The sequence below is a fragment of the Oncorhynchus clarkii genome, chromosome 30, assembly GCF_045791955.1.
Source record: "Oncorhynchus clarkii lewisi isolate Uvic-CL-2024 chromosome 30, UVic_Ocla_1.0, whole genome shotgun sequence".
Taxonomy (NCBI): Eukaryota; Metazoa; Chordata; class Actinopteri; order Salmoniformes; family Salmonidae; genus Oncorhynchus; species Oncorhynchus clarkii.
In genome coordinates, this window is record NC_092176.1 from 22,197,251 (window position 1) to 22,341,429 (window position 144,179).

The following is a 144,179-nucleotide window of genomic DNA, read 5'->3' on the forward strand; positions in this document are numbered from 1 at the left end:
TATATAAATAATATACAATGGACAATTGGACTAGGGGGCACAATATCACATTACACAAGGACCTTAAGGGACATATTATTCTAACAGCTTTTTTGTTAGTATAGTATTTAATTGTCTTAAAATATAGTTACATTTATTTTTGTACGTTAAGAAAAGGTGGTGTTTTGTTTTTAAATTTACATTTGTGAATATGAAATTTGGCCAAAAGAATCATTAAATTAATTACATAAAATGTTTCAGCTTATTTCTATCGTAGGTAAAGAATCCAAACAGTACATCTCTCCATAATAGTGTAAAATCGTCATAAATGTGTCAATTATAAATCTACTGATGTCTTGCCACAGTTTTCTTACATGAATACAATGCCAAAAAAAGATGCAACGCTGTTTCTGGGTGGTCATTATAAAAAGAACCATTTGATTTGATGTTTTCCTTACACTTCTTCATATAATGGTTGGCAGGATAATATTAATGAATTATTTTAAAGGAAACGTCCTTAATTTTGTTAACAAGTAGGTATGTGTGTGGCAACATCCAAACTTTTTTCCAACAGATATTATCAATAAATCTATTCCAATAAGGCATGACATAAGGTATAGATAGATACAACATCCTGCTGAAACACGGTTCGTATCGCTCTGTTGTTGAATGGACCAAAAGAGAAACAAATCTTTCCTACTGATGAGTCAACAGGGTCAATGGAAGGTAGGCTCTGAGGGTCAGGTTTTGACACGTTCCTGAATAATAAAGCAACACCTGAGCATCTAAAACAATTGCAAAATCTTTAGGTGTTACAGGGACCTTGTAAAGTGATAAGAATACCATATAACTAAGTAAAAGACCCTCTGCATTTACCAGTTGGCTCACCAATAAGATATTATTTTGGAACCAATATTCTAAAAACAAAGAAATATTTGTATACAATATATCCCGAGTATTCCATGTAGAATATCTGTGTGGAGAAAAATGATGCTTATAAATTAAGGACCATGACAATAAAACCTGCCAATGAAAAGCAGAAAGTTTCACTGGAACTTTGTCAATATTATAATTGCAAACCAACATAAAGTTAAGGCCACCAAAAGTAGAGAAGACATGATGAGGAATACAATTCCACATAGAAGTGGCTCTTCTTAGAAATTGTTTTATCCAATTGATCTTAAAAGTATTATTTAAAGTAGTAAAGTCCAGAAAATTCAGTGTTCATTACAACAGTTTTCCTAATGTAATGGGTACGATTTCTCCACATAAAATTGAAAATGATCTGGTCTATCTCCTTGCTTATTTTACCGTCAAGATATAAAGATAGATATGTTAGTCTAGAGATGCCTTGGTTATTAGGACTCTACCTTTTAAAGATAAGTCCCTCTGTAGCCATTGATTTAGCTTCTTCTGTTTTAATAAGGGTTAAAATTTAGTAAGCCTCTAGACTTCTGATCCTTTGTAATGGTTATGCCTAAATATGTAAGTTCTTCTTTTACTGGAATACCATAATATGAAGGTGTCACACAATCTTTGACAGCCATGAGTTCACATTTATTAATGTTAAAATATAGACCAGACACTTTGGAAAAGGATTGTATCACATTGATCGATATGGGAATTTGGTTAGCGTCTTTCAGAAAAAGTGTAGTATCGTCAGCCAGCTGGCTTTTAGTAATTTCTTTACCAGCTATGGAAATACCTTGTACAGGATTATTATTTAAATAATTTGTAAGAAGTTGGGTGATTAATAAAAACAGGTACGGAGAGATAGGACAACCTTGCCTAATTCCTCTCTTTAACTCAAATCTAGGTGAGGTGCCATGTTTCAATTTGATAGAGCTGTTTGTATAGAGAGTCTTAATAGCCTTACAGAAAAAATCCCCAAAGCCAAGTCTCTCAAGGGAGTGGAAGAGGAACTGATGCTCTACTGTGTCAAATGCTTTATAAAAATCTACAAATAATATGAAGCTATCCTCGGTTATTAGGTCTGAGTAGTCAAGTATGTCTAATACTAGTCTGATATTGTTGAGAATATGTCTGTTTCTCATAAAGCCAGACTGTGTTTCATCAATGATTGCATCCAGGACTTCTTTAATTATTTTTGCAAGTAGTAAGGCTTATCTTATAATATTTATTAAGAAGAGAAATCGCCTCTGCTCTTACCCCAATTCTTAACAACCCAGATTTCAGTCCAGGATTGCTGGATGCTGGCTTTAACTTTTGGCTTAATAAGGGCATACGCAGGCTAAATGACTTATTTGCTGATAAGATTTTGTTGTCATTTGAGCAGATGGTCGAGAAATATCGACTCCCAAAGCAGGACTTTTTCCGCTTCCTACAAGTAAGACATTATATTCTGAAGAGCACCACCTTAATTGGTAACCCTGATGTGTCTGTCATTGAAATAATTCTTTTTTTCCCACAAAGGAAAATGTCTGTAAGTCTGTTTTATGATACTTTAAGGTCCTTTTCTGCTGTCAACACACAGAGGGTGAAACAAGTGTGGGAGAAAGAATTGTCTGTTACTATTGACGAAGAGATGTGGGAGGACATTTGGAGATATGCAAAAACAATATCTATATGTAATCGTACTAGAGCAATCCAATTAAGAATAATACACAGATTGCATATATCCCCAAATCGCAGACATGCTTTTAGCCCCACTTCCTCTTCCCCTCAGTGTCTTAAATGCAAAACTGATACAGGCACCCTAACACATTGTTTATGGTCATGTACCAAAATACAAAAATACTGGTCTGGTGTTCTGCAAGAAATTGAAAAGATCCTAGGGGTTGATCTAGAATTGGACCCAGTTTCTTTACTGTTAGGTCTCCCTAGTAGGCATGTTACTTCTGTGGGTAAAAGGAGGCTTTACAACATCCTTACCTTCGCAGCGAGGAAAAACATCATTTTACAGTGGATTAGTGATAAGGTTCCTTCTATTAAAGATTGGCATAAGATACTATTTGAATGGGTGCCTCTGGAATATCTGACATGTACATTGCATTCTAAAACAGACCAGTTCTACAAAGTATGGGAACCTTATCTAAATTACCTAGAACCTGAGGTATCAGCTATTATGCTGCAAGGATTCTCGTAGAATGGCGGGGATCTATGTATTTCAGAACTACACTGTACGTTCCATGTGTGGAACCTAACCTCTTGGTTTAAACTGAGCTTTTTTGTTTAATTTCTGTTTGTAAGTTTGTTTAAAATGTATGTATTGAGAGACGCAATGATGGTGATGGGGTGAGAGAAGCACCGAGCGGGTAGAGGAAAATGGTGTACGTATGTATGGGTGTGTATGTGTGTGTGTGCGTGCGCGTATATGTGTGTATATGCATGAGTGTATGTATGTATATGTATGGGTGTGTGTATGTATGTATGTGTATATATATATATATATATGTATGTGTGTGTGTATGTATATGTATGTATATATATATACGCGTAGATATATGTAAGTGGGTGCTGTTTTTCTAGTTTTTTTTCTGTGTGCTTTGTCTCTGTTGTTGCATCTCTTAATATGGGTGAAAATTGTGAAATTCCAATAAAAATACTGTTACAAAAAGAAGAGAAATCGGTTATCGATGAGCAGCACTTATTTTGTTAAGCTTATGTATCAGTGTTATTAACCCCTGACTCATTGTAGGAGGGAGAACATTGTTTTTAATACTCTCTAAAAAGACTTCAAATAGTTCAGAAAATAATTTGTAAAATTCTGATGTAATTCCATCAACACCTGGTGATTTGTTGTTCTTTAGATGTTTGATAGACACTATAATCTCTTCAACTTTGATGGGTTTATCACACTGTTTAGATTCAGTATCACTGATAGAGTGAACATTATTCCGTGAGTAAAAAAACATATCTGTGGATTCCTGACAGTACAATTTTCTGTAAAAATTGCTACAGTATTTAGCGATTAATTTTTGGTTATCTGTAATAACACCATCAATGTTTAACTTATGGATAGTGTTATTTGTAGAGTGAATTTTCTCAAGAAATAGGATGAATTCTGTTCTCCCTCCTCAATCCATTTTTTCCTAGATCTAATAAAGGCTCCTTCTGCTTTTAATTTATATATATTATCCAGTTTATTTTGTAACTCAATCAGTTCCATCCTCTTCTCCAACCAAGAGGCTGGCTGGGGACCTCTGAGAAAGGGAAGTTATCTTAATGATCACCTTTTCCTCCTCAGCTCTTCTGGTCTTAGCAAGATTACTACCATATTTTCTAAGGTATTTGGACACCTCAAATTTAAAGAGCTCCCAGTTCTTGCAATAAGATTTTTCTTCACAAGCCCTTTCCCAAAAGTGTGAAAGCAGATCTTTAACCTCAAACTTAACTTTATCACTATTTAATAACGAGCTATTTAGCTTCCAGTAGGATGCTCTACCAAGGTTAGTATCAGGGGTAAATATTTTGATATCAATGTAAATGGCCCTATGGTCTGTGAGGGGAGTAGTACAAATATTTATAGTAACACACTCACTATCAATACATTTGGATATAAGCCAAAAATCTATTCTGGATTGTCTGGAACCTGTTTTGTTAGTCCAAGTGAATGATCTGTCGGTCGGAAACCTCTCTCTCCAGATCAAACTTTTCGATAAAAAGTATTAAACCCAAATTCTGATTGGTTGGCCTACCTGGGGACCATCTATCAGTTGAATTATCTATAGTAAGGTTAAAGTCCCCTCCTATCAATATTAACGAATTTGGAAATGTAGATAACCAATGAAGTATATGTTTCTCTATAGATTCAAGCAACTCATCATTCTCATGTTTGGTATTGTACCCTTAGAAGTTTACAGTAATGAGCGTAATGAGAAGTGACTGCTGGCGATGTCCCCGCCCCCAAACATCAACCTCGCGTCATCAGTCAAGAGGTGAGAGGTCACTTGTGTGAGAGCATGGAATTAAAATAGTTTAATAGAATTTACTCAGTCAGCCTAAAACATGAACGAAAACATAACCAAAGACAGTACAGTAGGAAGACATACTGCTTATCCATACGTTTTGTATTGATTTGTTGTTAATAAATACAATTAAAATAATAATAATAATAACATTTAAAAAATAAAATGGCCTTCTAGGCAGAGTTGCAAAGAAACAGCCACATCTCAGACAGGCCAATAAAAAGAAAAGATTAAGATGGGAAAAAGAACACAGACACTGGACAGAGGAACTCTGCCTAGAAGGCCAGCATCCCGGAGTCGCCACTTCACTGTTGATGTTGAGATTTGGTTTCTTGTGGGTACTATTTAATGAAGCTGCCAGTTGAGGACTTGTGAGGCGTCTGTTTCTCATACTAGACACTCTAGTGTACTTGTCCTCTTGCTCAGTTGTGCACCGGGGCCTCCCACTCCTCTTTCTATTCTGGTTAGAGACAGTTTGCGCTCTTCTGTGAAGGGAGTAATACACAGTATTGTACGCGATCTTCTGTCTCTTGTCAATTTCTCACATGGAATAGCCTCCATTTCCCAGAACAAGTTTCAGAAGAAAGCTCTTTGTTTCTGGTCATTTTAAGCCTGTAATGAAACCCACAAATGCTGATGCTCCAGATACTCAACTAGTCTAAAGAAGGCCAGTTTTATTGTGTCTTTAATCAGCACAACAGTTTTCAGCTGTGCTAACATAATTGCAAAAAGGTTTTCTAATGATCAATTAGCCTTTTAAGATGATAAACTTGGATTAGCTAACACAATGTGCCATTGAAACACAGGAGTGATGGTTGCTGATAATGGGCCTCTGTACCCCTATGTACAGTCCCTTGCGAAAGTATTCGGCCCCCTTGAACTTTGCGAACTTTTGCCACATTTCAGGCTTCAAACATAAAGATATAAAACTGTATTTTTTTTGTGAAGAATCAACAACAAGTGGGACACAATCATGAAGTGGAACGACATTTATTGGATATTTCAAACTTTTTTAACAATTCAAAAACTGAAAAATTGGGCGTGCAAAATTATTCAGCCCCCTTAAGTTAATACTTTGTAGCGACACCTTTTGCTGCGATTACAGCTGTAAGTCGCTTGGGGTATGTCTCTATCAGTTTTGCACATCGAGAGACTGACATTTTTTCCCATTCCTCCTTGCAAAACAGCTCGAGCTCAGTGAGGTTGGATGGAGAGCATTTGTGAACAGCAGTTTTCAGTTCTTTCCACAGATTCTCGATTGGATTCAGGTCTGGACTTTGACTTGGCCATTCTAACACCTGGATATGTTTATTTTTGAACCATTCCATTGTAGATTTTGCTTTATGTTTTGGATCATTGTCTTGTTGGAAGACAAATCTCCGTCCCAGTCTCAGGTCTTTTGCAGAATCCATCAGGTTTTCTTCCAGAATGGTCCTGTATTTGGCTCCATCCATCTTCCCATCAATTTTAACCATCTTCCCTGTCCCCGCTGAAGAAAAGCAGGCCCAAACCATGATGCTGCCACCACCATGTTTGACAGTGGGGATGGTGTGTTCAGCTGTGTTGCTTTTACGCCAAACATAACGTTTTGCATTGTTGCCAAAAAGTACAATTTTGGTTTCATCTGACCAGAGCACCTTCTTCCACATGTTTGGTGTGTCTCCCAGGTGGCTTGTGACAAACTTTAAACTACACTTTTTATGGATATCTTTAAGAAATGGCGTTCTTCTTGCCACTCTTCCATAAAGGCCAGATTTGTGCAATATACGACTGATTGTTGTCCTATGGACAGAGTCTCCCACCTCAGCTGTAGATCTCTGCAGTTCATCCAGAGTGATCATGGGCCTCTTGGCTGCATCTCTGATCAGTCTTCTCCTTGTATGAGCTGAAAGTTTAGAGGGACGGTCAGGTCTTGGTAGATTTGCAGTGGTCTGATACTCCTTCCATTTCAATATTATCGCTTGCACAGTGCTCCTTGGGATGTTTAAAGCTTGGGAAATCTTTTTGTATCCAAATCCGGCTTTAAACTTCTTCACAACAGTATCTCGGACCTGCCTGGTGTGTTCCTTGTTCTTCATGATGCTCTCTGCGCTTTTAACGGACCTCTGAGACTATCACAGTGCAGGTGCATTTATACGGAGACTTGATTACACACAGGTGGATTGTATTTATCTTCAATAGTCATTTAGGTCAACATTGGATCATTCAGAGATCCTCACTGAACTTCTGGAGAGAGTTTGCTGCACTGAAAGTAAAGGGGCTGAATAATTTTGCACGCCCAATTTTTCAGTTTTTGATTTGTTAAAAGAGTTTGAAATATCCAATAAATGTCGTTCCACTTCATGATTGTGTCCCACTTGTTGTTGATTCTTCACAAAAAAATACATATCTTTATGTTTGAAGCCTGAAATGTGGCAAAAGGTCGCAAAGTTCAAGGGGGCCGAATACTTTCGCAAGGCACTGTAGATATTCCATTAAAAATCAGCCGTTTCCAGCTACAATAGTCATTTACAACATTAACAATGTCTACACTGTTCTTCTGATCAATTTTATGTTATTTTTAATGGACAAAAAATTTGCTTTTCTTTCAAAAACAAAGACATTTCTAAGTGACCCCAAACTTTTGAACGGTAGTGTAAGTAGCTGAACATCCCACCAGGGTGGCAGGTAGCCTAGTGGTTAGAGCGTTGGACTAGTAACTGAAAGGTTGCAAGATCAAATCGCTGAGCTGACGAGGTAAAAATGTGTCGTTCTGCTCCTGAACAAGACAGTTAACCCACTGTTCTTAGGCTGTCATTGAAAATAAGCTTTTGTTCTTAACTGACTTGCCTAGTTAAATAAAGGTCAAATAAAATCTTTATTCTTCCGATTCTCTTCTTTACTCACCTCCTCTTTACGAGCCTACTCTCTACTTGGCTCCTGAATTGCTTCATAGAGAGGGAGATATTATTACATACAAATGTAATTGATCAGACACATCATGCAACATATATACAATTTAAAATGTCACGTTTTAATAGTTATTAATGCTATCACACACATGAGGAATCAGTCTTATCCTACAATGACATTGCAATTTACATAATTTGAGTCAATTGGAGGTGTACCTGTGGATGTATTTCACGGCCTACCTTCAAACTCAGTGTCACTTTGCTTGACCATGTTTGATCATGAGAAAATTAAATTAAATCAGCCAAGACCTCAGAAAAAAAATTGTAGACCTCCACAAGTCTGGTTCATCCTTGGGAGCAATTTCCAAATGCCTGAAGGTACCACTTTCATCTGTAGAAACAATAGTACGCCAGTATAAACACCATGGGGCCACGTAGCTATCATACCGCTCAGGAAGGAGAAGCGTTCTGTCTCCTAGAGATGAACATACTTTGGAGCGAAAAGTGCAAATCAATCCCAGAACAACAGCATCAGCTTGTGAAGATGCTGGAGGACACAGGTACAAAAGTATCTATATCCACAGTAAAACGAGTCCTATATCGACATAACCTGAAAGGCCGCTCAGCAAGGAAGAAGCCACTGCTCCAAAACCACCATAAAAAAGCCAGACTACGGTTTGCAACTGCACATGGGGACAAAGATTGTACTATTTGGAGAAATGTCCTCTGGTCTGATGAAACCAAAATAGAACTGTTTGGCCATAATGACCATCGTTATGTTAGGAGGAAAAAGGGGGAGGCTTGCAAGCCAAAGAACACCATTCCAACCGTGAAGCACAGTGGGGGCAGCATCATGTTGTGGGGGTGCTTTGCTGCAGGAGGGACTGGTGCACTTCACCAAATAGATGGCATCATGAGGAAAAAAAGTATGTGGATATATTGAAGCAACATCTCAAAACATCAGTCAGGAAGTTTATGGTAAAATGGCTTAAGGACAACAAAGTCAAGTTATTGGAGTGGCCATCACCGAGCACTGACCTCAACCCTATAGAAAATTTGTGGGCAGAACTGAAAAAGCATGTATGAGCAAGGAGGCCTACAAACCTGACTCAGTTACACAAGCTCTGTCAGGAGGAATGGGCCAAAATTCACCCAACTTATTTTGGGAAGCTTGTGGAAGGCTACCCAAAACGTTTGACCCAAGTTAAACAATTTAAAGGCAATGCTACCAAATACTAATTGAGTGTATGTAAAATTCTGACCCACTGGGAATGTGATGAAAGAAATAAAAGCTGAAATAAATCATTCTCTCTACTATTATTCTGACATTTCACATTCTTTAAATAAAGTGGTGATCCTAACTGACATAAGACAGGGAATTTTTACTAGGATTAAATGTCAGGAATTGTGAAAAACTGAGTTTAAATGTATTTGGTTAAGGTGTATGTAATCCGACTTCAACTGTATATATATATAGTCAGCCACCAGTTGTGCAAGTTCTCCCACTTAAAAAGATGAGAGAGGCCTGTCATTTTCATCATAGGTACACTTCAACTATGACAGACAAAATGAGGAAAAAACATCCAGAAAATCACATTGTACAATTTTTTATGAATTTATTTGCAAATTATGGTGGAAAATAAGTATTTGGTCACCTACAAACAAGCAAGATTTCTGGCTCTCACAGACCTGTAACTTCTTCTTTCAGAGGCTCCTCTATCCTCCACTGGTTACCTGTATTAATGGCACCTGTTTGAACTTGTTATCAGTATAAAAGACACCTGTCCACAACCTCAAACAGTCACACTCCAAACTCCACTATGGCCAAGACCAAAGAGCTGTCAAAGGACACCAGAAACAAAATTGTAGAACTGCACCAGGCTGGGAAGACTGAATCTGCAATAGGTAAGCAGCTTGGTTGGAAGAAATCAACTGTGGGAGCAATTATTAGGAAATGGAAGACATACAAGACCACTGATAATCTCCCTCGATCTGGGGCTCCACGCAAGATCTCACCCCGTGGGGTCAAAATGATCACAAGAACGGTGAGCAAAAATCCCAGAACCACACGGGGGGACCTAGTGAATGACCTGCAGAGAGCTGGGACCAAAGTAACAAAGCCTACCATCAGTAACACACTACGCCGCCAGGGACTCAAATCCTGCAGTGCCAGACGTGTCCCCCTGCTTAAGCCAGTACATGTCCAGGCCCGTCTGAAGTTTGCTAGAGAGCATTTGGATGATCCAGAAGACGATTGGAAGAATGTCATATGGTCAGATGAAACCAAAATAGAACTTTTTGGTAAAAACTCAACTCGTCGTGTTTGGAGGACAAAGAATGCTGAGTTGCATCCAAAGAACACCATACCCACTGTGAAGCATGGGGGTGGAAACATCATGCTTTGGGGCTGTTTTTTTGCAAAGGGACCAGGACGACTGATCCGTGTAAAGGAAAGAATGAATGGGGCCATGTATTGTGAGATTTTGAGTGAAAACCTCCTTCCAAACGTGGCTGGGTCCTTCAGCAAGAGTGGCTTCGTAAGAAGAATTTCAAGGTCCTGGAGTGGCCTAGCCAGTCTCCAGATCTCAACCCCATAGAAAATCTTTGGAGGGAATTGAAAGTCCGTGTAGCCCAGCAACAGCCCCAAAACATCACTGCTCTAGAGGAGATCTGCATGGAGGAATGGGCCAAAATACCAGCAACAGTGTGTGAAAACCTTGTGAAGACTTACAGAAAACATTTGACCTCTGTCATTGCCAACAAAGGGTATATAACAAAGTATTGAGATAAACTTTTGTTATTGACCAAATACTTATTTTCCACCATAATTTGCAAATAAATTCATTAAAAATCCTACAATGTGATTTTCTGGATTTGTTTTTCTCATTTTGTCTGTCATAGTTGAAGTGTACCTATGATGAAAATTACAGGCCTCTCTCATCTTTTTAAGTGGGAGAACTTGCACAATTGGTGGCTGACTAAATACTTTTTTGCCCCACTATATATTAATTACACACACTCTCCGTGCGTCTCTCCTCAGGTTCCCAGCTGTTTGCAGGACCTGTCACTCAGCTGTTGGAACCCGCCTCCTGTGCACAGGAAGCTGCAAGGGGACTTGCTGTACTTCACTCTGGTGACACTAGAAGGACGGAAGTGTGACATCACATCCTGTCCTCAGGGATTCTTCCTGAATAGGTGAGGTTCTCAGATGTAACCGGCATATACATGTTATCCAAACGAAATTACATCTCAGCTAGATGTTATCACCACAATAATAGCAGCTCTGTGTGTGTGTGTGTGTGTGTGTGTGTGTGTGTGTGTGTGTGTGTGTGTGTGTGTGTGTGTGTGTGTGTGTGTGTGTGTGTGTGTGTGTGTGTTTTCCAGGTCTACAATAGGAGTGTTTGATCCTCGGCCAGCCTTGTCCTCTCCAATCAGCCATTGCCTCACTGACCTGCTCTCTCACATCAGCCCTGCCTTCAAACAGGCCCTCACCACCCTCAGAGCCAGGTAGCAACGCAACACACACACACAGACCCTATGTTCCGTATGGTTAATGTACACTCTCAGAAATAAAGGTTAGATGAACTGCTTGTCACTCGGGTGATACCCTGTAAGGTCCTCCTTTGTACTTTTAGTTATAGGTACATAATTGTACCCCAGTTCATACTTTAGATATGTACCTGTGGAGAAAGGTACTAAGTATGCTTTTTGCCTTTTGATATACCACCACAGTGACAAAACAATTTGTTCTTTGTGGCAAAGTGGAAAAAATGTACCTCTACCAAAGACCACTTAAATTGGTACAACACTTCCACTCACAGGTGACCCGAAATAACTATTTGAAAGCCACTTTCCCACTATGCCACACCCTCAATATAATTTCCTGGTGTGCCTTACCTTTTTTTGAGTGAATTATAGATTTACCATCCATGCCTGTATTTGTTAGTGACAGCGACATGGTTGTTGAATTCGTTCATTTTCAGTCCTGTGGCCTTCACCAAGTGAGTTTCTAGGCATAAATTAAACTCTTTATGACAATACATTACATACCTCATAAGGCCTTATTTTGAGATTCACCCTAATAAAGTGGCCTAAAACGCATGGCTTACAGGCCACATCGAGCATGCAAGTAGGCTTGCAAAATTCCGCTAACTCTTCCATTTTTGTGAAGAGACTACCTAAACCATTTAAACGCTAACAACCATTTCAGTAACGGGTGCAAAACAATGGGATTTCTTTGTTTAGCATAAGATTAATCAATCAGTCAATGTACACTTACTTCAAAAACAAATTAAAAACAATTCTAAAAAAAATCTACCTGATGTAGAGCTTGCTGAGAAATAAACTCAGCAAAATAACTAAACGTTCTCTCACTGTCAACTGCGTTTTATTTTCAGCAAACTTAACACATGTTCACACAAATATTTACACAACAAGATTCAACAGTTGAGACATAAACTGAACAAGTTCCATAGACATGTGACTAACAGAAATGGAAATGTGACTAACAGAAATGTCCCTGAATATAGACTGTTACTTTTGATTTTGACCCCCCCTTATCTGGTTTGGCCACCAGCTGCATTAAGTACTTCAGTGGATCGCCTCCTCATGGACTGCACCAGATTTGCCAGTTCTTGCTGTGAGATGTTACCCCACTCTTCTACCAAGGCACCTGCAAGTTCCCAGACATTTCTGGGTGGAATGGCCCTAGTCCTCACCCTCCGATCCAACAGGTCCCAGACGTTCTCAATGGGATTGAGATCCGACCTCTTTGCTGGCCATGGTAGAACACTGAAATTCTTGTCTTGCAGGGAATCACGCACAGAACAAGCAGTATTTCTACTGGCATTGTCATGCTGGAGGGTCATGTCAGGATGAACCTGCAGGAAGGGTACCACATGAGGGAGGAGGATGTCTTACCTGTAACGCACAGTATTGAGATTGTCTGCAATGACAACAAGCTGTCTGATGATGCTGTGATACACCTCCCACTCCAGAGTACAGGCCTCAGTGTAACTCTCATTCCTTCGACTATAAACGCGAATCTGACCATCACCCCTGGGGAGACAAAACCACGACTCGTCAGTGAAGAGCACTTTTTGCCAGTCTGGTCCAGCGACAGTGGGTTTGTGCCCATAGGTGACGTTGTTGTCTGTGATGTCTGGTGAGGACCTGCCTTACAACAGGCCTACAAGCCCTCAGTCCAGCCTCTCTCAGCCTATTGCGGACAGTCTGAGTTGATGGAGGGATTGTGCAATCCTAGTGAAACTCTGGCAGTTGTTGCCATCCTGTACCTGTCCCGCAGGTGTGATGTTCGGATGTACCGATCCTGTGCAGGTGTTGTTACACGTGGTCTGCCACTGAGAGGACGATCAGCTGTTCGTCCTTTCTCCCTGTAGCGCTGACTTAGGCGTCTCACAGTACAGACATTGCAATTTATTGCCCTGCAGTCCTCATGCCTTCTTGCAGCATATCTAAGGCACGTTCAAGCAGATGAGCAGGGACCCTGGACATCTTTCTTTGGTGTTTTTCAGAGTCAGTAGAAATGCCTCTTTAGTGTCCTAAGTTTTTATAACTGTGACCTTAATTGCCTATCGTCTGTAAGCTGTTAGTGTCTTAACGACCGTTCCACAGGTGCATGTTCATTAACAGTGGTTCGCGCTTTCAGTTTCACGCGAATGCTGCCATCAATCCACGGTTTCTGGTTAGGGAATGTAATGCTACCTTATATAATGTTACTTACCCTACATTATTCATCTCATATGCATACGTATATACTGTACTCTATATCATCGACTGCATCCTTATGTAATACATGTATCACTAGCCACTTTAACTATGCCACTTTGTTTACATACTCACCTCATGTATATACTGTACTCGATACCATCTACTGTATCCTGCCTATGCTGCTCTGTACCATCACTCATTCATATATCCTTATGTACATATTCTTTATCCCCTTACACTGTGTATAAGACAGTAGTTTTGGAATTGTTAGTTAGATTACTTGTTGGTTATTACTGCATTGTCGGAACTAGAAGCACAAGCATTTCGTAACACTCGCATTAACATCTGCTAACCATGTGTATGTGACAAATAAAATTAGATTTGATTTGATTTGAATTGTTTATGGTTCATTGAACAAGCATGGGAAACCATGTTTAAACACTTTACAATGAAGATCTGTGAAGTTGTTTTGTTTTTTACGAATTATCTTTGAGACAGGATCCTGAAAAAGGGACATTTCTTTTTTTTTTTTTAATGAGTTTATGATAATTATGGTACAAATGTGCCTTTTTCAGGGTACCACCACATTGACAAAGACGTTAGTTCCCTTTAGGTGGCAACAATTCATAATTGTACCATATAGTGAGTATTGAGGGTACACAAAATGTTGTACCCCTTTTTTTGAGTGAGTTTGATTGTACCTTTGTTTAATATAATAAATATGGGGTACAAAAATGTACCATTTAATCTCTTTATCTGCACATGTACCCCAAAAGGTATGGAACAGTACCATGTCAGATCATTGAGTATTTTAGATTTTTTTTGTACCCCAGGGAACAATATCATACCCTTATGTCTATATTGTAAGAGTGTAGTGCCATTAGTGAAATGTAGTGTCTGACCCTGTCTCCCTGTAGGCCCCAGCTGCCACCAGTAGAAGTTATGCCGACTCCCTACCGCACACTGAGCTGGCTGGGTCCCTCATCAGCCTCCCACTCCCACAGAAACCCTCTCAGCAGACTGGGACTGGATCAACACTCTGGAGCACAGGTCTTTGTCACACACACACGGAAAAAACGACTGACTGTCTGACCGATTGATTGATTTGATGTTTGTGATGTGAAGGCTCCAGACTGGAACGAGGAGCTGCAGGCAGCCAGAGATCTGCCACAGGGGAGTATGGAGGAGAGACTACAGAGCGATAGGGCTCTTCTACAGGTACACACTTCACACTCACTTTAGGAATTATTCACAGCTGAAAAGCTGTTATTGTTCCTCTCAAAAAAAGGTATGTTTTCCTTATTTTTATTTATTTTTACCAGATAAGTTGACTGAGAACACGTTCTCATTTACAGTAAGGACCTGGGGAATAGTTACGGGAGAGGGGGGGGGGGTGAATGAGCTCGAACTGTAAAATTATTTAGTATTTTCTAGAAATGTCTATCTTCTTTCATCACCCTTTCAGGTGAACAGTGCGTTTGTGTGGGCAGTAGCCCAGGGTGCGGAGACTGTTATTGACGGCTGTGTAGAGCCAATCAGTGGATGTCCTGATAATACTGCCTTCCTTTGGGGCAGGCTGTTCCTGAACCAGGGAGGGGCAAGGGGGCGAGAGGGGACGCAGGTAAGCTCTTGTTCTGCTTGTCTACAGTCGGTCTAATTGTATGTAGATGGAGAATGAAGTGTTTGTCATAATGTATAATCATAGAAAATCCTGTTAAAGGCACCATGATGTTGTATAACACACCCCTCCCCAGGGCAGCCCAGAGGCTGGAGCTGAGGGGTATACAGTCATACAGTGACCTGGAGGGGGTGCTCCAGGGCCTCCACACCCTGCCCACTGCCACCGCGGACTACAGGGGGATCCGTCTGTCTGCCCAGGGTCTGGTCCCTGGCCCCTAGCCTGGAGGGCCCCTCTGCTCCTACCAGGTAAAGCTCAATAGCAACATAAACATTAGCTATTATACGATCATACTTTCCAGGTCTATGCCCAAACATTTCGAACTTCTAATTTTAAAAATGAATCTCTCCAGAAATAAGTCTCTCACTGTTGCAGCCTGTTATAGACCCCCTTCAGCCCCCAGCTGTGCCCTGGACAATATATGTGAATTGATTGCCCCCCATCTCTATCTTCAGAGTTCGTTCTGTTAGGTGACCTAAACTGGGATATGCTTAACACCCCGGCAGTCCAACAATCTAAGACAGATGCCCTCAATCTCACACAAATTATCAAGGAACCCACAAGGTACAACCCTAAATCCGTAAACATGGGCACCCTCATAGATATTATCCTGACCAACTTGCCCTCTAAATACACCTTTGTTGTTTTCAATCAGGATCTTAGCGATCACTGCCTCATTGCCTGCGTCCGTTATGGGTCCGCGGTCAAACACTCCCTAAAACACTTGCAAGCAGGCCTTTCTAATCGACCTGGTCCGGGTATCCTGGAAGGATATTGACCTCATCCCGTCAGTAGAGTACGCCTGGTCGTTCTTTGAAAGTAATTTCCTCACCATCTTAAATAAGCACGCCCCTTTCAAAAAATGTAGAACTAAGAACAGATATAGCCCTTGGTTCACTCCAGACCTGACTGCCCTCAACCAGCACAAAAACATCCTGTGGAGGACTGCACTAGCATCGAATAGTCCCCGCGATATGCAACTGTTCAGGGAAGTCAGGAACCAATACACGCAGTCAGTTAGGAAAGCAAAGGCTAGCTTTTTCAAACTCCAAACAGTTTTGGGACATTGTAAAGTCCATGGAGAATAAGAGCACCTCCTCCCAGCTGCCCACTGCACTGAGGCTAGGCAACACTGTCACCACCGATAAATTCACAATAATCGGGAATTTCAATAAGCATTTCTCTACAGCTGGCCATGCTTTCCTCCTGGTTACCCCGGCCAACAGCTCCGCAGCTACTTACCCAAGCCTCCCGAGCTTCTCCTTCACCCAAATCCAGATAGCAGATGTTCTGAAAGAGCTGCAGAACCTGGACCCCTATAAATCAGCTGGGCTAGACAATCTGGACCCTCTCTTTCTAAAATTATCTGCCACCATTGTTGCAACCCCTATTACCAGTCTGTTCAACCTCTGTTTCGTATCGTCCGAAATTCCTAAAAATTGGAAAGCTGCCACGGTCAGCCCCCTCTTCAAAGGGGGTGACACTCTAGACAGAAACTGCTACAGACCTATATCCATCCTGCCCTGCCTTTCTAAAGTCTTCGAAAGCCAAGTGAACAAACAGATAACTGACCATTTCGAATCCCACCGTACCTTCTCCACTATGCAATCTGGTTCCCGAGCCGGTCACGGGTGCCCATCAGCCACGCTTTGCTTAACACACCTGGTAATGGTGTGTTTCTTTCCTTGCCAGTGGATGCAAGGACAGGTAGCCTAGTGGTTAGAGCGTTAGACTAGTAACCAAAAGTAAAATCTGTCGTTCTGCCTCTGAACAACAACTGTTCCTAGGCCGTTGTTGAAAATAGGAATTTGTTCTTAAATGACTTGCCTAGTTAAATAAATAAAATACTTGGTCTCAGAGTTTTGTATTATTCTTTACGTAAATCCAAAACGCTCCATTTAGTATGATAGTGTAACGACCTTGGGTTTATAAGCGAGGAAATCGACCCTGCCGCACAAGCATGCTTTTGCGGCACAGTCGATAGCGCGCCGGACCTCGGGCTCGAAGGTTGAGGGTTCGAGACCTGCTCCCTGCTGTTTCATTACATTGGTGTCAGAAGTGATCGGACCTCGCGCTCAAAGGTCGAGGGTTCGAGACCTGCTCCCTGCCTGTTTCATTACATTGGTGTCAGAAGTGATCGAACCTCGGGCTCGAAGGTCGAGGGTTCGAGACCTGCTCCCTGCTGTTTCATTACATTGGTGTCAGAAGTGATCGGACCTCGGGCTCGAAGGTCGAGGGTTCGAGACCTGCTCCCTGCTGTTTCATTACATTGGTGTCAGAAGTGATCGGACCTCGGGCTCGAAGGTCGAGGGTTCAAGACCTGCTCCCTGCTGTTTCATTACATTGGTGTCAGAAGTGATCGGACCTCGGGCTCGAAGGTTGAGGGTTGGAGACCTGCTCCCTGCTGTTTCATTACATTGGTGTCAGAAGTGATCGGACCTCCCATCCACGACAGTGCGTGTGCTTGGCCGGTGAGCGCGTTCCTGTAAGACGTAGAGTCGCAAGCTAGCGCGAGGACGCACTCTTTGAAAGGAGGGAGTAGTGTAACGACCCTGGGTTTATACGCGCGGAAATCGACCCTGCCCGCGCCGGACCTCGGGCTCAAAGGTCGAGAGTTCGAGACCTGCTCCCTGACTGTTTCATTACAATATGTTACATTTCGTATGGTATGTATTAATTTGTGGTTGTACATCACCCATTTTGTAGTACAGTATATGTTACGAATTTGCAAAACCTATGATATTGTAATGAAACAGGCAGGGAGTAGGTCTCAAACCCTCGACCTTTGAGCCCGAGGTCCGGCACGCTATTGATTGTGCCGCAAAAAGCATGCTTGTGCGGCACGGTCGATTTCTGCGCTTATAAACCCAGGGTCGTTACAATATGTTACAAATTTTAGCTAGGTGGCTAACATGAGCGAACTTGCTAATGTTAACTAGGCTAGGGGTTAAGGTTGGAGTTAGGTTAAAGGGTTAGCTAAAAGGGTTAGGGAAAGGGTTAGTTAAGTAGTTGAACAGTTGCTAATTAGCAAAATTGTCCATGATGAGATTCAAACTCAAAACCTTCTTGTTGCTAGACGTTCACATTATGCGCCCCACCCTTCCACCCCGACCAACTACCCTACTTTTATTTTTGTCTTAAGTAATCATCTGTGTAACCATATCAAATGTAACATTTCATTCTAATTTGAGTGTCCCGGAATGTACATTTTACTATGTTACGTCTAGTCTATCTGACCAGGCTGGTGGATGTGGTGTGTTTCTGTCACCCAGGCATGATGGATCAGGCTTATGAGCGTCTGAAGGAGGCAGCATACCTGTTTGGCCGTGTGTGTGATGACCTGAACCCAGAGGCCTGCTCCTTCCTGTCTCAGTCTGATGGCCAGAGTGAGGTACACAGTCTAGAAGTCAACCAATTTTTTTATGATTTTTCAATGCCGAAACCTATTATTGGAGGACCACATTTTTTTTTATGTTTACATTTTAATTATATATATATATATATATATATATATATATATATATATATATATATATATATTTTTTTTTTTTTGTATATATATATATTTGTAATAATGAGATTTACAACAATACTGAATGAACACTTTTTTTAACCGAATATAATACATATATAAATAAAATAAATTTAGTCTCAAATAAATAATGAAACATGCTCAATTTGGTTTAAATAATGCAAAAACAGAAGAAAGTAAAAGTGCAATATATGCCATGTAAAAAAGCTAACATTTAAGATCCTTGCTTTGCTCAGAACATGAGAACATATGAAAGCTGGTGGTTCAATATTCCCAGTTGTGATAAAGCATTGTTAAGAGGTGCTGGCAAATGCAGTAAAGTTTGAATGGATGCTTACGAGCCTGCTGCTGCCTACCACCGCTCAGTCAGACTGCTCTATCAAATCATAGACTTAATTTTAATATAATTATCACAGAAATACGAGCCGTTGGTCATTAATATGGTCAAATCCGAAAAGAGAAGTGACACAATTTTCCTAGTTAATATTGCCTGCTAACATTAATTTCTTAACCAAATATCTAGGTTTAAAAAAAATAGACTTCTGTGTATTGATTTAAGAAAGGCAAAAGATGTTTATGGTTAGGTACATTCGTGCAACGATTGTGCTTTTTTCACAATTGCGCCTTGTTAAATCATCACCCATTTGGCGAAGTAGGCTGTGATTCGATGATAAATTAACAGGCACAGCATTGATTATATGCAACGCAGGACAAACTAGTTAACTACACATAGTTGATGATATTACTAAGTTAACTAGTGATTATGTAAAGATTGATTGTTTTTTTATAAGAAAAATTTCATTCTAGCTAGCAAATTACCTTGGCCCCTTGCTGCACTAGCTTAACAGGTGGTCAGGTGGCCTGCCACGCAGTTTCCTCATGTAATGTAATCGGCCATAATCGGTGTCCAAAAATACAGATTACCGATTTGTTATGAAAACTTGAAATCGGCCCTAATTAATCGGCCATGGCGATTTAATCTCAACCTCTAGTACACACACCCACACACCTCCAATTATGGCCTCAAGTTTAAGGCGTAGGCTTGTAGGGCTTTGTAACTATTATCCTGTGCCTCTCTACCCCCACCCACAACTACCAGGCCCGTAGTGTCCAGCTCAAGCCTGTGGTCATCAGTGAGAGGGTCCTGGGCTTTGACCACCCCAACACTACCAACAATACGTAAGTACCACATTGTCATCCACTACTCATTGTCATCCACTACTCACCACCACCCACAAGTTGGAGGAAATCAAAACACCAATAAACAAGTTAGCCGTTGTTTACCTTATTTATTTGTAATCTGAGTAATCCCTAGCTAAGTGAATGAGGTGTGTGTCCTGTAGGCTCTGTTGGCAGTGTATGTGTTTGCTGGAGGAGAGTCTACACTAGCTCAGAGGTGTCTGTTCAGAGCACGTCTCCTGACGCTCACAGTTCATGGAGAAGACCACCCCTACACTGCTACACTAGATGTAAGTCTGCTACTCTCCGAACGCTGTAGGTGTGGGTTATACTGGACAGGATTCTATACCTACCCGCTCCCAACTTCAAGACCTCTACTGCTTGAGGGGATTAACTCTCTCACACTCTCTCACTCTCTCACACACACACACACACACACACACACACACACACACACACACACACACACACACACACACACACACACACACACACACACACACACACACACACACAGCTGTCTAGGTTTGGTTTTGCCAAATGAACAGGCAGGGCAGTTCCTACAGAGCGTGCTCAAAATCAAAACTTCCTTCTTTGGCCCCAACGATGTGCACACCGCTTTCAGGTATCTATCATTCAAATCATTCTCACAATTTACCTATCAACCAAATAACTATTCAATCACTTCACCTCCCCTTTCTTCAGTCAGCATCTGTTGGCCCAATGGATGTTCGGAGTGGGAGACTATCGTTCTGCCATGAACCATGAAATAGAGGCTCTGTCTGCTTTCACCAGCCTGGTCAGTACCTATCACACTATCTGTTTGTGTGTGACCCTGTTGTTTCTCTCAGTATGGTGAGGACCACCCCCAGAGACTCTACAGCTATGAATTTCTGCACTCCATTACCCAGCAGGCAGTGCATGTGGAGCGCTCTATAAGGAAAGGCGGGGACCCGCTCACAGCTGAGGTAATAACAGACTATTCTCTTTTTGTGTATTAAATAAGGTCTGGAAGAGGTGACCATTAAGACCTCTTCTGTCTGTCTCCTCATTCCACAGGGTCAGTCTCTTTCTCCCTCAGCTGAGACCACTCTGGAGCAGCTGGCCCTGGTCACAGGCATTAGGACACCAAGCCACAGGTAACACGGAAGAGAAGCACCACACCCCTACCATCCCACCGTGTGTGTGCCCACGTGTATTAGTAGACATGAATCTAAACATGGGCTCGTTCTGGTCTCTTAATGACAGGCTCCTGGATTTCAAACAGAAGCGGATGGAACAGAGAGAGGCAGTTAACGCCAAACCAGACAACACACGCACAGAAACAGTGAACGAAGAAGAAGCAGAGGGGACATCTAAAGGAGAGGAGGCTGTGGCAGTCCAGGAGATCACCAGCGAGGTGCTCTCAGTAGAGGCAGGTCACAATGAGAACCCAGCCAACAGACAGTGGACTGCCATCAACTGGAGCCCATTGAGGAGAACGTAGAGGTGGGCTCAGTAGTAGAGAGTGGAGCTTTTGGAAAATCCAGTGAGGGAGATGAAGACCGAGCTGCCCCAGAGGCTGAGCAGCACACAGGGGACAGAGGATGGAGAGGCAGAATTGATGGTTACTGAGGAAACTGAGCCAGTATAGAGGAGAGTCTGACACAAAATGGAGGTTTGGAATCTGACGGAAACAAATCAGACAGTGAGATGGAGATAGTCAATGATAAGCCAGGGTCAGATGTGAACAGATCACCAGTGATGACTAATCAGAACAACAAGAGGGCATCATGAACGGGAATGCCTCTATCCATCGACCAGGAAAAACTAACCCTGACCACAGCAGAGGGTGAGATGCTAGCTAACGGAACATAGCTAACGGAGGGAGGATTTTTTTTTTTTAAGGGATTAACAGAACAAATAACCAAAGAGAAGCCATAGGACAGACAAGGCAGTAGCATATTAAAGGGGCTGTTGATTCAGCTGGATCAGAATCCTGAGAGCAGATGGCTGTGGAGGATGAAAGGGGAAAACGAGGAGAAAGAATATAGAAGTGTACCGTTCTCTTTTATCTGGGTTGTTTACTGATATTGGGAGAGGGCTAAACTTATTTGGTCTTTATCACCAACGTTTTGGCATCACTGTGCCATCAGGGTTTCTGAAAAATGTAACTTCATTGACTCTTAAATAAACCATTTCAAAAAAAATCTTACTGCTGTTATCTGATTTAGTCACAGATGGCATATAATTGAATGTTAATTCATACAACTGAATAAAAAACATGAGCTGGCGCACACCAAGAAAAATAATTTTATGTGGAGGTGTTGACTAATGGCAAATAAACTATAATAAGAGTCGTGCCCTCCATAAACTCCCAGTAATTTATATATGGAGTGTGCGACTCTATTTTTATAGTTTATAATTCTTACAACTGAACCAAAATATGAATTTAAAAAATGTACATTTCATACATACAGTGCATTCAGAAAGTATTCAGACCCCTTGACCTTTTCCACTTTTTGTTACGTTACAGCCTTATTGAAAAATGGATTTTTTTTAAAATACACATCAATCCACACACAATACCCCATAATGACAAAGCAAAACAATTGTTTTTTAAATGTTTGCAAAATCACACTTACATACTGTAAGTATTCAGACCCTTTACTTCATACTTTGTTGAAGCAGTGATTTACAGCCTCAAGTCTTCTTGGGTATTCATCAAGTATTTTGCTCCATTCATCTTTCCCTCGATCCTGACTAGTCTCCCGGGGCCTGCCCCTGAAAAACATCCCCACAACATGATGCTGCCACCATGCTTCACCATAGGGATGGTGCCTGGTTTCCTCCAGACGTGACACTTGGCATTCAGGCCAAAGAGTTCAATCTTGGTTTCATCAGAACAGAGAATCTTGTTTCTCGTGGTCTGAGAGTCTTTTAGTTGCCTTATGGCAAACTGCAAGCAGGCTGTCATGTGCCTTTTACTGAGGAGTGGCTTCCATCTGGCCACTCTACCATAAAGGCCTGATTGGTGGAGTGCTGCAGAGATGGTTGTCCTTCTAGAATGTTCTCCCATCTCCACAGAGGAGCTCTGTCAGTGACCATCGGGTTCTTGGTCACCCCCCTGACCAAGACCCTTCTCTCCCGATTGCTTAGTTTGGCCGGGCGGCCAGCTCTAGGAAGAGTCTTGGTGGTTCCAAACTTCTTCCATTTAAGAATGATGGAGGCTGTGTTCTTGGTGATCTTCAATGCTGCGGACATTTCTTGGTACCCTTCCCCAGATCTGTGCCTCGACACAATCCTGTCTCGGACCTCTACGGACAATTCCTTCGACCTCATGAATTGGTTTTTGCACTGTCAACTGTGGGACCTTTATAAATACAGGCGTGTGCTTCTCCAAATCATGTAAAATCAATTGAATTTACCAAAGGGGGACTCCAAGTTGTAGAAACATCTCAAGGTTGATCAAGGGAAACTGGAAGCAAAGTAACAATGTGGAAAAGGGAAGAGGTCTGAATACTTTCCAAATGGTGTGTGTATATGTATGTATGTATGTGTGTGTATATATATATGTATGTATGTGTGTGTATATATATATGTATGTATGTGTGTGTATATATATATATGTATGTATGTGTGTGTGTATATATTATTCCACAGATGAATAAACACAAGTTATACAGCACTCATACACAGCAGCCTGAGAGTCTATAGAAATCCAACTTAGCGAACAGGATGTCCAGTATCCCACAATCCTATTATAATGGACTGGAAACCATAGACTAATTCATCATTGTCTCTCCATCGTCCACTCTAATAATTCATCCTCCACCCCTCCCTCTCAGCACTGTGGTTCCCCCTGTATGATCGGGGCAGTGTTGATAATGGGGTTCTGGCACCTCAGCCAAGGTTGATTGTGGGAGTTTTTTTAGGCTGCTGGGATTGAAAGCGATGTGGCAGTGTAATTGAAGACGTCTGGCTGGGCATGGGAATTGCCACTCCTTATATATATGTATACACACACACAGCCTGACTGAGGGAGGTTAAGAGTCAAACACCTCCAGAGACAGTGGATCATATGAATCTCCCTTGATTTCTACTGTGTATCTTGAGTTCTCTATGAAACATCCTGAAGGAAAAGGCAATTGTTTAAAGGCAAGGTTTCACATGTGCATGCGCGCACACACACAGACCTGTCCTGTATACCAGCAAAGCTGTTTCCTGTCATAGTCAGTAAAGGCAGTGTTTCTCTACTCTGGTTTTTACACATCAGGCTGTTTTACAGAACCTTCCCCCAATGCATCAGGTAGAAAAGAGTTGGCCTCGACACAGCTCGCTTCCCCTCCAGATTACATCCCACATATGAATACAACAGTACTTCATTAGTCCATCTGCAGAGACCCACATTGTCTTCTGTATTACTTCCCCACACACAACAAACCTACCTCATTTTCAGTCAGCACGGTGAAGTCAAGCTGTCTCAGTACCGCCAACTCCCCTTAGGAGAACAAAGGGTCGTACACACTGCACAGCTCCATTGAGATCTAGACAGGAATACAGTTTACATGACATACAGTATAGTATGGAATACAGTGTCATTGCACATCACACTGCTCCATGGGGATCTAGAGTGGGCCAGGATAAACTGTGAAGCTGTGTCTTTTGAGAGAGAGTGTGTGTGCCTGTAGTGATTCCAACAGCAGTAAAAGCATGACAAGCTGTTACACAGGAAAAGGAGCCTAGATCATAATACACAGACTATGGCGGGCCGTTGGGGCTTCAGGGGCCAGTTCCCCTCCCTCGGGCCCTGGGTCACAGCCTGCTGCTGGGTCCGCTCCAGCCTCTGGGGAGTCTGTCTTTACCACAGCCGTCAGTTGCTCTGACAAAGAAAGGAACTCTTATCATAGTGTTTACACTTATCTAATCCTTTCAGGTTTAGTGGGTAGCTATATGAGTTGAGGCTGAAAGTAAGGGGACTGGGCGAAGGGACTGGACGGGGCACAACATAATTCATTAGAGTTCTTCAACTGACCTCTACACTCCAACCAGAAGTCTGCACAACTCAGTCCAGCCCTACAGGGAGAGAAAGAGGGACGTGAGCAACGGTTTATCATTTTGTGTCAACTGCCTTGACTAGATAGGCCTACTGTCCAACTTGTACAATACAACTTGTACAATACATTATAACATGCTAGGCTAAGGGAACAGTCAGGATAGTCCTGGGTTTTAATAGTGTTCTTCTTACATTGTTGTTTGGTCCTGTCCGTGTTGGTGGCACCTTTTATTTGATTAAATACATCAAACAGATGGTTTCCAGGTGTTTGATGCCATTCCGTTTGCTCCGTTCCAGCCATTTTATGAGCCGTCCTCCCCTCAACAGCCTCCACTGGTGTCGGCATGTCCCGGTATCTGCCGGGCCGTGTGAGGCTTCCCTCAGTGGGGTGCTCCCTTACGTCGCTGGACCACTTGTTACCTCTGTTTCACATCCATAGCCGCGAGAAGTAGGGGAGTTGCAGCACCACCTGAAAAATCAGAATTAAAATATATATCAAATGTAATCACAAAAGTAGTGCACTGGGCCTTTACTAGTATTAGTAGACCAATATAGAAGTCTGTAGCCTGGGCAAAAAGCTATGAACAAAGACAAAAAACATCCACATCAAATGTAATATTTTTCTTGATCAAACAACATGTGCAGTGTTAATTTACCATCCTTACAAACCACTTAATGTAAATGTACATGACACTGGTCATCTAAGTTTGTACCTGTAGACTTCCTATCACCATGTAGAAAAACAATGTACAATACAGTAATTGAGTACACTGAGACATCAAGTGGTTTGTGATGTGATGATGTGGCTCAGTTGGTAGAGCATGGCACTTGCGATGCCAGGGTTGTGGGTTCAGATTCCATGGGGGATCAGTATGAAAATACTGTGTCTACTTGAATGGAAAAGGAACTAATAGATTGTTTCAGTTTTCACATAGAAATAAGTTGCATTTGTAAAGTTTTTCAAGAAACTGGAAAACATATAAAGCAAGTATTTCTATATTCCACAGGTATTATCAGATTAACTGTTTGGTGCAGATATTTATCAGGCTCAATTAGAAAATGCTGGTAAACACTCATACATTTAGTTACATTTTTTTCACAAAAGTAGTGCACTGGGCATTTACCAGTCCTATATTAGCCGACTGATATAGAAGTCTTCAGAGCTGGAAAAATAATCGCAGCACCCCTACCATTTACACACACTCTCAAGCAAACGTTCATATTGATAAATCTCACACGTGGAAATGATCCCACTCATGGTTTACGCATAGATTTGTATCTGGGTTAATGATGTATGCCTTACCATACCCCCCCCCCCCCCCCCTAGGAGTTCCAGAGGGACCAAGTCAGTGGCGTAGGGATCCTGTGGGTGGGGGAGGGAAGAAAAAAACATAGTCTTCCTACAGGACTGTAGAACAGCTGAAGGCTAATGGCAAGCTGGACGGACCACACAGACACCCGCTGGAGAACTGGCTCAGGTCAAGGTGAGGGGGAACACGCGCACAAACACACATGCATAGTTGGTCATTTAAGTATCCAGAAACAGATTTTGTTGGAGAAAAAAATTGATTGACTAAGATAAAAATGATGTCACCAAGTACATTAGCTGGTTCTGGGGAAAGCTCAGGTTAAAGATCCCAGTAGCCAATGTATATGGTTACATTAACTAATGCACATACAACACTAGCTGGTGTATATGATTACATTAACTAATGCACATGCATCTGACATTGATGTCAGGGAACATGAGGACAGGATGACCAAAGAGTGAAACACATGCATATACAATCAAATGTATTAGTTTTGTGTTACGTAAGGAGTCCCGCCACCATTATAATCTAACCCGAAGCAGATGTGGGCGTTTCTGGGCGTGAACAAGCAAGAACTCAGACTGAAAGATAATGGTGGTGAAAGGACAAGGGGAGTTATTTCATCTACATATGGGGTGTATCCATATGCTGTATGTGAGGCTGCAAAGCTATGAAGGCAGAGCTCCGTGCTTAGAAAGTTGGTTGTTCCATGGATCAGCACGGCTTTGCTACTTTGTATTAAAGTCTCATTTGAATTCACAAGTTCCAGTAAGAGTGTTATATTTCTGAGTCAATATTCCACAACAACATGTGAATTGCTGTTTTTATCTCCCTCTCTCTCTCTAGGTGATAGATATGATAGACAGGGAACAGCAGGTGTATTATAGCTACAGTCAGATGACTAACAAACTCAGTGTACCAGAGGCTCCAAAGAGCGTAGCCGCACATGAGCAGAAGACGTCTGGATTTGCCCTGCCAGAGCTGGAACACAACCTGCAACTACTGATCGACCTGAAGGAGCAAGACATACTACAGGTGACCTCTAACCCCTGACCCTTTATGAAACAAGAACCTTTAACCCATTACCACACATCTCACCCATTACTATAACCCTATTTCCCGAGAACTCAGAAACTCGTATAAACTAACTAAATATTCCCGTCTCTCCAGTTGGCTGTAGTCCTCGCGGCGTCTGCAGTATGAGCGTGACGTGGTGGTGATTCTGAGCCACGAGAGCTCCAGTCTGCAGACGAGGCTGGGGTCGGAATGAGACGCCATCCAGAGGCTGTAAGCAGTACGTATCAGAGGAATGCCCTAAAAATGGTCAAAGACCCCAGCCGCAGACTGTTCTCTCTACTACCACATGACAAGCGGTAGCGGAGTGCCAAGTCTAGGACAAAAAGGCTTCTCAACAGTTTTTACCCCCAAGACATAAGACTCCTGAACAGGTAATCAAATGGCTACCCGGACTATTTGTATTGTGTGCCCCCCAACCCCTCTTTTTACGCTGCTGCTACTCTCTGTTTATCATATATGCATTGTCACTTTAACTATACATTCATGTACATACTACCTCAATTGGGCCGACCAACCAGTGCTTCCGCACATTGGCTAACCGGGCTATCTGCATTGTTTCCCACCCACCACCCGCCAACCCCTCTTTTACGCTACTGCTACTCTCTGTTCATCATATACGCTTAGTCACTTTAACCATATCTACATGTACATACTACCTCAATCAGCCTGACTAACCGGTGTCTGTATGTAGCCTTGCTACTTTTATAGCCTCGCTTCTGTATATAGTCTTTTTACTGTTTTATTTCTTTACCTACCTATTGTTCACCAAATACATTTTTTGCCCTATTGGTTAGAGCCTATGAGTAAGCATTTCACTGTAACACACACACACACACACACACACACACACACACACACACACACACACACACAAGTATTTGTGCTCTCTCAGGGCAGGTCATTGTTGAAGATGGAGAATAACAGTGGTCACAGTATTGAACCTTGTATACCCTTTTCTCTCTCTCTTTCGCTCTAGGAGTGTGCTGGTATCTTTGCGACCCTACAGAGTGAGTTCTGTGAGGAGTATTAGACTCTAGGTTTGGGTTATCTGGCTGCGGCTGTAGTACATCCACTTATCAGAGAGAAACTATACACATGGGACCCTCTCAAGGTACACACACACTCCCTTGCTTGCTCCACCTTCAGTTGTGGAGGCACCACCAAGTGATAGAAACACTCACATGTACTCCTAGTTTCCTACACTGACTCCTGCTGTTTGTCTGTAGGATAGTTCATATGGTCTGGAGGAGGTGGGTCAGTGGCGAGCCATCCTGGAGTCAGGTCAGCTACACCACGCCAACGCCCCTGAAGCACACATGGACCCCTACCACAGGTAAGTCAATACCATGTCACACCTCAGAGGTGTTTGTGTGTCCCCAGCAGGCAAGTGGCAAAAATATCTCTGTGTGTGTGTGTGTGTGTGTGTGTGTGTGTGTGTGTGTGTGTGTGTGTGTGTTTGTGTGTGTGTGTGTGTGTGTGTGTGTGTGTGTGTGTGTGTGTGTGTGTGTGTGTGTGTGTGTTTACAGGCTGCTGTGGGAGGTGTGGATCCCGGTGCTGCGAGTATGTGTATCGGGGTGGCAGCCTCGTATGGTGGACTGTGTGGAGGTCTGGGCCCCTCTGGATACTAAACCACCTCCTGGAACAACTCATCTTCCCCAGGCTCCAGAGAGAGGTACAATCCCACAGACAAACATCAGCACTATATCAGTGATACAAATATGAAGACTCATGGCATGGTGCCAAGCTGTCTTGGCTAAACTTTTCAGAACCTTAAAGTAGGAGTAGCTTGGTCTTGGTAGGGTAGCTCAGAGTGTCTGCTCTTTTCTATCCAGAACCCTAAACATCATGAACACACGCTTTCGATCTCCACTAACCCTACACCTTCTCTATGATAGGTGGGTAGCTGGAACCCCCTGACGGACAGTGTGCCCATCCACACTTGGCTGCCTCTGCTCCAATCACGGTTGGAGCCTCTGTACCCGCCAATCCGCAGTAAACTGGCCAATGCACTGCAGCGCTGGCACCCAAGTGACGGCTCTGCCCGCCTCATCCTCCAACCATGGAGAGATGTGTTCACGCCTGGTGCCTGGGAGGCCTTCATGGTCAAAAACATCATCCCTAAACTAGGTACACACACTAACCTTGTCCCCTAGAGCCAGCTGAATGACACTGCCCTGATTGCCTCAGAAAGGCAAATGGCACCATATTCCCTGTATTTTTTATTTTATTTAACAATGAAGATATTGAGACCTAGGTCTCTTTTACAAATGCGCACTGTAAATACAACAAATATATACAGTGGGGCAAAAAAGTATTTAGTCAGCCACCAATTGTGCAATTTCTCCCACTTAAAAAGATGAGAGGCCTGTAATTTTCATCATATGTACACTTCAACTATGACAGACAAAATGAGGGAAAAAAATCCAGAAAACCACATTGTAGGATTTTTTAATGAATTTATTTGCAAATTATGGTGGAAAATAAGTATTTGGTCAATAACAAAAGTTTCTCAATACTTTGTTATATACCTTTTGTTGGCAATGACAGAGGTCAAACGTTTTCTGTAAGTCTTCACAAGGTTTTCACACACTGTTGCTGGTATTTTGGCCCATTCCTTCATGCAGATCTCCTCTAGAGCAGTGATGTTTTGGGGCTGTTGCTGGGCAACACGGACTTTCAACTCCCTCCAAAGATTTTCTATGGGGTTGAGATCTGGAGACTGGCTAGGTTACTCCAGGATCTTGAAATGCTTCTTACGAAGCCACTCCTTCGTTGCCAAGGCGGTGTGTTTGGGATCATTGTCATGCTGAAAGACCCAGCCACGTTTCATCTTCAATGCCCTTGCTGATGGAAGGAGGTTTTCACTCAATCTCACGATACATGGCCCCATTCATTCTTTCCTTTACAAGGATCAGTCGTCCTGGTCCCTTTGCAGAAAAACAGCCCCAAAGCATGATGTTCCCACCCCCATGCTTCACAGTAGGTATGGTGTTCTTTGGATGCAACTCAGCATTCTTTGTCCTCCAAACACGACGAGTTGAGTTTTTACCTAAAAAGTTATATTTTGGTTTCATCTGACTATATGACATTCTCCCAATCTTCTTCTGGATCATCAAAATGCTCTCTAGCAAACTTCAGACGGGCCTGGACATGTACTGGCTTAAGCAGGGGGACACGTCTGGCACTGCAGGATTTGAGTCCCTGGATGCGTAGTGTGTTACTGATGGTAGGCTTTGTTACTTTGATCCCAGCTCTCTGCAGGTCATTCACTAGGTCCCCCCGTGTGGTTCTGGGATTTTTGCTCACCGTTCTTGTGATCATTTTGACCCCACGGGGGTGAGATCTTGCGTGGAGCCCCAGATCGAGGGAGATTATCAGTGGTCTTGTATGTCTTCCATTTCCTAATAATTGCTCCCACAGTTGATTTCTTCAAACCAAGCTGCTTACCTATCGCAGATTCAGTCTTCCCAGCCTGGTGCAGGTCTACAATTTTGTTTCTGGTGTCCTTTGACAGCTCTTTGGTCTTGGCCATAGTGGAGTTTGGAGTGTGACTGTTTGAGGTTGTGGACAGGTGTTTTTTATACTGATAACAAGTTCAAACAGGTGCCATTAATACAGGTAACGAGTGGAGGACAGAGGAGCCTCTTAAAGAAGAAGTTACAGGTCTGTGAGAGCCAGAAATCTTGCTTGTTTGTAGGTGACCGAATACTTATTTTCCACCATAATTTGCAAATAAATTCATTAAAAATCCTACAATGATTTTCTGGATTTTTTTTCTCAGGCCTCTCTCACCTTTTTAAGTGGGAGAACTTGCACAATTGGTGGCTGACTAAATACTTTTTTGCCGCACTGTACATTATCACACACACCCACATTAAAATGCAAGTGCACTGGTTTTGACCAGCTCTGGTCATAAGTAGTGCACTATATAAAGTGAAAAGGAAGCAGACAGATATTACTTAGTAGAACAGTAGTTCCATACTTCATGCTCTGCCTCCCCTCTTATAGCTCTGTGTCTGGGGGACCTGTTAATAAATCCACACCAGCAGCAGATGAAGACGTTCAATTGGATGTTAGACTGGGAGGGCATGCTGTCTCCCTCAAGCCTCGTAACACTGCTGGACAAACACTACTTCCCCAAGTGGCTACAGGTATGTACAATACAGGTCAAAAGTTTTAGAACACCTACTCATTCAAGGGTTTTTCTTTATTTTTACTATTTTCTACATTGTAGAATAATAGTGAAGACATCAAAACTATGAAATAACACATATGGAATCATGTAGTAACCAAAGAAGTGTGAAACAAATAAAAATATATTTCAAATAGCCACCTTTTGCCTTGACAGCTTTGCACACTCTTGGAATTCTCTCAACCAGCTTCATGAGGTAGTCACCTGGAATGCATTTCAATTAACAGGTGTGCCTTAATTTGTGGAATTTTTTTCCTTCTTGATGCATTTGAGCCATTCAGTTGTGTTGTGATAAGATGGGGGGGTATACAGAAGAGAGCCCTATTTGGTAAAAGACCAAGTCCATATTATGGCAAGAACAGCTCAAATAAGCGAAGAGAAACGACAGTCCATCATTACTTTAAGACATGAAGTTCAGTCAATTCAGAACATTTTAAGAACTTTGAAAGTTTCTTCAAGTGCAGTTGCAAAAACCATCAAGTGCTATGATGAAACTGACTGTCATGAGGACCACCACAGGAAAGGAAGACCCAGAATGACCTCTGCTGCAGAGGATAAGTTCATTAGAGTTACCAACCTCAGAAATTGCAGCCCAAATAAATGCTTCAGAGTTTCAAGTAAAAGACACATCAACTGTTCAGAGGAGACAGTGTGAATCAGGCCTTCATGGTCGAATTGCTGCAAAGAAACCACTACTCAAGGACACCAATAAGAAGAGACTTGCTTTGACCAAGAAACACGAGCAATGGACATTAGACCAGTGTAAATGTGTCCTTTGGTCTGGAGTGAGATGCGGTGTGGGTGAACGGATGATCTCTGCATGTGTGTATTTCCCACCGTAAAGCATGGAGAAGGTGGTGTTATGTGTGGGGGTGCTTTGATGGTGACACTGTGATTTATTTGGAATTCAAGGCAGACTTAACCAGCATGGCTACCACATCATTCTGCAGTGATACGCCATCCCATCTGGTTTGGGCTTAGTGGGACTTTCATTTGTTTTTCAACAGGACAATGACCTACCTCCAGGCTGTGTAAGGGCAATTTACCAAGAAGCAGAGTGATGGAGTGCTGCATCAAATGACCTGGCCTCCACAATCACCCAACCTCAACCAAATTGAGATGCTTTGGAATGAGTCGGCCCACAGAGTGAAGGAAAAGGAGCCAACAAGTGCTCAGCATATGTGGGAACTCCTTCAAGACTGTTAGAAAAGCATTACAGGTGAAGCTGGTTGAGAGAATGCCAAGAGTGTACAAAGCTGTCATCAAGGAAAAGGGTGGCTATTTGAAGAATCTCAAATATAAAATGTTGATTTGTTATACACTTTTGGTTACTACATGATTCCATATGTGTTATTTCATAGTATTCTACAATGTAGAAAATAGTACAAATAAAGAAAAACACTTGAATGAGGTTTTTTAAACTTTTGACCAGTAGTGTATGTGTGTGAGAAAGCACATTGACTTATTCATTTATGATTACCTTTGCTGTTGCTTAGACCTAAAATAGTAGGGTAAATGCAGATAACTGTTTTTTGTAGGTGCTGTGTTCGTGGCTCAGTAACAGTCCTAACTATGAGGAGATTACTAGGTGGTAACCGGGCTGGAAGTCCATGTTCAGTGATGCTGTTCTGGCTCATCCACTCAAAGGACAAGTTCGTTCAACCAATGAATGAATTTATAAATTAATTTATAAAGCCCTTCTTACATCAGCTGATGTCACAAAGTGCTGTACAGAAACCCAGCCTAAAACAGCAAGCATTGCAGGTGTAGAAGCACGGTGGCTAGGAAAAACACCCTAGAAAGGCCAGAACCTAGGAAGAAACCCAGAGAGGAACCAGGCTATGAGGGGTGGCCAGTCCTCTTCTGGCTGTGCTGGGTGGAGATTATAACAGAACATGGCCAAGATGTTCAAATGTTCATAGATGACCAGCAGGTTCAAATAATAATAATCACAGTGGTTGTCGAGGGTGCAACAGGTCAGCACCTCAGGAGTAAATGTCAGTTGACTTTTCATAGCCGATCATTCAGAGTATCTCTACCGCTCCTGCTGTCTCTAGAGAGTTGAAAACAGCAGGTCTGGGACAGGTAGCATGTCCTGTGAACAGGTCAGGGTTCTATGGCCACAGGCAGAACAGTTGAAACTGGAGCAGCAGCACGGCCAGGTGGACTGGGGACAGCAAGGAGTCATCAGGCCAGGTAGTCCCGAGGCATGGTCCTAAGGCTCAGGTCCTCCAAGAGGGAGAAAGAGAGAATTAGAGAGAGCATACTTAAATTCACACAGGACACCGGATAAGACAGGAGAAATACTCCAGATATAACAGACTGACCCTAGCCCCCCGACACAAACTACTGCAGCATAAATACTGGAGGCTGGAGGGGTCAGGAGACACTGTGGCCCCGTCCGACGATGCCCCCGGACAGGGCCAAACAGGCAGGATATAACCCCACCCAATTTGCCAAACTATGAGGAGATTACTAGGTGGTACCTGGGCTGGAAGTCCATGTTCAGTGATGCTGTCCCCACACCACTAGAGGGATATCTTCAACCACCAAATTACCATCCTGAGACAATGAAGCTCTGGACATCATGAACCGCACTGTCTCCTCTAGCCTAGGTTAGTATTACAAACACACACACACACACACACAGCACCAGACAACATGAACTGAGAACTGACCTTTGTATAGGTTAGTATTTATTAGGATCCCCATTAGCTGCTGCAAAAGCATCTACTACTCTTCCAGGGGTCTACAGTATGATACTCACCCTTCTCATTCTCCTTCTGTAGGTGGGGGGGTACATGCAGCCCGGTACACGTGAGAACATAGCGTATCTCACACACACAGAGCATCGTAAGGACTTCCAGCAAGCGCGTCGGGATGCTGCAAGCGTGGCACAGTGTGGCATCGGTGCCAGCCTGTCCACCAACGACCTTATCCAGACCAAGGCTGAGGAGAACAACATTGTCTTCATGCCGCTGGTTGCCAAACAGCTGTACACCTTCGGACACATCATCATCTACATCGGGAGAGAAGACCTGGGTCCATACGTCCCTACAGAGTCTCATCGATATGGCCAAGTGATGGAGGGTGCCATTGGGGAGGAGAGGTCACTGAATATGTCATTGGGAACCATGAATAAATGATTTTTGGACTTTCTATTTTAGACTCCTTTTATTTATTGTAGACTCACCGCTGCAAGCCAAGAGTGGGAGTTTAAATAGTTAACTGATCATTCCAGATAAGCATTTTTGCTGACTGAAACCCTTGTGTATACCTACCACTGTGGTGCAAATTATATTTTTTACTAAACAAAAATATAAACACAACATGTAAAGTTTTGTCCCATGTTTCATGAGCTGAAATAAAATATGTCTGAAATTTTCCATATGCACAAAAAGCTTATTTCGTGAAAAGCTAACATCCCTGTTAGTCAGCATTTCTAATTTTACAAGATAATCCATCCACCTGACAGGTGCGGTGGCCTCACAACTGCAGACCAAGTGTAACCACGCCAGCCCAATCCACGTCTGGCTTCTTCAATTGCAGGATCTGAGACCCAACAGCCGATGAAACTCAGTATTTATGTCTGTAATAAAGCCATTTTGTGGGGAAAAACTCATTCTGATTGGCTGGGCCTGGCTCCCCAGTGAGTGGGCCCATGCCCTCCCAGGCCCACCCATGGCTGTGCCCCTGCCCAGTCATGTGAAACCATAGATTAGGGCCTAATGAGTTCATTTCAATTGACTGATTTCCGTCTATGAACTGTAACTCAGTAAAATCGTTGAAATTGCATTTATATTTTTGTTCATTGTTGACGAGAACAGACCGAGACAGTCGAGATACTGTACTCTCTGAGGTTCGGGCCTCCAGTACCCTAAGAAGCGGTATGCATTTCTCCTCGCTAAACTACCTGCTGTTGTCGCCACCAACGAAGAAGGTCGTTACCCATAGTGCTTTGCTTTGGAACTGGAAACAAAGTGTCTTTAGAACAACTTGTGCACGAGATTTATGGTTAAATGAATTCTGATTTAGTTTTTCGTGTTTTGGTGAGTATGTGTGTTGCCTGTAAAATGTGTTATTGCTACTTTGATAGCTACCTAGTTTGTGCATTTGCTAACTTTAGCTGGCTCGCTTGACACAAAGCTCCAACCTGGCTTGCCTAATAAATCTGACTTTTATACCAATACTTGATATACAGTCAAACATAGCATTGCAAAATCGTCGAAGTGTTCCTTAAAAGCCAGAATGTAGAATAAAATTACATTTGAACTCAATTGTGCGGTAGCCCAACCGGCCGCAAGATGGAGCTATTATGTATTTTATTCTACGTCGTTTGTCAATGTGCTCAGCCAGCAATACACTGGTGTCCCCCATCGACCGGCTCGTACATAAAACATCCTCCATTTAGGCTGGAAATGCGTCGTTTTTCTCCTTAACTTGATTTAATGACTTGTCGTTGGAAAAAAAGGGAAATATGCGTACTTCCTTATATAAAACAAATTTTCACAATTGTCAGATATTCTTGATGTTGCACATCGCGTGAGGCTGTTGTTTACTGCTGGCTAAATTCACACCGCAACATCAGGAAGTAAGTTTTTCAGCACGACAACGTCAATGCTGGACTTTAACTAGGCAAGTCAGTAAGGAAAACATTCTTATTTACAATGACGACGGCCTACCAAAAGGCCTCCTGCGGGAGCTGGGATTAAAAATATAGGACAAAAAACACAAGAGAGATCTAAGACAACATAGCATGGCTGCAACACCACATAACAACATGCAAACGTTATTTGGCACGGACAACAGCAGCACAAAGGCAAGAAGGTAGAGCCAACACATCACACGAAGTAGCCACAACTGTCAGTGTCCATGATTGAGTCATTGAATGAAGAGATGGAGAACACTGTCCAGTTGGAGTGTTTTTTGCAGCTCGTTCCAGTCGTTAGCAGGAGCGAACTGAAAAGAGGAGTGACCCATGGATGTGTGTGCTTTGGGGACCTTTAACAGAATCTGACTGGGGTTGTATATGGAGGATGAGGGCTGCAGTAGGTATCTCAAATGGGGGGGGGCTAAGAGGGTTTTATAAATAAGCATCAGCCAGTGGGTCTTTCGACAGGTATACAGAGATGACCAGTTTACAGAGGAGTATAGAGTGCAGTTATGTGTCCTCTAAGCAGCATTGCTGGCAAAGCTGCTGGCCGAATGGTAAAGAACGTCTAGCCGCTTGAGAGCACCCTTACCTTCCAATAGTATATTACCCTGTGGGTTGCCTGGAAACCCAACATTGCATTGAATTCTACACCTGGCAGAAATGTGCAATTGAATCAGGGAAGTTTACTCTCAGGACCTCTACAAGCCAGAGTGTTGAATAAACTGATATTTAAACTTACTTTACCGGTTGTCCATGCGGCTGGTCCTTTTGCAGGTAGGAATGAGACAATATATCAACAGGGAAATATAATCAAATCAACTATTCATAGTGCTGGTAGTACATTCAGATTGCTGTCACCTGAAGCATGTACACACGATGACAATACATGCGTGCATATGTAACAGTATAGCTTCCGTCCCCCTCCTTGCCCCAACCTGGGACCCTCTGCACACATCAACTACAGTCACTCACGAAGCATCGTTACCCATCGCGCCACAAAAGCCACGGCCCTTGCAGAGGGGAACAACTACTTCTAGGTCTCAGAGCGAGTGATGTCACCAACTGAAACACTATTAGCGCGCACCACCGCTAACTAGCTAACCATTTCACATCGGCCACACCATACTTGCCGAGTTCTGCACATGCTTCAGGTGATAGAAATATGAAAGCACTGCCAGCACTTTGATAAGGTGACTTAATTATACTTTCCTGTGGATATATAGTATCGCATTCTTACCTTCGAAAGGACCAACAGCGATAACAACTGGTAGAATATGTTTCGGCTAGGCTCACTGCGTGGACACCTAGAGGTAACTAGGGGTCTAGGCGCTAACTGTGCAGTTGTACCTTCATCCACTCGATTTTTTTTGGACAAAATATCAACAGGAAAGTATTGTTTACCCTACTTTTTAGAGCGCCCCTACTACCGTTGAAATTTAAATCACCTGGCAAAATCATGTAAGCCCCTAAACACTTTGGTTACAGGCAGGTGTTTTCTTCTGTCTTGTGTTCAGCAGCTGCCTTTGGTCAGAAGAAAACAAATCTTGATTGCCACACATAGACCCATGTTTTGAAGACGGGTTAAGAACACTATCCTGTGGATATTTTGTCTCAAATTTAGACCAACTGAAGGACCCAACACCACAGACAATTAGCAGAGTTCAAATTAAGTTTATTGAACATTCTGACTTGTAGAGGGACAGTTTGGAATTGTTGAACATAAATGTGCATGGCGTTTCCTACATAATTTGAAAGCATCACCAAGTTTCGTACCTACATCGTGGCTAGTAGTGCTGGGCGATTAACCACCATTTCGGCGGGGCGGGGGTATTAAACAACTAATTGACCAACATCGGTTCAATTACTTGAATTCCATTCAGTTTTAGTTTTTTTTTGTGAGCCCAGCGTTGTTTTCTAGAACGAAAACAAATCATCCACGAGAGAAATCAAGGCAAGAACTGTGTGGGACGCTGGGCTGAAGGGAATTGTAGTTTTCATTAAGGAACTATTCAACCTAGTCAGAGAGCTTTTTATAATGACGAGATGCTCATGTCTCCGCCCTAACAATCGTCGTTGGGAAGGGGTCATTCCAAATTTGGGAAGGCAGGCGACAAGTTTAGCTCCAAAATAAACCCATAGAAATGCATTGGGATTATTTTGGACAGATTTTGGCAAGTGAAACCTCTCGCTTTGCCTCTTTTCCTTTCTGACAAAGTTCAAGGAATAAACGTAGTTATTAACTACAATGACCATAATCCATTGCACCTGTTCTTTCCGGCTCGCACAGACTAATAGCCCAACTACACCATTCGCTTGCGCGAGCATTGCAATTCGTCGTAATTGCTAGTCGTCGTAATACTATGAAAGTTTAGATGTCAATCACCATATAATTCCAAAGATGAAAAAGCCTGGAAAGAGGAGAGATGACTAGAAATGATTCGGTTGACCATTTTATGTGTGGATTAATTGTTGGAGTAGAGGACCTTGTGCATTTCCAGATAAAATAACTCAATGTTTATATCCCAGGACAAATTAACTAGCAACAGCAAGTTGGCAACTTTGTTTAATGCTTTTTGACCTGTCCCCAAATTAATGTAATTGGTTCAGAGTTTGTTTTGATATTTTAACCTGCGTGTCGTGATCCCGTTTGTTGTGGGGGGACAAAATACATTTATGCACGCACGCAGCCGGTTTGGGTTCGTGTAATAGGCTGACCACACTGCTCGCGCGCGTTAACGAGCGTCTGCGTTGCCAAGGGCTAAAATAGAAATCAGTTCTATTTCTGACGCAGATCGCGCTGCAAGTCCTGCCTCTCCCATCTCCTCATTGGTTTGTAGAAGCAGGTACCCGCGTGCCATCTCATTGGTTATACCCACGTAGGTGACTGAAGACGAATGAGGTCAGTGGCAGTAATGCACCTAATTTATGAAAGTTGCCAATCGCAATATGAAGTCAAGAGAAGGAAAAAGCCTGGAAGGAGGAGAGATGACTAGAAACGATTCGGTTGACCGTTTTATGTGTGGATTAATTGTTGGAGTAGAGGACCTTTGGGCATATCAGGGTAAATAACAATTCAATGTTTATATCTCAGGACAAATTAGCTAGCAACAGCAAGCTAGCTAAATAGGACAAATTCGCTAGCAAGTGAAAGCTAGCTAGCTAAATTGCCATAAATGTTTAATGCTTTTCGACCTGTCCCCAAATTAATGTAATTGGTTCAGAGTTTGTTTTGATATTTTATCCTGCGTGTCGTGATCGTGTTTGGTGTGGGGGGACAAAATAAATTCATGCACGTGTGCAGCCAGTTTGGGTTCCTTGTAATACACGTTTACGCCTGCTACATTAGGTTTGATACACACTGACCGCATGAGAGAGGAATGTACACAACACAACGATGAGAAGGATAGACACAGTTCGTGAAAGTATGCCTTATCTACTTTGAAAAACGAGTACAGCATACGTAGGCTGTCAAGCCTAGCTAAATTGGATGACTAAAGACAGTACAGAAATAACGTTAGATCGTTGTCTGGCTGCAACTGCCTGAGCTGAGATGAAGACTTTAAGGAATTCAAAATAATAAAGTCATAAGTAATATACACAACTGAAATATTGTATTATTTCATAGTAATTTCCTTTTTTTGTATTGATGTTTACCCATTGTGGACCTGACAGAGACAATGGAATATTTTCAATGTTTTGGCAATTGAATGTTTGCTATTTTTGGCTCAAATCTAACGGAAAACGAACCAATCTCAAATAGCAGTAATCGCTCAGCACATCTACCTAGCTAGATCCTCTCAGTTACTGACGTTTGTTTTTAGAACAATCGTATGGTCACTTATGATTAACATTTGTTGAACTTTGGTAAATAGCTATTTATGTGAAATGCATTAGTAACAAATAAAATAATGTTATTTGTCACATACATATAAACATAAACAGATAGCTAATGCGAGTGTAGTGAAATGCTTGTGCTTCTAGTTCCGACAGTGCAGTAATATCTAACAAGTAATCTAACAATTCCCCACAACAACCTAATACTTACAAATCTAAAGGGGTGAATGAGAATATGTACATAAGTATATGGATAAGCGATGGCCAAGCTGCATAGGGAAGGTGCAATAGATGGTATAAAATACAGTTTATACATGTGATATGAGTAATGTAAGATATGTAAATATTATTTAGAGTGGCATTGTATTTTTTACCGGTCTGTTTCCATACCAAAAACCTCCTATAGTGTCCTAGACTAGTCTGACGTTGACCAGCCATGTCTGACGCCCTGAAGAAGCGCAAGTCGAAGGTTCTCCGCAGCGAGATGGGCACACCGGAGGTGAAACGTGGCCGTGGAGAGGGGGACCAGGTGAGCACTGGAGAGGAGAGGGGTGGACAGCAGGTACAGTGGAGGAAGGGAGGGGGGTGGGGGTCAAGATGGGAACTGCAGAGAGGAGGGAGCATTACTGAAATTGACTACTTTGGTGTGTGTGTGTGTATTCAGGATGTACGTGTGTATAGTGAGGAGGTGGAGCTGGATGGCAGGGACCCAGAGGAGGACTACCAGCAATATAAACTAACCTGTGAAGCTCTGGCCCAACTGATGAACGATATCCAGGAGCTGAAAGCCAACGGCGCCAAGGATGGGGTAAGAAACATACACACACCAGGGTTTTTGTTAGCTGGTAATTGCCAGCTTTTGGCCGATAAAATGTAATAAAAGCAAATAAATAAAAAAAATGTAGCCGGCCGTATTGTCTGGAGCTGCATATTATACCCCCGGATCTCCCCGGATTTTTGCATTATTATTGTATGTCGTTGTTGTCGTAGGCCTATTGATTAATATAAACCAGTTCTTTAAATATGCCAAATGTGTTTAGTTTAAGATGGGTGTTAAGTAGGCTTGTTGTAAAATAGATACAATGGCTTGCGAAAGTATTCACCCCCCCCCCCCGGCATTTTTCCTATTTTTTGAGGGGGGTTTGTATCATTTGATTTACACAACGTGCCTAACATTTTGAAGATGCAAAATATTTTTTATTGTGAAACAAACAAGAAATAAGACAAAAAAACAGTACTTGAGTGTGCATAACTATTCACCCTTGCAAGTCAATACTTAGTAGAGCTACCTTTTGCAGCAATTACAGCTGCAAGTCTCTTGGGGTATGTCTCTGTAAGCTTGGCACATCTCTCCACTGGGATTTTTGCCCATTCTTCAAGGCAAAACTGCTCCAGCTGCTTCAAGTTGGATGGGTTCCGCTGGTGTACAGCAATATTTGTCATGCCACAGATTCTCAATTGGATTGAGGTCTGGGCTTTGACTGGGCTATTCCAAGACCTTTAAATGTTTCCCCTTAAACAACTCAAGTGTTGCTTTAACAGTATGCTTAGGGTCATTGTCCTGCAGGAAGGTGAACCTCCGTCCCAGTCTCAAATCTCTGGAAGACTGAAACAGATTTCCCTCAAGAATTTCCCTGTATTTTGCGCCATCCATCATTCCTTCGTCTGACCAGTTTCCCAGTCCCTGCCGATTTTAAAAAATAAATAAAAAAAATAAAAAAAACATCCCCACAGCATGATGCTGCCACCACCATGCTTCACTGATGGTGTTCTCGGGTTGATGAGAGGTGTTGGATTTGCGCCAGACATAGCGTTTTCTTTGATGACCAAAAAGCTCAATATTAGTCTCATCTGACCAGAGTACCTTCTTCCATATGTTTGTGGAGTCTCCCACATGCCTTTTGGCGAACACCAAATGTGTTTGCTTATTTTTTTTCTTTAAGCAATGGCTTTTTTCTGGCCACTCTTCCGTAAAGCCCGGCTCTGTGGAGTGTACGGCTTAAAGTGGTCCTATTGACAGATACTCCAATCTCCGCTGTGGAGCTTTGCAGCTCCTTCAGGGTTATTGTTGGTCTCTTTGTTGCCTCTCTGATTAATGCCCTCCTTGCCTGGTCTGTGAGTTTTGGTGGGCGGCCCTCTCTTGGCAGGTTTGTTGTGGTGCCATATTCTTTCCATTTTTTAAATAACGGATTTAATGGTGCTCCATGGGATGTTCAAAGTTTCAGATATTATTTTATAACCCAACCCTGATCTGTACTTCACAACTTTGTCCCTGACCTGTTTGGAGAGCTCCTTGGTTTTCATATTGTCCCTTGTTTAGTGGTGTTGCAGACTCTGGGGCCTTTCAGAACAGGTTTATAAACTCAGCAAAAAAAGAAACATCCCTTTTTCAGGACCCTGTCTTTCAAAGATAATTTGTAAAAATCCAAATAAATTCACAGATCTTCATTGTAAAGAGTTTAAACACTGTTTCCCATGCTTGTTTTACAGACGGTAGGCAATTAAGGTCACAGTTGTGAAAACTTAGGACACTAAAGAGGCCTTTCTACTGACTCTGAAAAACACCCCAAAGAAAGATGTCCAGGGTCCCTGCTCATCTGTGTGAACGTGCCTTAGGCATGCTGCAAGGAGGCATGAGGATTACAGATGTGGCCAGGGCAATAAATTGCAATGTCTGTACTGTGAGACGCCTAAGACAGCGCTACAGGGAGACAGGACGGATAGCTGATCGTCCTCGTAGTGGTAAACCATGTGTAACAACACCTGCACAGGATCGGTACATCCGAACATCACACCTGCGGGACAGGTACAGGATGGCAACAACAACTGCCTGAGTTACACCAGGATTGCACAATCCCTCCATCAGTGCTCAGACTGTCCACAATAGGCTGAGAGAGGCTGGACTGAGGGCTTGTAGGCCTGTTGTAAAGGCTTCTAAATTTTCTTAAATTGGCCATATAATCTAATTATCAATAGTAAAACTAGGCCTATGATATTTTATTAATGTAGACTCAGACAGAATATGTTGGATAGGAATTGCCTTTAGCAAGGCATTGAGGCTGATTCTGGCCGATCCCCTCGAACTTGTCAGCAGCACTCCAAATTTCTCCATCAATTGGAGGAGTTTTAGGCTGCTAGTGATTGGCACCAATATGTGAAGTCAGACTTTAGCCTATTACCAGTTGCATTTTTTCAATATGAAAATACTGAATCTGACTGACCTGCACATGTAGGAAAGTGTCCAGACGACTGTGTGCTTATTGACCAGTAGGCTAGGTGTGAATGTTCTGAAAGATGAATTCCCTAAATGGATGTTGGTCATCTGCTAAGAGAGAAAGCAAGGATGTTTGGAAAGGGATTCATTTTTTTCTTTCATTCAATTTAGTAGTTTTTATTCTGGTTGTGAGGACTAAACTGATATATCACACTTGTCTGCCAAATGTGTAGGTGTCCACATAATATTTAATTTGAGTAAGTGTGATCATAATAGTTATTTTAGCGATCCACAGTAGAATGAAAAGCCACCCCCCAATCCCACTGACATGACCTGCTGAACAACGCACTTGCACTAATTTATGGTTGAGAAAGTGAACTTGCCTTCTCCAAAACGTTTTAAATGTAGGCCATTCATATGAAATATGTGCGCTGTACTTTGTTTTAAGCATAATTGTATTCTAATCAGTTCTTGTTTTTTGGCTCTAACTGCGAACAGCACCTGTCAAACTCTGTAATGACTCTGAAAACACAGGATGTTGGATTTTTGCAAACAGTACGTTATTCTGGCAGGAATGATCTCCCGCCATGTAAAAATTGACATGGCACGGCCTCCATAGTGGCCGCAGCGGTCTAAGGCACTGCATCGCAGTGCTAGAGGCGTCCCCACAGACCCGGGTTCGATCCCAGACTGTCGCAGCCAGCCGCGACCGGGTGACCCATGAAACGGCGCACAATTGGCCCAGCATCGTCCGGGTTCGAGGAGGGTTTGGCCAGTCAAACTTATTTAATTATTTATTCCAACATTTATACTGGATATGTGTGCCAATAAAGTTCAACATTCACATTTTGCTACTATTTCTGTCAAGTCTACGCATACAATTTGATGCATACATTAGATAAATCCAACATATGCAATGCAACACAATGCTGCAAGGCAAACGCAGCATTCCATTGGAAATTAATGTACTTCTGGTGTACCAAAACACAATGATGCTGTCGGTCACATTGAGGCATTACTTGACAAAAAGTATCGCTGCGTGGGTGGACGGTCTAATGGGTTACGCACCCAATGCACATGGGTGACAGGTCAATTTCTCAAATGTCCGATAAATGTAAATCTTCCCAGTTGCTTGTTTGGCGGCAAATTTTCCTGATGGGAAACCTTGACACAGACGCTCCTCTGTGTTAAAAGAAAGTTTTTGCTCTAACCCCCATGTTGTCTGCCCTTCCCTCCAGTGTGCTGAGGTAGAACAGAAGAGGATGCAGAGCTGTATCCACTTTATGAGTCTGAAGAAACTCAACCGCCTGGCTCACATGAGACTGAAGAGGGGGAGAGACCAGACGCATGAGGTACACACACATAGAGATATATCTCTCTTTCACACTCACAGTTCCCTCTACACACACACATGGCAAAAGCAGTTATTGACTCTCCTCACCTCTCTCCCTCCTCCAGGGCAAGCAGAGAGTAGATGTGTTGCACCTGCAGCTCCAGAACCTGCTCTATGAGGTCATGCACCTGCAGAAGGAGATTAGCAAGTGTCTGGAGTTCAAGTCAGTACCAGGGGGAGATGGGGTTCTAATTTGCATTTGTCCAGGAACGAGAAGCTTAAGAGTTTTGAGGCACAATGTCTAACGTTAATAGTATATTTTCAAAGTTGATGTTGTCCTCTGCGTGCGTGTGTGTGTGTGTGTGTGTGTGTGTGTGTGTGTGTGTGCGTGTGTGTGTGTGTGTGTGTGTGTGTGTGTGTGTGTGTCCAGGTCAAAGCATGAGGAGATAGATCTTGTGAGTGTAGATGAGTTCTACCAGGAGGCCCCCCCTGAGGTATCCCGCACCCCCCTCACCAAGGACGACACCCACCAACTCACGCTGGCCAGGCTGGACTGGGAACTGGAGCAAAGGAAGAGGTGCCGCACACACTGAGAAACCTTTCTTGCTCTGTAGATTAGCTGAGCAGTACATGAGCTCCCACTGTTGTGTGTGTGTAGGCTGGCTGAGCAGTACATGAGCTCCCACTGTTGTGTGTGTGTTTAGGCTGGCTGAGCAGTACAGGGAGTCTCTCTCCAGTAAGGAGAAGATCCAGAAAGGCATTGAGGTGAAGAAGGAACACCTGAGTTCTCTACAGCCTGGACTCAACGCTATCATGCAGGTAACATACACTCTTTGTAACTCACACTCCTGTGACCTTCCAGGCCTGAAGCCTAATCCTGTCCCCTTCCCCAGGCATCCCTCCCAGTCCAGGAGTATCTCTCCATGCCATTTGAACAGACCCAGAGACAGACAGAGATCGCCCGCCACCTTCCCACCTCTCTCTATGTCCTACTGGTACAGGCCAGTGCTTACGGACAGGCCTGCGGTGAGCGTTTGTGTGTGTTCACTTACATATGTGAACGCGACTGTGTGCCAGACATTTTTTTAAATTGTCACATTATCCATTTTGATGAGGACATGCGGTTTTTATGCGTTTTGTGTTTGTGTGTGTTTCAGATAAGAGCCTGAGTGTGTCCATCAGTGGAGACGTGGACGAGGCCAAAGCTCTGTCTAAACCTCCAGAGGACTCCCAGGGTAAGACTGCAGCACACCTGCCTGGCTGCATGTTAATCACCCTATATTATGTGTGCGTGTGAGTGTTCGACAGGGCAGTGATTTAAATAGAGAAACGTGTATGTGTATTTTGACTGTGTGTATCTAAGTGTGTGTCATTTGATTGTCTCTCCTCTCTAGATGATGATTCTGGGGATTCTGATGCAGAGGAAGAACAGGAGAAAACGGTGAGTGTGAGAGTATGCCACACCATGCTGCCACTAGAGGCCCCTGTAATACCACACACACACACACACACGTGTCAGGGTCAACGAGTTCACCTCTCCTATACCCAACCCTCCTACGTACACACATTTTAAATTGCCTATTGTTATTATTTATTGATTGATTCATATTTCTGCTGAAAGCAACTGTCTGTGGTTGCCTGGACACATTACTGCTGCTCTGCCACACCTCAGCTGAAACTCCTTTTCACCTCTCTTCCCTCCCTCCCTTCCCACCAGCTAGGCCTTCTCTTTCTCTGTGAAATATGTATGATCTGATTGTCTCTATTGAATACTCCTCCTATCATCTTAATAGCAGATGATCACTTATAGATTGCTTCCCAAGTGGCACCCTATTCCCTATATCAAGGGTTCCCAAACTTTTTCACTCAGGCCCCCCTTCCAGCATTGATGAACATCCTGCGATGTCTATTTCTATGGAAACAAGCACTGTTCATGACACAAACTGTTTACAATTTTAAAAATAATAATAATAATCTTGCAATTCTAAACATTTTGCCATGTCTAATGTGTATTCTTGTGACATTTGAGTGACTCCAACATTACCACAAAAAACCTAGCTAAAAAACATTATCTGACATGGGCTAGTTGATCTGGACATTTCTGACTAGTTATGGTTCTCTAAGGTATGCAACTGATGATGAACTACCCAATTTCAAAATTGCAACTTGTGCATTCTACTATTACAACTTTCATAAGGAAGTTGAAAGCCAGACTGAGTTCCCCCAAAAGTGTGTATATACGCACGTACGTACGTATGTATATATGTGTGCCTTCGGAAAGTATTCAGACCCCTTCACTTTTTCCACTTTTTGTTACGTTTATTCTAAAATAGATTAATTAAAAAATCCTCAGTAATCTACACACACTACCCAATAATGAAAGCGAAATGTTTTTTTTTTAAATTGGTGAAAATTTATTAAACACTTTTTTTTTATACCTTATTTTCATAACTATTCAGACCCATGTGACTTGAATTTGAGCTCCGGTCCATCCTGTTTCTATTGATCATCCTTGAGATGTTTCTACAACTTGATTGGAGTCCACCTGTGGTAAATTCAATTGATTGGACATGATTTGGAAAGGCACACACCTGTCTATAAAAAGTCACACAGTAGACAGTGCATGTCAGAGCAAAAACCAAGCCATGAGGTTGATGGAATTGCCAGGAGAGCGCAGAGACAAGATTGTGTCGAGGCACATATCTGGAGAAGGGTACCAAAAAATGTTGCAGCATTGAATGGCCTCTTTCGTTCTTAAATGAAGAATGATGGAGACACCAAGACTCTTCCAAGAGCTGGCCGCCCGGCTACACTGAGCAATCGGGGGAGAAGGGCCTTGGTCAGGGAGGTGACCAAGAACCCGATGGTCACTGACAGAGCTGCAGAGTTCCTCTGTGGAGATTGGAGAACCTTCCAGAAGGACAACCCTCTCTGCAGCGCTCCAACAATCAGGCCTTTATGGTAGAATGGTCAGATGGAAGCCACTCCTCATTAAAAGGCACATGACAGCCCACTTAGAGTTTGTCAAAATGCACCTAAAGACTCTCAGACCATGAGAAACAAGATTCTCTGGTCTGATGTAACCAAGATTCAACTCTTTGGCTTGAATGCCAAGCGTCACATCTGGAGGAAACCTGGAACGATCCCTATGGTGAAGCATGGTGGTGGCAGAATAATGCTGAGGTGATGTTTTCAGTGGAAAGTACTAGGAGGCCAGTCAGGAACGAGGGAAAGATGAACGGCGCATCGTACAGAGAGATCCTTGATGAAAACCTGCTCCAGAGAACCCAGGACCTCAGACTGGGGTGAAGGTTCACCTTCCAACAGGACAACAACCTTGAGCACACAGCCAAGACAACTCAGGAGTGGCTTCAGGACAAGTCGTTGAATGTCCTTGAGTGGCCCAGCCAGAACCCAGACTTAAACCTTAAATGGAACATCTCTGGAGGAAACCTGAAAATAGCTGTGCAGCAACTTTCCTCATCCAACCTGACACAGCTTGAGAGGATCTACTGAGAATGATGGGAGAAACTCCCCAAATACAGGTCTGCCAAGCTTGTAGAGTCATACCCAAGAAGACGCAAAGCTGTAATCACTGCCAAAGGTGCTTCAACAAAGTACTAAGTAAAGGGTCTGAATACTTATGTAAATGTAATATTTCAGTTTAAATGTTTGTATAAATTAGCACTAATTTTTTTTACTGTTTTTGCTTTACATTATGGGATATTGTGTGTATTTTAGAATAAGGCTGCAACCTAACAATGTGGAAAAAGTAAAGGATCAGAATACATTCCAATGCGCTTTACCAGCGCTCTGGTCTAAAGTAGTGCACTATATAAGGCATAAGGTCAAATATATATCTATATATTTACACACTGAGTATAGAAAATAGGTTAATTCAGGTGAAAGTTATGATCCCTTGTTGATGTCACTTGTTAAATCCATTTCAATCAGTGTAGATGAAGGGTAGGAGACCGATTTTTAAAGAAGGGTTTTTAACCGTTGAGACAATTGAGACCTGGATTGTGTATGTGTGTCATTCAGAGGGTGAATGGGCAAGACAAAAGATTTAAGTGCCTTTTGAACGGGGTATGGTAGTAGGTGACAGGTTGCGCACCGGTTTGTGTCAAGAAGTACAACGCTCCTGGGTTTTTCACGCACAACAGTTTCCCGTGTGTATCAAGAATGGTCCACCACCCAAAGGACATCCAGCCAACTTGACACAACTGTGGGAAGCATTGAAGTCAACATGGGCCAGCATCCCTGTGGAAAGCTTTCGACACCTCGTAGAGTCCATGCTCCAACAAATTGAGGCTGTTCTGAGGGCAAAGAGGGAGGGGTGCAACTCCATTTTTGGAATGTTTGGTTAAGTTAGTGTAGACATCAGTACATCTGATTAATGAGCAGTAGAACATGAGTGTGATTACATAGTAATGGTAATTCTCTGTGTGTGTGTAGAAGAGGAGGAGACCTACTACAGGTGGACAGCTGGATGATAAGAGACGTGAAATGCTGAAGAGACACCCTCTCTCCCTCTGCCTAGACCTCAGATGCAAAGGTACACACACACACACTTTCTATTCCAGTAGTTTCTGTGTGTCAGCCTCTCACAGATAATGCTGTTTTTTTTATCTCTGTGAAAGACTGCAGTACTCCGTCACTGCTCCTCCACACGGTTCCTGTGTGACAGGCAGCAGGACGCTGTCACTGCTTCTTAGTCTCTCTGGGACAGTAAAGGGGAGAAATGACATCATTCCGAGCTACAGTTGAAGTCAGAAGTTTACATACACCTTAGCCAAATGCATTTAAACTCAGTTTTTCGCAATTCCTAACATATTAATCCTAGTAAAAATTCCCTGTCTTAGGTCAGTTAGGATCACCACTTTATTTTAAAAATGTGAAATGTCAGAATAATAGTAGAGTGATTTATTTCAGCTTTTATTTCTTTCATCACATTCCCAGTGGGTCAGAAGTTTACATACTAATTGAGTGTATTTGGTAGCATTGCCTTTTAAATTGTTCAACTTGAGTCAAAAAGTTTCAGGTGTCCTTCCACAAGCTTCCCACAATAAGTTGGGTGAATTCCTACTGACAGAGCTGGTGTAACTGAGTCAGGTTTGTAGGCCTCCTTGCTCGCACACGCTTTTTCAGTTCTGCCCACATATTTTCTATAGTATTAAGGTCAAGGCTTTGTGATGTCCATTCCAATACCTTGACTTAGTTGTCCTTAAGCCATTTTGCCACAACATTGGAAGTATGTTTGTGGTTAATGTCCATTTGGAAGACCCATTTGCGACCAAGCTTTAACTTCCTGACTGATGTCTTGAGATGTTGCTCCCCCTTTTTCCTCCAAACATAACGATGGTCATTATGTCCAAACAGTTCTATTTTTGTTTCATCAGACCAGAGGACATTTCTCCAAAAAGTACAGTCTTTGTCCCCATGTGCAGTTGCAAACTGTAGTCTGGCTTTTTTATGGTGGTTTTGGAGCAGTGGCTTCTTCCTTGCTGAGCAGCCTTTCAGGTTATGTCGATATAGGACTCGTTTTACTGTGAATATAGATACTTTTGTACCTGTTTCCTCCAGCATCTTTACAAGGTTCTTTGTTGTTGTTCTGGGATTGATTTGCACTTTTCGCACCAAAGTACGTTCATCTCTAGGAGACAGAATGCGTCTCCTTCCTGAGCGGTATGACGGCTATGTGGTCCCATGGTGTTTATACTTGCGTACTATTGTTTGTATAGATGAACGTGGTACCTTCAGGCATTTGGAAATTACTCCCAAGGATGAACCAATTACTCCCAAGGATGAATCTACATTTTTTTTTCTGAGGTCTTGGCTGTTTTAATTGAATTTTCCCATGATGTCAAGTAAAGAGGCACTGTTTGAAGGTAGGCCTTGAAATACATCTACAGGTACATCTCCAATTGACTCAAATTATGTAAATTAGACTATCAGAAGCTTCTTGTCATGCACAAAGTAGATGTCCTAACCGACTTGCCAAAACTATAGTTTGTTAACAATCAATTTGTGGAGTGGTTGAAAAACAAGTTTTAATGACTAAGTGTATGTATACTTCCAACTTCAACTGTATATGACTGTTAGAAATGGATATTAATGGTGGTGATAAGGATTTTGTGGTGCAGTGTATATGGTGATGGTTAAGTGCATAGATTGAACAAGAATTGTTAATTTAGTGTAATCAACAATAACATCACTACTAAGGTTACGCAATGTCGCCTCGTCTCTCCTGGCTCTGCAGTCAGACAGAACCCAATGCACCCTGAGAGACGGACACCCAGACACACACTCTCACAAATATACACAAACACATACGCAGCTTTTACTGCTTCAAACCGCCAAAAGCTGCTTCATGGTTTAGAGCAGTGGTTCCCAACCTTTTTCAGTTACTGTACCACCAACTGAAGCCTATGGTCTCATGAGTCTTCTAAAATACCCCCTGTGGATAGGCCCAGTACCCCCCATGGGTCAACAGAGAGCGGACAACAGAGCGTGAGAGGAGGCTGATGTAAATGTGCTTAAAATAAGGTGTGAGTGCTGCAGCGCTACAGTGCTGCCAGCTCCACACACACACACACACATACCGTCCTCTCCTCCCTGCCTGCAGCGCAACATCGCTGCCAGCTCCACACACACATACCATCCGCTCCTCCCTGCTTGCTTGCCAGTGGATAGAGTTACGCCTGCAATGCAGAACATCCCCCTCCCCTCTCACCTCATCCCTCCTCCTCTTTACCGTCTCTCCCTCCCTTCCTCCTCTTCTCCATTCCCCAGTTCCTCTCTTCCTCCCCTCCTTCCCCTGTCAGCAAGATAATGCCTCACTTCATCCTATATAGTACTTGTGAACTCTGTTTTTGGCTGCTATGAAGCCAGCGCTCTTCTATTTTCAAACTCTAGCGCCAGGATTGGTTATTTACCTGTCGTATATGAGCTCACTTGCGCTGAAGTGGGAGGGGTGGCAATATCTGAAGTGTGTCCTTGAAAACGTGCGCCGAATTATGCGCTGGTAGGGCTATTTAAGACCAACCGAAAGCTGGTCTTAGCGCTAACACTGTTGGTTATGGTGATTTTAACATGGGTTATGGCATGGATTTTAACATTGGAAGTGCAGCCTATCTAACCCTGAAGCACAGTGCCCATATGTAACAGTATAATCTTAGACCTTCCCCTCGCCCATACCCGGGCGCGAACCAGGGAGCCTCTGCACACATCAACAATACTCACCCTCGAAGCATCGTTACCCATCGCTCCACAAAAGCCGCGGCCCTTGCAGAGCAAGGGGAACTACTACTTCAAGGTCTCAGAGCAAGTGACGTCACCGATTGAAACACTATTTAGCGCGCACCACCGCTAACTAAGCTAGCGTTTCACATCCGTTACACATATACACATGGAACAAGAGATGTGCTTTTTGTGCCCATAAACCTCATATTTAGAAACACAAACTCGTGTTTTTTTCCCCCCTCAATGAAAGCTGTTTTTTTTTCCTGTTCAATTCATTCGTCAAGTAGTCAAGACTGTTGATGAAGAGTTTGACTCATGAGTCCGCTTTGAAATGAGTCTTAATCACCAAAGTTTGGCGGCAGCAAAACAGTGAGCGGACATCCCCTTTTTATCTATGTAGGCGATTGTACATTATTTTAGCCAGCTCATGTTATTATTTTGGATGTGCTTAAAATACCCTCCATGTAGGCTATATGCCCATCATGGAACGAGAGATGAGATAATCCAGTGACATTTATATTCAGAAACTTGCAAGCCTACCCTTACGCTACTATAATGAAAGCTAGTTCAACAGCTATGCGTCTTCCTTATCCTGGCCATTCATTAGCCACGTAGCCTATCGCATCATACTAAGTGAACCCCTGTCCCTCTGTGTCTAGACGGCAGTGTGCTGCATCTGTTCTTCTACTACCTGATGAACCTGAACATCATGACTGTCAAGGCCAAAGTCTCCACCGCCACAGATCTCACTGGAGCCATCAGCGCCGGGTGCGTGTGTGTGCTTGCGTGTGTTTGGGGAGTGCCTGTCTGTCTGTCTGTCTGTCTGTCTTGTAATGATTCTATTTTCTGCCAGGGAGCTGTTAAACTCTGGCACGCTGCTCAACTGCCTGTATGCCAACGACCAGGGGTGCGAAACGCCCAACCCCTCTAACCGCTACCAGTTTGATAAAGTGGGGTAAGGATGCTGTCCTAAAGCCCAACACCTATATACACAGTGTGTACAGTTGCTTCAGTATCAGTACAGCTATTGTTTAATTGTAGGATCAGTATTAATTTATATATTTTGTGTTATTGTAGGATCAGTTCATTTGGAGATTACGTGGCAGAAATGGGTCATCCCTACCTGTGGGTGCAGAGTCTGGGAGGACTGAAGTTCCCCAGTGACGCCCCAGAGGTGTGTGAGTGGCCCTCCCATTGCATTTAATGAAGTGTCTGCTGCTATGGTGTGCTTCTTTCTCTCCGTGTGTGTGTGTGTGTGTGTGTGTGTGTGTGTGTGTGTTTTAAGCCTACCGTGTGTGTTTCAGGGTTTGCATGCAGGCAGTTCTCTGAGTGCCAGTCACATGGAAAGCACCATGAAGCTGCTGAGAGGACGGGTCCTGTCACGCATGGCCCTGCACAAACAGTTCTCCTCACTAGGTATACACACGCCTGGCCCTGCACAAACAGTTCTCCTCACTAGGTATACACACGCCTGGCCCTGCACAAACAGTTCTCCTCACTAGGTATACACACGCCTGGCCCTGCACAAACAGTTCTCCTCACTAGGTATACACACGCCTGGCCCTGCACAAACAGTTCTCCTCACTAGGTATACACATGCCTGGCCCTGCACAAACAGTTCTCCTCACTAGGTATACACACGCCTGGCCCTGCACAAACAGTTCTCCTCACTAGGTATACACATGCCTGGCCCTGCACAAACAGTTCTCCTCACTAGGTATACACATGCCTGGCCCTGCACAAACAGTTCTCCTCACTAGGTATACACACCCCTGGCCCTGCACAAACAGTTCTCCTCACTAGGTATACACACGCCTGGCCCTGCACAAACAGTTCTCCTCACTAGGTATACACATGCCTGGCCCTGCACAAACAGTTCTCCTCACTAGGTATACACATGCCTGGCCCTGCACAAACAGTTCTCCTCACTAGGTATACACATGCCTGGCCCTGCACAAACAGTTCTCCTCACTAGGTATACACACGCCTGGCCCTGCACAAACAGTTCTCCTCACTAGGTATACACACGCCTGGCCCTGCACAAACAGTTCTCCTCACTAGGTATACACATGCCTGGCCCTGCACAAACAGTTCTCCTCACTAGGTATACACACGCCTGGCCCTGCACAAACAGTTCTCCTCACTAGGTATACACATGCCTGGCCCTGCACAAACAGTTCTCCTCACTAGGTATACACATGCCTGGCCCTGCACAAACAGTTCTCCTCACTAGGTATACACACGCCTGGCCCTGCACAAACAGTTCTCCTCACTAGGTATACACACGCCTGGCCCTGCACAAACAGTTCTCCTCACTAGGTATACACACGCCTGGCCCTGCACAAACAGTTCTCCTCACTAGGTATACACACGCCTGGCCCTGCACAAACAGTTCTCCTCACTAGGTATACACACGCCTGGCCCTGCACAAACAGTTCTCCTCACTAGGTATACACACGCCTGGCCCTGCACAAACAGTTCTCCTCACTAGGTATACACACGCCTGGCCCTGCACAAACAGTTCTCCTCACTAGGTATACACACGCCTGGCCCTGCACAAACAGTTCTCCTCACTAGGTATACACACGCCTGGCCCTGCACAAACAGTTCTCCTCACTAGGTATACACTCGCCTGGCCCTGCACAAACAGTTCTCCTCACTAGGTATACACACGCCTGGCCCTGCACAAACAGTTCTCCTCACTAGGTATACACACGCCTGGCCCTGCACAAACAGTTCTGCTCACTAGGTATACACACGCCTGGCCCTGCACAAACAGTTCTCCTCACTAGGTATACACACGCCTGGCCCTGCACAAACAGTTCTCCTCACTAGGTATACACACGCCTGGCCCTGCACAAACAGTTCTCCTCACTAGGTATACACATGCCTGGCCCTGCACAAACAGTTCTCCTCACTAGGTATACACATGCCTGGCCCTGCACAAACAGTTCTCCTCACTAGGTATACACATGCCTGGCCCTGCACAAACAGTTCTCCTCACTAGGTATACACACACCTGGCCCTGCACAAACAGTTCTCCTCACTAGGTATACACACGCCTGGCCCTGCACAAACAGTTCTCCTCACTAGGTATACACACGCCTGGCCCTGCACAAACAGTTCTCCTCACTAGGTATACACACGCCTGGCCCTGCACAAACAGTTCTCCTCACTAGGTATACACACGCCTGGCCCTGCACAAACAGTTCTCCTCACTAGGTATACACATGCCTGGCCCTGCACAAACAGTTCTCCTCACTAGGTATACACACGCATGGCCCTGCACAAACAGTTCTCCTCACTAGGTATACACACGCCTGGCCCTGCACAAACAGTTCTCCTCACTAGGTATACACACGTCTGGCCCTGCACAAACAGTTCTCCTCACTAGGTATACACACGCCTGGCCCTGCACAAACAGTTCTCCTCACTAGGTATACACACGCCTGGCCCTGCACAAACAGTTCTCCTCACTAGGTATACACACGCCTGGCCCTGCACAAACAGTTCTCCTCACTAGGTATACACACGCCTGGCCCTGCACAAACAGTTCTCCTCACTAGGTATACACACGCATGGCCCTGCACAAACAGTTCTCCTCACTAGGTATACACACGCCTGGCCCTGCACAAACAGTTCTCCTCACTAGGTATACACACGCCTGGCCCTGCACAAACAGTTCTCCTCACTAGGTATACACATGCCTGGCCCTGCACAAACAGTTCTCCTCACTAGGTATACACATGCCTGGCCCTGCACAAACAGTTCTCCTCACTAGGTATACACATGCCTGGCCCTGCACAAACAGTTCTCCTCACTAGGTATACACATGCCTGGCCCTGCACAAACAGTTCTCCTCACTAGGTATACACATGCCTGGCCCTGCACAAACAGTTCTCCTCACTAGGTATACACATGCCTGGCCCTGCACAAACAGTTCTCCTCACATTTCTCATCACTGGGTACACGCACACAGACAATAAAATACATGTTTAAGGTATTATATGCGTGTGTGTTTTTCAGAGCACAGTATTGTTCCAGTGTCCAGTGAGTGCAAGCACCTGTTCCCTGCTAAGGTTCTCTCTCGCCTGGCTCGCTGGACTACCATCACACACCAGGAGTACACGGTACGAACACACAAAACACTTCCTCACATTTTGTTTGCTGTCAACACAACCGAGGAGTACACAGGAAGTACACAACTTTGACTACAACTCAACCTCACACTCAATATAACAATTTCTGACTCTCATTGTAGCTGCTGTGTAGATGGTGTGGCTATAAAAGGCATTGTGGTTTAATTAAATAAACCATATAGTTTACTATTCTTTGTGTTCTCTCTCGCTCTATAGAATCTGGTGTTCACGCAGCATGTGTCAGAAGCAGGTCTGGCTCGGGAAACTGACCTCTTCTTCATAGCTGTGTTGGAGAGAGGAACAGGTAATTAATTACCAGGGGTTAAAGTGATGATTCACTACGTAATATATTAAGACATTCCTGAAGAATTGGAGGCCTGTCTGCTTTGTTTGGACAAATTCTTTAGAAAAGTCAGGGAAATAAATTATATTTTTCCCTTCCAGCTCGTCTTCAGGCTGCGGTGGTGTTGAACCCCCGTTACCCAGTCATTTCTCCTCTCTTTGCTGTCTCAATCAGCTGGAAGGGGGAGCGCAGTGGACGTACTGACGACAACCTTCGAGTGAGTATACACACCCATCACACGCTGTGAATACGAGACGCTATCACAGGGAAGGGCAAATCTATATGCTGTTATGCCCTTTGATGTTAGTGGTTAGACACTCACCGGCTGTGATTGACACGTCTAACCCCTCCCCCAGGCCATGGAGAGTGAGGTGAACGTTTTCAAATCAGAGCTCCAGGGGCCCCGCCCAGGCCACCAGCTGCTGACCAATCAGGTAGCTCGTCTGGGTGTCTGTCTGGATGTGTACCTGGAAACTGATGGACAGGACGACAGTGTGGAGGGACCACGGGAGTTCCCCAGAGAGAAGATGTGTCTACGCACTGTCAGGTACACGTACATACACAAAGTTGGCGTCGGTCGACATGGCCATTTTTGTTGTTGTTCTCACATTATTAGCCCAGAATGTTTTTTGCATTATTACATACAGCCAGAAATAACTTTTGGATATCAGAGCGGCAGTAACTCGCCAGCGTTTCAACCAGAATTGGATCCTGAATTGGATCCTTTGTTGGTACCCCCCAAAGCAATTTAACTTATCCCAGTGGCTGCTCCAAGACGCCGCCAGTGGAGAAGAGGTATTTGGAGTGGAGGCGGGCACACCATCCACCGCTTCTGAGTAATGTTCAGTCAGCTGGACAATAAAGTAGACAAGCTCAGGGTGAGGATCTCCTTCCAGAGAGACTTCAAGGACTGTAACATACTCTGTTTCACGGAATCATGGCTCTCTCTGGATATACTGTCCCCTTCCATATAGCCATCTGGGTTCTCAGTACATCGCGCAGATAGGAATAAAGAACTCTCAGGGAAGAAGAAAAGTGGGGGTGTATGCTTCATGATTACCTACTCATGGCGAGATTGTGGTAACATACAGGAACTCAAGTTCTTTTTTTCACCCGACGTAGAATACCTCACAATCAAATGTTGATTGCATTACCTCCTAAGATAATTGTCTTAGGAGGTAATTGTCACAGCCATGTCTATTCCCCCTCAAGCCGGTACCACGACGGCTCTCAAGGAACTACGCTGGACTTTGTGCAAACTGGAAACCGCATATCCTGAGACCACATTTATTGTAGCTGGGAACTTTAATAAAGCAAATCTGAGGAAAACGCTACCTAAGTTTTATCGACATATACTCGCGCTTCAAAAACTCTGAAACATTGTTTCTCTTCCTTCCAGGATGGCTACAAGGCCCTCCCCGCCCTCACTTCGGCATATCAGATCACAACTCCATTCTGCTCCTCCCTTCCTATAGGCAGAAACTCAAACAAGAAGTACCTGTTCCACGGTCTATTCAACGCTGGTCTGACCAATCGGAATCCATGCTTCAAGATTGTTTTGATCACCAGGACTGGGATATGCTCTAGGTTGCCTCTGAGAATAACATTGACCTATACGCTGACACATGGTGACTAAGTTCATCATGAAGTATAAAGGGGATGTTGTTGCAACTGTGACAATTAAAAACTATTCAAACCAAAAACCGTGGATAGATGGCAGCAATTGCGCAAACCTGAAAGTGTGAACCACCGCATTTAACCACAGCAAGGTGACTGGGAATATGGCTAAATAGAAACAGTCCAGTTATGCCCTCCGCAACGAAGTCAAACAGGCAAAACGTCAGTACAGAGACAAAGTGGAGTCACAATTCAATGGCTCACACACGAGATGTATGTGGCAGGGGCTCCAGACAATCTGCGATTTATAAAGATAAAACCAGCCACGTCGCGGACACTGACGTCTTGCTCCCGAACAAGCTAAACAACACCTTTGCCCGCTTTGAGGATAACACAGTGCTGCCGACACGGGCCACTCTCGAGGACTGGGAGCTCTCGTTCTTCGTGGCCGACGTGAGTAAGCGTGTTAACCCTTGCTTGGCTACCGGCCTAGGCAGCATATTCAATCTCTCCCTATCCCAGTCTGCTGTCCCCACTTGCTTCAAGATGTCCACCATTGTTCCTGTACTCAAGAAAGTAAAGTTAACTGAGCTAAATGACCATTGCCCTGTAGCACTCACTTCTGTCATCATGAAGTGCCTTGAGAGGTTAGATAAGGATCATATCACCTCCACCTTATCTGACACCCTAAACCCATATCAATTTGCATACAACCCCAACAGATCCACAGATGATGCAGTCTCTATTGCACTCCACACTGCCCTTTCCCACCTGGACAAAAGGAACACCTATTCATAGACGACAGCTCAACGCTCAACACCATAGTGCCCTCAAAGCTCATCAATAAGCTAAGCACCCTGGGACTTAACACCTCCCTCTGCAACTGGATCCTGGACTTCCTGAGGGGCCACCCCCAGGTGGTAAGGGTAGGTAACAACACATCTGCCACGCTGATCCTCAACACAGGGGCCCTTCAGGGGTGCGTGATCAGCCCCCTTCTGTACTCCCTGTTCACTCATTACTGCACGGCTAGGCATGACTCCAACACATCATTATATTTGCCGATGACACAACAGTGGTAGGCCTGATCACCGACAACAACGAGACAGCCTACAGGGAAGAGGTCAGAGACCTGGCCGTGTGGTGCCAGGACAACAACCTCTCCCTCAATGTGATCAAGACAAAGGAGATGATTGTGGACTACAGGAAAAAGAGGACAGAGCATGCCCCCATTCTCATCGACTGGGCTGCAGTGGAGCAGGTCGAGAGTTTCATGTTCCTTGGTGTCCACATCACTAACAAACTAACATGGTCCAAGCACACCATAACAGTCGTGAAGCGGGCACAACAAAACCTATTCCCCCTCAGGAGACTGAAAAGATTTGGCATGGGTCCTCAGATCCTCGAAAGGATCTACAACTGCACCATCGAGAGCACTGGTTGCATCACTGCCTGGTATGGCAACTGCTCGGCCTCTGAACGCAAGACACTACAGAGGGTAGTGTGAACGGCCCAGTACATCACTGGGGCCAAGCTTCCTGCCATCCAGGACCTCTATACCAGGCGGTGTCAGAGAAAGGCCCTAAAGATTGTCAATGACTCCAGCCACCCTAGTCATAAACTGTTCTCTCTGCTACCACATGGCAAGCAGTACCGGAGCCAAGTCTAGGTCCAACAGGCTTCTAAACAGCTTCTACTCCCAAGCCATAAGACGCCTGAACATCTAGTCAAATGTCTACCCAGACTACTCGCATTGTCCCCTCCCCTCTCCACACCACATCTCTGTTGTCATCTATGCATAGTCACTTTAATTAATTAACTCTACCTACATGTACATACTACCTCAACTAACCGGTGCCCCCGCACATTGACTCTGTACCGGCTCCCCCCTGTATATATATATATATATTTGTTTTTACTGCTCCTCTTTAATTACTTGAGTTTGAGTTTTATTTTATTTTTACAGGGACAGTGCACATTAATCAACGTTTCAGTAAAAGTGCCGGTTTTAGCCAGCCGGCTAATTTTCAACCGCAGTCCCTGGGCAGGTTATTAAAAACAATTACAATATAGACAATCATTGAGCAGTGAGCACACGCAGAGCAACATAGGACAAGCAAGACATAGCATACAGACAGAGCAACATAGGACAAGCAAGACGTAACATACAGACAGAGCAACGTAGAACAAAAAGCAGCAAGACAAAATTGTTTCCACACCTCACAAGCTACAGACAACATGGAAAGTGGCAATACACAGCTAGGGATTATGATCACACATCTGATTGACCTTTAGCCATGTATTCATACATTTTGTGAAAGTGTGATAGGTGGTGCAGTTATGTGTTTCTGATGGCAGTGTATTCCCGACATGGGAAGCTCTCACAGAGAAAATGGATTTACTAAAGGTGACTATACAGTCACCTCTCATGGCAGACCTTTTGGATCTGCTGCCATATGTTTGGGTTTTCTGTTTAACAAAAATACTGAGTGGAAGGGGAGTCATTTAGGATCTTGAATACAAGACATGCATTGGTGTATTGCACAAGATTTTCCAAACTCAGGAGCTCATGCTTTCTGAGGATGTAACAGTGATGATGGCTATTGGGCTTCCTATCAAGCACTTTGAGAGCCTGTTTGTAGAGAGACTGAATAGGTTTTAATGTTGTACAGCAAGCTTGGGCCCAACTAGTAATGCAGTATGTTAAGTGGGGGAGTATCATAGATTTGAAGTACAGTTTTGCTACCTCTGTAGTCAAACAATTTCGTATAAATCGGAAATTAGCTAGGTTGAATTTGGTTATCTGAATGACCTTTTTCACATGCTTTTTAAAAGAGAGGTTGGAATCAAGTATGATGCCAAGGTACTTAAAATCAGATACCACCTGGAGCTTCTCCCCTGACACATAGACATCTGGTTCAGTAGCATCTGTTGCCCTCTTTGTGAAGAACATGCAAACAGTTTTTTTCACATTAAGATGCAAGCACGAGTCACTGAGCCACTTTGTAACCTGGACCATTACAGTAGTGCTAAGAGTGGGCGACAGCTCATTGCTCACTCTGACACACTGAGTTCTGCCTTCAAGGTATGATTTCATCCATCTCAAGGCATCGGGGGAAAGTTCATCTTGGACAATTTTGTAATGAGAATCTCATGGTTAACAGTATCAAAAGCCTTCCTTAGGTCCAGAAACAGCCCCAACAACGTCCCTTTTGTCCATCTTGGACTTCACATTTTCCAGAAGAAAGCAGTTGGCCGTTTCTGTGGAGTGTTTCGTTCTGAAGCCAAACTGCATGGAATGTAATGTGAAGGGGCTGTTGAGGTGGGCAATTAGTTGTTCTGCTACACACTTTTCAACAACCTTTGACACCACAGGTAGTATACTAATGGGCCTGTAGTTACTCACGTCAGCAGGGTCGCCCGATTTAAAGATGGCCGTCATTATGGCCTACCTCCAATTCCTTGGAAACACCACGAGACTAATAGATGTGTTGGTGACCTTAGTAATGGGGCCAATTACTTGTTCATTTTATCTTCTATCTGTATTTTTTGAAACTGTACTCTCGGTTAGGGTCTCGTAAGTAAGCATTTCACTGTAAGGTCTACACCTGTTGTATTCTGCGCATGTGACTAATACAATTTTATTTGATCAATTGACACACAATACCCCATAATGACAAAGCGAAAAAATATGTTTCGTATTTTTTTATTTTTCACATGTATTAAAAATAAAAAACAGATTACATATGTAAATAAGGTTTCAGACTCTATGCTATATGACTTGAATTTAAGCTTGGGTGCATCCTGTTTCCGTTGATCATCCTTGATGTTTCTACAACTTGATTGGAGTCCACCTGTTAAATTAATTGGATATGATTTGGAAAGGCACACAACTGTCTATATAAGGTCCCACAGTTGACAGTGTATGTCAGAGCAAAAACCAAGCCATGAGGTCGAAGGAATTGTCCGTAGAGCTCCGAGACAGGATTGTGTCGGCAAAGATCTGGGGAAGGGTACAAAAAATGTCTGCAGCATTGAAGGTCCCCAAGAACACAGTGGCCTCCATCATTCTTAAAATGGAAGAAGTTTGGAACCACCAAGACTCTTCCTAGAGCTGGCCGCCCGGCATAACTGGGCAAACGGGGAAAAGGGCCTTGGTCAGGGAGGTGACCAAGAACCTGATGGTCACTCTGACAGTGCTCCGGAGTTCCTTCCTTTATGGAAATTGGAGAACCTTCCAGAAGGACAAGCATCTCTGCAGCACTCCATCAATCAGGCCTTTATGGTAGAGTGGCCAGACGGAAGCAACTCCTCAGTAAAAGGAACATGACAGCCCGCTTGGAGTTTGCCAAAAGGCACCTAAAGGACAAAATTGTCTGGTGAAACCAAGATTGAACTCTTTGGCTTGAATGCCGTGACTTCTGGAGTAAACCTGGCACCATCCCTATGGTGAAGCGTGGTGGCAGCATCATGCTGTGGGGATTTCTTTCAGCGGCAGGGACTGGGACACTACTCGGGATCAAAGGAAAGATGAACAGAGCAAAGTACAGAGGGATCCTTGATGAAAACCTGCTCCAAGAGCGCTCAGGACAGACTGGGGCAAATGTTCACCTTCCAACAGGACATCGACCCTAAGCACACAGCCAGGACAACGCAGGAGTGGCTTCGGGACAAGTCTCTGAATGTCCTTAAGTGGCCCAGCCAGAGCCCGGACTTGAACCCAGTCGAACATATCAGGAGAAACTAGAAAATAGCAGTGCAGCGACATTCCCCATCCAACCGGACAGAGGATCTGCAGAGATGAATGAGAAACTCCCCAAATACAGGTGTGCCAAGCTTGTAGCGTCATACCCAAGAAGACTCGGGCTGTAATGCTGCCAAAGGTGCTTCAACAAATTACTGAGTAAAGTGTCTGAATACTTATGTAAATGTGACATTTCAGTAGTTTTTTTATAAATTAGCAAAACATTTCTAACCTGTTTTTGCTTTGTTATTATGAGGTATTGTGTGTAGATTGAGGGGAAATAACAATTTAATCAATTTTAAGGCTGTAACGTAACAATGAGGAAAAAGTGTAGGGGTCTGAATACGTACCCAAATGCACTGTATGTATATACACACACACACAGCACCAGTCTAAAGTTTGGACGCACCAACTCATTCAAGGGTTTTTCTTTATTTTGACTATTTTCTACATTGTAGAATAATAGTGAAGACATCAAAACTATGAAATAACACAAATGGAATCATGCAGTAACTAAAAAAAGTGTTAAACAAATCAACATATAATATATATTTGAGATTCTTCAAAGTAGCCATCCTTTGCCTTGATGACTTATTTAATTTATTAAAATTTTTAATCTAAGCCCCCGTCCACGAAGGAGGCCTTTTGGTAGGACGTTATTGTCAATTGACTTGCCTAGTTAAATAAAATGACAGCTTTGCACACTCTTGGCATTCTCTCAACCAGCTTCATGAGTTAGTCACCTGGAATGCATTTCTATTAACATGTGTGCTTTTTTGAAAGTTCATTTGTGAAATTTCTTTCCTTAATGCTTTTCAGACAATCAGTTGTGTTGTGACAAGGTAAGGGTGGTATACAGAAGATAGCCCTATTTGGTAAAATATCAAGTCCATATTATGACAAGAACAGCTCAAATAAGCAGAGAGAAACGATAGTCCATCATTACTTTAAGACATGGTCAGTCAAATCGGAAAATTTCAAGGACTTTGAAAGTTTCTTCAAGCGCAGTCGCAAAAACCATCAAGCGCTATGATGAAACTGTCTCTCATGAGGAAAGGAAGGAAAGGAAGACCCAGAGTTACCTCTGCTGCAGAGGATGATACGTTCATTCGAGTTAATTCCACCTCAGATTGCAGCCCAAATAAATGCTTCACAGAGTTCAAGTAACAGACAAATCTCAACATCAACTGTTCAGAGGAGACCTTCATGGTCATATTGTTGCATAGAAACCACTACTAAAGGACACCAATAATGGGGAGATAGAATTTGATACACTGCCAATTTTGCAGGTTTCCCTACTTACAAAGCATGTAGAGGTCTGTCATTTTTATCATAGGTACATTTCAACTGTGAGAGAAGGAATCTAAAACAAAAATCCAGAAAATCACATTGTATGATTTTTAAGTAATTCATTTGCATTTTATTGCATGACATAAGTATTTGATACATCAGAAAAGCAGAACCTAATACTTACAGAAACCTTTGTTTGCAATTACAGAGATCATACATTTCCTGTAGTTCTTGACCAGGTTTGCACACACTACAGCAGGGAATTTGGCCCACTCCTCCCTACAGACCTTCTCCAGATCCTTCAGGTTTCGGGGCTGTCGCTGGGCAATACGGACTTTCTGCTCCCTCCAAAGATTTTCTATTGGGTTCAGGTCTGGAGACTGGCTAGGCCATTCCAGGACCTTGCGGTGCTTCTTACGGAGCCACTCCTTAGTTGTCCTGGCTGTGTGTTTCGGGTTGTTGTCATGCTGGAAGACCCAGCCTCGACCCATCTTCAATGCTCTTACTGAGGGAAGGAGGTTGTTGGCCAAGGTCTCGCGATACATGGCCCCATCCATCCTCCCCTCAATACGGTGCAGTCGTCCTGTCCCCTTTGCAGAAAAGCATCCCCAAAGAATGATGTTTCCACCTTCATGCTTCACGGTTGGGATGGTGTTCTTGGGGTTGTACTCATCCTTCTTCTTCCTCCAAACCTGGCGGGGGGAGTTTAGACCAAAAAAGCTCTATTTTTGTCTCATCAGACAACATGACCTTCTCCCATTCCTCCTGGATCATCCAGATGGTCATTGGGAAACTTCAGACGGGCCTGGACATGCGCTGGCTTGAGCAGGGGGACCTTGCGTGCTTTGCAGGATTTTAATCCTTGACGGTGTAGTGTGTTACTAATGGTTTCCTTTGAGACTGTGGTCCCAGCTCTCTTCAGGTCATTGACCAGGTCCTGCTGTGTAATTCTGGGCTGATCCCTCACCTTCCTCATGATCATTGATGCCCCACGAGGTGAGATCTTGCATGGAGCCCCAGACCGAGGGTGATTGACCGTCATCTTGAACTTCTTCCATTTTCTAATAATTGGGCCAACAGTTGTTGCCTTCTCACCAAGCTGCTTGCCTATTGTCCTGTAGCCCATCCCAGCCTTGTGCAGGTCTACAATTTTATCCCTGATGTCCTTACACAGCTCCCTGGTCTTGGCCATTGTAAAGAGGTTGGAGTCTGTTTGCTTGAGTGTGTGGACAGGTGCCGTTAATACAGGTAATGAGTGGAGAACAGGAGGGCTTCTTAAAGAAAAACTAACAGGGTTGTGAGAGCCGGAATTCTTACTGGTTGGTAGGTGATCAAATACTTATGTCATGCAATAAAATGCAAATTAATTACTTAATGTTACGGTTTTCTTTCTGTGAAGGAGAGGAGGACCAAAATGCAGAGTGGTTATTTGTTTACATCTTTAATAAAGATGAAAACACAAACAATACAAAACAACAAACGTAACGTGAAAACCTATACAGCCTATCTGGTGCAAACAAACACAGAGACAGGAACAATCACCCACGAAACACTCAAAGAATATGGCTGCCTAAATATGGTTCCCAATCAGAGACAACGATAAACACCTGCCTCTGATTGAGAACCACTTCAGGCAACCATAGACTTTCCTAGATAACCCCACTATACCACAATCCCAATACCTACAAAAAAAACGAGACAAAACACACCACATAATTAACCCATGTCACACCTTGGCCTGACCAAAATAATAAAGAAAACACAAAATACTAAGACCAGGGTGTGACACTTAAAAATCATACAATGTGATTTTCTGGATTTTTGTTTTAGATTCCGTCTCTCACAGTTGAAGTGTACCTATAATAAAAATTACAGACCTCTCTATATGCTTTGTAAGTAGGAAAACCTGCAAAATCGGCAGTGTATCAAATACTTGTTCTCCTCACTGTATATATTTTTTTCCCACCTGGAATTATAGCAGCTAACGACCCCTGAACGCACAGTTGCTAATCTGCGGCCTGCTAGCTATCTAAAGCACATTGGACTGCTGGCTTAAGAGGCCCTTCGGACATATTTCTTCGGCCACTATACATATTTTGCCAATTGGCCTGGTTTACCACACGGAGCCCTGCTGATCCGTCCGCTGATGTAACTGCACGGAGGCCACAACAGACTTTCCTCCGTCGCGTCATCCCTCTAAGACCTTTCTGTTAGCCTGCTAGCCCCGTGCCGCTAGCTGCCTGAAGCCACGCACTGGACTTGTATGATCATCCGGCTACGCATGCCTTTCCCTAACGTCACCATGCCGTGTCGATTGCTGTTCTGGTTTGTAACTATTGTTTTATTTCACTGTAGAGCCTCTAGCACTGCTCAACATGCCTCGGCTAACAATTTACTTCCACCCCTCCACACACGCAGTGACATCACCTGGTTTAAATGCTATTTCTAGAGACTATCTCTTTCATTATCACTATATGCACAGGTTTACCCCCACTATTCACATCCTACTATACCTTTGTCTGTACATTATGCCTTGAATATATTCTACCGTGCCCAGAAATCTGCTCCTTTTACTCTCTGTTCTGAACGTACTAGGCGTCCAGTTCTGTTAGCCTTTGCCGTACCCTTATCCTACTCCTCTGTTCCTCTGGTGATGTAGAGGTTAATCCAGGCCCTGCAGTGTCTACCTCCACTCCCATCCCCCAGGCTCTCTTATTTGTTGATTTCTGCAACCGTAAAAGCCTTGGTTTCATATATTTTAACATTAGAAGCCTCCTCCCCAAGTTCGTTTTATTCACTGCCCTAGCACACTCCACCAATCCGGATGTCCTAGCCGTGTCTGAATCCTGGCTTAGGGAGACCACCAAATGTGATTTGATTGCCCCCCATCTATCTTCTGAGCTCGTGCTGCTAGGTGACCTAAACTGGGACATGCTTAACACCCCGGCCATCCTACAATCTAAGCTTGATGCCCTCAATCTCACACAATTTATCAATGAACCTACCAGAGATAACCCCAAATCCGTAAACACGGGCACCCTCATAGATATCATCCTAACTAACTCACCCTCCAAATACACCTCTGCTGTTTTCAACCAAGATCTCAGCGATCACTGCCTCATTGCCTGCATCCGTAATGGGTCTGCGAGCAAACGACCACCCCTCATCACTGTCAAATGCTCCCTAAAACACTTCTGCGAGCAGGCCTTTCTAATCGACCTGGCCGGGGTATCCTGGAACGACATAGACCTCATCCCGACAGTAGAGGATGCCTGGTTATTCTTTAAAAGTGCCTTCCTCACCATCTTAAAAAGGCATGCCCCCATTCAAAAAATGTAGAACCAGGAATAGATATAACCCCTGGTTCACTCCAGACCTGTCTGCCCTTGACCAGCACAAAAACATCCTGTGGCGTTCTGCATTAGCATCGAATAGCCCCCGTGATGTGCAACTTTTCAGGGAAGTTAGGATACACAGGCAGTTAGGAAAGCTAAAGCTAGCTTTTTTAAACAGAAATTTGCATCCTGCAGTACAAACTCAAAAAATAATGTCAATAAGCATTTCTCTACGGCTGGCCATGCTTTCCAACTGGCTACCCCTACCTCGGTCAACTGCCCGGCACCCTCCACAGCAACCCGCCCAAGCCCCCACCATTTCTCCTTCACCCATATCTAGATAGCTGATGTTCTGAAAGAGCTGCAAAATCTGGACCTACAAATCAGCTGGGCTAGACAATCTGGACCCTCTCTTTCTTAAATTATCTGCCGAAATTGTTGCAACCCCTATTACTAGCCTGTTCAACCTCTCTTTAATATCGTCTGAGATTCACAAAGATTGGAAAGCTGCCGTGGTCATCCCCCTCTTCAAAGGGGGAGACACTCTAGACCCAAACTGCTACAGACCTATATCTATCCTACCCTGCATCTCTAAGGTCTTCGAAAGCCAAGTTAACAAACAGATTACTGACCATTTTGAATCGCATCGTACCTTCTCCGCTATGCAATCTGGTTTCCGAGCTGGTAATGGGTGCACCTCAGCCACGCTCAAGGTCCTTAACAATATCATAACCGCCATCGATAAGAGACATTACTGTGCAGCTGTATTCATCGACCTTGCCAAGGCTTTCGACTCTTGTCAATCACCACATTCTTATTGGCAGACTCAACAGCCTTGGTTTCTTAAATGATTGCCTCGCCTGGTTCACCAACTACTTTTCTGATAGAGCTCAGTGTGTCAAATCGGAGGGCCTGTTGTCCGGACCTCTGGCAGTCTCTATGGGGGTGCCACAGGGTTCAATTCTCGGGCCGACTCTTCTCTGTATACATCAATGATGTCGCTCTTGCTGCTGGTGATTCTCTAATCCACCTCTACGCAGACGACACCATTCTGTATACTTCTGGCCCTTCTTTGGACACTGTGTTAACTAACCTCCAGACGAGCTTCAATGCCATACAACTCTCCTTCCGTGGCCTCCAACTGCTCTTAAACGCAAATAAAACTAAATGCATGCTATTCAACCAATCATTGCCCGCACCTGCCCGCCCATCCAGCATCACTACTCTGGACGGCTCTGATTTAGAATACGTGGATAACTACAAATACCTAGGTGTCTGGCTAGACTAAACTCTCCTTCCAGACTCACATTAAGCATCTCCAATCAAAAATGAAATCTAGAATTTGCTTCCTATTTCGCAACAAAGCTTCCTTCACTCATGCTGCCAAACATATCCTCGTAAAACTGACCATCCTACTGATCCTTGACTTCGGCGACGTCATCTATAAAATAGCCTCCAACACTCTACTCAGCAAACTGGACGTAGTCCACATTGCCATCCGTTTTGTCACCAAAGCCCCATATACTACCCACCACTGCGACCTGTACGCTCTCGTTGGCTGGCCCTCGCTTCATACTCGTTGTCAAACCCACTGGCTACAGGTTATCTACAAGTCTCTGCTAGGTAAAGCCCCGCCCTATCTCAGCTCGCTGGTCACCATAGCAGCACCCACTCATAGCACACGCTCCAGCAGGTCACGCCCAAAGCCAATTCCTCCTTTGGTCGCCTTTCCTTCCAGTTCTCTGCTGCCACTGACTGGAACGAACTGCAAAAATCACTGAAGCTGGAGATTCCCATCTCCCTCACTAGCTTTAAGAACCAGCTGTCAGAGCAGCTCACAGATCACTGCACCTGTTCATAGCCCATCTGTATACAGCCCATCTATCTACCTCATTCCCATACTGTATTTATTTATTTTGCTCCCTTTGCACCACAGTATCTCTACTTGCACATCCATCTTTTGCACATCTACCATTCCAGTGTTTAATTGCCATATTGTAATTACTTCGCCACCATGACCTATTTATTGCCATAACTCCCTTATTTGACCTTATTTGCACTCACTGTATATAGACTTTGTTTTCTTTTTTTTCTACTGTATTATTGACTATGTTTTGTTCATTCCATGTGTAACTCTGTGTTGTTGTATGTGTCGAACTGCTATGCTTTATCTTGGCCAGGTCGCAGAGGCAAATGAGAACTTGTTATCAACTAGTTTACCTGGTTACATAAAGGTAAAATTTAAAAAAATATGCTTGGGCCAAGGAACACACGCAATGGACATTTAGACCGGTGGAAATCTGTCCTTTTGGTCTGAGTCCAAGTTTGAGATGTTTGGTTCAACTGCTGTGTCTTTGTGAGATGCAGAGTGGGTGAACGGGTGCTCTCCGCATGTGTGATAGTTTCACCAGCAAAGCACCGTCTGATTTATTTAGAATTCAATGCACACTTAACCAGCATGGCTACCACAGCATTCTGCAGCGATACGCCATTCCATGGTTTGTGCTTAGTGGGACTATTCATTGTTTTTCAACTGCACAATGACCCAACACACCTCCAGGCTGTGTAAGGGCTACTTGACTTGAGTGATGGGATTGCTGCATCAGATGACCTGGCCTCCACAATCACCCGACCTCAACCAAATTGAGATGTTTTGGGATGAGTTGGACCGCAGGTTGAAGGAAAAGCAGCCAACAAGTGCTCAGCATATGTGGTAACTCCTTCAAGATTGTTGGAAAAGCATTCCAGATGAAGCTGGTTGAGAGAATGCCAAGAGTGTGCAATGCTGTCATCAAAGCAAAGGGTGGCTACTTTGAAGAATCTCAATTATAAATTATATTTTGTTTTGCTTACGACATGATTCCATATGTGTTATTTCATAGTTTTGATGTCTTCGCTATTATTCTACAATGTAGAAAAAAAAAGAAAGAAAAACCCTTGAATGAGTATGTGTCCAAACTTTTGACTGGTAGTGTGTGTGCGTGCGTGTATTAGATATTACTGCACTGTTGGAGCTAGGAACACAAGCATTTCGCTACACCCACAATAACATCTGCTAAATATGTGTATGCGACCAATAAAATTTGATTTGACTCTCTCTCTCTCTCTCTCTCAAAATATCTCTCTCTCAAAATATCTCTGACAATGTGTTTCTCTCTGGTTGTGTTTCAGGGGTCCGAACCGTCTGAAGCCATTCAAGTACAACCACCCCCAGGGCTTCTTCAGTCACCGCTGACCTCTCCTTTACCCCTTTCCCTTCACCCCTGACCCCCTCACACCAGATCTCTTACCCTACCTCGAGGCTTCTTCAGTCACTGCTGACCTCTCCTTTACCCCTTTCCCTTCACCCCTGACCCCCTCACACCAGATCTCTTACCCTACCTCAAGGCTTCTTCAGTCACCAGGGACTCCTGAATTTACCCTCTGTCATGCCCCTGCCCTCATATCCCCATATCTTGTTTAACACACTGTTTGACACATTCTGTGTGTCGGTTGGTTAATAAAAAGCTAGTGATCTTGTTTGGATCTGCAAGTTCTTTGTCTTTTTTAATGTTATTCTTCACTGCTGACTGATTTATGCTCACTTTTATTCTACTATGAATGATCTCTCTTTTAGCTAGTACATATTTATTTCCTCATCTCTCCCTGCCATCCCTTTTTCTTTCTCCCCTCTCTCTCTCTCTCTCTCTCTCTCTGCATCAGATCACATTGTTATGTCCTTTATTATCATGGCTCAGCACTTCTCAAAGATTACTTATTCCTATGGGTCCTGGAAAAACAGTGTATACACTCACACACACTTAGAAATGTGTTCCCTATTCTGTATTTATAGTGTAATAAGAGCTGATTAATTGTTTCCTGTGTATTTACAGTAAGAGATGATTAAATGTGTTCCCTATCCTGTACTTGCAGTGTGGTAAGAGCTGTTGAATAATACAGGACCACTTGATTATTGCTCTGGATGTAATCTGACATTAGTGCAGCATCACAGAGCCCCAGTACTGCTCTCTCCTCCAGGACAAGCTTGCCACTGTTAGGATGTAGCCGAGGTGTTTTGTGGGTTCCATACCATGGTGATCATTAGGGGAAGTGGTGTTCTGAGGATGTTTTTGCTGCAGGTTGTGTCTCCTGTTGATACCCAGTCATCCATCAGACATAAAGAGATCACATTACAACACCAAGGAGAATGATCATCAGGAAATAATTCAAGGAGAAACTTAACGTGCGTGATGATATCCTGTCAGAATTCAGGGAGATTCACCACATGGCCAAAAGTATCTGGACACCTGTTTGTCAGAGGCATTAAAATGGAGTTGGTCCCCCCCTTTTCTGCTATAACAGCCTCCACTCTTCTGGGAAGGCTTTCCACTAAATGTTGGAACATTACTGCGGGGACTTGCTTTCATTCAGCCACGAGCGTTAGTGAGGTCAGGCACTGATGTTGGGCGATTAGGTCTGGCTCGCAGTCAGCGTTCCAATTCATCCCAAAGGTGTTCGATGGGGTTGAGGTCAGAGCTCTGTGCAGGCCTGTCAAGTTCTTCCACTTCGATCTCTACTAACCATTTCTGTATTGGCCTTGCTTTGTGCACGGGGGTATTGTGTTGAAAGAGGAAAGGGCCTTCCCCAAACTGTTGCTACGAAGTTGGAAGCACAAAATCGTCTAGAATGTCATTGTATGCTGTAGCGTTAAGATTTCCCTTCACTGGAACTTAGGGGCCTAGCCTGAACCATGAAAAACATCCCCAGACCATTATTTCTTCTCCACCAAACTTAACAGTTGGAACTATGCATTGGGGCAGGTAGCGTTCTCCTGGCATCCTCCAAACCCAGATTTGTCTGTTGGACTGCCAGATGGTGAAGCATGATTCATCACTCCAGAGAATGCGCTTCCTCTGCTCCAGTGTTCAATGGCGGTGAGCTTCACACCACTCCAGCCAACTCTCTGCATTGCGTGTGGTGATCTTAGGCTTGTGTATGGCTGCTCGGCCATGGAAACCCAACGAACAGTTATTGTGCTGATGTTGCTTCCAGAGGCAGTTTGGAACTTGGTAGTGAGTGTTGCAACAAAGGACAGACAATTTTTCGCGTTTCAGCACTGAGCTGTCCTGTTCTGTGAGCTTGTGTGGCCTACCACTTCACGGCTGAGCCGTTGTTGCTTCTAGACGTTTCCACTTCACAATAACAGCACTTGACCGGGGCAGAAATTTGACAAACTAACTTGTTGGAAAGGTGGCATCCTATGACGGTGACACGTTGAAAGTCACTGAGCTCTTCAATAAGGCCATTCTACTGTCAATGTTTGTCTATGGAGATTGCATGGTTGTGTTCTCAATTTTATACACCTGTCAGCAACTACACAGCATATCACAACCACTGTCCCCCAGTGCAGTTGACTAGTGTTGTTTCCATGATGATTATGGACCACTGTGTTACATCAAGGAAATGACAGAGAAACTGATATCAAAGTCAACAATAGACCTTTTTCTGTTCAGAAATAAAGGGGGTGTTTTTTTAAGCACTTCTCATACTACGCTCTATCTTTTGCAGCAATTGCATAGATCTTCAGATTAGCGTGTTTAGATTCTTCCCTGGCTGGGTAGGTTACTGCAGTATCTCTACTTTATGGTTACTGTTGTAGCAGGCTGGCATTGTAGAGCAGGTACAGTGTGTGTGTGTGAGAGAGAGAGAGAGAGGTAAAAGAAGGGAGAGGTGAGATAAGGAGAGACCTAACCAAAGGACAAGCGAGAGATGTGAAGGGGCAGATGTATTCTCTAGGTCTAGGATGTTGTGTGGAAGAGGGGAACAGTTCTGTTCAGGTAACTCTATTCTCCAGACCACCTCCGGATGTATGTTTGAGCCCAAGTTAGACGATGTCAGAGCAGGGAGTGGAGGGGAGGAGAGAGCGATGTTGGGAGGGTGCTGCAACACCAGTCACTGCACCCCTCAGCCGCAATGCAGCACAACACACACACACACACACACACACAGTGTTTTAGGAGACCCACACCCCTCTCACACCTCAACTTCCTCCCTCTCACACACACCTCATCTTCCTCACCTCCACTGTGCTTCTCTTCATACCACCTTAGCACTCAGACAGTGTACTGTTCAGAACTGTTCCTTTCTTTGTAGTGTGTATGCTGAAATGTACATGAGAAGAACATGACAGAAGCTATAGCATTTACGTCATTTAGTTCAGTATCAGTATTCAGTATTGTACCAGGAAATGATCTATTTTAGCGAGCTAATTTGTCTCTCTCTAAGTGAGCACATCAGATCAAGACCATCACAGCAGCCCTCCGTATCATTCACACCAGAGTAATACAGTATCTCTTTGCATTTGTATTAGAGTAATATAATAATGACAACACACATAAATATTTTGGTTTTAACCTTTATTAGTTCATCAGTTTGTATTGCATACTCTCAGCAGTTTATACATAGCACAGTCATCCCTGACTTCAGAGTTCTCCTCACTGGCCTAGGTATCATTACTGACCACAGCACAGTGAGTCAGCACAACCATCAGACAGGGAGCTGTTTAAGATGCACAATGAGCAGGTTTGTAGTCTTTCTGCTTTTTATAGTTGTTAATATAATATACACATTTATATCTTCATAAATATACACATACAGTACAATATATTGATCTGTCACAATCTTTTATAGACATTTGTTGACATTGCTACCCTTGAAGGCTTTAGAAGGTGCATGGCCCTGTACTGTGCTCCCAGCCAAGGCAATGCTGCTGTTTTAATGCACTTATTATTGACGGGCAGTCATATAGACACAATTCAGATAGAGTTTAGAGCATTCTGCATTCACTACAGTCATAGATTAGAAGAAGCATCATATCAGGGTTGAGTACCCGGGGGATAGTAACTAGAGAAAAGCTATTGCTTTGTTTGTTTACTGTTTGTCTCCTGCTCTGCTCTGCTATGCTTTGGCTTCCCTTTACAAAGGCTGCTCAGGGCTTCAGTAGCTTCCCTTCCCCCCTCCCCTCCCGATAGTTATTTGGCGTCTCTCTCTCTTCTCCTGGCTCATATGCAGTGTGTTAGTGACTCACTTCTTGGCTTTCTCGTCTTTGACCTCAGTGCTAGAAGATTTCTCGTCTTTGACTTCAGTGCTAGAAGATTTCTCGTCTTTGACCTCAGTGCTAGAAGATTTCTCGTCTTTGACCTCAGTGCTAGAAGATTTCTCGTCTTTAACTTCAGTGCTAGAAGATTTCTCGTCTTTGACTTCAGTGCTAGAAGATTTCTCGTCTTTGACTTCAGTGCTAGAAGATTTCTCGTCTTTGACTTCAGGGCCAGAAGATTTCTTGGCCTTCTCTGCCTTCCCTACCTCCTTCGTATCCTTTGCCTCTTTACTGTCGGATGCTTTAGAGGCCTCCTTCTTGTCCTCCTTCTTATCCTCCTTCTTCACCTCCTCTTTGGGCTCTGCTTTCTTCTCCTTTGTGCTCTCTGTTTTCTGTGGTGATTCTTTGGGGGCAGGCTTCACCTCTACCTGGGGTGTGTCATCTGTTTTGGCTTGTTTCTCCTCTTCTCTCTTAGCAGGGCTGTGGCTCTCCTTGGCGGGGGCGGGCTTTTCCTCTGCAGGCTTTGCCGGGGTGGCAGCAGGGGGGGCAGGTGTTGGGGTCTCAGTCTTCTTGGGATTCTCATCTGGCTTGCTCTCCTTGGGATCTGGTTTGTCTGTCTTCTCCTCAACCTTCTCCTCTTTAGGCTGGCTCTCACATTTCTCCTTCTCCTTGGGTTCTGGCTCTTGTTTCTTTTCCTCCTTTACAGGCTGGGGTTGTTCCTTCTCTTTCTTCTCCTGCTTGGCCAGTTTGTCTTCTACAGGGGGCTTGGCCTTCTCCTGGATGGGGGACTTGGGTTCAGGAGACTTTGGGAGAGGGGATTTGGGAGGGGGAGACTTAGACTCTGGGGATTTGCTGGGGAGAGATGTAGATGTTGGTGATTTCACAGCTGTGGGGGATTTGGGGGCGGGAGATTTGGCAGGTGATTTGGGGAGGGGAGATTTGGCTTGGGGTGATTTGGATTCAGGTGATTTGGGGGCAGGAGATTTGGCAGGTGATTTGGGGAGGGGAGATTTTGATTCAGGTGATTTTGGGGCAGGTGATTTGGGCTGGGGGGTTTTGGGGGGAGATTGGGGAGATTTGGATGGAGAAGAAGCAGCCTTTTCAGGTGACTTAGACTTCTCTTCCTCTTTCTCCTCACCTGCCTCATCTTCCTCTTCCCCCTTATCCTCAACTCCCTTTCCTTCTCCCTCCTCTGCCTCAGCTTTGGTCTCATCCTCTTCCTCCTCCTTTTCTCCCTCTTCCTCTTCCTCCTCTTCTTCCTTTTCTGTCTCCTCTCCCTTTTCCTCTTCCTCATCTTCTGCTTCTTCTGTCACCTCAGTGACCTGTGTCTCATCTGTCTGTTCCTCCAGTATGACTGTGTCTGAGAGCTCCTCCCCCTTCAGCTTCAGGTGGGCAGAGGAGTAGGAGTACAGGCTTGGCCCAGGTATGAACCGAGTCTCCTCCCCTTCCAGCAACTTCCTGTTTAGGGGAAGAACACAGGAAGTACAGTCTGAATTGTGTGTGTCAATACAGTCTCCTGTTCAAAAACATATCAGTAATTATTCTGTGATAATCATGTTTTTTTCACAAGAGCAGGGTTTATTTAGAGATCTGAGTCTGCATGAGTGCACCAACAAAACAATACATACCCTTAACCTCTGACCCACCTGTAGGCTGCTATCTCTATGTCCAGAGCCATCTTGACGTTCAGCAGCTCCTGGTATTCTCTCAGCTGGCTGGCCATCTCCCACTTAGTACTCTTCAGTTCACCGTCCAGCTGACGAATAGTCTCCTACACACACACATTTTGGTGAGAAATGCGTGCCAAAGTGCAGGGAAAGAGAAGAGCCAGACAGACAGCCAGACTGGCAGAAGAGTGTACGTACATGTAGTGAGTGGATATCTCCATGGTGTCTGTCCTCAGTCTCCATGCATTGTCTCTCCAGGGAGTCCTTGGTTCCTCTGAGGGTCTCCAGTTCGATGGTGCGGCTCTGCAGCTGCCGTCTGTACTCTGCTATCTCATCCTGGGCACCACGGATCGCATCTGTGTTAGAGTGAGCTGCATCTGCCAACCGCTCCATACGCACTACAGGGGTTTGGGAGAGGTGTGAGGTTGGGGAACAGGGTCAGAGACAGGGTTTTAGAGGTCATAGAGACAGGGGCTATAACAACCCTATACTCTCAGATAGTGTCCTTTCCTTGTATCCTCTCATTGTCTCTTTTCCTCCGTGACCACCACAGAGGTCGTCATTGAGAACACAAATCCTCTCCTCCAGGAGTAACCTTGACAGTGCCTGTCTGTCTGTCTGTCTGAGGTCTGACTCAGCTACAGGACACTGAACAACATGCTGCCAGAGTCAGCTGGACAGCTCCATCACAGTCGGCTTCAGAGCTACAAAGAGGGGGAATGGTCACTGGTAGGAGGACTGTTGACTCAGGGAGGTGGTGGACTAGTACAAATCAAGCCATGCACAACATTTATCCATCCATTCAGAGAGTTTAACTAAGGTCTCTAATCCTAATTCTAGCACCAACACTGGTACATAACATAGTTAGGACACAATAGCATTGCTTGTGGATCTATGGGGACAGGTCATGACCCTGATGGCTAAGCTAGAGGTGGAGGCCTGCATTAGCCCTGATCTTATTGTTATTGCCCTCTGATCTCTTCTATCAGGTAGAGGCAGTAGCCCTCAGGAAATGATATAATGTTATGAAGGTTAGAAAACATACACAACACTCACTGGAAACCACACACACGGGGCCACAACATCCTCAAACACATAATCACCAAACACAGGCAAACTCCCACAGTCACATTAATAGAAATATAATCCATTGATTCTATTTCTATGGTCACATTAACATGCTATATACATACACACTGTACTCAGACGCCCCCTATACATGTCATCTCACCCTGCGGCGTCTGACTCTGCAGAGCAGCGCTCCCCTTGTGGTAGGAACATGGCATGACACTCAAGAGACTGCAAGTTATAAGAAAAGGTAGGACGGTGAGATAAGATACGTGACTTTGAGTTGCAAAATATATCTAATTATGGAGTTAATGCGTGCATTCACCAGGGCCACGTCGGGAATGATTGAGAGACATTTAATATTTTATGATGTAGGGATTGGGGGGGGGGGGCAAGATAAATTTCCAAGGACACTAGAATGCGGCATCAGTGTTTCTAGGGACCTAATAGTGCTGACTCATAGTTGCCTGCGGCAGGAATGCATGATCAGACAGAGCACCAATAAGGCTTTCAAAACAGGACTGTAAGCAGACACAAATTTACACCAGACAGAACACTTTCTCCTCTCCATTAAATAAACCAATAGGCTATTTCACCACATTATTCACATCTTTTATTTTTCCAAATGCAATCAGAGCCTATAATTCCCTAACTATGAATGGTTCAATTCGATTCTACTCTTGGGTAACACAAGCTGTCATTACAGTCATTGGTGCGTACTAGATGATGTTTATGCAGTGATTTAACTGAATATATAGCCTCGAGTCTAATACAGTTAGCTTCAAATGGTGACCTTACAACGAATCAATGTCCCAAATAGGTTTGATAATAGCCTATAGGCCATGCACCACTATGTACCAAGAGCCTATTTGATAATAAAACAAACGAGATCCAGCCAACTCCTCCAAAGTTCAGCACCATGGACAGCAAACTGCACCGTAACATCCGAGCCCTAAAACTCTATTAACCAGGCTTTCTCATACTGACTGACACGTCGCTGAGTAAAACCAGGTAAAGGTAGATTGATATAAAGTTGCGCCTCTCACCTTTGAACCATTCCTCCGCGTGCGTTGCGCTCTTGGTCGCGTGTCCATCCAGCTGAGCGCGGATCTCCCGCAGGGCGTTCGTGACGTCCGCCTTGATTGTGTCTCGAGCCTCGAAGCTCACCTGTGCACCCTGGATCTGTGCTAGCAGCTCCGCCACCTCCTCCTCGTGGTTCTTCTTCAGGAACGCTGCTTCTTCCTGCAGCGCGCTCAGCTTCTTGTCCAGCTCTAGCCGTGCGAGCCCAGACTCATCCACATACTTGTTCATTAGGCGTGCCTTGGCTTCCAGCTCCTCCCTGCTGCGTGCCTCGTCCTCGAGCCTGGTCCGCACATGCTGGATATCCTCTTCCAGGTGGTCTTGCTCCAAGAGTGCGCATGCCTTCTCCCCGGTCAGCTGCTGAACCAGACCCCTCAGGTTCCCCAGCTCGCGCTCATAGTGCTCTCCCACGGTAGCGCGCCCGGTCTGGCTCTGTCGCAGCGCAGCCGCTTCCTGCTCCAGATTCGAGTTCATCAGCTCGAGGTTCCGCACCTTGTCGATGTAGCCGGCGAAACGGTCATTGAGTGTCTGCAGAATCTCCTTCTCGTTCCTCCGAGTCATGTCGCCGTTAAAGATCTCCAAGCTGTCGGCGGAGGGTGTCTGGCTGTAGGCCTGGCGGCGGCGCTGAGAGGTCGTCCAGGGCTGGGAGTGGAAGCCGGAGGAGGAGAGGGAAGCGGCAGGCCGGGCAGAGAGGCCCTGTGGTGCCCTGCGGTAGGAGCCGTGGCCGTAGAGGTGGTCCAGTGGGTAGCTCATCTCTAAACCGAATGCAGACTGCGGCAGGATGGAGAGAGGTGAGCTTTTATACCGCGGGAGGAGAACTCACAACTCAGCATGGACACTCTCTCTCTTTAAGGATACATCATCTTCGCTATCGTCATGCACCACTCCTTCCTCACACAGACTAACTACAGAAGAACAGCATGATGCAGCGCATGATACTTTTTACCCAATGTCCAATTGACATTAGTCAGTCACTTACATGATTTACACATGATGTCTAATATCTTGTCGGGACATTGGGTTTATGCAGATGGTTCCTACTATATATCTAGTTTAAGCATCCATCTGGGTAAGGATCCATCTGTGTAAGGATCCATCTGTGTAAGGATCCACCTATGTAAGAATCCATCTGTGTAAGGATCCATCTGTGTAAGGATCCATCTGGGTAAGGATCCATCTGGGTAAGGATCCATCTGGGTAAGAATCCATCTGTGTAAGGATCCATCTGTGTAAGGATCCATCTGGGTAAGGATCCATCTGTGTAAGAATCCATCTGTGTAAGAATCCATCTGTGTAAGGATCCATCTGTGTAAGGATCCATCTGTGTAAGCCCAATGTCCCAACAAGATCCTAGCTGTGGTCTGGAGCTAGGTGTCTGAGTGTGCACAATGCATCAATATGATTGTGCAATCTTCGTTACAGTAGACCAACATAATTATATCCACAACACCATGTTCACTTCAAGAAATATAGCTGCTGTAACATTTCCATTTTAGGTTTCAATTATTTTATTGTGTTTGGACTAGGCTGGAAGTTTCATGTGGAGCTCTTCATTCTCTCTGTCAGTGCTCTGTGAATACATTACAGTGTGTGTAAATGTGTGTGGTTCTGTCAGTTGGCCAGGTGTGTGTCCCAGGTGGGTTGTATCAGGATAAGGTAAGACCCAGATGCAGACCGTATCGAAGTAACAATGTTTATTACAGTGAACAGAGGCAAAGGTACAAAACGGCAGGCAGGCTCAGGGTCAGGGTCAGGCGGAGTGGTCAGGTGGGCGGGTTCAGGGTCGAGACAGGCAAGGGTCAAAAACCAGGAGGGAGAGAAAAAGAGAGGTTGGAAAAAGACAGGAGCTGACAGGACAAACACTGGTAAGCTTGACAAACGAGACGAACTGGCAACAGACAAACAGAACACACAGGTATAAGTACACTGGGGATAATGGGGAAGATGGGCGACACCTGACAGGTGAAACAGATCAGGGTGTGACAGGTTGAAGTGGATCTGCAGACTCACACTGCAGCGGTAACCACACCGCTTATCAGCAGAACATTTGACATTTTAGCCACTTTAGCATGTCAGTCATTACATACCGTAGAAAGTTATTCATAACTTGCCAGAAATGTCAAGATCAACTAGTCCATGTCAGCTAATGTTTTTTTGCTAGGTTTTTTAGCCCATAGATTTTGTTGTATGAGATGTTCCCAAATGCTGGAAGGGGGTCTCTCTCGCTCTCTCTCTTTCGCTCACACACACACAAACACACACACACACACACACACACACACGCACACACACACACACACACACACACACACACACACACACACACACACACACACACACACACACACACACACACCTGGCCCACTGACAGCTTTACACATCGTAAGAGTGTTTGAGGTTTAATGTCATAATCTGTTTTCATCATGATCCTCAGAAATAAAAGTGAATGGCCCAGCTCCAAAAGAATAAAAGTGAATGGCCCAGCTCCCATGCAATAGTTGAGACCAGAAATACATCTGTCAATAGCCCTGTTAAAGGAAGTGGAGATGACTGAGCATTAAGTACGCACACACAAGCACACTTGCTATTTTAGTTCAGTCCTTGTAAGTGTGTGTCAGCTGATTTGGAGGAATGTGTCTGAGGAGGATGATTCTGTCCCTACAGCACCTATTGATCAAACTCCTTTAGGATCTATACACACAAACACACACACACACACACACACACACACACAGGAACATGACAGAAGCTATAGCATTTACATCGTTTAGTTCTGTACTGTACCAGTAAATGATCTATTTTAGCGAACTAATTTGTCTCTCTCTAAGTGAGCACATCAGATCAAGACCATCACAGCAGCCATCAGTATCATTCACACCAGAGTAATACAGTATCTCTTTGCATTTGTATTAGAGTAATATAATAATGACAACACACATAAATATTTTGGTTTTAACCTTTATTAGTTCATCAGTTTGTATTGCATACTCTCAGCAGTTTATACATAGCACAGTCATCCCTGACTTCAGAGTTCTCCTCACTGGCCTAGGTATCATTACTGACCACAGCACAGTGAGTCAGCACAACCATCAGACAGGGAGCTGTTTAAGATGCACAATGAGCAGGTTTGTAGTCTTTCTCTGCTTTTTATAGTTGTTAATATAATATACACATTTATATCTTCATAAATATACACATACAGTACAATATATTGATCTGTCACAATCTTTTATATACATTTGTTGACCTATCTGCCCTTGAAGGCCTTTGAAGAATAGTTTCATGTGCAGCTCTTCATTCTCTCTGTCTTCCAGTGTTTTGAATACATGACAGTAAACACACACACACACACACACACACACACACACACACACGTTGTCATGGCCTTCTCCTCCTCAGAGGCATAAACTCTCTAATTACATATCAGTCAGACAGACAGAGCATCTCATTCAGACCAGAAATAAACACTCAACACGCTCCTAGTCCCAGTTACTCACTACATCCATTATATATGAGGCCACTGCAAGTGGAGATCACTGAGCCAGAATGGAGGGGTGGAGCCAGTCCTGTATTCTCAGTTCTTGAAATGTCACTCAGTTTGATGTTTGAGGAAGGGAGGGGAAGGTGTTGATGTAAGAGGGAGAGAAAGAGAAGAGGGGAGGAGGAGGGAGATGAAAAGAGGGGAAGGGAAAGATGAGAGGAAGAAAGAGCGAGACCTAATGGACATGGAGGGAGGAGAGAGATGACGGAGAAAGAAAATGAGAGAGAAAAGGAGGAGGAGAAAGAGAGGTGAGAGAAGAGAGTGACCTTGGGAAGACAGAGCTCTACTGGCAGGCCTCACGAAGATGAGTCAGTTTCTATACAATTAAGCTTTTCGATTGTATTACATTGTACCTGTATGTCTGTCTGTCTGTCTGTCTGTCTGTCTGTCTGTCTGTCTGTCTGTCTGTCTGTCTGTCTGTCTGTCTGTCTGTCTGTCTGTCTGTCTGTCTGTCTGTCTGTCTGTCTCCTGTCTGTCTGTCTGTCTGTCTGTCTGTCTGTCTGTCTGTCTGTCTGTCTGTCTGTCTGTCTGTCTCCTGTCTGTCTGTCTGTCTGTCTGTCTGTCTGTCTGTCTGTCTGTCAAATCAAATGTTATTTGCCACATGCTTCGTAACCAACAGGTGTAGACTAACCGTGAAAGTCTTAACCTTACTTACCAACAATTAAATAAAAAACTATGAAAACATAGAAAAATAATAACAGAAGGAATAAATACACAATGAGTATTAATAACTTGGCTATATACAGTATATCACAAAAGTGAGTACACCCCTCACATTTTTGTAAATATTTGAGTATATCTTTTCATGTGACAACACTGAAGAAATGACACTTTGCTACAATGTAAAGTAGTGAGTGTACAGCTTGTATAACAGTGTAAATTTGCTGTCCCCTCAAAATAACTCAACACACAGCCATTAATGTCTAAACCGCTGGCAACAAACGTGAGTACACCCCGCGTGCTCGGCCCTCCAATTCCTGTAGTTCACGATCAGCTCTTTTGTCTTGCTGACATTGAGGGAGAGTTTTTTAAATTTTATTTATTTATGTATTTTTTATTTTACCCCTTTTTCTCCCCAATTTCGTGGTATCCAATTGTTGTAGTAGCTACTATCTTGTCTCATTGCTACAACTCCCGTACGGGCTCGGGAGAGACGAAGGCTGAAAGTCATGCGTCCTCCGATACACAACCCAACTAGCCGTACTGCTTCTTAACACAGCGCGCATCCAACCCGGAAGCCAGAGCTGTTCAGAGCGTGGCGAATTCCCTCTCACACATCTGGCCTGGGGAAACAGTGCTTGCTGTGTGTGTGTGTGTGTGTGTGTGTGCGCGTGTGCGCGTGTGTGTGTGTGTGTGTGTGTGTGTGTGTGTGTGTGTGTGTGTGTGTGAGAGAGAGACAGACAGAGAGAGAGAGAAAGATGGCAATAACTGTACACATGACACACACAATGACATTAACTGGAATTCTAAACTCATCCTCATCCTAATTTGAGGAATTATGTTGGTACTCTCCTAAATTTCTCTTCACTGTGTTCATCTGGCGCCATCTCATGGACACTCAGTCAGGACTGTATCCAAACTCCATACTTCTGTACAAATTAGAAGGGTGTAGTTGCAGACTGCAATTAGGGACATTTTACTACTTATCTTTAATATATCAAGTTACACCCATTGATCCTCACCATTGGTCCATGGCTGCTTCATTCGTGCTGGGGACGCCCGAATTGTGGTCTGGAATCACACCATCTTGGTACCCAGGCCTACACAAAGATTTAGGGGGTCCCAAGGACCAGGTCTGGAAAACGCTAGCCTGGGGAGAGATAGGAAACCCCAGACACCTTAACCGTGATATGACTAGGTTTGATGCTGTAGTAGTGATGTAATGCAAATAATATGAGGGAGAGGAAGAAAGTAAAGTAAAGTAATCAGGAATGAGGTCATGAAACAATAGCTCTTTGACAGTTACACACTGACATCTCATCAAAAATGTTCATGTTGTTTTTCTGGTTTCTTCTGTCTGCAGGAAGAGGTGCTTTCTCTCTCTGAGGGACTGGGGGCAGGAGAGAGGGATGTACGGAAGAGGGCAGGAGAGGGGGATGTGGAGATGAGTGCAGTCAGGCCAGCGGTGGTAGTGCACCCCAGGGAGCTGAAGGGCCTCCTTCACATCTGCACTTTCATCGCTCAAGGGCTGACCATTTAGAGCTCTCCATGCTGGTTAGTTTAACCTGTCCAGGGTAGAGAGGTTAACCCTTACCTGTCCAGGTACTGAGCTGCTGTCTGAGGGGCAGTGTTCAGAGGCCCTGACTGTTCTTCAGAGAGACCCCTCCCCCTTGGCCCCAAGAGACCTGCTGGCCCAGATACACAACCTCATACGCCTCTGCCTCAGTGGCAAGGTACACACTCACACACACCTCACAAGCCTCTCAGATGCATGGTGAGAGAGAGGACGATGACCAATGGTGTGTGTGCGTGTGTTTATGTGTAGGGTCATCCCGTCAGTGCTGTGCTATAGGAAGGCTTTGGAGACAGACATGGGGTGTGTGTGTGCACTGCACCAGAGCCTCCTGGTTAACAGACAGCAGGGAAACACACAAGCAGAGATCCAGGCTCTACACCTGATACACTCAGTGAGTAACACACAGACACACACACACACACACAGAATAAAGGCATCTGTCTGATGCTGCAGTTGACTGAGGTGTGAGGGATCTTGTCTCTGTACCAGGCGCTGTACATGCCACCTGCCACTCAGCCTGCTGTGGCCCCACCTCCTCTCGTCTGCCCCGCCTCTCTGCTCCCTGGCCAATCCTTGGCCAGCCTGCTTTCAGTCCCCTCCCTCTCTATAAAGCCAATATGTCATTTATAGGCATATACAACATATTGCATTGGGACCAATGAAGTGGGTGGAGTAGAAAGTGCTGCTAGGTATTTAGACCACATTCCCCCATGAAATAACACCATATATAGATTCTACAGGCCCCACTGAGTAATCCCAACCCCACTTTTACCTCGACACAGAGAATCGTTTTTTTCTCTACAGCCCAATATTGTGAACAGTCTGAACATTGTAGCCTAGTGGTTAAGAGCTCTAGACCCAAACTGTTATAGACCTATATCCATCCTGCCCTGCCTTTCTAAAATCTTTGAAAGCCAATTTAACAAACAGATCACAAACCATTTTGAATCCTACTGTACCTTCTCCACTATGCAATCTGATTTCCGACCTGGTCATGGGTGCACCTCAGCCATGCTCAAGGTCCTAAACGATATCATAACCGCCATCGATAAAAGACAGTACTGTGCAGCTGTCTTCATCGACCTGGCCAAGGCTTTCGACTCTTGTCAATCACCTCATTCTTATCGGCAGACTCAATAGCCTCGGTTTCTCAAATGACTGCCTCGCCTGGTTCACCAACTACTTCTCAGATAGAGTTCATTGTGTCAAATCGGAGGGCATGTTGTCCGGACCTCTGGCAGTTTCTATGGGGGTGCCACAGGGTTAAATTCTCGGGACGACTCTTTTCTCTGTATATATCAATGATGTCGCTCTTGCTGCTGGTGATCTCTGATCCTCCTCTATGCAGAAGACACCTTTCTGTAAACATCTGGCCCTTCTTTGGACATCTGGCCTCCAACTGCTTTTAACTGCTAATCAAATTAAATGTATGCTCTTCAACCGATTGCTGCCCGTGTAGCTGATGTGAAATGGCTAGCTAGTTAGCGCTAGTGGCGTTTCAATCGGTGACGTCACTTGCTCTGAGACCTTGAAGTAGTGGTTCCCCTTGCTCTGCAAGAGCCGCAGCTTTTGTGGAGCGATGGGTAACGATGCTTCGAGGGTGACTGTTGTCTGTGTGCAGAGCGACCCTGGTTTGCGCCCAGGTTGGGGCGAGGGGACGGACGTAAAGTCTGTTACACCCGCACCCGCCCAACTAGCATCACTACGCTGGACGGTTCTGTCCTAGAATATGTGGACAACTACAAATACCTAGGTGTCTGGTTAGACTGTAAACTCTCTTTCCAGACTCACATTAAGCATCTCCAATCCAAAATTAAATCTAGAATCAGCCTCCTATTTCGCAACAAAGCCTTCTTCACTCATGCTGCCAAACATACCTCGTAAAATTGACTTTCCTACCGATCCTTGACTTTGGCGATGTCATTTACAAAATAGCCTCCAACACTCTACTCAGCAAATTGGATGTAGTCTGTCACAGTGCCATCCGTTTTGTCACCAAAGCCCCATATACTACCCACCACTGCGACCTGTATGCTCTCGTTGGCTTGCCCTCTCTACATGTTCGTCGCCAAACCCACTGGCTCCAGGTCATCTATAAGTCTTTGCTCGGTAAAGCTCCGCCTTATCTCAGCTCACTGGTCACCATAGCAACACCCACCAGTAGCACGCTCTCCAGCAGGTATATTTCACTGGTCATCCCCAAAGCCAACACCTCATTTGGCCGCCTTTCCTTCCTGTTCTCTGCTGCCAATGACTGGAACGAATTGCAAAAATCACTGAAGCTGGAGACTTATATCTACCTCCCTAACTTTAAGCATCAGCTGTCAGAGCAGCTTACCGATCACTGTACCTGTACACAGCCCATCTGTAAATAGCACACCCAACTACCTCATCCCCATATTGTTTTTTTGTTTTTTTGCTATTTTGCACCCCAGTATCTCTACTTGCACATCATCATATGGACATCTATCATGTGCACATCACTCCAGTGTTAATGCTAAATGAATTATTTCACCTCTATGGCCTATTTAATGCCTTACCTCCCTAATCTTATACATTTGCACACACTGTACATAGACCTTTTCTATTGTGTTATTGACTGTATGTTTGTTTATCCCATTGTTTATCCCAACTCTGTGTTGTTGTTTTTGTTGCACTGCTTTGCTTTATCTTGGCCAGGTCGCAATTGTAAATGAGAACTTGTTCTCAACTGGCCAACTGGTTGAATAAAGGTGAGAAAAAAAAACATGGTGCTGGAGACCAGAGGTGTCCGTTGAGAGAAAGGCAGGTTGAGTTTGCCAAGATCAGAGTAGTACATACGGTGTCGTACGCTGAGGAAGTGAAGAGAGTAGTAAAGGTAGATGGGTCCAGGGCCTGGGAGCCTAAGAGGATCCCTGTCAGTAGGCCGAAGCCAATAGAGAGTGATAGGAATAACTGTACTTCAGTAAGGTTGGCTTCTTAGCGTTCATAGCCATGGTTATCAACTGTTCTGCAGAGGAGTTACAAGGTGTGTTGAGTAATAGTGTCCCGCACTACCAGGCTGCCGGCTTGGTGTAGGATCAGATAAGATTGGCTTTTTAGCGTTCATAGTAATGGTTATCAACTGTACTGAAGTTATGGTTGCAGCTGCAGAGAAGTATTTGGGTGTAAAAGATTTGAGGTCAAAAGAGAGTGTTGCTTGGTGGTGTCCCGTCCTTTCGGGCTGTTGGCATGAGGTAGGACTAGATAGGTTTAAATAGTGGAGTAGGGTGGTGTTTTTTTAATGAGTGTAGGGATAGGTTAAATGTTAATTTATTTTCCTTTTTTCAAGTAAAGCTTAAGGGTGTTATAACCCAGTCTAGTTGGTGGTAATGCAACATTTATTGGATGCCAACCGCATCGACGAAGAAGAGGCCTTGAATGGCCTCACACTCCACTACTGTAGGTGGTGGTGTATGCACCACACGGATGCGATCCGCCAATACAAATGTAAAGAAGAAGAGCTCAAGAGAACGTTGTGAAGTTACTTTGCGGACAAAGCTTAACAAATAGCTACAGTAGCAACTTTTTATTTATACACATTCGCTATTTCAGGAGGAGTAACACCATGGCCTCGGGAGGAGAGTAAGTATAAATAGATACAAAGGTGTCTTTTTTTTTTTTACAAGCGAATTAGCTAGCTTAGCTACTAGACTCTTCTGGTATTTTACCTCAGCTAGCATATTGGATGTCATGCCAAACTAACATTACGGTTTAAGGAAGACTCTTACTACGAGTGAATTTAGCTAGCTAGTTAGGTAACCAAGTATTAGCTAACGTTAGCCCGTAACGTTGTACACTGTAATTGGGACCAGTCAATGGAATGTCCAAAACTACCGTACATGACTGACAGGCGTTTGTATCTAGCTAGCTAACGTTAGGCAACTTAACCTGACAAAACGTAGCTAGCTGGGCCTACCGGCACTGTTTGCTAACCAATGTTAACATATGTTTCTAACTAGCTAGCCTGTGACTCTCTGGCTTGACAAACTCATCCAAGGACCCATGATGATGAATTAGAGGCAGGACACATTTTTTAAATACATTACCATGTAAATGTGTTAACGTTAGTTAGCCAACTCGCTAGCTACCTGTCAAAGCTGGATGAAAATGCCGGCCATGTCACTTACTTACTGGCTTAGCTAAACTAACGTTAACATGTTAGCCTAACGTTAACCGTTTAGGTAGCTAGCTAATAAACGTATCATTCAAAGTGTAATGACGGTTTAGGTCATTTAGGAATATGGCATATTAGCTAGCAATCTAGCATATGCAATAACGTTACCAAACTAGCTGCACCTCGGTTTTAGCTGGTGTAGCTAATAAATAGCCGTAACTTGACTACTTGGGATCTCAAAAGGTGTGTCCTTTTGCTGTGTCACCTGCAGCTTGGCTACTAGTAGCTAGTTAGCAAACATTAGCTGGCGATGAATGAACAGTATTTCGGATTTAGCTAATCATGAAACAAAGTGTACAATATGAAAGTTGGCCAAGTCAAGTGATTGCGCGATGTTAACTTGCTAGCTTTGCAAAGACGGCATTTATAGCCAGCTATACTGATCTATCTAGTTAGCTAGCTAATGACGTTGTTAATCAATATTCCCAATAGGACAAGGATTTTTTTTATTTTATTTAACCGTTATTTAACTAGGCAAGTCAGTTAGGAACAAACCAAGACGACGCTGGGCCAATTGTGCACTGCCCTGTGGGACTCCCAGTCACGGACGGTTGTGATACAGCCTGGATTCGAACCCTGGTGCAGAGCCTTAGACCGCTGCGCCACTTGGGAGCTCAAGAATTAATGTGTATGTAGTAACTGTGAAATATCAGACAGTCTTATCGCTTTTGTTTGTTTCACCTAGATCCAAAAATGATGATCTTTCCACTGCGATTCTGAAGCAGAAGACCAGACCTAACAGATTGATTGTTGATGAATCCATCAATGAAGACAACAGTGTGGTCTCTCTCTCTCAGGTAGGCACAGGTGATTGGGTAGATTTGTAACCTCATCCTCTGTTTACAGTCCCAGAATGTAATTATTCTGGCTATAAGCAAGCATGTGTTATTTTGATTCTCAGCTGCTGCTGTGGCAAAGATCTGTAAACGATCTGATCCTGCTGTACTAAAAGTATTTAGAACATCTTGTGAAACTCATGGTGTTCATACTCTGTTTTTAGGCAAAGATGGATGAGCTGCAGCTGTTTCGTGGAGACACAGTGCTGATGAAGGGGAAGAAGCGCAGGGAGTCAGTATGTATTGTTTTGTCTGACGACACCTGCTCTGATGAGAAGATCCGCATGAACCGTGTGGTCCGCAACAACCTTCGCGTCCGTCTGGGGGATGTCATCAGGTACACATACAGATGCACACACACGGGAACAAACAAGTTTGTTTTTGTACAAATGCCCAAAGCAAATTTAGATGAGTGATGTTTCTCTATTCTTCCTGTTGCAGTATCCAGCCGTGTCCTGATGTGAAGTATGGGAAGAGGATCCACGTTCTGCCTATTGATGATACAGTGGAGGGAATCACTGGCAATCTATTTGAGGTCTACCTCAAACCCTACTTCCTAGAGGCCTACAGGCCCATCCGCAAGGGTCAGTACACACACTAGGGATGAGCATTTGAAATGATTTCACTATTCACATAAAATATATTTTTCCGGATATTCGTATAGTCAAAATTATATATAATCATCTCTACTCTTTTGACCAATCGGATTTAGAGGTCGACCGATTTAATTAGGGCCGATTTCAAGTTTTTAGCAATGCTTGCTTCACAGTGCTGTTTATGACTTCAAGCCTATCAACTCCTGAGATTAGGCTGGCAATACTAAAGTGCCTATTAGAACACCCAATAGTCAAAGGTATATTAAATACAAGCGGCATAGAGAGAAATAGTCGACGCATCATAATTCCTATAATAACTACAACCTAAACTTCTTTACTGGGAATATTGAACCACCAGCTTGCATATGTTCTGAGTGTAACAGTATAACTTTAGACCGTCCCCTCGCCCATACCCGGGCGCGAACCAGGGACCCTCTGTACACATCAACAACAGTCACCCTCGAAGCATCGTTACCCATCGCTCCACAAAAGCCGCGGCCCTTGCAGAGCAAGGGGAACTACTACTTCAAGGTCTCAGAGCAAGTGACGTAACCGATTGAAACGCTATTTAGCGCAAACACCGCTAACTAGCTAGCCATTTCACATCCGTTACATGAGCAAGGAACTTAAACGTTAGCTTTTTTACATGGCACATATTGCACTTTTACTTTCTTCTCCAACACTGTGTTTTGGCATTATTTAAACCAAATTGTGCATGTTTCATTATTTATTTGAGACTAAATAGATTTGATTTATGTATTAAGTTAAAATAAGTGTTCATTGTTCATTTCAGTATTGTTGTAATTGTCATTTATTACAAATTCTACAAAATATTACAACTTGTAATATATATTACAAAATATATGTCGGACGATTTATTCGGTATCAGCTTTTTTCGGTCCTCCAGTAATCGATATCGGCGTTAAAATCATAATCGGTCGACCTCTAATCAGAATGATGCCGTAGTTTTTAGCTAACAGTAGCCTAGGCTAACAGTGAACGTGAAGTCTAATGTTCGCCATAATAGAACAGATTATATATATATATATATATATATATATATATATATATATATATATATATATATATATATATATATAAAAAAAAGTTTTCTGGTTAGTGTTTTGCATTAATCTGTGTCAGGTCTTGTGGACCCACTGTTGGTGTGCGCCTGTAGGCTAACTGCTATTTGAAGTGGGGAAAATGGCATACCGCTGTCAGGGCTGACCAGAGGGCTAAATGTGCTATGATCGTCAAATGTAAAACGCAACCCATAACTTATGAGAGAGAATTTACTTGAAAATAAAACATTCACTTTGTGTGTCCCTAGAACTAAGGCTGCATTTACAATACAGTTCTGTTAACAATGAACTGTCAAAGCCATGGGCCATCTGAAGCAGCAGTAGCTCAATGCGCCGTACATAAACACTACATTCTAAAGTTTGTTGTTTTATTAAATTAAGCATTTCACATGTCATTGTATATCCTTGTGTGTAACATGGACAATTTCATTTAAACAGCTTTTTCATTGTTAAAATAGGCCTAAAAAATTATCCCAAAATGTGTTCAAATACGAATGTCTGTTCGGATGTCTGGATAGTCGATTAACTGTACCCCTCCCTAACACACACCTGTTACCAATCGTTTTGTTTCAAAACAGCACCAGTGAACAATTGTTTGTTCTATATTTTATTCTTTAATATGTCATTGTGTGTAGGTGATATCTTCCTGGTTCGGGGGGGTATGCGTGCGGTGGAGTTCAAGGTGGTGGAGACTGACCCCAACCCCTATTGCATCGTTGCCCCCGATACCGTCATCCACTGCGAGGGAGAGCCTATCAGGAGAGAGGTGGGTCACAACCTCAACCAATTGCTTGTGGGCAGAGCACTCTTAATTTAGCCTATGTAAATCTAGGCATTGTACTTTTAGCCAATTAGCGTTGCTTTTCTCCAAGTCCACAGCAAGAGGCTCGGGTAGGAATATGTAATGAATCGGGACCTATGTATCCTGAAGTCCCTGCAAATACCTAGCCCTAGTAAGCAAACAAACTCTCAAGCCTCAGATTTATTTCTATGTGTGTTTTCTGTGTGTGTAGGATGAGGAGGAGTCCCTGAATGAGGTAGGCTATGACGATATCGGAGGAGTGAGGAAGCAGCTGGCTCAGATCAAGGAGATGGTGGAGCTGCCACTCAGACACCCTGCACTATTCAAGGCTATAGGAGTCAAGGTAACACACACCGTTCACTATCTTCAAGGCCTTGTGTTAGTCTACGCACTTTCTTGAACAGTAAAGAGTTTAAAAACATGTTTTCCAGACTTGAAAGTCAACCATTTCAATTGGCTTAAGAAGTAAGCATTTTTCACTATTGGAAATGTTCTAATGACTGACATGCACCTGTACTCCCCTCCAGCCCCCCCGTGGTATCCTGCTGTACGGACCCCCCGGTACAGGAAAGACCCTGATTGCCAGAGCTGTCGCTAATGAGACTGGAGCCTTCTTCTTCCTCATCAACGGTGAGATTCTAAACCTTACCCTTTCCCTGGCAGAGGTTCAGTGTTCATGATAAGTCATTGTACTCTTGCAGTTTTGATGTTGCTCTGTATGGCCCTTCTGTCTGTGTTCCTGTCCGTAGGTCCTGAGATCATGAGTAAGCTGGCTGGAGAGAGTGAGAGCAACTTGAGGAAGGCCTTCGAGGAGGCTGAGAAGAACTCTCCTGCCATCATCTTCATTGATGAGCTGGACGCTATCGCTCCAAAGAGAGAGAAGGTGTGGGGGAGAGAGAATGGGTATTAATGGTGTCCATCGGTTGACGTGCAGACCAGGAGAATAAAAATGGAATACAAAGAAAACGGAAAAATCCTTCTAAAGGGTCACCCAACTAAGACATTGTATCACTTCAATAAAAACAAAGTGCAGCAGCTATGAACTGATCTGACATTTTCTGTAGACCCATGATTAGATGGAGAGGTATATCCTGCTGTTGTTGACATGTGTTTGTAGACCCATGGAGAAGTGGAGAGGCGTATCGTGTCTCAGCTGCTGACCCTGATGGACGGGCTGAAGCAGAGGGCTCATGTCATTGTCATGGCAGCCACCAACAGACCCAACAGCATAGACGCTGCACTTAGGAGATTTGGTACGTATACATACTTTTTACCAGTTGGTTACAGGGTGTTTTATGTTTTTATTGTGCAGTTATATTGGTAGCTTTAATGCTCCAACGTGCTTGTGCCTACAGGGCGTTTTGACAGGGAGGTGGACATTGGAATCCCTGATGCTACAGGCAGACTGGAAATCCTGCAGATCCACACCAAGAACATGAAACTGAATGACGATGTTGACCTTGAGCAGGTGTGTGCTGACTCTTGGCCTGCGTCCCAAATGGCATCCTATTCCCTACCGCCCTGGTCAAAAGTGCTGCACTGAGGCCTCCCGCAGCGTTCTAAGGTACTGCATCGTAGTGCTTGTTGCATCACGACAGACCCGGGTTCGATCCCAGGTTGTGTTACAACCGGCCATGACCGGAGTTTCATAGGGTGCCGCACAATTGGCCCAGTGTCGTTAAGGGGAAGGTTGGGCCGGTGGGGGCTTTACTTGGCTCATCACGCTGTAGCGACTCCTCGTGGTGGGCCGGGCGCTTGCAATCTGTTTGGCGGGTCGTCAGTTGAACAGTGTTTACTCCGATACATTGGTGCAGCTGGCTTCTGGTTTAAGCGGGCAGGTGTTAAGAAGCGTGGTTTGGTGGGTCATGTTTTGGAGGACATATGACTCAACCTTCGTCTCTCCTCAGCCCGTTAGGGAGTGTGCAGCAAGAGACCCAAATTGGATCGCAGTTGGATATCACGAAAAAGGGGGTAAAATACCAAAATAATAAGAAAGTTCTGCGCTGGGACAAGGAAAATAATTGTCAGATAAGAAGAATATAGATTTAAGTTGTCCGACTGGACAAGTAAAAACATAAAAAATCACACATCAGAATAATTGTTTGATATTGTGATCAGAATTAGATAAGGGAGGCCAACATTGGAACAATATTAATAGATTACTCCCATCCACCAACCCAATCCACAACACCCTAGTAAAACCCAAGTCTAATTGACGGTAATAGTGCTCACTGTTGTCCCTTGTGGCTGATTTTGAAGGAGGACATCGGGAAATAATTGTCAAATTTCAAAGTCAATCTTGAGGGATCTTCCTGAATAGCCTAAATTTTTGTCAGATTATCTATGGTAAAAAAATAGTAATGCTTTTTATTTTAAAAAGTGGTTCTTTGCTTCATACAGTGATGTAAAAATGGTGTTGGACCATTTTATTTGTGGACAAATGACTTGAGCTTTTACACAAAATAAAAAATCTGTCCTACTTGTCCAATGGACAAAGGAATAGGGTGCCATTTGGAACACATCCTGGGTGTGTCTTCTTAGGTGGCTGACATACATTTCCCACACCTATTGAACTGGTAGCATTGTGTTCCGAGGCTGGCCTGTGTGTTAACTCCCCCTGTAACTCCGTGTAGGTGGCTAATGAGACCCACGGCCACGTGGGTGCTGACCTGGCTGCCCTGTGCTCTGAGGCTGCTCTCCAGGCCATCAGGAAGAAGATGGACCTAATCGACTTGGAGGACGAGACCATCGATGCGGAGGTCATGAACTCCCTGGCCGTTACCATGGACGACTTCAGGGTAGGAAACACACTACCAAGTGTTGACTGTCTCTACCTAGGGTAGACTACACAGTCTACCACAACCCAGTACATAATAACTATACTACTCCTGGTTATGTATACAGTTGAAGTCGGAAGTTTACATACACCTTAGCCAAATACATTTCAACTCAGTTTTTCACAATTCCTGACATTTAATTCTAGTAAAAATTCCCTGTCTTAGGTCAGTTAGGATCACCACTTCATTTTATGAATGTGAAATGTCAGAATAATAATAGAGAGAATGATTTATTTCAGATTTTATTTCTTTCATCACATTACCAGTGGGTCAGAAGTTTACATACACTCAATTAGTATTTGGTATCATTGCCTTTAAATTGTTTAACTTGGGTCAAACGTTTCGGGTAACCTTCCACAAGCTTCCCACAATAAGTTGGGTGAATTTTGACCCATTCCTCCTGACAGAGCTGGTGTACTGTAACTGAGTCAGGTTTGTAGGCCTCCTTGCTCGCACACGCTTTTTCAGTTCTGCCCACAAAATTTCTGTAGGATTGAGGTCAGGGCTTTGTGATGTCCATTCCAATACCTTGACTTTGTTGTCCTTAAGCCATTTTGCCACAACTTTGGAAGTATGCTTGGGGTCATTGTCCATTTGGAAGACCCATTTGCGACCAAGCTTAAACATCCTGACTGATGTCTTGAGATGTTGCTTCAATATATCCACATAATTTTCCTCCCTCATGAAGCCATCTATTTTTTTGAAGTGCACCAGTCCTTCCTGCAGCAAAGCACCCCCACAACATGATGCTGCCACCCCTGTGCTTCACGGTTGGGATGGTGTTCTTCGGCTTGCAAGCTTCCCCCTTTTTCCTCCAAACATAACGATGGTCATTATGGCCAAACAGTTCTATTTTTGTTTCATCAGACCAGAGGACATTTCTCCAAAAAGTACGATCTTTGTCCCCATGTGCAGTTGCAAACCGTAGTCTGGCTTTTTTATGGCGGTTTTGGAGCAGTGGCTTCTTCCTTGCTGAGCGGCCTTTCAGGTTATGTCGATATAGGACTCGTTTTACTGTGTGGATATAGATACTTTTGTACCTGTTTCCTCCAGCATCTTCACAAGGTCCTTTGCTGTTGTTCTAGGATTGATTTGCACTTTCCGCACCAAAGTACGTTCATCTCTAGGAGACAGAACGCGTCTCCTTCCTGAGCAGTATGACAGCTGCGTGGTCCCATGGTGTTTATACTTGCGTACTATTGTTTATACAGATGAACGTGGTACCTTCAGGCATTTGGAAATTGCCCCCAAGTAGGTCTTGGCTGATTTATTTTGATTTTCCCTTGATGCCAAGCAAAGAGACACTGAGTTTGAAGGTAGGCCTTGAAATACATCCACAGGTACACCTCCAATTGACTCAAATGATGTCAATTAGCCTATCAGAAGCTTTAAAGCCAAGATGGAATTTTCCAAGCTTTTTAAAGGCACAGTCAACTTAGTGTATGTAAACTTCTGACCCACTGGAATTGTGATACAGTGAATTATATGTGAAATAATCTGTCTGTAAACAATTGTTGGAAAAATTACTTGTCATGCACAAAGTAGATGTCCTAACCGACTTAGTTTGTTAACTAAGTCGGGGGGGGGGGTCCTAACCAAAACTAGTTTGTTAACAAGACATTTGTGGAGTGGTTGAAAAATGAGTTTAATGACTCCAACCTAAGTGTATGTAAACTTGCGACTTCAACTGTATATGATATTAAACGTGTGTTTGCATTTCAGTGGGCTCTGAGCCAGAGTAACCCATCAGCTCTGAGGGAGACGGTGGTAGAGGTTCCTAACATCACCTGGGGGGACATTGGAGGACTGGAAGATGTCAAGAGGGAGTTGCAGGAACTGGTGCAGGTACGACGTGCACACACACAAACACATTTAAAATTATTTATTTGAATCCACAAATCACATTAGTCGAAGGATTCAAACATTTCATAAGTCATGGATATATGGACACTTGTGGATGGAAAAAATAACCTTCTCCATACAGCAAGGCTGCCCGTGACCGCTGACACAGAGCAGTAGCTGCTCTGCCTTCGTCCTATGCAGGCCTGCAATCAAACCGGTGCACAAAGTTGAACCTTGCACACATTGTCATACCTTATCTCTATCTTTCTTTCCCCGATAGTACCCAGTGGAGCACCCTGATAAGTTCCTGAAGTTCGGTATGACCCCGTCTAAGGGAGTGTTGTTCTACGGGCCCCCGGGTTGCGGTAAGACCCTGCTGGCCAAGGCCATTGCCAACGAGTGCCAGGCCAACTTCATCTCCATCAAAGGACCTGAGCTTCTCACCATGTGGTTCGGAGAGTCTGAGGCTAATGTCAGGGAGATCTTTGACAAGGTATGACATAGAAGTGACTCACCAAAGTTAACATTTATATTTGTGCGCTATGGTAGGTCATAAATCAACATGGAGAAAAACAGTGGTCTTGGCATTGAACCCTGTGGTACACCACTACACAATTTTCAATAGTATATGGTGTAATCTACTGTGTTTTTCTGTGTGTACAGGCTCGCCAGGCAGCCCCGTGTGTGTTGTTCTTTGACGAGCTGGACTCCATAGCGAAAGCCCGTGGGGGTAATGTGGGAGACGGTGGCGGAGCGGCCGACCGTGTCATCAACCAGATCCTGACTGAGATGGACGGCATGTCCAGCAAAAAGAACGTCTTCATCATCGGCGCCACCAATCGCCCTGACATCATTGACCCTGCCATCCTTCGACCCGGCCGTCTGGACCAGCTTATTTACATCCCTCTGCCTGACGAGAAGAGCAGGATCAACATTCTCAAGGCTAACCTCCGAAAGAGCCCCATTAGCAAGGTAAAACACACACCGCTCATAAACACTACTTCTTTCTACACCTGTCATCATGCTAATGTAGCAAGAGCCCGGTGGTAGTTGTATTATGTAACAAGATTTAGTGACTCGCACCAATATGTAAGATGTTTCAGATGCTATAGATCTGTCATTACCCTGACGTTGATTGGTTACACCCTGTCTCCTCCCTCTATCCTATAGGATGTTGATCTGGACTTCCTGGCTAAGATGACCAATGGGTTCTCGGGTGCTGACCTTACAGAAATCTGCCAGCGGGCCTGTAAGCTGGCCATCAGAGAGTGCATCGAGAACGAGATTCGCCGAGAGAGGGAGAGGCAGACCAACCCTTCTGCTATGGTCATTTCACACACACGCACACACCTCGTTCACGCCATCTCTCTTTCTCTCCTTCTACTTTTCTTTTTCAATTACCCCCCTTCCACCCTCCCTCTATTCTCATCTCCAGGAGGTGGAGGAAGATGACCCTGTGCCAGAGATCAGGAAGGACCACTTTGAGGAGGCCATGCGATTCGCCCGCCGCTCCGTCAGCGACAATGACATCCGCAAATACGAGATGTTTGCCCAGACACTGCAGCAGAGCCGAGGCTTTGGCAGCTTCAGGTACGTTTGTGTGTGACCTCAGGGGTGTGTGTGACAGTGTTTAATGTGCTATAATTAAGCAATAATGCCCGAGGGGTTGTGGTATATTTAAGCAATAAGGCCAGAGGAGGTGTGGTATATTGCCAAAATATCAGACCGTATACCACGGGTACAACAAAACATTTGTTTTTATTGCTCTAATTACATTGGTAACCAGTTTATAATAGCAATATAAGGCACCTCGGGGGTTTGTGGTATATGGCCAATATACCACGGCTAAGGGCTGTGTCCAGGCACTCTGAGATGCGTCGTGCATAAGAACAGCCCTTTTAGCCGTGGTATGTTGGCCATATACCACACCCCCTCGTGCCTTTATTGCTTAATTATAAACTGGGTGGTTCAAGCCCTGAGTGCTGATTGGCTGACATGTTATGTCAGACCAGCCCTTAGCCATCTACCACACCCTCTGGCCTTATTGCTAAAATATGCCACAGCTAAGGGCTGTTCTTAGGTACGAAGCGGACGAATATACAGCCCTTAGCTGTGGTATATTGGCCATATTTCCATACGGCTTTAATGCTGTTTCAGCCAATCAGCATCCAGGACCCTAACTACCTGGTTTATAATGGTGACTATTGTCTTTGTCTCACAGGTTCCCATCCAGTGCTGCAGGGGGCAGTGGTCCAAGCCAGGGTACCGGGGGAACAGGCGGGGGGCCAGTGTTTAACGAGGATAACGATGACGACCTGTATGGATAGATGGACAGACGGATGGTGCCACATAGTGGCCAGCTCTTATGTGATCACACCTGTACAAACATTCAAACCTGATTGACCATTTTTTAGGACTCATCTTTCTTTCATGTTTTTTGTTGTTGTTGTTGTTTGATTCCTCTATGGTGGCGAAAGCGTGTAGCTACCTGGTTTGATCCGTCCTCAAACTGGAAGCTTCTGGTTTCTACAGACCCCACTCAGGCGTTTCTTTTACTGCCTGCTACGGGAAAGCGGGGCAGTGGATAGAGGTGATTGGTTGACAGTGGGGGGGGGGGGGGGGGGTTGAGTGGCCTCTGAGTTTATTATCACAACCCTATGTTACCAGCTATAAGAAAGAAAGAAAAATATAATTACTTTTTTATGGATAGTAGCATGTAATGTATGACGACAAGTTTGAAAATAAAATCTCACAAAATGACTAGTTTGATGTTATTGTACAGTTCCACACTAGGTTCACCATAACAAAGTTGTCAAACCAGTTTCTCATTATTTTAGATGAGATGTCAGAGGTTCGACTTACTATGTGGGACCAGGTATCGAACCCAGGCCATCTGCATGCTTTAGGACCGTGTTAGCCCACTGAGCTAAAAAGCCTATGTATTTGCTCTGGGAGCTAACGTGAGCCCTCAGGTCTACAGGGCTAGTCCTAACACAAGCTTGTTCACTGAACTACCTCTGTTTTCTAGTGGTCGCTAAATGTCCCATGGCACTCGAGTTGAGTAGAAGTCTAAACCCTAGTGTACTTCCCAACCTGGTCACCATACCACTATGGCCACCTAATCATCCAGGCCTTCAATGGTCTCGTATAGCATTAAATACCTGTAAATTACAATGGAAAGGAGTTGCATGCATGAGCTGTCATGAATGTGAGACCTGTCATGAATATTTGTATTAAAAATGGTTGCCATTATCTCAATGTCTACAATCCTGTATCTGACCACACTGTCACACTTACTAGACCAAACCCATCCCAGGTTGCATATAAAAACAGACATTTAAAGGTCAAATTTTGTGAGGACTATCTGGGAGGGGTTTGAGTGGGGAGAGAACTGAAAATGAACTGTTATTGGCAGAGGTTTGGAACCTTCTTATTGGTCCATTATTGCCGTGTTCACGCGCTAGTCGAAACTTGAAAATGTCCGACTTGCTAATTGGTTGAACACGACGTGTATAATAACTACAACCAGTTAGCAAGTCGGTTGTTTCAGAGTTCCTACTAACAACTAATTTACTGCATGGTGATGTCACCATGGAAGGCCAAAACTCCATCCCACAAAAACAGGCTGAGCTTTCAAGTGGTCTTTTCAAACGGCTCTCTCACTAAAAAGGAAAATTATGAAAAGCCTCAATTTCACAGTATTATTTCAACCTCAGAGTGGAAATGTATATAAATCATAGAAAAATCATGTTTTTGACTGCACTGGACCTTTAAGGTTGGCTTGTTTTGACACGTTGAGTGTCAATGTTCTAATTCATGAGACCATGAGTGTGTTATTCTGAGACTGAAAATGGGTTATTTATATGTGGGCTGTTCATTGCCTGTTGGTCCTCTGTAGATCACTATAGTTCGTTTTAGAAGTTTCCCAACTGTTTGGGTTACAGATAAACAGATCCAGACTTTGACCTCTGTCTGTTTAAAACCAGCCTGACTACTGAGCATCACACACATTCTGACACACAGACTTCTGATCGGTAAGAACTATCACTCCTCACATATTCTTACTCTAGCATGATACATGGACATAACTTCTCACGTTAGAGAACCTTCTCCATTTCCACAGGGGGAACGGCACCAGGGTGTTAGTGTGACTCAGATGTACTATTGTGTATCTCATCTCAGTTCGATCTTACATCACTATGTGCTCACATTGTGGTTCAGGCAATGGTGGACACGGTTACAGACTGTACTAATCTACTGGAACAAACTACATTTAAACTGTGAAGCTGAAAGAAGTAGCAGATGGGGGGGGGATTCTGATTTGATCAGCATGATCTCAGACCACTCAACCTGTTAGGCATTGTACTATAACTTTAATACAATACTGTATCACGTGACAGAGGATTATGATGTTAATCAGTAATGTGTTCCCATAAAGCCAGCCTGTGACTGTCATATAGTTGGATCAGCTATTTAGGTATAGAAACTAGGTTCTTATAGAGTTATGTTATGAAAGGTTTGAAAGAGACTGAGAGAAAAGAGAGGATTTGCCTGTTTTAACTGAATATTTTGAGTATATTATCTCATATGTCACACATCTGAGTCCCCTGGGCTGAGTTAATGAATTCAAACATGAGTGATAATCAGTAACACAGCATTAAGACTATGGTGATTTGCAACTGACACCATGTCAACTGGGTCATACTCAGAGATCTATAGCGATGGTTTAGCCTCTAGAGCTGGACACCATGTTGCTACCTCATATAACATGTATGATGTGTGTTTCTGTGTGCCTGTCTGTCTGCCAGTTTGCCTGCCTTTCAGAACCCCTGGACTGAACCATGAGTTCTTGCGTGACCCTGTCGTCCGGGCATAAGATTCCCCTGGTGGGGCTGGGAACATGGAAGAGTGCCCCTGGACAGGTCAAAATGCTATTCTCATTCAAAAAACTAACATCCACACAGATAACCTAAACCTTAACGTGTGTGTTGACTATCTGTGTCACTGTAGGTGAAGCAGGCGGTGCTGACGGCTCTAGACTGTGGCTACAGACACATTGATTGTGCTGCTGCGTACAGTAATGAACAGGAGGTCGGGGAGGCACTGGCTCTGAGGCTGGGACCAGGAAAGGTGAGCCACACACACTTTTTGATCAGAGCATTAGGAAAACCCTTCTGGAAAGCTGTGCATGTATGTGTGTGTGTTGATCCCCTGTTTTGGCCCCCAGGCCCTGCGTCGTGAGGCTGTATTTCTGACCTCTAAGCTGTGGAACACCCAGCATCACCCTGATGATGTAGAGACAGCCTGTAGGAAGAGTCTAATACACCTGGGACTGAACTACCTGGACCTCTACCTCATGCATTGGCCCATGGCCTTCCAGTGAGCAACACACACACCCCTACTCGCACCTCAATATGACTGCACATCTCAACGAACACACTTGTACTAGAAACCCGTCCCAGACATGTTATGGTCCTCTGAGCTGCCTGTGTGTTCTCCAGGCGTGGGACAGAGCTGATGCCTAAGCGGGCCGATGGGAGTGTGTGTTACGATGACATACACTACCAGGAAACCTGGGTTGCCATGGAGAGCCTGGTTGATAAGGGGCTGGTCCGAGCCATCGGTCTGTCCAACTTCAACGCCAGACAGACAGACGATATCATCAGCATCGCCAAACACAAGCCTGTAGTCAACCAGGTATGGGACTGTGTGTGTACAGTATGTCTGTGTAATATTCTCTGACTATGTGTGTGTTGGTTTGTCTTTGTAGGTGGAGTGTCACCCATACCTGTCCCAGGCTGAGTTGCTGAGTCACTGCAGGTACGTTTGTGTGTGTGTAAGTTAGAGCGTGTAGTGGTGTGTGTGCCCCTGTGTATGTCTGTAGGTTTGTGTAACTGTGTGTGTATTCCACGGTTGTAGGTGTGTGTGTGTGTGTAATAGTTTGCGTATGTTCAAGGTCGGTAGGTGTATGTGTGACGGCCTACAGCCCCCTGGGTAGCGGTGACAGGCCCTGGGCCTCGCCTGATGAACCCTGCCTGCTGCAGGATCCTGGACTGGGGGCTATTGCCCTCCGCCACAGCATGACCCCTGCTCAGGTCATACTCAGGTAACACAGTACACTGTAACACACAAACATCTCCGTGTAACTAGCCACAGTGTAATGATCAATTCTCAGGTGTGTGTCTGTCTGTGTCTCCAGGTGGCAGGTACAGAGAGGGGTAGTCTGCATCCCCAAAAGTGTCACCCCCTCCAGGATCCAGCAGAACATACAGGTGAGGACAGTGCCATCTAGTGGAATGAATACCAATTGACCTGCATGATTTTTGACCAGTTTGGAAACTTCTAACCTCTTCCCCAAAATGCGACTTTTCGAAAGATCCAAGGCCGGCTGAGTCTAGGAAGCTACGGGTTACAATTCTGTGCAGCTACTGTGATTGTTTTCTAGATTGGGAGTTTGTGTCTGATTGACAGGTGTTTGACTTCTCTCTGTCGGATGAAGACATGAAGCAGATGGAGTCATTCAGCAGAAACGAGAGGTACATCGTCCCATCTGTGGAGGTAAGTTCCGATTGTCTCAGATAAGACCTCAGGGTGCATGTCAATAGTCTTATACGGCCTCCTCCCCTGGTCACAACTAGACAGGTGAAGGAGAGTAGATGAGGATGCCATATGAGACTACTGAGATGCAGCCAAATTTAGCTGAGTTTCAGTTGAGACATGGGGTTTTCCGGTGGTACAGAATGGAACTGTGTGTTCTCTTCACAGAGGGACGGAAAGAGAGTGTGGAGGGACGCAGAGCACCCCCATTTCCCCTTCAATGAGCCGTACTGACCCCACATCTAGACACAGATCAACTGACCCTACGACGAGACAGATCTACTGACCCCACATCTAGAGACAGATCTACTGACCCCACATCTAGAGACAGATCTATCGGCCCCACATCTAGACACAGATCTACCGGCCCCACATCTAGAGACAGATCAACTGACCCCACATCTAGAGACAGATCTACTGACCCCACATCTAGACACAGATCAACTGACCCTACGACGAGACAGATCTACTGACCCCACATCTAGAGACAGATCTACTGACCCCACATCTAGAGACAGATCTATCGGCCCCACATCTAGACACAGATCTACCGGCCCCACATCTAGAGACAGATCTACTGACCCCACATCTAGAGACAGATCTACTGACCCCACATCTAGAGACAGATCTACCGACCCCACATCTAGAGACAGATCTACCGACCCCACATCTAGAGACAGATCTACCGACCCCACATCTAGAGACAGGTCTACCGACCCCACATCTAGAGACAGGTCTACCGACCCCACATCTAGAGAGGTCTACCGACCCCACATCTAGACACAGATCTACCGACCCCACATCTAGAGACAGATCTACCGACCCCACATCTAGAGACAGATCTACCGACCCCACATCTAGAGACAGGTCTACTGACCTCACATCTAGAGACAGATCTACTGACAGAAGTTTACATACACTCAATTAGTATTTGGTAGCATTGCTTTTAAATTGTTTAACTTGGGTCAAATGTTTTGGGTAGCCTTCCACAAGCTTCCCACAATAAGTTGGGTGAATTTTGGCCCATTCCTCCTGACAGAGCTGGTGTAACTGAGTCAGGTTTGTAGGCCTCCTTGCTCGACACACGCTTTTTCAGTTCTGCCCACAAACTTTCTGTAGGATTGAGGTCAGGGCTTTGTGATGGCCACTCCAATACCTTGACTTTGTTGTCCTTAAGCCATTTTGCCACAACTTTGGAAGTATGCTTGGGGTCATTGTCTATTTGGAAGACCCATTTGCGACCAAGCTTTAACATCCTGACTGATGTCTTGAGATGTTGCTTCAATATATCCACATAATTTTCCTCCCTCATAATGCCATCTATTTTGTGAAGTGCACCAGTCCCTCCTGCAACAAAGCACCCCCACAACATGATGCTGCCACCCCTGTGCTTCACGGTTGGGATGGTGTTCTGCTTGCAAGCCTCCCCCTTTTTCCTCCAAACATAACAATGGTCATTATGGCCAAACAGTTCTATTGTTGTTTCATCAGACCAGAGGACATTTCTCCAAAAGTACGATATTTGTCACCCTGTGCAGTTGCAAACCGTAGTCTGGCTTTTTTATGGCGGTTTTGGAGCAGTGGCTTCTTCCTTGCTGAACGATATAGGACTTGTTTTTACTGTGGATCTAAATACTTTTGTACGCGTTTCCTCCAGCATCTTCACAAGGTCCTTTGCTGTTTTGGGATTGATTTGCACTTTTCACGCCAAAGTACGTTTTTTTCTAGGAGACAGAACGCGTCTCCTTCCTGAGCGGTATGGCGGCTGCGTGTTCCCATGGTCTTTATACAGATGAACGTGGTACCTTCAGGCATTTGGAAATTGCTCCCAAGGATGAACCAGACTTGTGGAGGTCTACAATTTTTTTGGAGGTATTGGCTGATTTATCTTGATTTTCCCATGATGTCAAGCAAAGAGGCACTGAGTTTGAAGGTAGGCCTTGAAATACATCCACAGGTACACCTCCAATTGACTCAAATGATGTCAATTAGCCTATCAGAAGCTTCTAAAGCCATGACATTTTCCAAGCTGTTTAGAGGCTTAGTGTATGTAAACTTCTGACCGACTGGAATTGTGATACAGTGAATTATAAGTGAAATAATCTGTCTGTAAACAATTGTTGGAAAAATAACTTGTCATACACAAAGTAGATGTCCTCACCGACTTGCCAAAACTATAGTTTGAGTTGTTGAAAAGAGTTAATGACTCCAACCTGAGTATGTAAACTTTTGACTTCAACTGTATATACACACCATACTAAATTATCCAGAATTCAATATTAGCGTGAAAATGTATTTGCTACTAATCCTTGATATTGTCCCACTCCAACTGATCCGATGTTCTGATGTATGCATATCTAATCTGTGAGATCATTGGACAAATAAAGAAAGCATTTGGTCATCCCTCCCTTCAGTCCTTGAAGTAACCAGAGCCAGGAGGGATGGATAGGTGAAAGCAGATGAGTGGGGTTAGGCTACACATAAACACACAGGGCCAATACACTGCTCAGTATTTGGTTTATTGGTTGTCATAACATTCAATTTACATGAAACTTTGTCAAAAGTACAGAAGTTGTAGAAAAAACACATTCACAGCACCATGCCAATGCTCACTTCCTACTTTAGCCCAGAGACCCTGCAGCTTCTCTGATTGACAGGCATCATTAGATCAAGATGGAATTCCTCAGATGTTTGCCATTCTGTATCTTTTGGCATTACCTATAGGCAGGGAACAACCACTACAGTATCAACCTGTCCTGACAGATTCCTTCAATGTCCACATATCACAGCTGGCAAAAAGTGGACGGGGTCTCCATTTGATAGTCCTGAATAGATGTATCATGTTACGTGCCAGACTGATAGGTCCCGCAGTGCTGAAACACACTGGTACTGAGTAGCAGCACCTCACCAGAATGTATTTCACCCCATGACCTTATTAAGCACTGCATACAGTGCCACTCCCAGTATACGATCCACAGCAAAACAGTCATTTACAAAACCTATTATAAAGGTTCATAGAAATGATAATATTCTCTGTTCATCCTGTGGACACCAGCAGCCATTACAATAGTTATTCACATTGAGTATGAATCCTGGTACTTGACAGGTCCATAGGGTTTCTGTAGGAATGGGGGAGCCGTGTGTGTGTGTCTTCAGATTAAGGCACTTACCAGTCCCTCAGTGAGTCGTGGAGAGCTTAATGGCAGTTATTAAAGCCTCAGACAGAGACCACAGGGAGCAAAGCACCTATAGATGAACGTCCTGAGGTACCAATATGATGACCCATAGTGGATTACACACAGCTGGGCTGCTGGGGGTCTCAGCCAGTCAGATGGTCTGGACCAGACATAGATACAACAAACTGTACACCATGTTAAAACCAACAAGCAATTATAACAAGCAAATCTGAAGACATGCTTGCCAAACTATGTTACTGGTTAGGCACTGGGAGGAGGTGGGGGTAGTAGCTGCTGTCGTAGCAGTGGCCTTGTCCAGCAGATAACCTACGCAGTTCACACATGATGCTTTATTAAACATTTGAAACAGATTATTGGGGTAAAATAGGGGAGCACAGACTGAAGCTGCTGGTTGGGTGTAGATAAACAAAATAATCCACTTTCCTCTGGAAAATCCTAGACAATCTTCTCTCTTTCAAATAAAGTGTTCCTGTCATCCCATCCATACGAAGAGGAGGAAAGGCAGGGGGATGTATAAAACCCTTGATAAATCTGTAGGAAAAAAAAGAGCATTAAGAAAAGTTCTGGTAAAAGCCAAAGCTGAGCCGAGCCATTCCTCCGTATCACTCCGCCATATCCGTGTGTGTGCTTGGGCAGAAAGATAAAAAATAATAATAAAAACAACCTTACACTGCAGTTCCTCTTGGCACTTCAGTCATTCCTAGAAAATAAATAAAACTTTCCCTTCAAAATATAATTGGTGTTGTCCTAAGACTGGGGCAGGTGTTGTCTGATGATCTCTCTGGACTGGGGAGGGATCCTGTCTGGGAAGCGAACCGTGAACTCCACTATGAGGTCGCCGCGCTGGGTGGGGCTCTTAGGGAGGGGCAGGCCCTCCCCCCTCAGCCTCTTTACCGTCCCTGGCTTTAGGACATCATGGCAGGGTAGCGGGATGACGCGGTTATCTAGGGTGGGAATGTTCACCGTACAGCCACACAGCGCCTGGGGGAGGGGGATATGAGAGGGTTTACTATTGTATCATACGACTCAAACATGTTCACTATATGACTGGTTCATTACAACAGTGTTCTTCAATCCGTTCCTCTGGGAAATCAAGGTGTTGTACATATGTTCTATTCACACCTGATATGAAAAACAAAGTCATCGGCTGTTAGTTAATTCAATGATTAAGGATAGGTGATAACGTGTTTCAGGAGCTATGGACGTAGAACACTAGTATATGTTCTAGTTCAGCAGTCTAGAACACAGGTTCAGCTGGAAAACATTAGATAGCATGATTTGGCACTGAGGCACTCAGAGTGAAACAGAATGACATCAGCTACAATGGATCACTCCCTCTCTGACACTAAAACCAGTTTCCCAGTCTTTCCAGGTGTGTGGTTCCTGTATAGGGTTGGTAGGTTATAGAGTGCACAGAAGGCTAATTTTGGAGAGTGGTCTCATTTTGAGAGCTAATGAAGACAGGAATCAGCTGAGGTCATAAATAGTTGGGACACAGTCTCTTCTTCTTATCACAGTGCCTATTGAATGCAGGGAGAGCAGTGAGAAATAGAATGGGTTCGAGGAATGAAACCTGAGCACCCAAAGTAGTAGGATGAAGTGTCCCATAGCCACTGATATAAGGTAAGTTTTGCACCCTAATTGTCAAGCTTAAAATTGAGTAAGAGTAACATTAAACTGATCCTAGACCAGCAACTGCTACCCAGAGCAGGCAGCACACCATACTAACTCCAACCTAGACAGGTTGCCATGATGCTGGAGGCACACAGACAGCTAACCCAAGGCCAGTTTAATTATAAGCCTCAGCTCAGACAAGGGAGCACCAAAATAATGTAGTCCACTACTAAGTGCGAACTCTGATTAAGTGCAGTTAGGCCTACAATTTCAGTCCCAATTTAATAACATGATACTATTTCATTGCGTGTTCCAGTTTAGTACTTACAAGTTGGCCAATCAGGTGTCAGTCCCATTTCACAGCTGCCCCATTCGGTGTTTACCATCCCCCACGACCTCAACCTCCCCCACGACCTCAACCCCCCCCACCCCCCAATATAAGGCATCCAAAAACTGTTATCACTAAGCGTTATCACATGCATATGTTGTCTAAGCCAATGCATAGAGCATATCTCTCTGTAATATCAGAAGTCAAGTTCCTCTTAAAGCTCTGCAGCTAGAGTTAGCGATCGCCTGCTAAGTGTGGATGGGGTGTCGTGTGTGTTTCCTTCCTGTTCTCCACACTGACACCGAATGTCAAACTGTCCTGATTTAGAGAGAACAGCTGGAGAGAGAGCAGGGCTTGAACCCTGCAGTTACAGGGCAAGGCCACTGGCTCCTGTAACAAAGATACAGAACAGTCATATGGAGAAGCAGTGGTGTAAAATACTTGAAAGTACTACTTAAGTAGTTTTGGGGTATCTGTAATTTATTTTACTATTCATATTTTTAACAACTTTTACTTCACTACATTCCAAAAGAAAATGTACTTTTTACTCAAAACATTTTAAAACGCTTAGCAAGACTGAATTTGACCATTTTCTCACTTATCAAAAGAACATGCCTGGTCATCCCTAATTCCGCTGATCTGGCATACTCACTAAAGACCAAAGCTTTTGTTTGTACATGATGTCAGTGTTGGCGTGCCCCTGGCTATCCATACACTTCAAACAACAAGAAAATAGTGCCATCTGGTTTGCTTATTATAAGGTATTTTAAATGATTCATACTTTTGATACTTAAATCTATTTAAAACCAAATACTTTGACTTTTAAAAAATCTGGTTCATACTGTAGGCACATGATAACTGCATACAATAGCTGCAGTTGGACATAAATTAGGTTACTTACATTGCCTACCAAAGCCCCTGGTATAATGTACATTTGCTGAAGCATTATGACAACTCAACGGTAGGGTTTAACTGAGCTAGGCCTTCTGATAAGTAATTGTCTCAACGCAGCCTTAATGCTGTGAAGGGGGGGGGGGGGGGGGGTTGTTCTGGCTATCATAATTTGCATAGGCTTTCTAGGGCACACCAGGGCTTTTGGTGGATACGTGACTTCACACTCCAGAGCATATGGTATTTACTTCGCCACCATGGCCTTTTTTAAATTACTTTCACCTCATTTGCTCACATCGTATATAGACTCGCCTGGTGGAGTGCATGTGTCTCTTCACAGTCAACATTGTGATGTTTCATCAGTTTTTTAAAAACCTGATTTTACTGCTCAGCTCACTTGAATTACGGTACTTGATGTGGAAGAGAGTTCATGTAGTTATGGCTGTATCTATGTAATACTGTGCGTTTCCCAGAGTCTGTTCTGGACTTGGGGCCCGTGAAGAGCCACTTGGTAACGAACACATTTAGCATCTGCTGGCTTCCACGCAAAGCATACAAGCCAAATGCAGATCTTTGGAACAGCTACTTTTGAAAAAGTCTCAAATCCATATAATATAGCCTACACCATCACAATAAATCCATTATTTATTTTAGACAGGTCTAAAGAAATCTGATATTTTTATTTTATTTCACCTTTATTTAACCAGGTAGGCAAGTTGAGAACAAGTTCTCATTTACAATTGCGACCTGGCCAAGATAAAGCAAAGCAGTTCGACACATACAACAGAGTTACACATGGAGTAAAACAAACATACAGTCAATAATACAGTAGAAACAAGTCTATATACGATGTGAGAAAATGAGGTGAAAGTAATAAAAAAAAGGCCATGGTGGCGAAGTAAATACAATATAGCAAGTAAAACACTGGAATGGTACATTTGCAGTGGAAGAATGTGCAAAGTAGAAATAAAAATATTGGGAATGATATGAAGATGAAGAAAATGTTGTCAATTTCAGAAGAACAGAATAGAACAGAATAGTTGTCCTTATGCTAGGCCCTGATCTGCCTCTGACCTATGGCTGTGGGCTGCACTAGTTCATTTTGAGGACAAGGTTTGCTTAGAATTCCGTAGCATTATTTTATATTATGAAGAATGAAATTGAACAATAAAATAGAAAGGATATTTTCTCAATGATTTACGGGAGTGCACACATGCGACTATTGTGTTGAGTGGTTAACAAACAGGTACTCCTATATGCTTAATTTAGAGTTATTAATGTAACTATAGTTGTGATACAAATGTTGGGCTATGTGTTAAGATTTTTAATACATTCTAAGGCTGCATGATCAATCTAACGATGATTTGAAAATAATTGCATGAAAGGCAATTTGTGCAGGCTGTACACACTTCACCAGTCTCTCATTCACAATTTGACATGCCTCGATTTTCCCGGCAGCATCCCCTTTGTGTGGCCGTAATGCCCCCTAAATAAATACATGCCTTTTGCGGCCAGTGGCGGTGGTGCCCTTGGGCTGAATATAATAATTATAATTCCCTTCTCCCGGCTGCGTGTGCCGAAGCACCTCTCACTCACATGGCTCTCCATCACGTGATTGGGTCTCTCACAGACAACAAGTGAAGACCAACACATCGGGGACGCAACTCCGCACATCCTTATCCATTTCCACAGCCCTGCAACTTGACCAAGTCACCTTCACCCAAATCCAGATAGCTGATGTTCTGAAAGAGCTGCAAATCTGGACCCCTACAAATCAGCAGGCTAGACAATCTGGACCCTCTCTTTCTAAAATTATCCGCCAAAATTGTTGCAACCCCTATTACTAGCCTGTTCAACCTCTCTTTTGTATCGTCTGAGATCCCCAAAGATTGGAAAGCTGCAGCGGTCATCCCCCTCTTCAAAAGGGGGAGACACTCTAGACCCAAACTGCTACAGACCTATATCTATCCTACCCTGCCTTTAAGGTCTTCGAAAGCCAAGTTAACAAACAGATCAACGAACATTTCGAATCCCACCTTCTCCGCTATGCAATCTGGGTTCCGAGCTGGTCATGGGTGCACCTCAGCCATGCTCAAGGTCCTAAATGATATCTTAACCGCCATCAATAAGAGACAATACTGTGCAGCTGTATTCATCGATCTGGCCAGGGCTGTCGACTCTGTCAATCACCACATTCTTATCGGCAGACAACAGCCTTGGTTTCTCAAATGACTGCCTCGCCTGGTTCACCAACTACGTCTCAGACAGTGTCAAATCGGAGGGCCTGTTCTCTGGACCTCTGGCAGTCTTTATGGGGGTGCCACAGGGTTCAATTCTCGAGCCGACTCTCTTCTCTGTATACATCAATGATGTCGCTCTTGCCGCTGGTGATTCTCTGATCCACCTCTACACAGATGACACGATTCTGTATACTTCTGGCACTTCTTTGGACACTGTTAACTAACCTCCAGACGAGCTTCAATGCCATACAACTCTCCTTCCGTGGCCTCCAACTGCTCTTAAATGCAAGTAAAACTAAATGCCTGCTCTTCAACCGATCGCTGCCCACACTTATCCTGACTTCGGCAATGTCATTTACAAAATTGCCTCCAACACTCTACTCAGCAAATTGGATGTAGTCTATCACAGTGCCACCAAAGCCCCATATACTACCCACCACTGCGACCTATATGCTTTCGTTGGCTGGCCCTCGCTTCATATTCGTCGCCAAACCTACTGGCTCCAGGTCATCTATAAGTCTTTGCTAAGTAAAGCCCCGCCTTATCTCAGCTCACTGGTCACCATAGCAGCACCCACTCGTAGCACGTGCTCCAGCAGGTTTTTTTCACTGGTCACCCCCAAAGCCAATTCCTCCTTTGGCCGCCTTTCCTTCCAGTTGTCTGCTGCCAAAGACTGGAACGAACTGCAAAAATCACTGAAGCTGGAGACTCATATCTCCCTCATTAACTTTAAGCACCAGCTGTCAGAGCAGCTCACAGATCACTTTACCTGTACATTTCCCATCTGTAAATAGCCCATCCAACTACATCATCCCCATACTGTTATTAATTTTGCTCCTTTGCACCCCACTATCTCTACTTGTACATATATCACTCCAGTGTTTAATTGCTATATTGTAATTATTTTGCCACTATGGCCTATTTATTGCCTTACCTCCTTTATCCTACCTCATTTGCACACACTGTATATATAGACTTTCTATTGTATTATTGACTGTGTTTGTTTATTCCATGTGTAACGCTTTGTTGTTGTTTGTGTCGCACTGCTTTGCTTTATCTTGACCAGGTCGCAGTTGTAAATGAGAACTTGTTCTCAACTAGCCTACCTGGTTAAATAAAGGTGAAATGAAAAAAATGTATTCCAAGGTGCATATTGAAGATACTGGAAGAACTGTCCACATTTACTTTTCAGCCAACAAGATGAGTAGGCCTAACGAACAGCAAAAGTACTAGCGGATGTCAATGTAGTATCCCCCATCGTACAAAAGTTGACCTATTCTGTGGGAAAAATACATATTCTGATCCCAAATGAAAACAACCAGTCACATCCTATTTTTTTTAAGCACTGAGGCTGACGCAACAGATCAGAACTTTTAGCTTAAAATAACTATTAGGCTATTTCTTCACATTATAAGCTCAGCAATACGCACACGGAAGTAGGCTATAAGCACTAATGTTCCATTAGCGGGAAAACACCATTCTCAAATGTGACCGTAAATGCGATTATGCATATAATGCTATTATTATAGTGAAAATGATCTTCCCCAAACTTGAAACTCACGTGCTGTGTATGTATGCCAGTTACTCTACACCCTTTGTAAAGCTGATTAATGTGCTTAATTTTAAGAAGTTATTTGGCCACTTTAGTTGTGACAACCATTATCAAAACATATAGGCCTATGGGCTAGGCTACATGAGGTGTGCAATTATGATTTCAAAAAGGCATGCTGGGCATCACAAGTGATAGGCTAATATTGTCACCCATCAGACTAGTCTTGATTTAATCTCGTCTTTACATATACTAAATAATACGTGTGAAATTTGAATTAGAATGGACCATTATCATGCACCTGTCTCAACAGGGGGAAGAAATACATGTAATCTATGCACTTAAATAGCGAATGGAGGACATTTTTCCCATGGTTCATTTTCATGCCAGCCTGGTGAGCTATACTCCTGATTTAAAAAATATTTAACGAGGCAAGTCAGTTAACTGTTGTAACTCCCCATCCCGTGTCCGGGATCGTTGTCATCATCTTACACCAATTAGCATAACGCAACGGACATAAATATTACTAGAAAATATTCCTATTCATGAAAATCACAAGTGAAATATATTTAAACACAGCCTTTTGTTAATCACCCTGTCATCTCAGATTTTGAAAATATGCTTTACAGCCAAAGCAAGACAAGCATTTGTGTAAGTTTATCGATAGCCTAGAATAGCATTATGTCCAGCTAGCAGTAGGCAACTTGGTCACAAAAATCAGAAAAGCAATCAAATTAAATTGTTTACCTTTGATGAGCTTCGGATGTTTTCACTCACGAGACTCCCAGTTAGATAGCAAATGTTCTTTTTTTCCAAAAATATTATTTTTGTAGGCGAAATAGCTCCGTTTGTTCTTCGGGTTTGGCTGAGAAATCGACCATAAATTGCGGTCACGAAAACGCGAAAAATATTCCAAATTAGCTCCATAATATCAACAGAAACATGGCAAACGTTGTTTATAATCAATCCTCAAGGTGTTTTTCAAATGAAACTACGTGAAACTACGTCAAAATGCTGTAGACACCTTGGGGAATACGTAGAAAAAAGAATCTGGTTGATAGCCCATTCACTGCTCAATAGGGACGCATCGGAACGCAGAGCTTTCAAAACGAGTCACTTCTGGATTGGATTTTTCTCAGGCTTTCGCCTGCAATATCAGTTCTGTTATACTCACAGACAATATTTTGACAGTTTTGGAAACTTGAGTGTTTTCTATCCTAAGCTGTCAATTATATGCATATTCTAGCATCTTGTCCTGACAAAATAGCCCGTTTACTCTGGGAACGTTATTTTTCCAAAAATGAAAATACTGCCCCCTAGTTACAAGAAGTTAAGAACAAATTCTTATTTACAATGACAGCTTCCTGTGGGGACAAACCCGGATGACGTTGGGCCTATTGTGCGAACCAGGGTGTCTGTAGTGACGCCTCTAGCACTGACATGCTGTGCCTTACACCAATGTGCCACTCAGGAGCCCTATTATAAAGAGAAGTAAAATGCTTATTATTAGGAAAGTTTAGAAATATATATAGTAGGCCTAGCCTATACAGTTGTGGCCAAAAGTTGAGAATTACACAAATATACATTTTCAAAGTCTGCTGCCTCAGTTTTCATGATAGCAATTTGCATATACTCCAGAATGTTATGAAGAGTGATCAGATGAATTGAAATTAATTGCAAAGTCCCTCTTTGCCATGCAAATTAACTGAATCCCCCAAAAACATTTCCACTGCATTTCAGCCCTGCCACAAAAGGACCAGCTGACATCATGTCAGTGATTCTCTCGTTAACACAGGTATGAGTGTTGACGAGAAAAAAAGAAAAAAAAGAAAGTTGAATCATTTTTATAATAAGGCTGTAATGTAACATAATGTAGAAAAAGTCAAGAGGTCTGAATACAACAACACCTCCCCCATTGACATTCCTGTCTTCTATAGATGTGATAACTTTGGGCCTGTTATTTTTAGACCAAAAGCCTACGTAGAACATCGAGACTGAAACTAGCCAGCGTAGCTAGCATAGGGTCTAACCAAGCTATCATAAGGCCAAAACTCAGCCAGCTAACAGAGTTTAAAACCAACCAGCACAGCTAACAGAGTGTATAAACCCAGGAAGCCAATTAACAGAGGCCCAGTGCCAGAACTCTATAATCATACCTCCCATAGCTGCTGGAAGCAAAGCTCCCTGGCAGTAGAAATGAAAGCTGTATTTGCTTTGGATACTAATTCAGATGACCCAGTTCACTAATACGCTCTCCCTCCAACAACTCCCCTTCCTCCCTCTGGTCTATTTCCTTCCCTGGATCGAAGTTAACATACTAAATCTGTGCATTTCCGGAAAAAAGCAACTATGTAATTTAACACTGCACATTCCACCAACTGAACTGCCTCTTTACTGCATGCATTAACTCTCATAACTAAAACATATTTATGGCAGTTTGTGACACTAAGATAACTGTTTGACAGAAAGTAAGGACTACTGGTTAACATGCCTATCTGAGCACCTTGTGTAAACTAATATGTACACAACAAGCACCATTCGAGGATCTGTTATTAGCCAGCCCATTAATATAGGCAGCAGATGAATGGCAGCTATATTGGAACTATAAAAGAGTGTTTCATTTCACAGGCTGGTCACAGCTGAGCACACATGGAGAGCTTTAATTAAATAAACTGTCTGTCAGAGTACCACCTTAACTACACAATCCTGCTCTCTCTCTGTGTAGGTGTGTGTGCATGTATGAAAGAGAAAAAAAGAGAGCTGTCTAAGTGTATAAATGCTTTATTGTCTGTTTAAACAGCAGATTACTTAGTTAGCACTATAACGACTGTTGTGCTCATTAAAAAAAGCTATCATAAAGGAAGCCATATGAGGCAGGACAGGGTAGAGTGTGAGTGGCCCTGTCACACAGGGATAACACATTCCTCCATGCTCACTCACACTGCAGTGCCAGAGATATATTCTGCACAGCACTCAGTCTGCCCAGCCAGGGCTCAACTCAATCCACAGAGACTGGAGGGATGTGATGAGCTAGGTAGTGTATTCATTAGAGGAACAGATCCTTTTAGGTGCAGTACCGATGTGTAACTGCACACAGACATCTCCCGGCACTGCCCAAAAACTAGTGTTAGAAACATCCATCCAACCAGTGTACTGCTGTTAGAGGTGCCTGAGGCTCTGAGTCAGAGAGAGTGAGTAGGAAAGAGAGAGAGATGTGACTTCTGATGATGCACTTTATTAGAACATCCTCACTTACTAAAATAATACTAACACACACACACAGTTCCCTTGTGAAAACCTAGATGTAGATAGAGAGTGAGTGTTGTTTAAAATAAAAAATAAATCCTATTGTCTAAACAGGGTAATACCACAGGCCTCCAGTTCTGTGTGAGTGTTCTGTCAGGTATTTGTGGATAGAGGGAGAGTGAAAGAGGCAGAGAGAAAAAAAAAGTGTTTTGTAGTCTGGACAAAGCAATGCCACAGGCAGCCAGTTTTCTGTGAAGGTATTTGTGGAGATAGGCTGTGTAAGAAAGAAAGACAGTGACAGGCAGACAGAGCAACAGACAGATCCTACCTCCTTCAGACTGATATTGCAGGTGTAGATGATATTGGAGCTGTCCCTCCTAAAGTGGGCATGTCCTTTGTCTTTGAGCACAAAGGCGATGTCTGCTGGAATGTTCTCTGGCGTCTCGTCCCCCTCCTTAGGGAAGGTGATCTTGGTGCCCTCCTTCCATCCCCTTTTTATCACGATATTCAGGATCTTGTCCTCCGTCCGGCTGCTCCTGCCATCGGGGTTCAGCCTCCTCCTGGTGATCTTCATCCGCTTGGTGCAACCATGGAAGATCTCCTCCAGAGACACCTTCAGCTCATGGATCACTGGGGGGTCCTGCTGCCTCCTGGAACCCGCCAGACGTTCTGACTTCACTCCCCTCCTCCTGCCCCCGCCATTGCCAGGGAAGCCGTTGACCCCCCCGGGGAAGCCGAAGTGTGTGAAAGAGGTGAAGGGGTCATCCTCATCCAAGTCGGTTTCCATGTCATGATCATTGTGGTGGTTGTGGACCTTGGAGTGGAAGCCGTTGGAGCGGTTATGGTGGTTGCGGTGCGGTCCGAAGAACATGTCGAAGGGGTTGGAGCCGCCAAAGAAGGATGCGAAGGTGGCGTGGGGGTCCCCATGGAATGTGTAGTGGTATGACCCACCAGGAACCCCAGACTGACCACTACTGCCCCCCGCCTTCAGACCTGACAGAGGGAGAGAGACAGGGCTGTGAGTACACACTCACCACACACACACCCACCCAGATGGAGATGTTAGGAGGGAGTTTGAGGAGCGGAGGCCCTGGAGCCATAAGCAGCAGTCAGAGAGAACCCACGTGGGCGAGAGTTCCCATAGGATCGGGTGGGGGGGGGGGTGGTCTAGCAAAGGATTTGCTGCTACAGAAACTGATAAGACTACCCGCAGCTTAACACACACACCACCTCATTGTCATTCTTATCTCTGCCACCTCATGGATTCAGGCCTATCTGAGAGATGGAAACACACTGTTGAAAGAGCCAGTCAGACAGGAGAGAACAGACAGTAGAGGCAGAAGGGTGAGGTAGGGAGGACAGATAAATAAGGAAAAGAGTCTGCTCAGTGTTCTCGCTCTCACACAATGACACACACACAGAGAAAGATAGAAGACTTCATGACACTTATAAATCACACCAACCACACTCAGAATAGTGAGCATCTCTCTCTTACCCTCCTCTCCTAACTGGTCGTAGATGACCCTCTTCTTGGGGTCACTCAGAACTTCATAGGCCTCAGCGATCTCTTTAAACTTATCCTCTGCATTAGCGTCTGTGTTCTTGTCTGGGTGGAACTTCAGTGCCATGCGGCGATATGCCTTCTTGATCTCCTCCTCGTTAGAACCCTTAGGAATACCCAGCATCTTATAGTAGTCCTTCCCCATGGCAACGACTTCTCACACCTGGCTCTCTGGAGGTAGAAGAAGAGTGTGAGAAAGGTTACTGGGTTAGGGATGCCCAGGGTTTTATAATAGTCCTTCCCCATGGCAACAACCTCTCACATCTGGCTCTCTGGTGAGACACCCACACCTATGTGAGTAAATAGGGGAGTATCCTAATGAATATAAGTATTTTCCCCATTGCAGATTAGATATATTTGTGGAACTTGCCATGTGCCTATAGTAATGTGGTATGGTTGTGTTGCCATGGCAGTGTAGCAAAAGCTCAAAGTTTGTGCATGTGAGGAATTTCCTAAAATCTGGCACTACACACTCAAGCACAACAGGTATACACACACATGCACGCAGTGAGTGGGGTTACATGCTATAGCCTCGTGAAACTGCAGAGCTGTTGAATGACACTGACCATGCGCCTGTCAGTGTAGTAGAAAGTCTCTTACCTACATTCCTTGCGAGCTTCGTTGAATAAACTACACCATATGGTAGACTATAGGCCTCTGTATGGTTGTTATTTAGGTGCTTTACTGTTTCGGTTTTTCATGTAGCCAAAATAACCTGCCCACGCCGCTGTGAATCTCTACCGTAGAACGAGACACAGAAACGGCTTTGCTTTAGAGCCTAAGTTCACGAGCAATTGCAGTTCCACCAGAGACAATAACAACTCTCTCTCTCTCTCTGTGTGTGAATCGAACCTATCGATTGGCAAATGCAGAGGCACAACACAGCCTTTAATAGGCTTTAATTAGCCTATGACAGCCGTGGAAACTGGCAGTTGCCGGCGCTGCGGACAAAAAACACTGGATGAGGGACGAAATTAAACGTTTCCTAGTGATCCTTTTCGGCAGATCAGACGAACATATCCCTCTCCTGCCCTGGTATCCCTCTACAGTCTTTATCATGTGCCGTCAGAGTTCAACCGCTGACGGGTCTGAAATAGCGGTCGTCACTAGTTAGCCTACAAAAGCCACAAAGTCTTAATTATGGCCAAACCCCGCCTATTTCTAAAATGGCTTAACCTTAACCACACGGCTAACCTTATGCCCAAACCGAACCTTAAATTTAGACCAAAAAGCTAATTTTAACCTGAAATAGCCGGTGACCAACAGAAGAACGCTCTGACGTTAACGGGGAAAAATATAAACGTTTTACTGCCAATCAATCAATGACTCCAAATCACATACCGTAGTTATGCGGTGTGTGACGTTCAATTAAATAGACCCTCGTCACTTTATTTCCACTTCCAATGTAAAAATTCACAGAAATACTGCGTACATAGACTACAGTGGCCAGTCCTGCAGTGAAAAAAAAATAAAATGCCTGTCTATAAACTGAAATAGTCAGAGTCTATAACTATGCCTACTTTCAGTAAGTTAGTCCGTAGGTGGGTCCAGTACCGTCTTACCTTGTCCGAGTGACTGTCTCTGGACTTCTCTGACTGTTCTTCGCAGCTCCTCTGCGCGACAGCTGAGTATTTTACCAGTGGACTGTTCAATGCAGACTGTCAGCCACGGTGGACTCGCCCATCAATCGGTCGTACCCCAATAATTTGTTGCACTGAGGAGTCGATTGATTTCAGTTATCAATTTATTCAATCCATTAAATCGATCCACTCATTGGTTTACTTGAGCTCCCAGGAATGAAGTTAACAGCCTGGAGTTTTGGACCAGTCTACATTCCAGCTCTGCTTCTGTCTGAGAGCTGGGAATCCACTGTAAAATAAAACACTCCCTCTGTCTGTGAGTATGTCTGTGTGTTCTCCCAGGCAGATTTATCCAATGCCCGTGGATGGTGCTGGAGGCTGGGACAGTGTGTGTATATTGTGCGTGAGTAGGCTATGCCTGTGGTATAAACAGCGTGGCTACATGTGATCACTGGCACTCAGGGACTAGAACCTTCTTCACCCACACAAACGAGGAGGAGAGGAGACTTGAGATGCAGCACCTGTCTCCTTCCCAACCTCCTGCTCTATATTAAACTCTCTCTTCTCTCTTTGAAGAGGATGTCATCAGTAGAGAGTTCTGCTGTCAGAATCTTTTCTTTAATATTTTGACCATTAAGCACATTACCCGCCTGCATAGCACTTATAGCACATTTAAGGGTTAATTATAGTTCATGTCAACATTATGCATTTCCAAGGAAAATCACTGCTCAGAATCCTGTAATGTAATCAGTAAATGTACTTCCGAGAGGAGAAAGCAGAACCATTAAGAGGTAGGGGAGAAGAGGTGGAGATGGGTGGGATAGATGTAGAGCGAGCAATGCAGGTGGGCATGTCAGTCAAAGTAGACAGAGGGAAGGGGGAGAGAGAGGCAGAGGGAGAATCATAGAGAAAAAAAAGAGCAAGAACGAGAAAGTGGGCCCAGGATGAGTCCAGCTATAGCTTGAGTCATCCCTTTCTCTTGGGTGGTGAGGAGGTGTGAAATAAACAAGTAACTCAGTAGTAAATGTACACAGGTGTCTGGTCATATACCATAGTACATCTGTTGACATTTCCTGAGATATTCCCCTGTGGCCAGCTGGGTTTTCCTGTGGCAACAGAGACCCTGTAAATCGGACAAGTCTGTGGGTAGGTATATGTGTGTTTTGCTATAGACATACAGTGGCAAGAAAAAGTATGTGAACCCTTTGGAAATACCTGGATTTCTACATAAATTGGTCATTAAATTTGATCTTCACCTAGGTCACAACAATAGACAAACAGTCTGCTTAAACTAATTACACATGTTCGCGTCTTTATTGAACATGCCGTGGGGAAAGTATGTGAACCCTTGGATTTAAACCTGTTACAGCTAGACATTCCGCTAGCGGAACCCCACGACAACATCCGGTGAAATGGCAGAGCGCCAAATTCAAATTACTATAAATATTAAACCTTCATGAAATCACACATGCAATACACCAAATTAAATCTACACTTGTTGTGAATCCAGCCAACATGTCAGATTTCAAAAAGGCTTTACAGTGAAAGCAAACCATGCTATTATCTGAGGATAGCACCCCATCAAACAAACAATCATATTTCAACCCGCCATGCGCGACACGAAGCTCAGAAATAAAGATATAATTCATGCCTTACCTTTGACGAGCTTCTTCTGTTGACACTCCAATATGTCCCATAAACATCACAAATGGTCCTTTTGTTCAATTAATTCTGTCGTTATATCCAAAATGTCAATTTGGCACATTTGATCCAGAAAAACACTGGTTCCAAATCGCGCAACAGGACTACAAAATATCTCATAAGTTACCTGTAGTCTTTGTCCAAACAACTTTCCTAATACAACTTCAGGTATTTAACGTAAATAATCAATCAAATTTAGGACGGGATAAACTGTGATCAATACCGGAGGAAAACAAAGTGGAGCGTGTTCAGGTCACGCACCTCTAACAAACAGTACACTTCACTCGACCCTCATTCTGGACAGCCCTACTTCTTCATTACACAAAGGAAAAATATCAACCAATTTCTAAAGACTGTTGACATCTAGTGAAAGCGATAAGAACGGCAAGCAACTGCCTTAGAATTCTAGATTCCCATTGAAAAGTGACCTCAATGGGTTTTTTTTCCTGGAGGGTTTGTCCTCTGTGTTTCGCCTGCCAAATAAGTTCTGTTATACTCACAGACATCATTCAAACAGTTTTAGAAACAAGAGTGTTTTCTGTCCAAATCTACTAATAATATGCACATCCTAGCTTCTGGGCTTGAGTAGCAGGCAGTTTACTGGGCACGCTTTCATCCGAACGTGAAAATACTGCCCCCTAGCCCAAAGAGGTTTTAATAACTGGTTGACCCTACTTTGGCAGCAATAACCTGAACCAAACGTTTTCTGTAGTTGCGGATCAGACCTGCACAATGGTCAGGAGGAATTTTGCACGATTCCTCTTTACAAAACTGTTTCAGTTCAGCAGTATTCTTGGGATGTCTGGTGTGAACTGCTCTCGTGGTCATGCCACAGCATCTCAAATCGGTTTGAGGTCAGGACTGACTGGGCCACTCCAAAAGTCATATTTTCTTCTGTTGAAGCCATTCTGTTGTTGATTTACTTCTGTATTTTGGGTTGTTGGGTCACTCAACTTCTGTTAAGCTTCAATTGTCGGACAGATAGCCTAACATTCTCCTGCAAAATGTCTTGATAAACTTGGGAATTCATTCTTCGGTCGATGATAGCATGCTGTCCAGGCCCTGAGGCAGCCCCTAACCACGATGCTCCCGCCACCATACTTTACAGTTGGGATGAGGTTTTGATGTTGGTGTGCTGTGCTGTGCTGTTTTTTCTGCACACAATGTTATGTGTTCCTTCCAAACAACTCAACTTTAGTTTCATCTGTCCACAGAATATTTCCATCCAGGTGCACTTTTGCAAACTTCAGACGTGCAGCAATGTTTTTTTTGACAGCAGTGGCTTCTTCCGGTGTCCTCCCATGAACATCATTCTTGTTTAGTGTTTTACGTATCGTAGACTCGTCAGCAGAGATGTTAACATGTTCCAGAGATTTCTGTAAGTCTTTAGCTGACACTCTAGGTTTCTTCTTCATCTTCTTAACCTCATTGAGCATTCTGCACTGTGCTCTTGCAGTCATCTTTGCAGGACGGCCACTCCTAGGGAGTAGCAACAGTCCATTTATAAAAAAAAATTCTTACCGTGGACTGATGAACATCAAGGTTTTTAGAGATACTTTTGTAACCCTTTCCAGCTTTATGCAAGTCAACAACCTTAGGTCTTCTAAGATCTCTTTTGTTTGAGGCATGGTTCACATCAGGCAATGCTTCCTGTGAATAGTAAACTCAAATTCTGTGAGTGTTTTTTATAGGGCAAGGCAGCTCTAACTAACATCTCCAATCTTGTCTTATTGATTGAACTCCAGGTTAGCTGACTCCAATTAGCTTTTGGAGAAGTCATTAGCCTAGGGCAGAGCTGCCCAACCCTCTTCCTGGAGATCTACCCTCCTGTGGGTTTTCAGTCCAACCCTAATTTAACACACCTGATTCTACTTATTTGCTGCCAAACAAGACCTTAACTAGCTGAATCAGATACTCTAAATTAGGGTTGGACTGAAAACCTACAGGACAGTAGATCTCCAGGTTTGGGCAGCCCTGGCCTAAGGGCTCACATACTTTTTCCAACCTACACTGTGAATGTTTAAAGTTGTATTCAATATAGAAAAAAATACAATTATTTTTATGTTATTAGTTTAAGCACACTGTCTATTGTTGTGACTTAGATGAAGATCATATCAAATTTGATGACCAATTTATGGAGAAATCCAGGTAATTCCAAAGGGTTCACATACTTTTTCTTGCCACTGTAAGTGAGTGTGAGTGCAATAGGGTAATTTAAATTGATTTCATTGAATAAACTTTTAAATCAAACAAGGTGACATTAGGTCATATTTATGTGTGTGTATACAGGAAGGCTCTAGAGCAGGGGTGGGCAATTCCAGTCCTCGAGGGCCTGATTGGTGTCACAGTTTTGCCCCAGCTAACACACCTGAGTCCAATAATCACTGAATCATGATCTTCAATTTAGAATGCAATTTGATTAATCAGCTGTGTTTGCTGGGATGGAGAAAAAGTGTGACACCAATCAGGCCCTGGAGGACTGGAGTTGCCCACCACTGCTCTAGACAAGGAGCGCTGACTCAATGTTTGTTTCCATGACAACAGGAGGAGCTGCTAGACAGGTGGCCTCTGAGTGCTTTCTGTCTGGCCCTGTGTGTGTGTGTGAGGGTTTGAGAGCGGTGAGTGTGTGCACGTGTCTCCCATCCGAAGGGGTAACAGAAGTTGTCACATAGTGAAGGTGTAAACCTAACTGACTCATATACAGACCTGCTGGAGTCTAGCGAGACACATGTGTTTGTCTGTGTAATATCTCTCCTCCATCTGATGGGCTTAGTACAGTACACCCCGTTCTCTTCTACACTTTAAGTTCTATCCATCCTGTATCCATGGAGACCGCTGGCATCTAAAGTGCAGCACACTCCTCTGTCAGACAAGCCACACAAACACATCATTGATAAAGACTTACTCGGTTTCATCAAGCAGAATCTACCCATAATGAAAATGAGATTTAAAACAGAATTGACTCCTATAGAAGTCCTACCATGGTGGTGATGTGTGCAGCTCCCTGGCAGGGCTGCCCCCCCCTCATGTGTGTGTACCTGCGCTGGGGTTGGTGTAGTCAGTGAAGGCAGGGTTGTTGCTCTGTATGAAGGTGGGTTCCTTCTTCACTTTGCCCCAGAGAGCCAGGACCTCCCTCTCATCATACTGAACACGCTCCAGGTCAACATACTCCACCCACCGCTCCTACACTCAACAAATGCAATATATCAATACAATACATCAATACATACAACAAAGGGAAAGCAGAGGCAAAAGTAGCAGGGGGGGGGGTTAGAGATCAGGACTGTCCTCTCCCTGGCTGGGGGATGTATGTTGGGAGCACCCTCAGGGCCTGGCCGGCGGCGTGGTGGAAGTCAGACACCTCCTGTAGTCTCTGTCTCAGATCTCTCAGTAACACAGCCTGAGACGAGGCCTGGAAGAACCAACGACCAATACAGCCTCCTGCATCCAGACTGCAGATGGAGAGAGGAGGAACATTACTGAATCTATACCCAGATGTAGCCTAGAGGTTATGGTATGTGTGATGTACCAGACCCATACTCGGGTACTGGTTGTCTCAGGTAGAGCTGCAGGAACCTCTGCCAGATGAGGGGGAGGAGCGGCTGATCAGGGGTTGTGGGCCAAACCCTGACACGCCCACCGGTACACCTGCAGATGCTGCAGAGGCGGAGCCACTGCGAGCTTCAACCGCTGCTGGGCCTTCTGTCTCACACACACGGACACATGCAGGGAGACAAATGCACACACAACAAACACAAAGAGTCAAACACCATGTTGCCTTCACACAAACTTTGTGGGAAGCACCATGTGTCTCAGATGAAGGATTATCTAATTTCTAGGATTATTTAATTTTAAGATCTACAGAACAGCATGTTCTGCTAGTCAGGTGAGAGGTTGGGGTTGGAGTGTACAGTTGAAGTTGGAAGTTTACATACACGTTAGCCAAGTACATTTAAACTCAGTTCACAATTTCTGACATTTAATCCACGTAAAAATTCCCTGTTTTTGGCCAGTTAGGATCACCACTTTATTTGAAGAATGTGAAATGTATTTATTTCAGCTTTTATTTCCTGCATCACATTCCCAGTAGGTCAGAAGTTCATATACACTCAATTAGTATTTGGTAGCATTGCCTTTAAATTGTTTAACTTGGGTCAAACATTTCAGGTAGCCTTCCACAAGCTTCCCACAATAAGTTGGGTAAATTTTGGCCCATTCCTCCTGACAGAGCTGGTGTAACTGAGTCAGGTTTGTAGGCCTCCTTGCTCACACATGCTTTTTCAGTTCTGCCCACAAAACTCTATAGGATTGAGGTCAGGGCTTTGTGATGGCCATTCCAATACCTTGACTTTGTTGTCCTTAAGCCATTTTGCCACAACTTTGGAAGTATGCTTGGGGTCATTGTCCATTTGGAAGACCCATTTGAGACCAAGCTTTACCTTCCTGACTGATGTCTTGAGATTTTGCTTGAATATATCCACATAATTTTCTTTCCTCATGATGCCATCTATTTGGTGAAGTGCACCAGTCCCTCCTAGAGCAAAGCACTCCCACAACATGATGCTGCCACCCCCGTGCTTCACGGTTGGGATGGTGTTCTTCGGCTTGCAAGCCTCCCCCTTTTACCTCCAAACATAACGATGGTCATTATGGCCAACAGTTGTATTTTTGTTTAATCAGAACAGAGGACATTTCTCCAAAAAGTACGATCTTTGTCCCCATGTGCAGTTGCAAACCGTAGTCTGGCTTTTTTATGGCGGTTTTGGAGCAGTGGCTTCTTCCTTGCTGAGCGCCCTTTCATGTTATGTCGTTTTACTGTGGATATAGATACTTTTGTACCTGTTTCCTCCAGCATCTTCGCAAGGTCCTTTGCTGTTGTTCTGGGATTGATTTGCACTTTTCACACCAAAGTGCGTTCATCTCTAGCAGACAGAAAGCATCTCCTTCCTGAGCGGTATGACGGCTGCGTGGTGCCATGGTGTTCATACTTGCATACTATTGTTTGTACAGATGAAAGTGGTACCTTCAGGCCTTTGGTAAATGCTCCCAAGGATGAACCAGACTTGTGGATATCTACCATTTTTTTGCTGATTTCTTTTGACTTTCTCATAATGTCATGCAAAGAGGCACTGAGTTTGAAGGTAGGTCTTGAAATACATCCACAAGTACACCTCCAATTGACTCAAATTATGTCAATTAGCCTATCAGAAGCTTGTAAAGCCATTATATCATTTTCTGGAATTTTCCAAGCTGTTTAAAGGCACAGTCAACTTAGTGTATGTAAACTTCTGACCCACTGGAATTGTGATACAGTGAAATAATCTGTCTGTTTACAATTGTTGGAAAAATTACTTCTGTCATGCACAAAGTAGATGTCCTAACCGACTTGCCAAAACTATAGTTTGTTAACAAGAAATTGTGGTTTGAAAAACAAATTTTAATGACTCCAACCTAACTGAATGTAAACTTCTGACTTCAACTGTATGAGTGTGTGTACATCTGAAATATGTGGGACTCTCCTGTCTCTCTCTCTCTCTGTGTTTACCTTGTGCTGCTGGTAAAGTAGTCTCTGTACACACTCCTCCTGGAGCTGTGTGAAGGCAGCATGGCCGAGCTGGTCCATTAGGAACAGAACGGTTCTGTCTCAGTACCACAGGTTCTACTGGGTTAGAACCCCCACCCAGAACTCTAGCACCGGGGAGGGAGAGAGTAAAACATGTTGAAGTTCAAACAGAGCAATGCCACAGGCCTCCAGTTTTGTGAGATTTTAGTTGGATTTTATAGTTTATGATAGGAAGGATTTAAAAAGGTGGTGAAAGTTAACTATAGAAGCTGAGAGGACATGAAGGAGGGAGGATGTTGTCAAGTAGATGGAGGAAAGAGTGTGCATAATATCTTACCGTGTGATCTTCAGCAGGTAGAAGCTGACAGGGTAGGTAGGAGGGAGGATGTTGTCCAGTTGATGGACAGCAGCTCTCAGATGACGAGACTGAATGAGACTCTTCAGCAGATCCACTCCCACCTTCAGACTGAGATGAGAGAGAGAGAGAGCGCGCACACACCACGCACCCACACCCCACACACGCATGCACGCATGCGCACACACACCAATAGTACAGAGTGAGACTTTATACACACAGGTGTGCGTGGTGATGTGTGTATGAATGGCCAAGTCTTCTGAGCAACAAAAAAAAGTATCTTCAAAAATGTTCATTGTTGGACATTAAAGACTGTAAAAGGACCAGTTATTTACCTTTTTACCTTTTGGAAATGTGTTCCTAAGTATTTCCATGCATAATAGAGAGACACGTGATTGTGTACAAATGATTTGAAATGATGTTCCGTCCCTCCGTCCAGCCGCTCAAGGAAAAGGAAACGGCCCACGGCTGAATCTAGTTGATGACCCCTGATGTCTGGGGTCTGGTGCGTGTGTGAGCAGATGGTCATACCTGTGACCTACAGTCGTCATGGCAATCGACAGGTAACAGCCAATGGGAATGCCCGCCTTCACAGCCCCGAGAACAGGTTGCATGTTGGGGGCGTGAGTGATCTCAACGGAGGGGTTAGGGGCGGATCCGGGGGTGGACCAGGCTGCTTGAGGGTACTGTGTGTTGCCATGGAGCTTCAGCCTTAGCAACAGTTGCCAGGCCCACTGGAGACAGACCCAGACGGGGGAACACTAGCCAGGTAGGACACCTGAGAGACAGAGGAAGATGTGAGTGTGTGTTACTCTGAGATGAGACTAGTGCAGTGGCATTCAAAACTTTTTCAGTGGGGACTGATTATCATCCACAATTTCTGGGGACCACATTTGTTTCACGAGATTTTCTCACGACCCCACCCCAAATCTAATAACAACCTTAAAATCATTACATTTGGATTTTTACATCAACAAATAAACTTCAATTCATTGCCTTTTCATCTATCAAAATTAAAATAAACCAATAAATACATTTACTAAATACAATTGCATTTTTCAAATGACCTTTCTCAAAAATGTTTGTATATTGTCCCATACAATAACCTGTACTCTTAATTTGTTGTTCCTAAAAAATATATTTTTTTGCATTGCATTTTTTGGCGACCCCACTGCAGTTCCCCCACGACCTCGACTTTGAATACCACCGGACTAGTGTGTGTGCTTTACCTGTTTGATTCCCTCTGAGATGAGTCCATTGTATGAGTCCATTGTATGGTTTGTCTGAGGTATTTCTGATAGGCTTCGGCCAAAAGCAGAGCAAATTCATTGTGGAGAGAGGAGGGCAGGGCCAGAGTCCCATCCTATAAGACACACACACTCAACATTACACACTGTATACAGTCAACACACTAAAATACACACTCAACACAGTCAAATTCAATGTAGGGTTAGGTGTGTGTGGTACCTGTGCATAGTCCCAGTCCCTCCAGTATAACACAGGCCAGGCGGATCTCCACAGCAGAGAGGTGTTGCTGCAGCCAGCTACCGATCACACATTTCTTCTGGTCTAGGATGCCAAAGGCACAGGGGCAGCTCCTTACAAAGGTCTCAGACCAGGTTAATCATCACGGAGGTTTACTCAACTGAACCATCTCTGTTACACTTGAAGTCTTCATCTGCCTACTTTCCACAGCATACGTGTTAGTACGTCATTAAGGCTCCTGTCCTGACACACTGTGTGAATGTGTGATATTGTGCTCTTATTCTCTGTTGTTGTTTTTTAACACATTGGGTGTGAGAAAAGTACTTCATGAATACAATCTATTCCTATCATTATTATACAGTGCATTTGGAAAATATTCAGATTCATTTACTTTTTCCACATTTTGTCCCGTTACAGCCTTATTCTAAAAGGTTGTAAATTACATTTTGTCCCGTTACAGCCTTATTCTAAAAGGTTGTAAATGACATTTTGTCCCGTTACAGCCTTATTCTAAAAGGTTGTAAATTACATTTTGTCACGTTACAGCCTTATTCTAAAAGGTTGTAAATGACATTTTGTCCCGTTACAGCCTTATTCTAAAAGGTTGTAAATTACATTTTGTCACGTTACAGCCTTATTCTAAAAGGTTGTAAATTACATTTTGTCACGTTACAGCCTTATTCTAAAAGGTTGTCCATTTCATTTTGTCACGTTACAGCCTTATTCTAAAAGGTTGTAAATGACATTTTGTCCTAATCAATCTACACACAATACCCCATAATGCCAAAGTGAAAACAGGTTTGTAGAAATGTTTGCTAATTTATTAAAAATAAAAACCAGAAATACATTCAGACCCTTTCCTCAAACTTGACCTCAGGTGCATCCTGTTTCCATTTTTTATTTCACCTTTATTTAACCAGGTAGGCCAGTTGAGAACAAGTTCTCATTTACAACTGCAACCTGGCCAAGATAAAACAAAACAGTGCGACAAAAACAGAGTTACACATAAACAAACATACAGTCAATAACACAATATAAAAAATCTATGTACAGTGGGTGAAAATGTAGAAGAGTAGGGAGATAGGCAATAAAAAGGCCATAGAGGCGAAATAATTACAATTTAGCATTAACACTGGAGTGATGTGCAGATGATGTGCAAGTAGAGATACTGGGGTGCAAAAAAGTAAGAGGGTAAGTAATAATATGGGGATGAGGTAGTTGGGTGTGCTATTTACAGATTGGCTGTGTACAGGTACAGTGATCGGTAAGCTACTCTGACGGCTGATGCTTAAAAGTTAGAGAGGGAGATAAGACTCCAGCTTCAGTGATTTTTGCAATTCGTTCGACTCCTACCCAAACCTCTACCACCCCCTGCCACCAACACCCCTCCTCACCCCAACCCTTCCCCCACCTCACCCCTTCCCCCAACAACCCTAGCTTTCCACCACAGTGGAACTAGATTATGTTAGATGAGTGGTAATGGTTGAGGTGGGTTAGGTAACTGTGATAATGATGGTTATTATGGCAGTTACCAAATAGTTTCCAAAGCAGCTTCCTCCAGGCAGAGTGACGTAGCAGATGTAAGAGGGTCCTGGGGAGGGGGCAGACTCATACAGCAACAAGCCCTCTGATTGGCTGACAGAGCCCTTCACCGAGTCCTTTCATTGGTTGTCGGACCCCTTCAGCTGTTTCTGCCCTCAGAAGTGTTGCAACATGGTCACAATTTTCCCTGAGAACACACACACAACTTTTTGGTGGCATTTGTGCTAATTTTGTATACACTTATGGGTAATGACCATTTAGAGCATGAGTAAATATGTGGAAATAATCAAAGTCCACATATACACCTGATGATTGTCACATCAAAATACATCTAAAAGATTGTTCCGGGCTTTAGAACAAGCCACCTGTCAGGATGACAGAGCGTTTCAGAGATGTCCTGTGGCTGTGGTAAAAACACAACGAGGTGTGAAGAGAGATAAGGAGTCAGTCTGGGGTTCAGGCAGTGGTGGAAAAAGTATGCAATTTGATACCTTAATAGAAAATGACTCAAGTAAAAGTGAAAGTCACCCAGTAAAATATTACTTGAGTAAAAGTCTAAAATATTTGGTTTTAAATATACTTAAGTATCAAAAGTAAATGTAATTGCAAAAATATACTGAAGTATCAAAAGTAAAAGTATAAATAATTTCAAAGTGCTTACAGTGTATTATGCAAACCAGACAGCACAATTTCTTCTTACGGATAGCTTGGGGCACACTACATCACGCAAAATCATTTAAAAATGAAGCATTTGTGTTTAATAAGTCCGCCAGATCAGAGGCAGTATGGATGCCCAGAGATGTTGTCAAAAATATAAATAGTAAAGTAAAGTACAGATACCCCAAAAACTACTTTAGTAAAAAATACTTAAAGTACTACCTAAGTACTTTACACAACTGGGTTCAGGTGATAAGAGGTCAGGGTGATTTAGAGTTTCAATAACGACAGAAATCGAGAGCCCAGAACAATACAATAGGAAGTCAGCTAGACTCAGCACCACAATGCTACTCTACAGAACCTCTATCTGACTTAATAAGGGTATGAAGTGGATACTGTTGGAATGGACTGTAGATCTATCTCTCTTAATCAATGCAGAGATGACCGTTCTGTCTGGGTTAACAAGCATCTATCTATCTACTCAATCAGCCTTTTCAACTATGCTTTCCCAAACTTACATTATTCCAGTGATAAAAAGCAATTCAATTGAGATTTCTCTGACCCTATGTCTGCTTGAGTGACTAAATGCAATGATTGCCTATATAAAATGTATATAAATTCCTGTATTAAACAGCCTTATGCAACACCGAAAGCATGGTCTGAGTGTGACCATCACACTGACTCAACTACAGGTGACATCAGTTACATGCTCAAGCCCAGACGTCTGAGAATGATGTGTGTCTCTGTGTGTATGAATAGTTACTCACAGTCCTTGAGGCTGGTACCGAAGTCCCTTGGGGACAGAAGGTGTGATCTCATGATATCTTATGGAGAATCCCAAACATAGCTCATCCTATTCAACCTCAGTCTTCCGGCTCACTCAGTCCAGTTCACACACAGGACTGACTCTCGCTCACACACACACACTTAGTCTGGCTAAAACACACACACACGCTAAAACTAGTTCAAACCACGCTCCATGGACAAAGCAGCAAGCAGTGGGAAACTCCTCGAGACAACTCCACTCAAAAATTTTGAAATTAAATAGGATTAAGAGTGCACTTCCCAAGAACAACGCTTTTCTCTCTCCTCCTCCCCTCTCTCCCTCTCATGTGAAGCCCTTCCCAGAGGTTCTCCTCTGAAGTGCTCCACCTTTGTCACGAGCCCTGCTAATTAGCTCCCCTCACACTGAGGCCTGATGTTGGTATGCAGCCCCCCTCCCCTCTCCTCGGCAGCTGCCTAATCCCAGTGGTCAGACAGAGAATATAGGGCTCTATAGGGAGTCACTGTAATGTGTGCCATTCAGAGGGTGAACATATGTAAGTGGCGTTGAATGGGGTATAGTAGTAGGTGCTGGGCGCATGGTTTGAGTGTGTCAAGAACTGCAACGCTGCTGGGTTTTCATGCTCAACAGTTTCCACTGTGTATCAAGAACGGTCCACCACCCAAAGGACATCCAGCCAACTTGACAACTGTGGGAAGCATTGGAGTCAACATGGGCCAGCATCAATATGGAACGCTTTCATGCCCCAACAAATTGAGGCTGTTCTGAGGGCAAAAAGGGGGGCAACTCATTATTAGTTAGGTGTTCCTAATGTTTTGTACACTGTGTATATTGTGAACACACCTGGACTCATTATCATATTAAAAAGTTATCTTTATTGAAAGTATTCACACTGCAGTAGATACAAAACATGACCCAACGCTGGGGGCTCGTCGCTGGGAGAGAGGCCTTCCAACAGGGCCCCTTTCCTCTCATCGCCAATGTGGTTCATGTTCTCATCATGTTCTGTTGTCCTTGTGACCAGGTACTCACACACACTTGACTCGCACTCCATTACGTACGTCCCTCTCAGCCCCAGAAGCCATCAGTCTCCAGACTAGATTTGATGTTACTCTGATTCTCTCTCCTCTCTGCAGTGACCAGGTTAGATTCTCCCTTTATCAGTCGTCTCCTCTGAGCTGCTTTCTGCTGCTTACTAAGCTGTCTCCGCACCTTTGCACGAACCACCTCCTACAACAACAATACATACATTAGTGGAAGGATTGCGTGTGAGTGACTGTGTCAGTGTATGCGTGTTTAACCATGTAAGAGAGTGTGTGTACTGACCGGTGGTATAGTAGAGCAGCTGCCTACACTGCCGGCGGTAGCCTCACTGTCCGTCCTCCTCCTGCTGTGCTCAACCACATGAAGCAGGCTGTCTGAGTCTCTGTGGAGAAGAGATCACTGGACATTAACATGATCACCAAGCAAAGGAAACAGATCGATATGTCAGATGTGGCTCAAGTGGTGGAGAATGACACACTGACATACAGTTGAAGTCGGAAGTTTACATACACCTTAGCCAAATACATTTAAACTCAGTTTCACAATTCCTGACATTTAATCCTAGTAAAAATGTCCTGTTTTAGGTCAGTTAGGATCACCACTTTATTTAAAGAATGTGAAATGTCAGAATAATGGAGAGAATGATTTATTTCAGCTTTTATTTATTTCATCACATTCCCAGTGGGTCAGAAGTTTACATGCACTCAATTAGTATTTGGTAGCATTGCCTTTAAATTGTTTTACTTGGGTCAAACGTTTTGGGTAGCCTTCCACAAGCTTCCCACAATAAGTTGGGTGAATTTTGGCCCATTCCTCCTGACAGAGCTGGTGTAACTGAGTCAGGTTTGTAGGCCTCCTTGCTCACACATGCTTTTTCAGTTCTGCCCACAAATTTTCTATTGGATTGAAGTCAGGGCTTTGTGATGGCCACTCCAATACCTTGCCACAACTTTGGAAGTATGCTTGGGGTCATTGTCCATTTGGAAGACCCATTTGCGACCAAGCTTTAACTTCCTGACTAATGTCTTGAGATGTTGCTTGAATATGCCCACATATTTTTTTTCCTCATGATGCCATCTATTTGGTGAAGTGCACCAGACCCACCTGCAGCAAAGAACCCCCACAACATGATACTGCCACCTCTGTGCTTCACGGTTGGGATGGTGGTGTTCTGCTTGCAAGCCTCACCCTTTTCCTTTAAACATAACGATGATCATTATGGCCAAACAGTTCTATTTTTGTTTCATGAGACCAGAGGAAAAGTCTTTACTGAAGACTCATCTCTTCAGTGGGTCATATGATTGAGTGTAGTCTGGCCCAGGAGTGTGAAGGTGAACAGAAAGGCTCTGGAGCAACGAACCGCCCTTGCTGTCTCTTCCTGGCCGGTTCCCCTCTTTAAACTGGGATTCTCTGCCGCTAACCCTATTACAGGGGCTGAGTCACTGGCTTACTGGAGCTCTTCCATGCCGTCCCTAGGAGGGGTGCGTCACTTGAGTGGGTTGAGTCACTGACGTGATCTTCCTGTCTGGGTTGGAGCCCCCCCTTGGATTGTGCCGTGGCGGAGACCTTAGTGGGCTATTCTCGGCCTTGTCTCCGGATGGTAAGTTGGTGGTTGAAGATATCCCTCTAGTGGTGTGGGGGTTGTGCTTTGGCAAAGTGGGTGGGGTTATATCCTGCCTGTTTGGCCCTGTCCGGGGGTATCATCGAATGGGGCCACAGTGTCTCCTGACCCCTCCTGTCTCAGCCTCCAGTATTTATGCTGCAGTAGTTCATGTGTCGGGGGGGCTAGGGTCAGTTTGTTATATCTGGAGTACTTCTTCTGTCTTATCTGGTGTCCTGTGTGAATTTAAGTATGCTCTCTCTAATTCTCTCTTTTGGAGGACCTGAGCCCTAGGACCATGCCTCAGGACTACCTGGCATGATGACTCCTTGCTGTTCCCAGTCCACCTGGCCGTGCTGCTGCTCCAGTTTCAACTGTTCTGCCTGCGGCTATGGAACCCTGACCTGTTCACCGGAAGTGCTACCTGTCCCAGACCTGCTGTTTTCAACTCTCTAGAGACAGCAGGAGCGGTAGAGATACTCTTAATGATCGGCTATGAAAAGCCAACTGACATTTACTCCCGAGGTGCTGACTTGCTGCACCCTCGACAACCACTGTGATTATTATTATTGGACTATGCTGGTCATTTATGAACATCTTAGCCATGTTCTGTTATAATCTCCACCCGGCACAGCCAGAAGAGGACTGGCCACCCATCATGGCCTGGTTCCTCTCTAGGTTTCTTCCTAGGTTTTGGCCTTTCTAGGTAGTTTTTCCCTAGCCATCGTGCTTCTACACTTGCATTTCTTGCTGTTTGGGGTTTTAGGCTGGGTTTGTGTACAGCACTTTGAGATATCAGCTGATGTAAGAAGGGCTATATAAAAACATTTGAATTGATTTGAAAAGTACAATCTTTGTCCCCATGTGCAGTTGCAAACCGCAGTCTGGCTTTTTTATGGCGGTTTTGGAGCAGTGGCTTCTTCCTCGCTGAGCGGCCTTTCAGGTTATGTCGATATAGGACTCGTTTTATTGTGGATATAGATACTTTTGTACCGGTTTCCTCCAGCATCTTCACAAGGTCCTTTGCTGCTCTTCTGGGATTGATTTGCACTTTTCGCACCAAAATACATTCATCTCTAGGAGACAGAACGCATCTCCTTCCTGAGCGGTATGATGGCTGGTGGTCCCATGGTGTTTATACTTGCATACTCTTGTTTGTACAGATGAACGTGGTACCTTCAGGTGTTTGGAAATTTCTCCCAGGGATGAACCAGACTTGTGGAGGTCTACAATTTTGTTCTGAGGTCTTGGCTGATTTATTTTGATTTCCCCATGATGTCAAGCAAAGAGGCACTGAGTTTGAAGGTAGACCTTGAAATACATCCACAGGTACACCTCCAACTGACTCAAATGATGTCAATTAGCCTATCAGAAGCTTCTAAAGCCATGACATAATTTTCTGGAATTTTCCAAGCTGTTTAAAAGGCACAGTCAACTTAGTGTATGTAAACTTCTGACCCACTGGAATTGAGATACAGACAGAGTATTTAACTTATAATTCACTGTAAACAATTGTTGGAAAAATGACTTGTGTCATGCACAAAGTAGATGTCCTAACCGACTTGCCAAAACTATAGTTTGTTAACAAGAAATTTGTGGAGTTGTTGAAAAACGAGTTTTAATGACTGCGTGTGTGAAGGCACACGGAGGTGCGTGTGTGAAGGCACACGGAGGTGCGTGTGTGAAGGCACACGGAGGTGCGTGTGTGAAGGCACACGGAGGTGCGTGTGTGAAGAGACACGGAGGTGCGTGTGTGAAGAGACACGGAGGTGCGTGTGTGAAGAGACACGGAGGTGCGTGTGTGAAGTGAAACACGGAGGTGCGTGTGTGATCTGTACCTGAAAGGTTTGAATTCTCTGTTGGAGGAGGAGAGGTCGACCAGCTCAGGACACACATCCTCTTCCTCCTTTTCCCTCTCTTCACCAAGACCACCCATCACAGCCTCTGGATCAGTCTCTCTCTGTTCTCCTCCCCCTCTCCCTGGGTCTCTCTCTCCATCCTTGTTTCCTGTCTCAGTGTGTATCTCTGTGTCACTGACTTTGAGCCCCTCCAGTTCCAATATAGCATGCCTATACTCCTCCATGTCCATTGTATTCTCCCTATCCTCCTCTTCCTCTCCTTCGTCCTCCTCTCCCTCGTCCTCCTCTCCCTCGTCCTCCTCCTCCTCATCTGGTCCTTTAGGATCAAGCAATGCTGCGTCTCTCTCAAAGTCTTTGGTGAAGCCGCTGGCTGAGATCTCAACGTCCAGAGAAACGGAACGTCTAGAGGACAAAGACAGGTTGAGTCACATTCACACACTACCTCCCTCCCTCCCCACCCACCACACTACCTCCCTACTCAACACACGACCTCCCTCCCTCCCTACTCAACACACGACCTCCCTCCCTCCCCACCCACCCATCACACTACCTCCCTCCCTCCCCACCCACCCACCACACTACCTCCCTCCCTCCCCACCCACCCACCACACTACCTCCCTCCCTACCCACCACACTACCTCCCTCCCTACCCACCACACTACCTCCCTACCACCACACTACCTCCCTCCCTCCCTCCCTACCACCACACTACCTCCCTCCCTCCCTACCCACCACACTACCTCCCTCCCTCCCTACCACCACACTACCTCCCTCCCTCCCTACCACCACACTACCTCCCTCCCTCCCTACCCACCACACTACCTCCCTCCCTCCCTACCCACCACACTACCTACCTCCCTCCCTACCCACCACACTACCTCCCTCCCACCCTACCTCCCTCACCACCCTACCTCCCTCACCACCCACCACCACACTACCTCCCTCCCCACCCACCACCACACTACCTCCCTCCCTCCCCACCCACCACCACACTACCTCCCTCCCTCCCCACCCACCCACCACACTACCTCCCTCCCCACCCACCCACCACACTACCTCCCTCCCTACCCACCACACTACCTCCCTCCCTTCCTACCCACCACCCTACCTACCCACCACCCTACCTCCCTCCCCACCCACCACCACACTACCTCCCTCCCCACCCACCACCACACTACCTCCCTCCCCACCCACCCACCACACTACCTCCCTCCCTTCCTACCCACCACACTACCTCCCTCCCTTCCTACCCACCACACTACCTCCCTCCCTTCCTACCCACCACACTACCTCCCTCCCTCCCCACCCACCACCCTACCTCCCTCCCCACCCACCACCACACTACCTCCCTCCCCACCCACCACCACACTACCTCCCTCCCCACCCACCCACCACACTACCTCCCTCCCCACCCACCCACCACACTACCTCCCTCCCTCCCCACCCACCACACTACCTCCCTCCCTTCCTACCCACCACACTACCTCCCTCCCTTCCTACCCACCACACTACCTCCCTCCCTCCCCACCCACCACCCTACCTCCCTCCCCACCCACCACCACACTACCTCCCTCCCCACCCACCACCACACTACCTCCCTCCCCACCCACCCACCACACTACCTCCCTCCCTTCCTACCCACCACACTACCTCCCTCCCTTCCTACCCACCACACTACCTCCCTCCCTTCCTACCCACCACACTACCTCCCTCCCTCCCCACCCACCACCCTACCTCCCTCCCCACCCACCACCACACTACCTCCCTCCCCCTACCCACCACCACCTCCCTCCCTCCCCACCCACCACCCTACCTCCCTCCCCACCCACCACCACACTACCTCCCTCCCCACCCACCCACCACACTACCTCCCTCCCCACCCACCCACCACACTACCTCCCTCCCCACCCACCCACCACACTACCTCCCTCCCCACCCACCCACCACACTACCTCCCTCCCCACCCACCCACCACACTACCTCCCTCCCCACCCACCCACCACCCTACCTCCCTCCCCACCCACCACCACACTACCTCCCTCCCCACCCACCACCACACTACCTCCCTCCCCACCCACCCACCACACTACCTCCCTCCCCACCCACCCACCACACTACCTCCCTCCCCACCCACCCACCACACTACCTCCCTCCCTCCCCACTCACCACACTACCTCCCTCCCCACCACCCTACCTCCCTCCCCACCCACCACCACCACCTCCCTCCCTCCCTACCACCTCCCCCTCCCTCCCTACCCACCACACTACCTCCCTACCCACCACACTACCTCCCTCCCTCCCTACCCACCACACTACCTCCCTCCCTCCCTACCCACCACACTACCTCCCTCCCTACCCACCACACTACCTCCCTCCCCACCCACCACACTACCTCCCTCCCTCCCCACCCACCCACCCACCCACCACACTACCTCCCTCCCTCCCTACCCACCACACTACCTCCCTCCCTCCCTACCCACCACACTACCTCCCTCCCTACCCACCACACTACCTCCCTCCCTCCCCACCCACCACACTACCTCCCTCCCTCCCCACCCACCACACTACCTCCCTCCCTCCCCACCCACCCACCCACCCACCACACTACCTCCCTCCCCACCCACCCACCACACTACCTCCCTCCCCACCCACCCACCACACTACCTCCCTCCCCACCCACCACACTACCTCCCTCCCCACCCACCACCACACTACCACACTACCTCCCTACCCACCACACTACCTCCCTCCCTCCCTACCCACCACACTACCTCCCTCCCTCCCTACCCACCACACTACCTCCCTCCCTACCCACCACACTACCTCCCTCCCCACCCACCACACTACCTCCCTCCCTCCCCACCCACCCACCCACCCACCACACTACCTCCCTCCCTCCCTACCCACCACACTACCTCCCTCCCTCCCTACCCACCACACTACCTCCCTCCCCACCCACCACACTACCTCCCTCCCCACCCACCACACTACCTCCCTCCCTCCCCACCCACCACACTACCTCCCTCCCTCCCCACCCACCACACTACCTCCCTCCCTCCCCACCCACCCACCACACTACCTCCCTCCCCACCCACCCACCACACTACCTCCCTCCCCACCCACCACACTACCTCCCTCCCCACCCACCACCACACTACCTCCCTCCCTCCCCACTCACCACACTACCTCCCTCCCCACCACCCTACCTCCCTCCCCACCCACCACCACACCACCTCCCTCCCTCCCTACCCACCACACTACCTCCCTCCCTCCCTACCCACCACACTACCTCCCTACCCACCACACTACCTCCCTCCCTCCCTACCCACCACACTACCTCCCTCCCTCCCTACCCACCACACTACCTCCCTCCCTACCCACCACACTACCTCCCTCCCCACCCACCACACTACCTCCCTCCCTCCCCACCCACCCACCCACCCACCACACTACCTCCCTCCCCACCCACCCACCACACTACCTCCCTCCCCACCCACCCACCACACTACCTCCCTCCCCACCCACCACACTACCTCCCTCCCCACCCACCACCACACTACCCACCACACTACCCTCCCTCCCCACCCACCACACTACCTCCCTCCCTCCCCACCCACCACACTACCTCCCTCCCTCCCCACTCACCACACTACCTCCCTCCCTCCCCACTCACCACACTACCTCCCTCCCCACCACCCTACCTCCCTCCAAACCCACCACCACACCACCTCCCTCCCTCCCCACCCACCACACTACCTCCCTCCCTCCCCACTCACCACACTACCTCCCTCCCCACCACCCTACCTCCCTCCCTCCCTCCCTACCCACCACACTACCTCCCTCCCTCCCTACCCACCACACTACCTCCCTCCCTCCCTACCCACCACACTACCTCCCTCCCTCCCTACCCACCACACTACCTCCCTCCCTACCCACCACACTACCTCCCTCCCCACCACACTACCTCCCTCCCTCCCCACCCACCCACCCACCCACCACACTACCCTCCCCACTCACCACACTACCTCCCCACCACCCTACCTCCCTCCCCACCCACCACCACACCACCTCCCTCCCTCCCCACCCACCACACTACCTCCCTCCCTCCCACCACACTACCTCCCTCCCTACCCACCACCACAACCTCCCTCCCTACCCACCACCACAACCTCCCTCCCCACCCACCACACTACCTCCCTCCCCACCCACCACACTACCTCCCTCCCTCCCCACCCACCACCTCCCTCCCTCCCCACCCACCACACTACCTCCCTCCCCACCCACCACACTAGCTCCCTCCCTCCCCACCACCACACTACCTCCCTCCCTCCCCACACTACCTCCCTCCCTCCCCACCCACCACACTAGCTCCCTCCCCACCCACCACACTAGCTCCCTCCCCACCCACCACACTAGCTCCCTCCCTCCCTCCCTACCACCACACTACCTCCCTCCCTACCCACCACCCTACCTACCACCCTACCTCCCTCCCCACCCACCACCCTACCTACCTCCCTCCCCACCCACCCACCCACCACACTACCTCCCTACCCACCACACTACCTCCCTCCCTTCCTACCCACCACACTACCTCCCTCCCCACCCACCACCACACCTCCCTCCCCACCCACCCACCACACTACCTCCCTACCCACCACACTACCTCCCTCCCTTCCTACCCACCACACTACCTCCCTCCCTTCCTACCCACCACACTACCTCCCTCCCCACCCACCACCACACTACCTCCCTCCCCACCCACCCCACTACCTCCCTCCCCACCCACCACCACACTACCTCCCTCCCCACCCACCCACCACACTACCTCCCTCCCCACCCACCCACCACACTACCTCCCTCCCCACCCACCCACCACACTACCTCCCTCCCCACCACCCTACCTCCCTCCCTCCCTCCCTCCCCACCACACTACCTCCCTCCCTCCCCACCACACCACCACACTACCTCCCTCCCTACCCACCACCCTACCCACCACCCTACCTCCCTCCCCACCCACCACCCTACCTCCCTCCCCACCCACCACCCTACCTCCCTCCCTACCCACCACACTACCTCCCTCCCTTCCTACCCACCACACTACCTCCCTCCCCACCCACCACCACACTACCTCCCCACCCCACTACCTCCCTCCCCACCCACCACCACACTACCTCCCTCCCCACCCACCCACCACACTACCTCCCTCCCCACCCACCCACCACACTACCTCCCTCCCCACCCACCCACCACACTACCTCCCTCCCCACCACCACACTACCTCCCTCCCTCCCCACCACACTACCTCCCTCCCTCCCCACCACACTACCTCCCTCCCTCCCCACCCACCACACTACCTCCCTCCCTCCCCCCCCACCCACCACACTACCTCCCTCCCTCCCCACCCACCACCACACTACCTCCCTCCCTCCCCACCCACCACCACACTACCTCCCTCCCCACCACACTACCTCCCTCCCTCCCCACCCACCACACTACCTCCCTCCCTACCCACCACACCACCTCCCTCCCCACCCACCACACCACACTACCTCCCTCCCCACCCACCACACTACCTCCCTCCCCACCCACCACCACACTACCTCCCCACCCACCACCACACTACCTCCCCACCCACCCACCACACTACCTCCCTCCCTCCCCACCCACCACACTACCTCCCTCCCCACCCACCACCACACTACCTCCCCACCCACCACCACACTACCTCCCCACCCACCCACCACACTACCTCCCCACCCACCCACCACACTACCTCCCTCCCTCCCCACCCACCACCACCACACTACCTCCCCACCCACCACCTACCTCCCTCCCCACCCACCACCACACTACCTCCCCACCCACCACCACACTACCTCCCCACCCACCCCACCACACCACACTAGCTCCCTCCCTCCCCACCCACCACACTACCTCCCTCCCCACCCACCACACTAGCTCCCTCCCTCCCCACCTACCTCCCTCGCTCCCCACCCACCACACTACCTCCCTCCCTCCCTCCCTACCCACCACCTCCCTCCCTACCCACCACCCTACCTCCCCACCCACCACCACACTACCTCCCCCTCCCCACCCACCACCCTACCTCCCCACCCACCACACTACCTCCCTCCCCACCACACTACCTCCCTCCCCACCACACTACCTCCCCACCCACCACCACACTACCTCCCTCCCCACCCACCACACTACCTCCCTCCCCACCCACCCACCACACTACCTCCCTCCCCACCCACCACCACACTACCTCCCCACCCACCACCACACTACCTCCCTCCCCACCCACCACCACACTACCTCCCTCCCCACCCACCACACTACCTCCCTCCCCACCCACCACACTACCTCCCTCCCCACCCACCACCACACTACCTCCCCACCCACCACCACACTACCTCCCTCCCCACCCACCCACCACACTACCTCCCTCCCTACCCACCCACCACACTACCTCCCTCCCTCCCCACCCACCACACTACCTCCCTCCCCACCACCCTACCTCCCTCCCCACCACCACACTACCTCCCTCCCCACCACCACACTACCTCCCTCCCTCCCCACCACACTACCTACCTCCCTCCCTCCCCACCCACCACACTACCTCCCTCCCTCCCTCCCCACCCACCACCACACTACCTCCCTCCCTCCCTACCACCACACTACCTCCCTCCCCACCACACTACCTCCCTCCCTACCCACCACACTACCTCCCTCCCTCCCTACCCACCACACTACCTCCCTACCCACCACACTACCTCCCTCCCTCCCTACCCACCACACTACCTCCCTCCCCACCCACCACACCACACTCCCTCCCTCCCTCCCTACCCACCACACTACCTCCCTCCCCACCCACCACACCACACTACCTCCCTCCCCACCCACCACACTACCTCCCTCCCCACCCACCACCACACTACCTCCCCACCCACCACCACACTACCTCCCCACCCACCCACCACACTACCTCCCTCCCTCCCCACCCACCACACTAGCTCCCTCCCTCCCCACCCACCACACTACCTCCCTCCCTCCCCACCCACCACACTACCTCCCTCCCCACCCACCACCACACTACCTCCCCACCCACCACCACACTACCTCCCCACCCACCCACCACACTACCTCCCTCCCCACCCACCACACTAGCTCCCTCCCTCCCCACCCACCACACTAGCTCCCTCCCTCCCCACACTACCTCCCTCGCTCCCCACCCACCACACTAGCTCCCTCCCTCCCTCCCTCCCTACCACCACACTACCTCCCTCCCTACCCACCACCCTACCTACCTCCCCACCCTACCTCCCTCCCCACCCACCACCCTACCTCCCCACCCACCACACTACCTCCCTCCCCACCACACTACCTCCCTCCCTTCCTCCCCACCACACTACCTCCCCACCCACCACCACACTACCTCCCTCCCCACCCACCACACTACCTCCCTCCCCACCCACCACACTACCTCCCTCCCCACCCACCACCACACTACCTCCCCACCCACCACCACACTACCTCCCTCCCCACCCACCCACCACACTACCTCCCTCCCTACCCACCCACCACACTACCTCCCTCCCTCCCCACCCACCACACTACCTCCCTCCCCACCACCCTACCTCCCTCCCCACCACCACACTACCTCCCTCCCCCCCACCACACTACCTACCTCCCTCCCTCCCCACCCACCACACTACCTCCCTCCCTCCCCACCCACCACCACACTACCTCCCTCCCCACCCACCACCACACTACCTCCCTCCCCACCACACTACCTCCCTCCCTACCCACCACACTACCTCCCTCCCTCCCTACCCACCACACTACCTCCCTACCCACCACACTACCTCCCTCCCTCCCTACCCACCACACTACCTCCCTCCCCACCCACCACACCACACTACCTCCCTCCCCACCCACCACACTACCTCCCTCCCCACCCACCACCACACTACCTCCCTCCCCACCCACCACCACACTACCTCCCTCCCCACCCACCACCACACTCCCCCTCCCCACCCACCACCACACTACCTCCCTCCCTCCCCACCACCTCCCTCCCCACCCACCACCACACTACCTCCCTCCCTCCCCACCACCTCCCTCCCCACCCACCACACTACCTCCCTCCCCACCCACCACCACACTACCTCCCTCCCCACCCACCACCACACTACCTCCCTCCCTCCCTACCCACCACCACCCTCCCTCCCTCCCTACCCACCACCACCACACTCCCTCCCTACCCACCACCACACTACCTCCCTCCCTCCCTACCCACCACACTACCTACCTCCCTACCCACCACACTACCTCCCTCCCTCCCTACCCACCCACCCACCACCTCCCTCCCACCACCTCCCTCCCTCCCTCCCACCACACTACCTCCCTCCCTCCCCACCACACTAGCTCCCTCCCTCCCTACCAACCACACTACCTCCCTCCCCACCCACCCACCACCACACTACCTCCCTACCCACCACCCTAGCCCCCCCCCCACCCACCCACCACCATACCACCTCCCTACCCACCACCCTAGCCCCCCCCACCCACCCACCACCATACCACCTCCCTACCCACCACCCTAGCCCCCCCACCCACCACCATACCACCTCCCTCCCTACCCACC

The 144,179-nt window shown here is 45.3% G+C and overlaps 6 protein-coding genes and 3 pseudogenes across 11 annotated transcripts in view; 5 read left to right on the forward strand and 4 right to left on the reverse strand.

Moving 5' to 3' along the window:
- The first annotated feature begins 10,254 nt into the window (after positions 1-10,254).
- On the forward strand, positions 10,255-21,693 carry LOC139389507 (uncharacterized; annotated as a pseudogene).
- A 194-nt stretch (positions 21,694-21,887) lies between these two features.
- LOC139389509 (SRR1-like protein) lies at positions 21,888-25,389 on the reverse strand (annotated as a pseudogene).
- An 853-nt stretch (positions 25,390-26,242) lies between these two features.
- Positions 26,243-34,615, forward strand: LOC139389510 (tuftelin-interacting protein 11-like; annotated as a pseudogene).
- An 838-nt stretch (positions 34,616-35,453) lies between these two features.
- Positions 35,454-70,811, forward strand: LOC139389362 (THO complex subunit 5 homolog). Of its 2 annotated transcripts, none has more exons than XM_071136069.1 (20): positions 35,454-35,580; positions 40,426-40,548; positions 40,684-40,827; positions 44,472-44,585; positions 44,692-44,789; positions 44,997-45,143; positions 45,271-45,385; positions 45,460-45,592; positions 45,724-45,801; positions 45,961-46,007; positions 49,025-49,124; positions 52,471-52,579; positions 52,665-52,766; positions 52,889-52,985; positions 53,116-53,227; positions 55,838-55,941; positions 56,167-56,254; positions 56,395-56,510; positions 56,650-56,840; positions 70,451-70,811. In XM_071136069.1, exons 2-20 carry the CDS (start codon positions 40,456-40,458, stop codon positions 70,512-70,514), a joined length of 2,052 nt encoding a protein of 683 aa, XP_070992170.1. In that variant the 5' UTR covers positions 35,454-35,580; positions 40,426-40,455; the 3' UTR covers positions 70,515-70,811. The 2 variants fall into 2 exon arrangements, with proteins under 2 accessions (XP_070992170.1, XP_070992168.1); XM_071136067.1 differs by having other exon boundaries at positions 35,485-35,580; positions 40,426-40,581.
- Positions 70,812-73,690: 2,879 nt separating this feature from the next.
- Positions 73,691-78,912, reverse strand: LOC139389775 (neurofilament heavy polypeptide-like). The gene is made up of 4 exons (XM_071136720.1): positions 78,136-78,912; positions 76,220-76,419; positions 76,001-76,125; positions 73,691-75,812 (listed from the first exon to the last, which is right to left on the reverse strand). Exons 1-4 carry the CDS (start codon positions 78,728-78,730, stop codon positions 74,342-74,344), a joined length of 2,391 nt encoding a protein of 796 aa, XP_070992821.1. The 5' UTR covers positions 78,731-78,912; the 3' UTR covers positions 73,691-74,341.
- An 8,493-nt stretch (positions 78,913-87,405) lies between these two features.
- On the forward strand, positions 87,406-98,896 carry LOC139389387 (transitional endoplasmic reticulum ATPase). Of its 2 annotated transcripts, none has more exons than XM_071136109.1 (17): positions 87,406-87,549; positions 88,827-88,938; positions 89,142-89,314; positions 89,419-89,561; positions 91,291-91,421; positions 91,669-91,800; positions 91,985-92,087; positions 92,207-92,340; positions 92,575-92,710; positions 92,813-92,925; positions 94,091-94,255; positions 96,017-96,139; positions 96,417-96,629; positions 96,800-97,108; positions 97,307-97,462; positions 97,572-97,726; positions 98,358-98,896. In XM_071136109.1, exons 1-17 carry the CDS (start codon positions 87,533-87,535, stop codon positions 98,461-98,463), a joined length of 2,421 nt encoding a protein of 806 aa, XP_070992210.1. In that variant the 5' UTR covers positions 87,406-87,532; the 3' UTR covers positions 98,464-98,896. The 2 variants fall into 2 exon arrangements, with proteins under 2 accessions (XP_070992210.1, XP_070992211.1); XM_071136110.1 differs by having other exon boundaries at positions 87,459-87,560; positions 88,824-88,938.
- Positions 98,897-100,121: 1,225 nt separating this feature from the next.
- LOC139389477 (aldo-keto reductase family 1 member A1-A-like) lies at positions 100,122-103,194 on the forward strand. 3 transcript variants are annotated; one of them, XM_071136266.1, is made up of 10 exons: positions 100,122-100,170; positions 100,945-101,058; positions 101,147-101,266; positions 101,364-101,515; positions 101,638-101,833; positions 101,907-101,956; positions 102,093-102,242; positions 102,336-102,408; positions 102,608-102,694; positions 102,902-103,063. In XM_071136266.1, exons 2-10 carry the CDS (start codon positions 100,978-100,980, stop codon positions 102,965-102,967), a joined length of 975 nt encoding a protein of 324 aa, XP_070992367.1. In that variant the 5' UTR covers positions 100,122-100,170; positions 100,945-100,977; the 3' UTR covers positions 102,968-103,063. The 3 variants fall into 3 exon arrangements, with proteins under 3 accessions (XP_070992367.1, XP_070992366.1, XP_070992365.1); XM_071136265.1 differs by lacking the exon at positions 100,122-100,170 and adding an exon at positions 103,071-103,194 and having other exon boundaries at positions 100,677-101,058; positions 102,902-103,016; XM_071136264.1 differs by lacking the exon at positions 100,122-100,170 and having other exon boundaries at positions 100,677-101,058.
- Positions 103,195-105,233: 2,039 nt separating this feature from the next.
- On the reverse strand, positions 105,234-119,327 carry LOC139389478 (dnaJ homolog subfamily B member 5-like). 2 transcript variants are annotated; one of them, XM_071136267.1, is made up of 4 exons: positions 118,922-119,327; positions 117,294-117,530; positions 116,127-116,791; positions 105,234-106,911 (listed from the first exon to the last, which is right to left on the reverse strand). In XM_071136267.1, the coding sequence occupies exons 2-4, from the start codon at positions 117,502-117,504 to the stop codon at positions 106,678-106,680; spliced, it is 1,110 nt and encodes a 369-aa protein (XP_070992368.1). In that variant the 5' UTR covers positions 117,505-117,530; positions 118,922-119,327; the 3' UTR covers positions 105,234-106,677. The 2 variants fall into 2 exon arrangements, with proteins under 2 accessions (XP_070992368.1, XP_070992370.1); XM_071136269.1 differs by lacking the exon at positions 118,922-119,327 and adding an exon at positions 117,933-118,426.
- Positions 119,328-131,890: 12,563 nt separating this feature from the next.
- Positions 131,891-144,179, reverse strand: part of LOC139389936 (RIO kinase 2 (yeast)) — a 16,261-nt gene continuing 3,972 nt past the window's right edge. The window contains exons 8-10 of the mRNA XM_071136970.1: positions 135,509-135,931; positions 132,353-132,452; positions 131,891-132,256 (exon numbers count right to left, since the gene is read on the reverse strand). Of these exons, the coding sequence (XP_070993071.1) occupies positions 132,095-132,256; positions 132,353-132,452; positions 135,509-135,931 (685 nt within the window). The 3' untranslated portion in view covers positions 131,891-132,094. The remainder of the gene's footprint in view (positions 132,257-132,352; positions 132,453-135,508; positions 135,932-144,179) is intronic.

Excerpts from the sequence above, each read along its gene's own strand:
- LOC139389775 (XM_071136720.1), bottom strand. The coding sequence starts at position 78,730 with ATGACTCGGAGGAACGAGAAGGAGATTCTGCAGACACTCAATGACCGT. Across the intron at positions 76,420-78,135 it reads CGCGGAGGAATGGTTCAAAG|TGCGTATGGAGCGGTTGGCA; the intron begins GTGAGAGGCGCA and ends AAACCCCTGTAG. Across the intron at positions 75,813-76,000 it reads ATAGAGATAGCAGCCTACAG|GAAGTTGCTGGAAGGGGAGG; the intron begins GTGGGTCAGAGG and ends TCCCCTAAACAG.
- LOC139389387 (XM_071136109.1), top strand. Across the intron at positions 96,140-96,416 it reads AGTTGCAGGAACTGGTGCAG|TACCCAGTGGAGCACCCTGA; the intron begins GTACGACGTGCA and ends TTTCCCCGATAG. Across the intron at positions 96,630-96,799 it reads TCAGGGAGATCTTTGACAAG|GCTCGCCAGGCAGCCCCGTG; the intron begins GTATGACATAGA and ends CTGTGTGTACAG.
- LOC139389477 (XM_071136266.1), top strand. The coding sequence starts at position 100,978 with ATGAGTTCTTGCGTGACCCTGTCGTCCGGGCATAAGATTCCCCTGGTG. Across the intron at positions 101,059-101,146 it reads GGAAGAGTGCCCCTGGACAG|GTGAAGCAGGCGGTGCTGAC; the intron begins GTCAAAATGCTA and ends GTGTCACTGTAG. Across the intron at positions 101,834-101,906 it reads ACAAGCCTGTAGTCAACCAG|GTGGAGTGTCACCCATACCT; the intron begins GTATGGGACTGT and ends TTGTCTTTGTAG.
- LOC139389478 (XM_071136267.1), bottom strand. The coding sequence starts at position 117,504 with ATGGGGAAGGACTACTATAAGATGCTGGGTATTCCTAAGGGTTCTAAC. Across the intron at positions 116,792-117,293 it reads CGACCAGTTAGGAGAGGAGG|GTCTGAAGGCGGGGGGCAGT; the intron begins GTAAGAGAGAGA and ends TCCCTCTGTCAG. Across the intron at positions 106,912-116,126 it reads GCAATATCAGTCTGAAGGAG|GCGCTGTGTGGCTGTACGGT; the intron begins GTAGGATCTGTC and ends CCCCTCCCCCAG.
- LOC139389362 (XM_071136067.1), top strand. The coding sequence starts at position 40,456 with ATGTCTGACGCCCTGAAGAAGCGCAAGTCGAAGGTTCTCCGCAGCGAG. Across the intron at positions 44,790-44,996 it reads AGCAAGTGTCTGGAGTTCAA|GTCAAAGCATGAGGAGATAG; the intron begins GTCAGTACCAGG and ends GTGTGTGTCCAG. Across the intron at positions 56,255-56,394 it reads TGTGTTGGAGAGAGGAACAG|CTCGTCTTCAGGCTGCGGTG; the intron begins GTAATTAATTAC and ends TTTCCCTTCCAG.